The sequence below is a fragment of the Bufo bufo genome, chromosome 7 (genome assembly GCF_905171765.1).
Source record: "Bufo bufo chromosome 7, aBufBuf1.1, whole genome shotgun sequence".
Classification (NCBI taxonomy): domain Eukaryota; kingdom Metazoa; phylum Chordata; class Amphibia; order Anura; family Bufonidae; genus Bufo; species Bufo bufo.
The window spans coordinates 29,722,261-29,831,465 of NC_053395.1; the positions used below are offsets into that span (position 1 = coordinate 29,722,261).

Consider the following 109,205-nt stretch of genomic DNA (forward strand, 5'->3'; position numbering starts at 1 on the left):
CTATGAGTACTGTACGCGGCTTTTCTTCTGCGGTCCCATAGAGTTGAATGGAGCGGCAGCGTGCATGCATGGCCACTGCTCCGTCACCCTAGTTCTTGTGATCGGTGGGGGTCCCAAGTTCTTATGGTGGCACAACCCTATTAAAGGATTTTCCATGACTTCAGTACTGATGAGCTATCCTCGGGATAGATCCCCACCAATCGGCTGTTTTGAGAAGGCAGCGGGGCTTACAGTAGCGCCACGTCCTTCTCACAGCTTTCCCTAGGCCGTGTGACGTCACGTTCATCGGTCCCATGGCCTAGGCACAGCTCGCCCCCCCCCCCCCCCATTGAAGTGAATGAGGCTGAGCTGCGATACCGAGCAGAGCCGCTATACAATGTCCAGGGCTGTGCTTGGCGAGCAGGGAGAAGGCTGTGGGCACTGATGCAGCTGATCGACGAGGGTATCGGACCCCCCACGATCAGTATAAAAGCACAAAACTGGAGCCAATGGTGAACTGATAAAAGGAAGTTCTGCTGTTATCATTGGGTCGAGCCTAATAAAGTATGTGAATTAAAGGGGGTCTCTAAACCGGACAGACCATTTTTATTTTATTTTTTTAAATAAAAAAACCCAACAACTTTAGTTTATGCTAAATAATTATCGTGACTATTCAAAAGTAAGGCCTTTTATAAGAGGGAGTTAGATGAGATCTTGCTGGAGGCACAAGATCAAGGCATTATCAGTCTGAAAATGATGGAGGGATTGATAGCGGAATTTCCCATTAAGCCAACACTATACCTACTCCCGAAGGTCCGCAAAAATCAGATCAATCCCCCTGGACGCCCCATCGTGTCGGGGATAGGGGGCCTATGTGCTAATGTAGGCAAATTTATTGATTTCTTTCTCAAAAAAAGTCGAGATCCTTCCATCATTTGTAAAGGACACGACAGATATGCTGAGACGATTAAATGGCATTCATGTGGGGGAGGATGCATGAGACGCAGTCATTATACACGTCTATAGACCATGACCAGGGAGTGCGAGCATCTAGGTTCTTTTTTTATCTATGTCCGACTATGACAATGATCTGGTCGAATTTATTTTGGCCCTGTTAGAATTTGTTAACTCATAATTATGTTCTTTTTAAGGACGGCCTCTTCCTACAGCTCCAGGGAACAGCAATGGGGGCGCCATGTGCGCCCTCATATGCTAATTAGTTCCTGGGGCTGTGGGAGAGAGATTGTCCATAATTCTCCAGGATATGATGCCGCACTCCTATGGTCTAGGTATATAGACTGCCCTAGAGGACTTCCTGGCTAGTTTGAATGTCAATGATCGTAATATCAAGTTGACCTGGAAATATAGCCAGACCAAGGTGGAATTTTTGGATATTATGATGGAACCAGATCCACCAATCTTTTTAGGAAAACTACGGCTGTCAATTCCCTCCTCCACGCTTCATCTTCGCACCATCTGAAAACTATACAGACGATACCAACGGGGCAATTTTTGAGAACACGTAGGATCTGCTCCAATGATGAGCACTTTGAACAACAGGTGTCCCTCCTGACACGACGATTCTTCGAGAGAGGTTACCAACCAAACACGATTCGGCAGGGTTATGAAAGAGCAAAAAAAACCACGAGAGATTCCCTGTTGGTAAGCAAAGTTCGGCGAAAGGAGGGCAGAGACTCGGGGGGGGGGGGGGGATGAGATTAGTTACTCCTTTTAATGGCAGAGACTCAGGGGTGAGATTCATTACTCCTTTTAAAAACAAATGGCGATTTATTCAAAAGATCTTATGTAAACGCTGGCCGATTCTTCAAACTGATGGAGATCTGGCAGCTTGCTTGACCCCCTATCCCCAGATTACATGGAGAAGATCACGGAATTTACGTGACCTCCTTACCAGGAGCCACTATGTAGTACAAACAACAGGTAACATTTTTGGCAGTAGAGGTCCTAGATGGGGATCATTTTCGTGTGGATCATGTGTTGCGTGTAAATATATGGTTCGTTGCAGCGCTTTCTGTGATTCTGCAGGGAGAAAAAACTTCTAAATTGTCCATATTACATGCAACACAGAGGCAGTGATATACCCGATCACATGCCCGTGTAACCTTATTTATGTTGGGATGACCACCAGGACCCTTAAGGTCCGGGTGTTAGAACACATAAGTAAGATCCATGCAGCCTCTGAAGTACCTGAGAAAGATCTTGATACATTGCAAGCAATCCCACGGCATTTCCGAAAGGATCATGCATCGGACCCACGGGGTTTGAAAGTTAGAGGTATAGATAAAATTAATTTGGGGTCCAGGGACGGGAACATTAAACAAGCCCTGTTCCGGAGAGAAACCAGATGGATAGTCATCCTAAATACCGTAGCCCCGTATGGTCTTAATGAGTCCAACAGGTTCTCCTCCTCCTCCTCCCTATAAGAATAGCGCACATTTTAATTGCAGGGTATAGTATTTTTAAGTTGTATTATTTTTATTTTCTACTAGTAACTTTGTCTTTCATCCTTTCTCTTGAGATTATTAGCCTACTTCCTAGGTGGGATAAGGTGGAAATGGATCTAAGAAGTGGCCATGGGAAGACTATTTTTGAACAAATTAAGAAGATCTGGAATCGATAGGAACAAATACATATGTGGATATACTATATCAATGATGCTTAGATGGGATGGGGTTTTTCTCAACCTTTTTTTTCTTTGGGGGATTGTAGTTTTACTCTGATATAGAATTATGCAGGGGAAGATCTATCGGTATAGGTCACCGTCATATAGATATAATAAATGGTGATTTTTGGGTTAACTATGACCTTTATAGGGGACGGGTCATGAGTGCCACAGTTGGCTGCATGATATCTGGTTGAGTTTTGTCCTAGTCCCCTTATGGGACCGGCCATCACCTCAACTGTTCCAAGAGGGGTGGGACATGCAGCATCACCTCTGGCCCTCGTGTGCCATCCTTGACACTATATGCACTTTATATTACTATGTACTGAGCCTACTTCTGGCACTGATACTTTATTATTGACGCTATATGCACTTTATACTATTATGCACTGTGATCACTTGTCAGGGTTTAGGATTAGGAGACCCAATATATTATGAATTATATTCTGAAATGTGTGATGCCTTCTAACTGGGATTACGCTATTAATCACATATTGTATGTATAATTGTCATCACTATTTTTCTTACTATTAAAGGGCTTCTGTCACCCCACTAAAGTGATTTTTTTTTTTGGGCTAGTTAAATTAGTTATATTGCGATATATGAAAATATAATTGTGTTACTTACTTTGATCCAGCAGTTTCTTCCAAAAACGAAGTTTTATAATATGTAAATTCGGTCTCTACCAGCAAGTAGGGCGGCTACTTGCTGGTAGCTGCTGCAGAAATCCGCCCCCTCGTCGTGTTGATGGACAGGGCCAGCCGGGATTTTCTCCTCCGGCCAGCCCTGTCGGCATTTCAAAAATCGCGCGCCTGTGTTGATTCGGCGCAGGCGCTCTGAGATGAGGAGGCTTGTCTCCTCAGCACTCCCTCAGTGCGCCTGCGCCGATGACGTCTTCTATTTCGGTGATGTCATCGGCGCAGGCGCACTGAGGGAGTTCTGAGGAGACGAGCCTCCTCATCTCAGAGCGCCTGCGCCGAATCAACACAGGCGCGCGATTTTTGAAATGCCGACAGGGCTGGCCGGAGGAGGAGATCCCGGCTGGCCCTGTCAATTTTTTATCTATAGGGTTTTTTATGTGACACCAATACTATTTTAAGCATAACCTAATCATGTAATATAAATGTATTTAAATTGCTTATTAATCGATTCTTGAAATATTAGTGATGCCTTGATTGGATAGAGCAATCATGTTGATATATGTATTGTCATTTTTAGATAATGTTTTGGATGGACAGACTATATAATATATGTGGTCACGGTTTATTCCTTTATATATTGATAAATATGATGATTCTGATATGTTCTGGCTAGTTGGTCATACTTAATAATGTAAAACATGGGCCTAATATGGATTACTGTTATGGAGTTTGCGGCATTATCTATTATTGAGATCTATCCACAGCCATTACATTAGTAGGAGCCGATCGACCAATGGCCAAGTGTTTGTGGGTCCCATGCGTTCCACTGGGTCGCGGCTCCACGCATGCGCTGTCCGGCGTCATTACGTGCTGCGCATGCGCAGTGAGTTGGCGTGGGCGCGCTGAGAGATGGCGCCGTACATCATGGTGGTGTCGCGCCCGATCGGTTGGAGCACAGGTGTCCGCAATTCAGGTACCTTACCCACTAATGTTACTAGTATAGATACCCTGCTATTTCATTCTTTCATACCTCCTGATGAAGCCGCTGAGGTGAAACGCGCGTCGAGGTCCTGCGCTTAGGGCTATTATAGCCATCTGGGCTTGGTCATGTCTTCAGGTACGTCCCAGGACAAATGTGTCTATTGAGACATCATTATAGACACTGCCATATACAGCTTCTATATTGGGCCTATGTTATTGATCCGGTCATATATATAATATATTATCATGTGCTGTGGATATTTTGGTACCAGGCACCATATACATATGTTGCTTACGGCTACCAAGGACGTAGGCTGTGGATCGCACTAACATCCATGAAATATTCTTTGATATAATTGTATTATATTATGCAATTTTCCATTGGGGTGTGTATATTATATATCACCTCCTTGGCATACATTGGATGCCTGTGAGACACAGCATTGACCTGGTACCCGGTAAGTGCTGATTAGCCTTGTGGGGGATACATGACAGTCTAGTGGAATATATGCCCTTTGCTTTTCTGTATACTTTTTCCATCTTGCCTTTTCTCTCTATATACAGGGAGTGCAGAATTATTAGGCAAGTTGTATTTTTGAGGATTAATTTTATTATTGAACAACAACCATGTTCTCAATGAACCCAAAAAACTCATTAATATCAAAGCTGAATATTTTTGGAAGTAGTTTTTAGTTTGTTTTTAGTTTTAGCTATTTTAGGGGGATATCTGTGTGTGCAGGTGACTATTACTGTGCATAATTATTAGGCAACTTAACAAAAAACAAATATATACCCATTTCAATTATTTATTTTTACCAGTGAAACCAATATAACATCTCAACATTCACAAATATACATTTCTGACATTCAAAAACAAATCAGTGACCAATATAGCCACCTTTCTTTGCAAGGACACTCAAAAGCCTGCCATCCATGGATTCTGTCAGTGTTTTGATCTGTTCACCATCAACATTGCGTGCAGCAGCAACCACAGCCTCCCAGACACTGTTCAAAGAGGTGTACTGTTTTCCCTCCTTGTAAATCTCACATTTGATGATGGACCACAGGTTCTCAATGGGGTTCAGATCAGGTGAACAAGGAGGCCATGTCATTAGATTTTCTTCTTTTATACCCTTTCTTGTCAGTCACGCTGTAGAGTACTTGGACGCGTGTGATGGAGCATTGTCCTGCATGAAAATCATGTTTTTATTGAAGGATGCAGACTTCTTCCTGTACCACTGCTTGAAGAAGGTGTCTTCCAGAAACTGGCATTAGGACTGGGAGTTGAGCTTGACTCCATCCTCAACCCGAAAAGGCCCCACAAGCTTATCTTTGATGATACCAGCCCAAACCAGTACTCCACCTCCACCTTGCTGGCGTCTGAGTCGGACTGGAGCTCTCTGCCCTTTACCAATCCAGCCACGGGCCCATCCATCTGGCCCATCAAGACTCACTCTCATTTCATCAGTCCACAAAACCTTAGAAAAATCAGTCTTGAGATATTTCTTGGCCCAGTCTTGACGTTTCAGCTTGTGTGTCTTGTTCAGTGGTGGTCGTCTTTCAGCCTTTCTTACCTTGGCCGTGTCTCTGAGTATTGCACACCTTGTGCTTTTGGGCACTCCAGTGATGTTGCAGCTCTGAAATATGGCCAAACTGGTGGCAAGTGGCATCTTGGCAGCTGCACGCTTGACTTTTCTCAGTTCATGGGCAGTTATTTTGCGCCTTGGTTTTTCCACACGCTTCTTGCGACCCTGTTGACTATTTTGAATGAAACGCTTGATTGTTCGATGATCACGCTTCAGAAGCTTTGCAATTTTAAGAGTGCTGCATCCCTCTGCAAGATATCTCACTATTTTTGACTTTTCTGAGCCTGTCAAGTCCTTCTTTTGACCCATTTTGCCAAAGGAAAGGAAGTTGCCTAATAATTATGCACACCTAATATAGGGTGTTGATGTCATTAGACCACACCCCTTCTCATTACAGAGATGTGCATCACCTAATATGCTTAATTGGTAGTAGGCTTTCGAGCCTATACAGCTTGGAGTAAGACAACATGCATAAAGAGGATGATGTGGTCAAAATACTCATTTGCCTAATAATTCTGCACGCAGTGTATTTTATACATAATAAAGTGATATGAATTTGGATATATTATCTCCACTGGCTTTTTTGTTACTTTCACACCTGCGTTAGGTGCGGATCCGTCTGGTATCTGCACAGACTGATCCGCACCTATAATGCAAACGCTGGTATCCGTTCAGAATGGATCCGTTTCCATTATTCTGTCAAAAAAAAGTATAAGTCAAAACGGATCCGTCCTGACTTACATTGAAAGTCAATGGGGGACGGATCCGTTTTCAATTGCACCATATTGTGTCAGTGAAAACGGATCCGCCCCCATTGACTTACATTGTAAGTCAGGACGGATCAGTTTGGCTCCGCATCGCCAGGCTGCAAGCTGCGTTTTGGTGTCCGCATCCAGGGCGGAATTGAGGCTGAACGGAGCCAAACTGATGCATTCTGAACGGATCCTTATCCATTCAGAATGCATTAGGGCTGAACTGATCCATTTTGGACCGCATGTGAGATCCCTGAAACGGATCTCACAAACGGAATTCAAAACGCCAGTGTGAAAGTAGCCTAAATTGTCGCAAGGACTGTTCTGCATGAAAGGAAGGATAAGACCCTAATTAGTGAAGCTCAACAGATAAAAGGGGTCTCACTTCAGCAAATAGCACTGCTCGTTTCCAGGGGTTACGACCACCCTGTAATCCAGCCGCTGTGGACGTGGTTGCACACTTATAGGAAAAAGCACTGGCCTTTCTGGAGGCCGGGACCATGGGAGTGTGCAGTGGTGGTCGTAACCATGGAAACGAGTAATTTATGATGTGATGGAAAAATTTATCAAGGAAGCAATATGGACAATCACAATACATTAGTAAGGGCCTTGTATTAACTTTTGCTACATGATAAATGCCATTTGCTGAAGTGAGACAACCGCGGGCGCCCCAGCATTCCTACCTTGTGCTTATCACCTGGTATGTACTGTGATTCTCCATATTGCCTCCTTTACTGGCTTGAATCATTTTTCCATCGCATTACACACTGCTCGTTTTCAGATGTTATGACCACCCTACAATCCAGCAGTGGTCGTGCTTGCACACTGAAGGAAAAAGCTTTGGCCTAGGCATGCTAATGCCTTTTCCTATAGTGTGCATTGTGCAAGCACGACCACTGCTGGATTGTAGGGTGGTCGTAACCCCTGAAAACAAGGACTGTATAATGTGATGGAAAAATGAATCCAGCCAGCAAAGGAGGCAATATGGACAATCAGAATACATTAGTAAGTGTCTTGTATTAACTTTTTCTACATGATAAATGCTATTTGCTGAAGTGAGAGGACCCCTTTAATACACTGAGTTGATCGGTGCTATATGTTTCATCTTTCCCAATTCCACATCCATGCTCGGCTTATGTGCAATGAATGAGGAGAGGGGAGATAATCAGCACAGCTCTCTATCTCCCTGAGAACTAAAGGGTTGCGCAGTCGGATTTCTTCTGCAGTCAGGAGAGATTCTGGAGGTCCCACACCCATTAGATAGGTGCCAGGTCCTGCCGAAATCTGTGGTTTTGGCCAACATTTATCTAATAAATGGCCAGGTTTACTGAATGCTGCCTCTGTTATAACCACCTCTCCTGCGCCACTAGGTGGCGCTCATTCGTTATGTCTATGGAAGCTTCGTGTAATTCCATACTGTACTCGAAGATTGAATATTCCACCCATTTACAAGAAATGGAAAGCAACAGGCATCCAATAAGTGTCTTGTTCTAGAATCTAGGCATAGTAGGGATTAAAGGGACACTCTAGGCAAAATGGACACAGGGGTGGGGGGATTTACCAAGCAAAATGTGCCAGAATTGTGGCTCAAAAAGGATTCGCATCGTGCATGACATTTGGACGCTTTTCATGCCGTACTATACAATTCTGAATATGGTGTACGAAAGTAGGCACAGCCAAGTGGATCCCTAAAATATACCAGAGGGGGTTCTCTCACTTAAGCAAATGGCATTTATCATGTAGAAAAGGTTAATACAAGGCACTTACTAATGTATTGTGATTGTCCATATTGCCTCCTGAATTCATTTTTCCATCACATTATACCTGTCTCGTTTCCAGGGGGTTACGACCACGCCGCAATCCATCAGCGGTGGTCGTGCTTGCACACTATAGGAAGAAATGGTGGCCTCTCTGGTCAGCTTCGCCCCAGCCACCTAGTATCTGTGCTGTGGCCGTAACCCCAAGTAAGTGCCTTGTATTAACTTTCTCTACATGATAAATGCCATTTGCTGAAGTCAGACGACCCCAGAGCTCCAAAACCCCTGCTTCCCAACGGGCATAGAGAAAAGTTTAAAAAAAATAAAATAAAATGCTTACTGCTACCACCAGGGGGGGCTAATTGCATACAAGAGTTATAAAGCTCTCATTGAATTCAATTCCTCCTTCACTAAGCTCCCCCTAGTGGTGACTGTTCAATGCGATTTACTGTAGTAATTCAGTCCAATATAAGTCGCTCCCTCTCCAGATTCTAACATCTAAAAGCAAAGTTTTGTATTTCCCTGATGTGTCTGTAGCTTTTCCCTCTTTATGTTGCGTGCACGTTACTGTCAACATTTCAAATGACACCAAGTTCCCCCCCCCCCTCCCCCCCAACGAAAGTAGCGATGAGCGCGGCAGCCATGTTTGCTGTCGGTAGGAAACCAAACTTCCTTTTTCATGTTGTTTGACTGAATTTCTATATCCTGAACAAAGAGTCCTGGGGAAGGAGAGAGGAACTGGCAGATGAAGAGTCACACAGAGGACGCACTATATTAAGCCGGGCAGATCCCATGCGCAAAAGAAAAAAAAAAAAAGCTAAAAATACCCGGTGGGATCATCTTCTCACGACTGCACACAGGGCGGCTCCTCCTGGCATACACGCAATTGGGAGTCACCTTAACTGGAAGGTAAACTACTGGGGCTGACCGCACGCGGCGTGATGAAGTATTATCTTTAATCAGATTGATTTTCTCCGGTTGTCTCTGTAATCGCCATCAGCGATGATATCCAACTCGCCACTCTCCAGCCGCTGCAAATACCGTCAACTGCAGGCTAAAGAGTTGTTGTTTTGCAACAGGAGACGCCACGGGTTGGCGATCTCTGATGTAGAGACTTTTTCAAGTGGATACGTGATCAGTGTCTCGTTGGACGTGGTCCTGACTGAAGGGATGACAATGCTAGGGCTGAGGACTTGTAGACAGTTAAGGCTACTTTCACGTCTGTGCTTTTGCGGGATCCGTCAGGGAATCGGCAAAAAATGCATCCGGTCAATAATACAACAGTCTGCATCCGATCAGAACGGATCCGGTTGTATTTTCCCCCAAATGAACAAGGCGGATCCGTCACTAAATCCATTGTAAGTCAATGGGCACTGGGTCTGTTTTGTTAAGTGTCCGGATCTGGCACCATTGACTTACATTGCGTTTCATGCTGGATCCGTCTTGATCAGTATCCCGTGACATAGTGCTTGCAGCGTTTTTGTGCATTCTGGTGCACTCCGCTCCGCTCTGTCCCTATTGACAATGAATGGGGACAAAACTGAAGCGTTTTCCTCCGGTTTTGAGATCCTATGACAGATCTCAATATCGGAAAGGGAAACACAGATGTGAAAGTAGCCTAAGGCCTATTGCACACAAACGTACACCGTTCCCGTGTGCATTCCGCATCACGGGTGCGGACCCATTTACTTCAATGGGTCAGCAAATCCGGAGATGCAGAATGGTGCGGAACGGAAGCACGGAACCCTACGGAAGCACTACGGAGTGCTTGGTCGGGGTTTCATCCCGTACTTCCGTTCCGCAAAAAGATAGGACATGTCCTATCTTTTTGCGGAACGGCCGGATCGTGGACCCATTAAAGTGAATGGCTCCGCGATCCGCTGCGGCTGCCCCGCGGTGGGTGTTCGTGCATTGAGGACCGCAGCACGGCCACGGGGCGCACACGTTCGTGTGCAAGAGGCCTAACCCATTTTAGGGATAGTCTGGTATGAAGCTGAGGTGAACTTTCTGTGTAGTGCTGGGGTCAGCAAAATCCCTCCCCCCAGCTGCTGTGAAACTACAACTCCCAGCATGCACACTTGCTTGGCTGTTCCTGTAACTCCCATAGAAGTAAAGAGAGGATTCTGGGAATTGTAGTTGCAGAACAGCTGGCGTGCCAGAGGTTGCTGACCCCTGATCTAGCTGTTTTAGGCAGAGGCCAGTGCTGGAAACAACAATTGGTTGGGTGCTGGGTGTAGAACCCCCTCCATTCAGCTATTGATGTCCTTTACTGAGGGTAGATGATAAATATAAGAACAGCACCAATGTCCCTTACCACCTCAGGCATGCATCAGAACGTCTCGCCGATGGATCCGCATCCAACATATCCATAATCTTCAAAAATGCAAACACGTCAGCATCTCCATTTATTCAGTCCAACAAGTACAGAAAATGCAACGTTTCGGATACAATTGCCTAGTAATGCTTGGAAAAGGCTAAGATATTGCCGAAACGTTGCATTTTCTGTACTTGTTGGAATAAATAAATAAAGATACCACTGATGGAGATGCTGACATCTTAAATAAGGGGAGAGGTCATCATCATCTAGACCAGAGATCAGCAACCCCCGACACTCCAGCTATTCTGAAACTACATTTCCCAGCATGCTTCATTCGCTTCTATGGTAAGGTACAAGAACAGCTGAGCAAGCGTGCATGCTGGGAGTTGTCGTTTCACAGCAGCTGGAGTGCGGAAGGTTGCTGATCCCTGATCTAGACCAGTGTTTCCCAACCAGTGTGCCTCCAGCTGTTGCAAAACTACAACTCCCAGCATGCCTGGACAGTCTTTGGTTTTGCGGGCATGCTGGGAGTTGTAGTTTTGCAACAGCTGGAGGCACACTGGTTGGGAAACACTGATCTAGACAATCGGAAACCCTTTAAAGGGGCAGTCCATTTGAACATAAGTGTAGCAGAGAAAGCTGGCATCCATTGGATCCAACATGGCATTGGTCAGGTGACCGCTTCCTGCATTTTAGCACAGGTGCTGAATGTGGTCCAGTGCAGATACCGGAGATTCTGCTGCCTGTATCCGCGCATGCCCTGTATGTGCCCAGTTACCGTTTCAGAATTAGTCAAGGGGCGCCTGGACGCATAGTGGCTTTTGCCATGCAGCCAAGGCAGGTTTGGATAGAGGAAACACTTCACTGAACTGCGGCAATTCCCCGTAATAGCCGACACATGTACTGGAACCTTATTAACATTGTGATTCTACCCTCCACCCTGCGCCTTTGTCTACGCTAGTGCCCATGGGGTACATATACAGTTACGCTGCCTCAGTGAAAAGAATACAGAGCAACAGATAATAAAATCCTTTTATATACACTTATATAGAAACAGACAATAAAAAATAATTTACTCATGTAGAAAAAACACATTTCTTACTTTCTCCTTATGGTGAATATTATATAAAAAGTAAGACCTGGGCGTTGGGTTCAATCCTGGGGTGTGATTTTGGGGGGCACGGTAGCGTCTGTGACTATTGATATCGTAAAATTAAACTTACAGGAGAAGAAAGTTTTCAGATTTTGGCTACTGGGAAACCACTGATTATAGAGGTTTGTGTAAGGCCTCATGCACACGACCGTATGTATTTTGCAGTCCGCAAAAACTACGGACGACGTCCGTGTAAATTCCGCATTTTGCGGAACGGAACAGCCGGCCCCTAATAGAACAGTCCTATCCTTGTCCGTAATGCGGACAATAATAGGACATGCTCTATTTTTTTGCGGCACGGAAATACGGACATACGGAAACGGAATGCACATGGAGTACCTTCATTTTTTTTTGCGGACCCATTGAAATGAATGGTTCCGTATACGGTCCGTAAAAAAACTAAAAACGGAGAAAGAAAATACGTTCGTGTGCATGAGCCCTAAAGCTGTGGCATAACTAGTTATGGAAGGTGACGTTCCCTACCCTGCTCCCTATCACCGGGTACGGTATTCACAGTTTGGTAACCATATTTTTATTGCTTCAATGCAGGGCCGGCTCCAGGTTCATGTGGGCCCTTGGGCGATAAATCCCAGTGGGCCCCCATGAGGCATTTTTTTACATTGACATGTCCCCCTGTGGCTCCTACACGGTATAATGACCCCCAGTGGCCCCTATACAGTATAATGACTACTAGTGGCCCTTCACACAGTATAATGAACCCCCAATTCCCCCCCACTGTATAATGACCACCTGTGGCCCTGCATTCAGAATAATAACCCCCAGTCGCCCCCATTTAGAATAATGACCCCCAGTAGCCCCCACACTGGGGGAATACTGTATGGAGGGGGCTCTGGGGGTATTTATACTGAATGGAGGGTCATTGGTGATCATTACTAAATGGGGGACACTGGGGGTCATTATACTATGTAAAGGGCCCTCACAGTATAATGACCCCACAGTGGCCCTCCATTCAGAATAATGACCCCCAGTCGCCCCCACACTGGGGGTTATACTGTATGGAGGGGGCACGAGGGGTTATTATATTTAATGGGGGCTCTGGTGGTCATTATGCTAAATGGGGGGCACTGGGAGTCATTATACTGTGTAAGGGACCCTCACAGTGTGACGAATGACCCCCCAGTGGCCCCCTCACATACCTATCATTGCAGGGGAGCTGGTGGTCCTGTCATTCACTAACCGCAGCTCCCAGCTCCCCACATGAACCTGGAGCCGGCCCTGAATGACCCCCAGTAGCCCCCACACGGGGGGGAATACTGTATGGAGGGGGCTCTGGGGGTCATTATACTGAATGGAGGGTCATTGGTGATCATTATACTAAATGGGGGACACTGGGGGTCATTATACTATGTAAAGGGCCCTCACAGTATAATGACCCCACAGTGACCCTCCATTCAGAATAATGACCCCCAGTCGCCCCCACACTGGGGGTTATACTGTATGGAGGGGGCACGAGGGGTTATTATATTTAATGGGGGATCTGGTGGTCATTATGCTAAATGGAGGGTCAATGGGGATCATTATACTAAATGGGGGGCACTGGGAGTCATTATACTGTGTAAGGGACCCTCACAGTGTGATGAATGACCCCCCAGTGGCCCCCTCACATACCTATCATTGCAGGGGAGCTGGTGGTCCTGTCATTCACTAACCGCAGCTCCCTGCGCTCCTTCTCTCCTCCGGCCCGCTGCAGCAGTGAGCCAGGCCTGGAGGAGAGAAGGAGATGTGCAGTGATGGAGCTAGAACTGACTGGGCCCCACAGCGAAATTTAGTACGCCCCCCTCCCCCCCAATGTGTGTTCACATTACATTTTTTCCTATCGGTTTGATGTATACACATGTGCAGCACTCCACGTTTTTGTATCCTGCAGAGTCAAGTAAAAAATGCATACGTTAACGTATATGTTTTTTTACCATGGAACTGTATGGTGAACGGACGCCACTGTACGGCATCAGTCTGAGGCATCTGTCAATGCATACATTTTCAGTATGCATTAAATGGATGGCAAAAATGTGATGTGAACCCAGCCCTAGTGTCAGAATAAGCCCCAGTACACATTGGAGCAGCATGGAGGAGAGGGGAGGCCGCCATGTACTGACAGAGCGCTACCTGGTGGTCAGGGATGAGGACTGTGCTTCCCAAGGATCATTTTCTACTGGGAAATACAGGGCACAGTATAATACACTAGAATCTATATAATATAAAGATATTAGCCCCACCCCCCGAATAATCATACGATTAGGGGGTCATTTATTATATAGAAATACGTCTATATTAGGCGTATTTCTGACACAGATGTGGCGCAAAGGTCCTTAACACCGCAATCTGTATCTTTTCCCGCTCATGCCAGGTCTAAAAAAAGTGGTGTGGGCAGAAAGGGATACAGTTATGGCCATCCAGTTATTGGATACCACCGCCATATAGTGATAACACCGCCATATAGTGATAACACCGCCATACAAGGATAAAACCACCATACAGTGACCGGATAAAAGGGTATAAGAGGGCACAGTACAGGGAATGACTATGGGCACTGCACAGAGTGTGGTAAGAGGGCACAATGCAGGGTATAAAGGGGCACAGTACGGGGTGGGGGGCACAGTCACATGACCCTGTGATGTTAGAAGGTCCTTATGGTGAATGCGGTTCAGATGCCACCATAATGAGAGGCAGAGGAGTGAGACAGGGGCCCGGGGCCCTGGATGGACAGGAGGGGTGGACACAGCAAGTAGGTTGAAGGGGCTCTGAGGGGGATTCATACAAGTAGTGGCAGGAGGTCTGTGCAGGGCAGCAATGGGAGACAGGAGGGTGAAACAGGAGCTCTGGATACATGAGGGAGGAAATGAGACAGCAGGGGCTCCATAAGGGTGATATAGGACAGGATATGGGGGGGGGGGGGCAGGTGTCATGGAGGCAATCAGCTTAATAAAACAGTAACACAACTAAATAGAATGAAGCAGCAGTGTCCCCCCCCCCCCCCCCCCCCCCTTTCCTTCTGTCCCACAGAGAAGAGACAGTCACAGTGCAGACTCACTCACAGACTGTGTTCACACTTCTCTGCTCCAGCTCCAGCCGTGCGGTCTCTCTCCAGTCTCCTCAGGCAGCGTGTGTCCTGTGTAGAGGGGGCGTGTCCTGTGTAGAGGGGGCGTGTCCTGAGTCTCTGCAGCTCAGAGGGCCCACCAGAGGGGTACTGCGTATGTGAAATGACAGCAGTGAGAGCTCCCATCTGTATTGATGGAAGTGCTCATAGCAGCTCAGTGGGCCCCCCCAGGAGCATTGGGCCCCGGCACTTGCCCGGGGATGCCGGGTTATGACGCCGGCCCTGCTTCAATGTATGTATTATAAAAAATCTCCTACCATTCTGCGTATACAGCTCCGTTGCAGGGCTCTGTGTCTTCATGGTAACAGACTACAAACAAAGCCTGTGTGTTCTAACCCTGCAGACATCTGTTACTCTCTTCCATCTACCCCCTCTTCTACTGTCTGCAGGTTAGCAAGAAGATAAAGGACTAACATACAATTGCAGGACCAGACTACGTGCACAGTTTGCAGGTAGGATGTTATGGAGACACACGGGTCCGCATAGGATCGGTATTCGCAAAAGTTCTTCATTAAAAAAAAAATATTATGTATTGTAGAAATAAAAAAAATGGTTGCAGAAGTATACATACCCCTCACCGTATAACTGCATGCCACGACCCCAGTGCTTTATAGGACAATACACCATTAGTCATATTTCAGACTCTATGTTAGGCAGCAGTAATGGGAGATTTGCTGCAAAGGCCGCCAAAGTTTTTAAGGATACATGTCAAATGTGCAAAATAAAAAAAGTGTGACCTGAAAAGGGTTAACCATCATAATCTATGTCGGGCGCTTCCTCCACCTCCTCGCTGTCTTCTACGCTGTTGTGTCGCACGTGCTCAGTAGACTGGTGTGCGAGTGGGATGGAGAGGGCGCGATACACGGCCTCCACTGTGCTCTGCGACACGTAGTAGCTGAGATTGGCTGAGGGCGTCTTGGATCTCATTTCTTCTAGGCACCGATACGCCTGGGGAGAATATTAAGGATCAGTGTTATTCTATCAGAGGGCAGCATGACGATGGACATTACAAGAAATACAGAGAACCTCCTCTGCCAAGGGTAATGTGCAGCAACATACCAGGTGATCAGCACAAGGTAGGAATGCTGGGGCCGGGCCTTAAAGGGGTCCTCTCACTTCAGCAAATGGCGTTTATCATGTAGAGAAAGTTAATACAAGGCCCTTACTAATGTATTGTGATTGTCCATATTGCCTCTTTACTGGCTGGATTCATTTTTCCATCGCATTATACACATCTAGTCTCCGTGGTTACGACCAGCGCTGCAGAGCACCTATGCACGCTCCCATGGTCCCGGCCTCCAGGGAGGCCAGTGCTTAATGTGCAACCACCCTGCAATCCAGGAGCGGTGGTCGTAACCCCTGGAAAAGAGCAGTGTATGCCGTGATGGAAAAATTAATCCAGCCAGCAAAGGAGACAATATGGACAATCACAATACATTAGTAGGTGCCTTGTATTACCTTTATCTTACCTGATAGACGCCACTTGCTGAAGTGAGAGAACCCCTTTAAAGACCAGCAGAAGGGACAGCGAAGAAACTCTGAACGCTGCTGTACCTTCTGAAAGTCTCCTTGCTGTGTGTGATGTTCTACCAGAAACCCGTACACATCGCCAATGCGGACCGCACTCTCCAAATCCGGCTCTTCCAGCAGCAGCTCGCACTGTCTGATGGCTTCTTGCTTGTCTGCGGTGTATGCTCTGTGACGGCAACAAATAACACGGTGTCAGAATGAACCCGCCGCGGCACAGAACAAGGGTGCTGTGTGGCACTGCAACTGGACCACAATACCGATGATTCCATCCAATGGACAGGCCATCACTATCTGATCGTTGGTGGTCTTACTCCTGGCACCCCTGCTAATCAGCTGACTGCTCCAGTGCCGTGTTTTAAACTGCAAAGGGTGAAATCTGTGGCAGAAATCCACAGTAGAGACTGACATGTGGCAGATTTAGGGTGGCTGCACACGGTGTGGATTAGGCAAAGTTTTTCTGTGTGGATTTTGTGCAGAAAAACACAGTGTAAGGGTCCATTCACACGTCCAGCATTGCGGATCCGCAATACACCCGGCCGGCACCCCCATAGAAATGCCTATTCTTGTCCGCAATTGCGGGCAAGAATAGGACATGTTCTATTTTTTTACGGAGCCGCAGACCGGAGAGCACATAGTGTTCTCTCCGCATCCATTCCGTCCCCATAGAGAATGAATGGGTCCGCACCCGTTCAACAATTTGCGGAACGGATGCGGACCCATTATTATGGACGTGTGAATGGAGCCTAATACAGTACCAGAATAGTGTACGAGAATTGACAAATCTCATGTACACTTTGCTTTTTTTTTTCTCTTAGTTGCGGATGTTGACTTGCTGTGCGTATTTTGAAATCAGCAGCATGTCAACTAGCGTTGCATTTTTTTGTGCGTATTTTTTTCAATGGAAGGATGAGATCTATGTAAAATCAGCAAAAAAACCCCCACAATAAATAGTGCACACAAATCTGCACAGAGTGCAGGTAATCTTAAGGCTCCACTCACACGGCCGTAACGTCCACGGATCCGCAAAACACGGACACGGCAATGTGCGTTCCGCATTTTGCGGACCGCACATCGCCGGCACTAATAGAATATGCCTATTCTTGTCCGCAATTGCGGACAAGAATAGGACATGTTCTATTTTTTTTTTCGGAAACGGAAATGTGGACCCTGAAGTGCAGGAATAGTAGAAATTAATGGGTCCGCAATTCCGTTCCACAAAATGCGGGACGAAATTACGGATGTGTGAATGGGGCCTAAAATCCACGCTGCATGCAGAGTAATGTGGTGCTTCCATTGTGAAAAATTTCTGGAGCACATAGATGAGATTTTTATTCCTTTTTTGATCTCATCCCCTTTGCTGGTACTGTATTCAGAGAAGATTTCTGCATACAAGTCCACGGCAAAAAACCACATGTGGCTGTATCTTTTTTTTTTTTTCAAGTATATTTTTTATTGAGAAAAAAGAAAAAGTATTTCTTGCACATTGATCCATATATCGGAGTCAAAGCATAATGAAGTATTACCTTAATACAAATATTGGATTCAATGGTATAGAGGCTCACCTGTTTGCCATAAGGTGCTCTGTCTGTCTGACTCACCCCGTCCGTAATATGTATAGCAACTAGTGTAAAGACGGGCACTCTTCATCTGGCATCAAACGGAGAAAAAGTAGGTCTTATTCTGAACAAGTCTAATACATGCAGTAAAGTTACATATAATAAAATAATAAATTTCCCCTAAAAACAGAAAATCCCCCAGAATAGAATAAAACAGATAGGTGAACTTGCTAAAAACAAATGACGATTGCGTGGTTGGAAACTTTGTGCGCCAAATGTGTTGATATTGGAGTTCACACAAACACACAATTAGTTGCCATCACCGTTACAACAATGTGGAAGGACTCGGACTCCGAAACGCGTCTGGTAAATCAATACTGTACCCGCAAACCCCATCACCTGATGGACAGTATCTAACTATCCCTTGGGAAGCGCTTCCATATTTTATGCTCCTCTGCCTGTGAGTCCATTGAACAGCTCGGCATATATCACGTGGGACGCTAAGCTAGCAACGATACAAAACACGTGGGACGCCAACTGCGGAGCTCAGACCGAAAACCGGCTACACACAAGAGCGGAGCATACCGTGAAGACGACGAGAAAGGCAATAGCAGTCAGTGTACCGATGCCATGTGGGACGCCGTAGACTGACTGCCACTATACAGCTTAGGCTACTTTCACACTCGCGTTTTGGCTTTCAGTTTGTCAGATCCGTTCAGGGCTCTCACAAGCGGTCCAAAACGGATCAGTTTTGCCCTATTGCATTCTGAATGGAAAAGGATCCGCTCAGAATCCATCAGTTTGCCTCCGTTCCGTCTCCATTCCGCTCTGGAGGCCGCCTGCAGCGTTTTGGTGTCCGCCTGACGAAACTGAGCTACACAGATCCGTCCTGACACACAATGTAAGTCAATGGGGACGGATCCGTTTTCTCTGGCACAATAGAAAACGGATCCGTCTCCCATTGACTTTCAATGGAGTTTATGACGGATCCGTCTTGGCTATGTTACAGATAATACAAACGGATCCGTTCATGACAGATGCATGCGGTTGTATTATTGTAATGGATCCGTTTTTGCAGATCCATGACGGATCCGCCCAAAACGCGAGTGTGAATGTAGCCTCACAGTTCAATATACAACTTAATGAATATGATACAAAAAGATGAACTGGGCAGAAGAGAACTCATTCAATGTTCAACTGAGCCAATAGGCGACCATATTGACGCAAGCGACTATATCACCGCAATATAGTACTGCCAATATCATAGATTATTGCATTTTCCTAATATGTGGATACAATAAGACTAAATATACATCTTTCATCTCTCATCAAAGAGAGATTGGACACTAAAGAGGGACGACCATCATCTTTAGGCTACATGCACACGACATTATGTGTTTTGCGGTCTGCAAATTGCGGAACCGCAAAAAGAAAACTAAAACGGATAACATCCGTATGCCATCCGTTGTTTTTTGCGGATCCATTGTAACAATGCCTAAAACGGCCAAGAATAGGACATGTTCTATTTTTTTTTTTTGCGGGGCTACAGAAGGGACATGGTGTGCTGTCCGCATTTTTTGCGGACCCATTGAAATGAAAGGGTCCGCATCCTATCCGCAAAAAAAAATCGTAACGGATACGGAAACAAACAACGTTCGTGTGCATGTAGCCTTAGACAATTAGTTGCCATCACCGCTGCAACAATGTATCTGTTTGTGTGAACTCCAATATCAACACATTTGTCGCACAAAGTTTCCAACCACGCAATTGTCATTTGTTTTTAGCAAATTCACCTATCTGTTTATCTATTTTGGGGGATTTTCAGTTTTTGGGGGGAATTTAAGATATATTATTATATGTCGTTTTACTGCATGTATTAAAGTAGGTATTATTCTGAACAACTCTTTCTCCGTTTGGTGCCAGATGACGAGTGCCCGTCTTTACACTAGTTAATACAAATATTGCTCATTTTGTCATTTTTGCTATATCGACTTTTATAAAATACCAAAACACATAATACATACTTTAAAAATTCCCCCCCAAACGTCCCTGCGGAGAGACGGCTACATCTTATGAAGGTACTGCATCACGGTGCATGGCAGGTACGATGCGACACTATCTGCACAATTGACTGCATAGTCCAGAATGTCGGGTTTGCCCGCGGTCACAGGTCGGAGCCGTAACAGGAGTCCCCGAGGCTCATATCATTTGCCCTAGTACGGATAGTTGACCCCGTAAAACAGTCTCATGCTAAAGCCCACGACGCCAATCCAGGGGCTTCAAAACCATCCCCGCCAAATGGCCATACACTTAGCTGGGTATCTTCTTGTCAAATATATTCCTCTTTCACATCTCAGAATATTGTTAAGTCGGTTTACGTCTTCCCGTTTAGTGGGTGGGTTCTGTTCTATCTAGTGTCTGGCCATCAATATTCAAGCTTGGAAGAGCATTCTTTGAATACTGAGAGACACTCTGCTATCACCTCCCGGCAAGTCTACGAGACTCTGGGATCTCCCGGCAACTTTATCCGAGTCGTCTGGGCAACTATCCGCAAAACTTCCTTCCAGTAGACCCCTAACGCAGAACATTCCCAAAACATATGCATCAGGGAAGCCTCCTCCGCTCCACACCGGGGGCAGCACGAGTTCGTCCGAAGACCTATCTTGTGTAAGAATACAGGGGTTTTATACACTCTATGTACTAGGTATAGCTGGGATAATCGTTGAGCCTCACTAAGGCTGGGTTCAGACCTGAGCGTATTCGATATGCGGTTTTTTCAGGCGTTTTTATCGGACGTTTGTATCGGGTGTTTTTAATGGGCAGAAACAAGCAAACGCCCATTTAGGCGCATTCCCGCTGCAAGTCTATGGGCGGGAACGCGTGACAATACGCCCCAAAGAAGCTCCTGTACTTCTTGAGGCGTAGGGCGTTTTACAGCACGTTTTAGTACGCGCTGTAAAACGCTCAGATGAGAACCATGCCCATAGGGAAACATATATATTTTTTTCCTGTTGAGCGTTTTACAGCACGTAGGAACGCACTGTAAAACGCTCAGGTCTGAACCCAGCCTTAGTGTTAGGCTAGGAGTAAAAGCCAGGACAGCGTCCCATTGCTCCAGCGCTATACCAACGTCCCGTTCCCACTTCTCTTTGATCGGTAAACAGCCCGATGGGGTAGATTTATCAAACAGATGCCTAGTATAGAGCATAGAAATGAATCCCTTAGGGTCCATTCACACGTCCGCAATTTCGTTCCGCATTATGCGGAACGGAATTGCGGACCCATTCATTTCTATGGGGCCGCAGGATGTGCAGCCCGGCTCCGGAAATGCAGACCCGCACTTCTGGGTCCACATTTCCGTTCCTGAAAAAAATAGAACATGTCCTATTCTTGTCCGCAATTGCGGACAAGAATAGGCATATTCTATTAGTGACGGCAATGTGCAGTCCGCAAAATGCGGAACGCACATTGCCGCTGTCCGTGTTTTGCGGATCCGCAAAACACGTTACGGACGTGTGAATGGAGCCTTAGGGCTGCCGCCACACAACACCTGTTGGACTATCGGAGGGGAGGCTGACATTTGCATGCCTTCCTTAAACCGCGCCTGATATGCATGTCTCAGCTGCAGGAATTGGTAGAGTACAGTATGATGGAGACCAAACTCTAGTTGTAATTGTGCAAACTGTTTCATAACACCTCCCGTCTGAATCTGATGGAGAAAAAGAATACCCTCTTCTTCCCACGGGGAAAAACCTTCTAGTCTAAACCGATCAGGTAATCGTGGGTTGCGCCACAAAGGCGTATTGTCATATAATCCTTGGAGACCAATCAATTCCTTAAACCAGATTTTCGTTATTAGAGAAATTGTAGGATAATTCCCAGAGCGTGTCTGTGGCTTTACCAACTCTGCCATAGCAATAGGTGCCCTCTGCTTCATAATAAAGGACACTATTCTAGCCGAGGGCCCCAAGCCAACACGTTGTCCCCATCCCTTAAGGTGTTGTATTTGTGCGGCTACAAAGTAAAACCATGGATTTGGGAGAGAGAGAGACCTCCCTCCTCTTCGCCCCTCTGGAGAGTCTCCATACGAATTCTAGGTTGTTGCTTTTTCCACACCGGGGAGCGGAAGATGCCCTGGATCTTTTAGAATACCCTTTGGGGAATCCAGAGGAACAATTACAGATTTGTCCCAATTAATTGTTAATCCGGAGCGTTTTCTAAATTCAATAATGTACCTCATAAGTGGGCGAATAGATTGCACTATGTCCCCTGTATATAGAACCAGATCATCGGCGTACAGGGAGACTCTTTCCTCTTGAGAACCCAGCGGAAACCCTTTCCAGTCAGGGGTTCGATAGCAATAGGATAGTGGACAACCCGGCCTTGTTCGCCTGTGCAATGGAAATTGTGCAGATAACTCCCCGTTTGCCTTAGTTCTGGCTACTGGTGAACAGCAGAGAAGCTTCACCCATGACATGAAACCTTGTCCAAACCCCATGACCTCCCACAAGTATTCCCACTCGACGCTGTCAAAAGCCTTGGCAGCGTCTAGGGATATTATTGCGCGACAGCCCCCAGTATCCACTGATCTTTGGAGATTAAGGAAAAGTCACCGAAGGATTAATGGAAGTACTTTTGTCTGGCATGAACCCTGACTGATCTTCATGTATGAGGGAGGTAATAACTTTATCCAAACGATTAGCCAATACCTTCACCAGTATTTTCACTTCCATCGACAGAAGGGAGATGGGCCTATAGGAGTCAGGCAAAGTTGGGTCCTTTCCAGGTATTGGTAACACTACCACCACTGCCTCCCGCATAGATGCCGGCAATTTCCCCGATCGCAAAGCATCATTTAGATGAGGGAGAAGGGTTTCCTGATATCGTTTAAAAAACTCAGCCGGTAAGCCATCAAAACCCGGGGTTTTCTCATTGGGAAAAGAACCAAGGGCCGCCCTAAGTTCCTCCAACTCTAAGGGCTGATCTAGATATCTGGCTTGATTCCAGAGACATCACCGGAATAGGTAAATTGGCTGCATAAGATTTGATCTCACCAATCTCCATTTCCAGTTTGGAATAGTATCTATAAAACTCATTAAGGATAGCCGAATCATCTGTAGAATGAGCTCCCTCTCTAGTTCTGATAGCCACTATTCTGGATGGGCCCTCCTGCGAGCGGACCACTATGGCCAGCAAACTGTCTGCGCTTTCTGTCTCAGGAAGAAACGTTTGTTGGGTCAGATGATCATTAGGTTTATCCTGTGCCTCCCTCCACACCGACTCAGTCCACGTGGATGGGTCCCGTATATAAGCAGCCTCAGAGTCTTTCATCTCCCGTCAGAAAGTCCCCTAGTCTTAGTTTTGCGCCGTTTTTTGTATGTATAAACCCCAGACATAAGCTTTCATAGTATCCCAGACTGTCCCCATGGCCGCGGAGCCTAAATTAGAGCGAAAGAACTCATTAATCTGTCCTGTAAGAGGATCTCCCTCATCCAATAGCTGGATCCAGAATGGTTTAAAGGGAACCTGTCACCGGGATTTTGTGTATGGAGCTGAGGACATGGGTTGCTAGATGGCCGCTAGCACATCCGCACTACCCAGTCCCCATAGCCCTGTGTGCTTTTATTGTGTGAAAAAAACCGATTTGATACATATGCAAATTAACCTGAAATAAGTCCTGTCCCTGAGATGAGTCCAGCGTGAAGGAGCCCAGCACCGCCCGAATCCTCCGAATCTCCTCCTTGCTCCCCGACGTCAGAAAGCTAGAGCGCCGTAATCTCGCGATACGCGAGCTAGCGCATGCGCAGTTCGTTCCCTGAGGCTGATACCAGCACAGGGAAGGAACACTATGACGACACTGCGCATGCGCTAGCTCGCGCATCGCGAGATTACGACGCTCTAGCTTTTTGACGTCGGGGAGCAAGGAGGAGATTCTGAGGATGGACTCATCTCGGGGACAGGACTTATTTCAGGTTAATTTGCATATGTATCAAATCGCTTTTTTTACACAATAAAAGCACACCGAGCTATGGGGACTGGGTATTGCGGATGTGCTAGCGGCCATCTAGCAACCCATGTCCTCAGCTCTATACCCAAAATCCCGGTGACAGGTTCCCTTTAAGTTTCCAAAGAAATGGTCTCCTGTGCTCCCTACCCCTCACAAGTTGCATCTCTAAACGGATGGGGGAGTGGTCTGACAGACTACGTGGCAGGTATTCTATAGAGGAAATATATGACGAGACCTCCAGGGACCCAATAGGCAAGTCTATTCTGGAAAGAGAGTTATAAGATGTTGATATCAGGATATCGGAGTCTCCACAGATCATGAAGATCCAACTCGCGCAATAGCCTTGCCAATGAGGTTTCCGGGGTACCTGCCGGATTGGGGTCCTGATGGAATTTATCTACAGAAGGGTCTAAGTCCTTATTAAAAAGTCTCCCAACATGAGTATCGGCACCGGAGGGCCCCGAAATCCAGCGGTCATTGCCTGCCTTATCACATCGCAGGAATATGGTGGCGGAATATACATAGCAATTAGAAAACATTGCACTTTATATAAAGAACAGTGCACGCAAACATATCTGCCGTCAGGATCAATTTCCGAAGAATAACATTCAAAGGGTAGAGTCCTATGAGCTAGGACACTGACCCCTCACACGTGGCTGTATCTGGTAAACTATTTGCACTAGTTCATCTACATCTCCTGCGACATTACCTCCGAGCCTGGATGAACCTCTTGACCAGAGTAACCTTGTTCTGCATATCAGACAAGCGTCGTTCCTGCTCCTCTGGGCTTCGCATTTTGGCTTTGGACAAACACTTGTACGCCTCAGTCAGTGCCCCCATGGCCTTCTCATAATTCTGATATTCGTCAATCTCCACCTAAGACAGAAGATGAGGTCAAGAAAAGACCAGGAGCATCTGCCCCTCACGGAGAACTGCACTGATCACTCACCTGAGCGCAAGCATCGTAGAAACCAGCCAGAAGGTCAAGGGCTCTTCCCTTGGTGTAGAAGTTAATGATGTTATTGACAATATGGGGATCTTGCCGCCAATCCAGAGACTGCAGATAATTGGCGGCCATTATGTAGATTTCTTTCTGTCGGGAGACTCCGGCAAAGAACACAATCTTCTCAGTGTCACCCGACTTCAATAAGGACCTCATGGCCTGGTAAAACCGAGAACATAAGATGTCACAATGGTATAGTGAGACCTACTGCTCTGTGCACTGAGGAATCCCCACATACCTTCTATACCAGGGATGGCTAAACTGCGGCTCTCCAGCTGTTGTAAAACTACAATTCCCACCATGCCCTGCTGTAGGCTGATAGTTGTAGGCTGTCTGGGCATGCTGGGAGTTGTAGTTTTGCAACAGCTGGAGAGCCGCAGGTTGGCCAGCCCTGTTCTATACTATACTGGTATTGTGTCCCAGGTGCAGGAATTAAGATGGGGTGTGTATTTTCATCTAAATCTCTTACCTTCATCTTGTTCCCAGCCTGAGTGTATTTCTTGGTTGCAAGATGATAATTCCCTTGTCGCATGCAACAGTCAGCAATGCGTTCGAGAAGTTCCCGTCTTGCTTCCTCGCTAAGCTCCTTGGAGTTTTTGGATACGGTCATCTTTTCTGCCATATCCTCTGTGATGATGAGATTCTGCTCCAGGCACAGCTGCAGGGCATCGTAGTACTACAAGAGAAGAGATCCAACACACATGGAACCACAGTGGCCTCATTTTACCATGGCTTTTTAAAAAATTTCCTTCAGGTTTTCCAAATGTGTTTAAAACTTCCATGTCTCCAACGACTGCTTAAAGGGGTTGTCCGGGTTCAGAGCTCAACCCGGACATATCCATATTTTCACCCGGGCAGACCCCTGATGTTAGCATCGGAGCATCTCATGCTCCCCTGCGCTAGATCGCACAGGGCACAAGCTTTTTTTGTTTACAAAAACACACTGCCGGGCGGAGGCTTCCGCCCGGCAGTGTGTTCTATGACGTCACTAGCTCTGATAGGCGTGCTTTAGCACTGCCCTAGCTGTTTTACTAAAGCCTGCCCATCAGTGCCGGTGACGTCACTGGGCTTCCTGGCAGCCCCTTGGAGAACCCGGTTCGTCACCGGAACTCCTGAAAATGCCTTAACCCTGTGCGATTTAGTGCAGGGCAAAGGAGAGCATTGGCCCATGAACTGCTCCGATGCTCCTGTCAGGGGGGCTGCCGGGGTGAAAATGGAGGTATGTCCGGGTTCAGCTCTGAACCTGGACAACCCCTTTAATAGAAGTAATCCCAAGTGGATCCTGTTCTGGAGGACTTGGCCACCAATTTATAAATGGGAAACCGTATGGTCACCTGTATCACCCCTTGGTTGCTTTTTGAAAATTAGTTGTCTAGATGGGACAAGCCCTGTAAGGTCACAATAAAGAGGTTGTCCTACACAGTGTTGGACTGGCCTACCTGACCACCAGAGGATCCTCTGGGCCCAAGCTCTGACAAAAATGGACTCCCAGTAAAGGGGGCCTTAAAGGGTTTCTGTCACCTGAAAAATGGGTATTAAGCTGGCTGACATTAGCGATGTGCTATGTCAGCTGAACATAACTATATTAGCGCCATCTCACTGCCTAAAGCCTTTATTGAGAAAAACAAACTTTTATAATATGCTAAATAGCCTCTAGGAGCAAAGGGGGGCTGGGGGGTGGGGGGGTTGCACCTGCTCCTAGAGGCTCAGTTTGTCCACCTCTTTTCTCGCCCTTCTTCTCTTGATTGACAGGGCCAGGCAGCGCTGCTCTCCTCCCGCCGGCCGTGTCTACAGTGTAAATCTTGCGCGGTTCAGTATTCGGCGCAGGCGCAGTGAGAAAAGGCCGCTTGGCGGGTGCTGGCTTCCTTACTGCGCCGAATACTGAACGGCGCGAGATTTACACTGCAGACACTGCCGGCGGGAGGAGAGCAGCAATGCCCTGGCCCTGTCAATCAAGAGAAGAAGGGCGTGAAAAGAGGTGGGCAATTAGCATATTATAAACGTTTGTTTTTCTCAATAAAGGCTTTAGGCAGTGAGATGGCGCTAATATAGTTATGTTCAGCTGACATAGCACATCGCTAATGTCAGCCAGCTTAATACCCATTTTTCAGGTGACAGAAACCCTTTTAAGATTCCATATACTCAGAGGGTGTGCCCACAGAGTCATTTCCTCTGGTGGGCCCAAGGGACTTCAGTTCGATGCTGTTTCCACAAAAAAATATTCTACAGTTTTCAAACCAGCACTTGGATCTGAATACTTTTGTAATTGCATGTAATTAAACATTTTGTACAGCCACTGAGTTATTCAATAAAATGTATCCGTATAGCGCCACCTGCTGTTTGTTTTTTTCTTATTTCTTTGTCCGGCTCACTGAGAAGGCCGCACATGCCCAGTTTAATCCTTCAACTGCCTCCTGAGCTGTGATAGGACAGAGCATGGACACGCCCCCTTAGCTGCAGCAGAAAAGACACGCCCCTTGAGCTGTCAGCTTGATATAAATCTATCAGAGCAATGAATGGGGAGATCTCTGGATCCATGTGAGGTACAGGGCTGGTTCTAGCTTTGTTAGAAAGAGACTGTCATGTCCTATATGATGTCTAATTTTTATTTTTTACATTAGTCATGGAACAACCCCTTTAAAAGTGTTGTCCAGGCTTTTACTATTGATGGTCTATATTTAGGATAGGCCATCAATATCTGACTGGAGGGGGGTCAGACTCCTGCACCTCTACTAATCAGCTATTTGGAAGTAGCTCCAGAAGTACAAAGCTCTATCCATTGTCTAGTGGACAGAACCGTGTAGTTCAGGAGCCAAAGCTACCCTGAATCAGCTGATCATGGAGGTGCAGGGTGTCGGACCCCTACCCATCAGATATTGATGGTCTATCTTGAGGATAGTCCATAAACTGTAAAATCCTGAACAACCCCTTTAAGGGTTGAATCAGACAATTTTTTGTGGCAGTTTTTGAGCCAAAGCCAGAAATGGATCCAGCAGGAAGCAGAAGTATAAGTCCTTCCTTTATATTTTCCATTTCCTCCCAACGTAAAGAGGGTTTTCCCACAAAACGTTTAAGGGATATGAACGAGATACATCATTGAAGTGTCTTTGGCACTGATCCCACCACTGAGGGTGCCTGGTCCCCATTCCTGCTAGAAAGACTGTTTATATATGCAAGGTTTTAATTTTTTTATTTTATATTTTGGAGGGGGGACAACTCCATTAATAATAATTTCAAGGGCATGTGCCTTATATAGCAATTATTTGAGTATAATGTACATAACTTGCTACTCCTATGTCTATAACATAAAGGGGCTGTGTCATCTCAAGCATTGGTGGCATATCTCTAGGATATGCCATCAATGTCCGATAGCTGCGGGTCCCACCCCGGCAATCCCACAGAAATGAATCGAGGGTGGCTGGGCATGCGTTGTCTTCTCTCGTTCTCTTTGTGGGCTCCGTTCTAGAGATCGGTGTGGGACCTGCACTTACCAGACATTGGTGGTATATCCTAGTGACATAACATCAATGTCTGAGATGAGACAACCCCTTTAAGAAAGTATCTTAGTCTGGGTTTCCACGTAAAGGTTTTTCGATGTAATTTTTAAAGTCAAAGCAATCAACGGGTCATTAACGGAACGTATAAAAGGAAAGACCAGGTCGTCGCCTCTTTTTGAATCTACTCCTGGCTTTACGTGGAAAAGTTGAGGGTAGAGACATACCCAAATAGTAGACATGGGCATGATATGGATGATAAAAACATACTTTAACCATGTAAAAGTCATCAATTAGAAAATGGTGCTTAATCGGGGCTAAACCCACGTGTCCGAGAAGTTTCTAGCCAAACCAAGCTCGCACCTTGGCTGGATGAGCTATCTGCGTATCTGCTCTTCCATTGGAAGCACAGAGCCAGTGATCAATGGTTGAGCACACTGATCTGCAATCACGTCATCAGGCAATGTGTTCACCATATAGAAATCATTTACCTTTTTAGCTGCCAGTAGTAATTCCACAGCCTTCTCAAACTGGTTGTGCTGGATGAAGAAATCAGAGCAGCGTGCAAGGAGGGCCGGGTCAGACTTCTCATCTAGGTCCTCAGCTATTAGCTGAAGAGCTCCAAACTGTTCAGTAGCAAACGCCAACTCCAATGCCTTGGACAGATGACCTGACTGAAATCGAGGGAAAACAGAAAAAAAGTTGTTAGAACTTAAAGGGGTTCTGCAGCTTTTTGTTTTTACTGATGATCTATCCTCTCTCGACACGGGGACCCCCGCCGATCAGCTGTTTGAGAAGGCAGTAGTGCTAGCAGTAGCTCCGCGGCCTTCTCGCTGTTTCCGCAGTGACGTCATGACTAGTATCACTGGCCTGGGCGCGGATAAACCCCATTCAAGTGAACAAGGCTTAGCCATGTCCAGGCCAGTAATACTAGTTGTGACATCACTGGGCCTGCGGAAAACTGCGAGAAGGCAGTGGTGCTACTGCCAGCGCCACTGCCTTCTCAAACAGCTGATCGGCGGGGGTCCTGGGTGTCGAACTCCTGCCGATCAGAGGATAGATCATCAGTAAAAAACAAACAAACTGCAGAACCCCTTTAAAATTAGGCAAAACTGGGTTTATTTTTGCAACTACCGCTTCCCTTCACACCGCCTTCAAGGTAAGTGAATATTGTCACCAATAGAGGGAGCGTAGTCCTAGTAAACAAAAATCATAAATCTGTCATTTGTAAGCTCCTAAGCTCCCCCTGGTGGCTGTGTTTATCAGAAAAAAATGGAGCTCAGACCTGTATGGAAATGTAAACTAAAATTAACTGGCAGGGGATTGTGAACCAATTAAGATGAAAAAATAAATGAAAGGTACATTAATAATTACACAATTACATTGTTCTAGTAATTGTATAATTACAATTTTATAGTAAGTAATTTTCCCAGCAGTGTATTGACGTCATTGCAAAAAAGGAATAGAACGAAATGCTACTCCTAGTCCTAAGCAGTCTCACTTTTACCTTGTGGTACAGCATGACAGCTCTGTCCATTTGCTCTGCCTTCTCTTCATAATAGCGAGCAGCATCCATCATATCCTCTGGGGTGCTCAGCAATGCCAGGTTCATGAGTTGGTCATCCAGGTTATTTTCCTGTATGCGGTATTAAGTATTAAGGTCAGAAATGATACTGAGGTTCACTGGATGATCTGGTAATACGTGGAATGGATGTAACTACCTTGCACAGCCTGATGGCGTTATTATAAGCCTGGGCTCTGGTATAGAAATGCACTGCCTGTTTGAGATCCCCTTGGCTTTCGTACTGTCGTGCCAGGTGGTAGGAAGCCGCTAAGTTACCAGTCTCATTGGCGATTTCTGCAGCCTAGAAAAAAAGAAGCCTTTATTACTTTCCCATGAGAGTAGGCGAAGATATTCTGTATATAAAAAGCAATGTAATGTGAAAGGGTATATTATATAGACTTCTACTGTAGTCTCTCTCATACCTTCTGAATGTTACGCAGGTAGCAGTGCACTCGCACCAGAGACAGGTAGTCTTGTGCCAGCTCATAATATTTGAGAGCAGTATCTAGGTCCGACTGGCTCTCCAGGTACTGAGCCCACCATTTCCAGAGAATTCTGTATGCGGACAACCAGAAAAAGAAACTGTATAAGTAAAGTATCATCGTAATCTTGTCTCCTGTTTACTGCTACCAGGTGCCAATGCCTGGGAGAATCCAACCAGGAACAGCAGAAATAGATGGTCAGGTATACAACAGTACATGAAACCCCGGGACAAGCTAATGCAAATTCTGAAGGAGATTAAAGGCTAAGTACACCTTTGGGGGTAATTGTTTTTTTATATATAATATTGCTCTGTACTCATTTTGAGATAAAAATATTTTTTTCAAATTGTCTTTATTAAAAATTGTGAACCTCTTTCTCTGTACAGCCTTGAGTTTCTCTAGAAGCAGGATCTGAATTTTCTCACTGTTCCGTCAGCCAGCAAAGCTGATGGCTCCTTATCTCTGATCTTATAAACACTCCTTATAGCTTAATTCTTATCTTACTGATAAGAATGTGGCTTAAAGGGGTTGTTGAACCCGGATATAACCTCTTCTTTACTCATTTACTATGTATGAGTGGAGCCTTGGAGCATTTCCTTGCATCGCACAGGGCAAAGTCTGCTTGTCTACTACCGGTGACGTACCAGGCTTCACGTCAGTATGCTAGGCAAAGGCAAGGGGGAGCATGACCAAGAAAAGTTTTATTGCTAGGATTGCAAGTCCCCAGGCTCTGAACCAACCCCCCCCCCCGACTGGACATAGGAGCTGTCAATTAGGAGCAGTGGCGAGGGATTGGGGAGAAAGCCAAACCAGAAAAATGCATCACCTCCAAACTAACCAATGTACCGGACCAAAATCCAACACTGTATGTATAGTATTGTGAAATAATCCAGGGACCCTTTCCTGAATGAGATGTCCCTCTATAGAGTGTGCGTCTACACCCCCAAAACGTGTCCAGTTCATGCATTTTAGAACGTCCTCCACACAGTTGATTATCTTACTTGTCTTTCTTGTTATTGATGTAGGTCTCCAAGTTCTGTGGGTTTTCCAGTAGCATCCGTGGAACTTCAAAACGATGGGTGTCCGACTTCTCATAACTAAGGAATACAGAAAGAATAGCTCAGCGACCTGCTCTTCGGATCTACACTTCGACCTTATGAATGTTGTCAGCATCTAATAAAGTCTTCCCCTGAGTTTCAGTAAAGGGGTGCTCATCTAGAAAAACTCTAGAGGGGTCATTTACCAAGATCGGCGTTTTATGGCGGTCTTAGATTCCCCCTACATTGCCGTAAGATTTGGCTAATTTATGACAAGATGCGTGCTTCATTGTAAATTAAGCACATCTGCGGAAATCTATGCCCCTGGCGTAAAAACTACTCCAGCTCCAGGATAGAGTTGTTTTTCCGCCAACATTTACACCTGTTTCCAGGCGAAAATGTTAGCAAATCTGCTGGGACTGAAGTCCTGACCCACCACCACGCAACTGACAAACATGGCGTGTGTTTTTTCTTTTTACAAGTAAACTAGTTGCTAGATAAATGACCCCCTAGGTCTCTTGTATGGGTATATAAAGTATATCAGTGTGGTGGCCTTCTCCCGGAGATCTCCGTTTTTGCCTCTCATGAAGCTTAGTACTGCTCAGGCTTTGTCTATATATCTCTGAAACCTCAGTACATGGATGGCCAACCTGCGGCTCGCCAGCTGTTGTAAAACTACAATTCCCACCATGCCCTGCTGTAGGCAGTCTTTGCATGCCGGGAGTTGTAGTTTTACAACAGCAGGAAAGCCGCAGGTTGGCCATCCCTGCCCCAGTACATCATATGGCTACTTACTAGTTGAGTGATACACTGCGGTCTCCCATAGCTTCCAAGTGCTTTGCATAGTGATAATAGGTGGTTCTCAGGTGGACTCGGTCATGGTTTTCCGCAGTCTCGATAGCTTTCTGCCATTGACCCCAAGCCTGGTACAGTTTATTCAGCAGATCGTAACGGTTGCAGGTTTTGTATAGCTGCTCTGCGTCTTCCTGCAAAGGAAAAGAGATACTGTACATGGAGAGCACAACCAGCCGTTCATCCATGATCTAAGGGTAACCAATACAGACGACGTGGTCAACAGGGGCAGTGGGTGGAATAGGCTTCAGAAATCACCATAGAACCTTATATACTTCCCAGTAGGCCAAGATTCTTTCTGTACCAAAATGTAAAAAAAAAATAAAAAAAAAAACTCTGCGAAAAATCAGTCTCCCTCCCCCTCTGGCAGCCCTTTTTTTTACTTCTCCTGCATAAGCGTCTTCTCAGCTACACTGCCATGCTACTGCAGAGTAGTGTTGAGCGAACTTGTGTTTTAAGTTCGGCGTCTAAAGTTTGGGTTATCGAAGAATCGCGTTATGGATTCCGCTACCATGGACCATAACGGAATTTAGAATCCATAATGCGATTCTTCGATAACCCGAAGCCGAACTTTAGACGCCGAACTTAAAACACTACTGCAGAGTCTTCCTTCCTGACATTTTTATTGGCTCTGCAGTGAACAGCAGATCACCATGTAGAGACCTTGATGTGGGGACAGTGACTGAGCATGCGCGTCCACCAGCACTCAGCTCATCTGGTGGACGGGCACATCGCCATAACACCCAAGTGGCGCCACACTGTGTGTGTAAATGTCATAACTCTTCACGGAACATGATAACCCCTTCAACCCACCATCATTCCAAGCTGTATCGCCAACATGGCCACTCTGGCTTCTATCTCCGGCTCTTGCTCTGCCTCCCGTAGCGCTTTGGCACCCCTGGCGTGGCCCATTTTTCCCAGGCATACTTTGGCGACATCCAGTCTTCTTGTCTTGACGCACATGCGTGCCATGTTTTCCCAGACGGTTTCACTAGACAAAAATAAAGTATATGGTTCAGTGAACGTTAGCAGACGGAAAAATGGAGGAGCCTGACAACCAAAATGGCTGCCACTACAAGGTCCTCCGGGGGTTGTCAGGCTCCCGAGTGGTTAATCGGTGTAGATGAGCCACATCCTCCCCCACCGTACGCCATTTGTGCACCATATTGGTTGTCCTGTGGTTTTTCCCAGAAATGTCCAGTATCTCCATGGAAAGGGGGGAAATGATGGTGTCACCCCGATTCTTGGCATGGCGTTCTGAGTTTTTATGACATGGAGGAGAAAACACGAGAACACGTACACACAATCCCTTCCCATCAGTAAACTCCTTGCTATTCCCACTATGCTGTAGTAGGAGGATTTCCTGTCACTAAACCAAGAGGAGGGTGCCCCGGCCTGCGAGAGACCCTGGACATGAATGACAGGAGGAGGCATGCGGGATCGCAGCGAGGTCAGAGAACACAGCATCTGTGATAAACTCAGAAAAATGGGGGAAAAAAAAACTCTTTTTTTCTGGCATGATTAAAAATTAGAAAAAAATGGCTGCCGTCTTTCAGGAACAGCGGAACAGCGCCACTTCTGTCCATAGGCTGTCTATAGTACTGCAGCTCGGTTATTTTCACTGTAATGGGGCTGAACTGCCATACTATACACACACCCTGCGGAGAAGAATGGCAGCAGCCGTGTTTCTCTAGTCCCGTCCGACCACTAGCTAGCGGGTGTCTATAAAAATGGCACCACACGCAGCATTATTTTCCTGTCAAAATAATCAACGCCTTGGTGGACCCATATAAGCCCCATTTTTAGGCCCCATGTTATCATGAGCTACTGATGTGATGAGTGTCCAGAGGAAGAGCGGGGTACACACCAGAGTGTATCTGGTTTTTTGATCCGCAGATTGCGGATCCACAAAATATGGATGTAGTCCGAGTTGACTTTAATGGGCCAGCGGTTTGCATTTTGCAGACAACTATAGGACACGTTCCATCTTTTTGCAGAATGGACATACGGATGCGGAAGGCACATGCGCTTTCTGCATCCGTATGTCCCTTCCGCAAAATGCGACCACAGACTTATTGAAACAATGGGTCCACAAATAAAATATGGATGGCACACAGACCGCACCTGTATTTCGCAGATCCAGCATTTGCAGACCGCAAAATGGATACGGTTGTGCGCATGAGGCCCAATTGCATCTGGCACAGCATGGTGGCTTCAGTGATGAGCAGAGAAGGGGGGCACCTGTGGCAAAACCTTTCTCCAGGCTTGTGATTAAAAGGAGGCCGTTAAAGGGGTTGTACCGAGACTGACACTTTTGAGGGCCCAATTGCTGGGACCACCATCGATCCTGGGAACGGGAATCTTGTTTCCAAAGGAATGGTGGTCGAGCATGCAGACTACCGTTCCATTCAATCTGTATGGGACCACCACTGATCATGGGAGCAGGGATCCGGTTTCCAAAGGAACGGTGTTCGAGCATGCACACTACTGCTCCATTCAATCTGTATGGGACCACCATCGATCCTGGGAATAGGGATCTTGTTTCCAAAGTAATGGTGGTTGAGCATGCAGACTACTGCTCCATTCAATCTGTATGGGACCACCACTGATCATGGGAGCAGGGATCCGGTTTCTAAAGGAACGGTGTTCGAGCATGCACACTACTGCTCCATTCAATCTGTATAGGACCACCATCGATCCTGGGAATAGGGATCTTGTTTCCAAAGTAATGGTGGTTGAGCATGCAGACTACTGCTCCATTCAATCTGTATGGGACCACCACTGATCATGGGAGCAGGGATCCGGTTTCTGATCTATTCAATCTCGAAGAGACCGCCAGAGATTTGCTATTCTGGACATCCTACAGAGATGAACGTGTGCATGCTCGATCAGCAACTCACATGATCGTGGGGATAACTTGATAAAAATGGAGCAGCATTTATAACTAGAAATCTGGGGGCTGCATTCGAGCAGCACGTCTTCTTCTCGGGGACTTGCCGATCGCTGCTGCCTTATGCTTTCTAGACTAGAAGACGTGCAAATCTTTAACTCTGTGTGGCACAGAGAGAGGATAAGGTGTGTACCCCGCTCTTCCTCTGGACACTCATCACATCAGTAGCTCATGATAACATTTTCCTGCTCTCAGAGTGACGCAGCTTAAAAGGTGGGGCCCATCCCTGTTGGTGAGGGGTACGTGACTGCTGGAGGGGGGGGGGGGGGGGAGGTTTAAAAGTACACTCCTTAATTAGAGAGGATCCTTCTGCTTTCCTGACATGTCTATTTCAGTAAACACTTGCAGCGTTCATGAAGATCTGGAAAATCTTTTCCTAGAATTGTGCTGTTCCTCTTGTTATTCCTTCTGGAAATGTATGAATAAATAGAAAACTAGGTGTTACTAGTTGGGGGCGTGTTCCCACACACTATCCGACACTGTCCAATCAGTGCTGAGAGTGCCAGACTGTGTAGAGACCCCCCCCCCATTGACAAGGGGAATGGTAACACCCAGTTGTTAATTTACTCAAAAAATCCATGTGGCCATGCTGGAAATGATAGAACCTGTCCTATTGTCGTCCAAACAAGAATAGGCATTTCTACAATGGGGAGCCGAGAAAAAAAGTGCGGGATGCACACGGACCTTATCCGTATTTTGAGGATAAGCAAAATGGATACGGTTGCGTGAATGTAGCCTTAGTCCATGGGGAATTTTGAAACATGGCACGCGCTTTTTTTTTTTTTTGTTCCGTTTTTAAGTTGTGTTTTTTTTTTTTTTTTTTTTTAACCATGCTTTGGCTATGGCATTTTTTTTTTAGGTATTTTCCCGTACAGCTAAAAAATAGCGCCCAGCTCCAGGGCCCCGTCTAGTGCACAGATCCCGCTCCAACCACAAGGTAATCTAATAGAAAGAAAAAGGATCCGGCGTCTGATTCGGCTTTATTTCTTCACACTAAAAATGTCATCACATCGATCTTTACGCGTTTCCAAAGTATAACACGTTCTTAGCCGTAGCGTCAAGTGTGATTCACCCGTAAACTTCTCAACAAGAATAAAAACAGCTGAAAAAACAAACGTGTGAAAAAAAAAAAAAAAAAACACCAAATCAAATTTCTGTGTGAATAGAAAAAAAAAAAACACGTAACATGAAAAGAAAGCATGTGCTCTTACCAGTGTATTTTTAACGGCAAAAAAAACCCAAACCAAATTTGCATGTGAAGGAAGCCTACACCCAAATTTTGTACTGATGTTTTTTGGGGGCGGTAAAAACACCAGAGAAAGTGCACCTGCTTTAGGCTACATGCACACGACCGTATGTGTTTTGTGGTCCGCAAAAAAAACCAAACTGAGGACGTTCCGTATGGCATCCGTTTTTTTTTTTTTGCGGATCCATTGTAATAATGCCTATCCTTGTCCACAAACTAGAAAAAAAATAAGACATGCACTATTTTTTTAGCAGGGCAACGGAACGGACATACTGATGCGGACAGCACATGGTGTGCTGTCCGTGTTTTTTGCGGACCCATTGAAATGAATGGGTCCGCATCCTATCCGCAAAAAAAAAAAAACGGAACGGACACGGAAACAAACAACGTTCGTATGCATGAGGCCTTTCATGGCAATCTGCATTTTTATGACCCCCCAAACAGTAGCCCAGATTTACTAATGTGACTGCGCCAAAAATCGGGGGCAAATTGGTGCAATTTGGCTCATCTAGGGTTTCAAACTCCACCCCCCCCCCCCCACCCACATGCTCAACAAGGGGTGAGGCTTTCTGGAAACGGGCAGAGCTTTGCAGGAAAGGGGCAGGACATTTCTGGTGTAAAAATCTAAGAAGTAAGCTGACCAATATCAGGTACAGAGCCATAGGGGAAAACCAATCAGATTCCACCTTTCATTTTTCAGAGCTCCTTTAGAAAATGAAAGGTGGAATCTGATTGGTTGCTTTGGGCAACTGAGGCTACTTTCACACTGGCGTTTTGGCATTCTGTTTGTGAGATCCGTTCAGGGCTCTCACACGCGGTCCAAAACGGATCAGTTTTGCCCTAATGCATTCTGAATGGATGAGGATCCGCTCAGAATGCATCAGTTTACCTCAGTTCAGTCTCCCTTCCGCTCTGGAGGCGGACACCAAAACGCTGCCTGACGCGTTTTTTTCTGTCCGCCATGTGGGGCGGAGCAGGACGGATCCGTGCAAAATAAACACCACTAAAAACAAAAAAGGGCAGAAAAATGTCAGCAAAGTCCTACAAGTGAACCCACCCTCAGTCCCTATTCCAGCGTTTACGGAACACCTATCACCTCTAACTACATTTATCAATTCCATTACGGTAAATCACCGAAAGCCGGATTTAATTAATTATTCAAGTGTTGGAATAGGAAATTCAAAACGCAGACTTTCGCAACGGAGTCGCCCTGAATGCTGTGCACAGAAAAACTAAAGAAATTACAAAAAAAAAAAAACACTCTTTGACATGGAGGATGTTTTCTTCTTTTCCCGTATCACCGCTGTATCTGTCCTTGGATTAAACGCTTATGGAAATAATGACTTCTCATTAGCGCCCTCTTTTGGCTTAGTTCCTAACTGCTAAAAACAGTTCAAACCTCTCTCTATTCCATCTTCTTCTAGGTTTGACCTAGAAAGCGAGATTCTTCCAAAAAGATTTTTGCCAGGTTTTTCTTTAGCCAAAACCAGCAGCTACGGCGGGTGGACCCCCAGGCTGAGGACACGGATAGCCATAAAGGTCTGTCTTCAGATAACCCCTTTTATGATAAATGAGGACACCATCTAAACTTTTACCCTAAATGGCACAAACCGCCAACCAAAGCAACAAAGCCGATTCATCAATGAGCTTAGACCAATTTTATGAAGAGAATTGTAAGATCTGCACACCCTTAGAAAGGAGGCTGCTCGTGGAGGACTTCAGCCAGGTAAATAGATTAGATAATCCACGGCATATATCAGGTATATTAATGTCAATATAGGACTTATCGCGCCATTTCCAGAGTATACATATTTAATAATTAGCGACATATTATGGCCTAATTATTAAATATGTATACTCTGGAAATGGCGCGATAAGTCATATATTGACATTAATATACCTTTATAAAGAATAAAATTGAAAGCGAAAATTTGGTGTGCCGTGGATAACCTAATCTATAGACCAATTTTAATGGATAAATGAATTGAATTATATGGTGCAAACAAATCTGTGTTGGCATCAGAACTGCAATGAATGGAAATTGGGTCCGATCTACCAGTGTTTTAAAGGGCATCTGTCAGCAGTTTTGCACCTATGACACTGGCTGACCTGTTACATGTGCACTTGGCAGCTGAAGGCATCTGTGTTGGTCCCATGTTCATATGTGCCCGCATTGCTGAGAAAAAAGAGGTTTTATTATGCAAATGAGCCTCTAGGAGCAACGGGGGCGTTACCGTTACACCTAGAGGCTCAGCTCTCTCTGCAACTGCCGCTCCCCCTGTTTTTTGATTGACAGGCCAGGTGTGATGACGTTTACACTGCCTGGTCATGTCAATAAAGTGCAGAGGGTGCAGCAGTTGCAGAGAGAGCTGAGCCTCTAGGTGTAACGGCAACGCCCCCGTTGCTCCTATGGGCGCATTTGCATATACAGTCAGGTCCATGAATATTGGGACATGGACACAATTCTAACATTTTTGGCTCTATACACCACCACAATGGATTTGCAATGAAACGAAGATGATGTGCTTTACCTGCAGACTGTCAGCTTTAATATGAGGGTATTTACATCCAAATCAGGTGAACGGTGTAGGAATTACAACAGTTTACATATGTGCCTCCCACTTGTTAAGGAACCAAAAGTAATGGGACAATTGGCTTCTCAGCTGTTCCATGGCCAGGTGTGTGTTATTCCCTCATTATTCCAATTACAATGAGCAGATAAAAGGTCCAGAGTTCATTTCAAGTCTGCTATCTGCATTTGGAATCTGTTGCTGTCAACTCTCAAGATGAGATCCAAAGAGCTGTCACGATCAGTGAAGCCATCATTAGGCTGAAAAAACACAACAAACCCATCAGAGAGATAGCAAAAACATTAGGCGTGGCCAAAACAACTGTTTGGAACATTCTTCAAAAGAAGGAACGCACCGGTGAGCTCAGCAACACCAAAAGACCCGGAAGACCACGGAAAACAACTGTGGTGGATGACTGAAGAATTCTTTCCCTGGTGAAGAAAACACCCTTCACAACAGTTGGCCAGATCAAGAACACTCTCCAGGAGGTAGGTGTATGTGTGTCAAAGTCAACAATCAAGAGAAGACTTCACCAAACTGAATACAGAGGGTTCACCACAAGATGTAAACCATTGGTGAGCCTCAAAAACAGGAAGGCCAGATTAGAGTTTGCCAAACGACATCTAAAAAAGCCTTCACAGTTCTGGAACAACATCCTATGGACAGATGAGACCAAGATCAACTTGTACCAGAGTGATGGGAAGAGAAGAGTATGGAGAAGGAAAGGAACTGCTCATGATCCTAAGCATACCACCTCATCGGTGAAGCATGGTGGTGGTAGTGTCAAGGCGTGGGCATGTATGGCTGCCAATGGAACTGCTTCTCTTGTATTTATTGATGATGTGACTGGTGACAAAAGCAGCAGGATGAATTCTGAAGTGTTTCGGGCAATATTATCTGCTCATATTCAGCCAAATGCTTCAGAACTCATTGGACGGCGCTTCACAGTGCAGATGGACAATGACCCAAAGCATACTGCAAAAGCAACCAAAGAGTTTTTTAAGGGAAAGAAGTGGAATGTTATGCAATGGCCAAGTCAATCACCGGACCTGAATCCGATTGAGCTGCATTTCACTTGCTGAAGACAAAACTGAAGGGAAAATGCCCCAAGAACAAGCAGGAACTGAAGACAGTTGCAGTAGAGGCCTGGGAGAGCATCACCAGGGATGAAACCCAGCGTCTGGTGATGTCTATGCGTTCCAGACTTCAGGCTGTAATTTACTGCAAAGGATTTGCAACAAAGTATTAAAAAGTGAAAGTTTGATTTATGATTATTATGTCCCATTACGTTTGGTTCCGTAACAAGTGGGAGGCACATATGCAAACTGTTGTAAATCCTACACCGTTCACCTGATTTGGATGTAAATACCCTCAAATTACAGCTGACAGTCTGCAGGTAAAGCACATCTTGTTCGTTTCATTTCAAATCCATTGTGGTGGTGAATAGAGCCAAAAATGTTAGAATTGTGTCCATGTCCCAATATTTATGGACCTGACTGTATGAACATGGGACCAACACAGATGTCTTCAGCTACCAAGTGGATAAGTAACAGGTCAGCCAGTGTCATAAGTACAAATCTGCTGACATCAGACTCACCAGGGCATACACCGTGGGGGGAATGGAACATGATGCAGTCAGTGATTTGCTCTGAGAGTACACCGGCATAAGGTCCTCCAAATTATCAAGAGTGGCACATTGGGGGAGATTTATCAAAAGTGGTGTAAAGGAAAACTGGTTTAGTTGCCCATAGCACCCAATCAGATTCCACCTCTGAGCTCTGAGAAATGAAAGGTGGAATCTGATTGGTTGCTAAAGTTTTCCTTTACACCACTTTTGATAAATCTCCCCCATTGCTTTGTAAATTTGTTGCATTTTTAAACCAAGAAACGCTGCTCCGCTCTTCGTACGTCAACCCCCGCTTAGAGTTATTTAGCAATTTTTTGAAAAACGTTAAAGTGGTAAATCTGGTGCGAGACTAACATACCTATACCCACTTTTCTAAAAAGTGTTGGGGGTGGTGTAAATGGAAAAAAGTCACAAATGTTGGTGCAAAATGAGACCAATATTTGTGAGTTTTCTCCACCAGTTTGATACATTCCCCCCTCCCCATGTGTTCAGCCAGTAGTAATAAATCTGCCCTAATATGTGTACAGCACTAAATCAAGTAGGGTATATACCGGGTAAATTAGTTCAGTATATTTACATGACAGTTTTTTACTTTAATTTTTTTTTGCCATTTCTTGCATTTTCCGCTTGCTAGGCAACAAGTATTCCTCCCAAACCAACCGTACAGATATATATGTGCATACTCAGCTCGGCCAAGCATGCCTGTGTCCTCAATGTGGAGAGGGGAATAAGCTTGCGCTAGACACCCCTCGTGGCAGTTCATCTCCCAGGACTAAGGATCAGGCATGCTGAAATTCAACATCACTTATTGGTGGAGATTCAGGCGGTTGCACCAAAATTGGTAGCTTTGGTTGACTTTGCTCTTAAAGGGGTTGTCATATTACAAAAACCTACCCCTATCGACAGGACGAAGGATAAGTGTTCAATCTGCAGGGGTCCGGCTGCTGGGGCACCTGTCGGTCTAGTGAACGGAGGCCATGTTTCCCTGTGTGAATGGAGCGGCAGAACACGGAAAATGTTCACACAGAGGTTTTCGACTGCTGAATTTGGAAACCAAAACCCCCAGGCAGCTGCACAAAGGTTCCCTCCCATTGTTTTTAATGGGAGGCTGCGCTGCCGCTCATACTGACATGTCTTTTATTGGTGTGGTGTGGTGCAGCCTCCCATTGAAAACAATGGAAGGTGGTTTCTGCCCAGTTACCTGGTGGTTTGTGGTGCAGAATCAGCGCCAAATAAATCTGTGAAAAAAGTCACCTTAGATTTTCACCTTTCTTCTTCATCTTAAAAAAAAATCTTTTTAGCTATGACTAGCTCCCACATGGATAATCACTCAGCTTTCCAAAATTCCTGAATGGCAAATCTGCCTAGTTTTGCATTCTATCGCTCAACTTTCCTAGAAAGAGATGAACAGATGAGGAAGGTTCCAGAAACTAGACTTTTACTGGTGGATGTTTTTTACATTATTCAAAGGGGAAATTCCTTAAATCCCGAGTTCAGTTTCGATTACGAATGAATTACCCCGAGGGAGGCGGTCACCGTACCAATCTCTTTAGACGAAATTAATCGCACATTTGACAGTAATGCGTTCCTTATGACGAGGGGACGGACCGAGGCCCTTCTACCCTTCCAGCTGTGCTTCTTCTAGGAGGATGAAGAATTAATACACTGAGTTGGAAGGGGGACGGGGTGAAATTGCGCTTTGGACGGAGAAATCTGCCTTCCAGGAAATGCATCCTGCTTTGAGGTTCTTTGCAGAATATCTATCTACACCCAATGCTTGAACAAAACTCTGCAACGAGGAGGGGTGATGCCGAGAGGAAAGAGGGGGGTGGGAAACCCAGTGACAAAAAAAACAACCATTTCCTATGCTCCGAGAGAGACAGTTAGGAAACAAATTAACAAAATCCCATGCCAAAAATATATATATCGGTAAAACAAAAACTTCCTATCAGCTGCTGCCTCCCCATCCTCTGCCTCTGTGACTTGAAATCGATGATGGTTTTTCTATTCCCCTGGACTATGGAGACTGTTGCTCCTTTGCTTCTTAAGTGACTTCTACTTGACGCCCACTTTGGTTGTGAGGGGGCCACATCTGGAACACATCTGTCTTCTTTGGAGCGTGGGAAGAACAGAGCCTGATCTCCACCATTCGTTGGGGGCTTCTTTGCTTGGTGGGGTCCAGACGGGAATGCTGTTGCATCTCCGAGTGCAGGAGGTGGGGGTTGCCTTGCAGGAGTGCGGATAGAGAGGAGAGACAGAAATTTTCTTGGGATTTTTGGCTTCACGTCTCCCTTTCATGGGACTTCCAAGCCAGCCGGCCTGGCTGAGCCATTTCTGGGAGGCTTCCACCTCTCAAAATGAGCGGAGATGTCCTCTAGCTGCTCCTGACCCAGTGCGGCGCAGCAGGGATCGTCCCGTCTAAGTGGAGGTCCAGTGGCTAACGGGCGATGGGCATGCAAAAACTAGTGGTTGTAGCTGTGGCAGTAGCGTTGGTATCGCTCATTCTCAACAATGCAGCTGCCTTCACCCCAAACTGGGTCTACCAGACGATGGAGGAAGGACGCAAGCGCAGCGTTGGTCTCTGGAAGATGTGTCTGGCTGGTAGGGGATTAAGCACCAGGCCTGGACAAGGAGATGAAAGGGTTTGCCAATCCATTGGTTGGGGGTCGGAGCCATCTGGCTTACAAGAATCCCGGAACACGGTCAAGTGTAAGTATGAGTGTCAATACTTTATCTGCATCTCGCGTTCCACCACTGACCATGGGTCCTACTGGTCATTGTGCTTATGCTAAAGCCATGGACTTCAGACCAATACTAATTGGAAAGCACAAGAACAGAAGTACAGGCTCCATAGCAATGTACTAGTATAGAAAATGCAAACTCCGAAACGGAAAACTTTTCTGCACAGCCCCTGATATGGTGACATCTACTAAGAGAAGGTGAAGGGATTGGAGAAGCTGTAGAAAGTAGGACCCTTCAATGTCTAGCATCTGGTGGCAATTTTCTATGTTTGCAGTTAGTTTTCCCTTCAGCAACTGGGCCGATGTGAACAGTTTCTCATGGGCTATGTCTACAAGTAATGTTTGAGCATAGGTAAAAGAGTACATCCCTCAAGAAGCTGGAGGCTGTGGTTCTGTGGTCCACCATTCAGACGTAGATATTCTTAAGTACAGTAGTGTATTATTCAAGGGAAGATCCTTCAGGTCAAGGTAACATTTTATTCTACATGTTCCAAGATGGAACATTCCTGGACGGTTGTAGAATTGGAGCGTGTTGAGAACAATACTTGATGAGGTGCCTACAGGTTCATACGACATCTAGAGGAGTTTTGCTACCCCACTGTGTGAGGATTTGGTCAGCAGGCGTATATACATTTTCAGGTGGTGATAGGTCCATAGACATTAGTGAAATTATTACCACTGTACCTACCGAGTCACTTTTATTAACGACCACTATTTATCTGCAGCTTCAGTCCCCAGGAATATCTAAAGGGTCGATAAGTGGATCACACTTCTTCTTTCCCGGGACTCCAAGATATCAGCTGCAATTTTTGGGGGAACCTTGCTGCAAGTGTTTAAGTCTCCAGCGGCACCAGCATAAGGGAAGGGTTACACAGAAATCAAGGTGCTGTCCGTGTAATGCATATGTGAGACACTCATCGTAGATCTCCACTCTGGTTTAAAGAGGAGAGTTCTGAGAGGCGCACCCCCATCTATTAACCCACAATTCCCTAGTAGTTTATTAGGAAATGAGTTTTCTAAACCAGGAATCCCTTTTAAAGGGCATATGCCAGCAGTTTTGTCCCTATGACACTGGCTGACCTGTTACATGTGAACTTGGCAGCTGAAGGCATCTGTGTTGGTCCCATGTACATATGTGTCCGCATTGCTGAGAAAAATTAGGTTTTAATATATGCAAATGAGCCTCTAGGTGCAACGGGGGCGTTGCCGTTACACCTAGAGGCTCAGATCTCTCTGCAACCGTTCCGCTCTCTGGCGTTTGATTGACAGGACCAGGTGTGATGATGTTTTTACTGCCGGGTCCTATCAACGTGGAGAGGGCGCAGCAGTTGCAGAGAGAGCAGAGTCTCTAGGTGTAATGTTAACGCCCCCGTTGCTCCTAGAGGCTCATTTGCATATATTAAAACATCATTTTTGGGGGCACATATGAACATGCGCACATGTAACAGGTCAGCCGGTTTTACAGGCTGATAGATATGCAGCTCTAAACTATATCTGTCAGACATCCCTCTGTACACATCAACACTCAACATGGCTGAGCATGCATGTGTGGTGAATGGTAGAAGGGGAGAAAGATGCTGCCAGATACCTGGTGGCTTACTCCCCCAGAACAAAAGGGTGTTAAAACCCAACATGCCCGATCCTTCTCTCCCCTCAGGAGGCTGCCCATACCCATTAGATGTTTAGCTGAACCCGCAAACAGTGTCTCTCACTGTGGAGGACCACTGCAATTCATAGAGACCTACTGATATGAACGGATGCCATACAACGCTTCACTTTGTGTAGGAAAAGTGGGCACTGGCTTACTGGTTTCTCTAACCCTTAGAACAGGACATTAAAGGGGTTATGCAGATAAGAAAACCCCTTTAATATTATGGGATGTTCAGGATACTCATCTCTACGCCACAGTGGAAAACAGTTACTCTCGGTCAGGAAGACCTGTCCCGACCTGCATTACATCGACAACCCATTGATTTGACCAGGCACTGTGCAATGCTTAATTTCCCCCTGTGGTGGCGCTACAGAGAAATTGAACCTTTCTACAAGGTTTCCCCACCGATGACAGCGGATCCCTGATGGTCCCAGCAGAAGAACACTCTGTTATCAACTCCTGGTCAAAGGGACTTTCCTAACAACTACTGATTGTCCAAAGCGGAGAACCCCTGATCATCGGAGGACCAACTCAGTGACGTGAATTATTATTGGCCTAAGTGACTGAGCTACAGGAGGAATAATAGCCGAACAGCTTTTTATGTACCAGTTAGGCCTCATACACACGACCGTTGTTCTGGTCCGCATCCGAGCCGCAGTCTTTGCGGCTCGGGTGCAGACCCATTCACTTCAATGGGGCCGCAAAAGATGCAGACAGCACAACGTGTGCTGTCCGCATCCGTTGCTCCGTTACGTAGTCCCGCAAAAAAATATAACATGTCCTATTCTTGTCCGTTTTGCGGACAAGAATAGGCATTTCTACAATGGGCCACCTGTTCCGTTCCGCAAATTACGGAAGGAACACGGGCAGCTTCCGTATTTTGCAGACCGCAAAAAAAAAAACGGAACGGTCGTGTGCATGAGGCCTTACAGAGTCACCCAGGCTTCTCAGAAATGCATCTGTCTATCTTATATCTATCTATCTATCTATCTATCTATCTATCTATCTATCTATCTATCAGTCCTGTCCCCTATTCCTCTACGTAACATGCTTTAGAATATTAACCTCTTCCGTCAGGGCAGTAATGCGATGCTGTTCTCGCCGGCGAGGAAGAGGTTACACAGAAAATGCACAGCATGCATTAGGTCATTAGTAATAAAACATTCATCATTCACTTTCCTTCCCCCATCTGCTGCTCCCCCAAAGGTCAAATACCACATGTAGAAAGCCGTGTGCTAGACAGCGTGCAGCTTTGTAAAGTGCATGTCACAGGATAGTGTGCAGCAGCGGCCAGCGCACACCGCCAATTCTAACAATGGACTGTGGTTTATAACCAGTCTGCTCGCTGGGATTATTAATTCTGTACGTGCGGACTACGTTAACTCGCTATAATCCCGTGAATAACTAATTCCGGCGTCCAAAGGATATACAGGAGTGTTCTAAGACAGTGGTATATATAGAAGAGAAGGGGCCAATTTTGTCACCCAGGTCAGCCTCTACCCCTTTGCTTGCTAAGGGCTCATGCACACGACTGTATGCCCTCTGAGACATACGGTCCATAAGCATACATAATATCATATGAGTGCGGAACAATAGATCCGCGGGCGGCCCGATGTGCACAGCATCATAGTAACCTATGATAATGTGCGCTCCCATGCGCACGATGTATGCCGCTCACGGACCATATGTCTAGGAGGGCATACGGTCGTTTGCAAGGGCCCTAAAAATGCAGTTTCCCTGGACAGTCTTGCACAGATTTCCAATAACCTGGGCTGGGCCCTCTCTCTCTCCGGGGGCCTCTATGGTACAATACACTGTGGTGTTATCACCTGAATAACTTAGCAGCCCGAGGACCGAGCCTCTCTGCATAGTTCGGCTGCTGAGAGTCCACAATGGGATGCATACTGTAGTAAAGCCTGTAGTCTGCTGACAGTGCTAACCCGCAACAGCAGTATGTATTCTGCTTGTGGAGCAGGGGCGGACTGGGAACTCAAAGTGGCCCTGGAAAAAATTCTAAAAGTGGCCCCGTTTTGTAGTTGGATCCAAATTGATGGAAGGCAGAGCCAGCAATACCATATTGTGGCACATTATACCACCCCAACAGAGCCAAATACCACAGTCCATCACAAAATACAGCCCCAAAAACTTCCACTGGTCAGCCCAGCTGTGAGGAGGGCCCAGGCGGCCCCCTGAGCATCGGCCCACCGGGAAATTTCCCTGTAAGGTCTATGGCCAATCCGCCCCTGCTGTGGAGCAACAGACACGGATTCTCTTAAAGTCTAATTCACACGTCCGTGAGATACTGGACTGGCATCCTGCTTAGTGCAGGAGCGCACGGCGTCATTGGTTGAGGGCTGCACAGAAAGGTGTGGAGGAGCGACCATCCACTAACAAACCCCAGTCTGCACTCTGGTGAATTAGGCTACTTTCACACCTGCGTTAGGTGCGGATCCGTCTGGTATCTGCCCAGACGGATCCGCACCTATAATGCAAACGCTTAGATCCGTTCAGAACGGATCCGTTTGCATTACCATGAACAAAAAAAAAAAAAATATTTTTTTTTTTTTTTATGATAATGCAAACGGATCCGTTTTGACTTTACATTGAAAGTCAATGGGGGACGGATCCGTTTGAAAATTGAGCCATATAGTGTCAACTTCAAACGGATCCGTCCCCATTGACTTACATTGTAAGTCTGGACGGATCCGTTTGCCTCCGGCCGGCCAGGCGGACACCCGAACGCTGCAAGCTGCGTTCAGGGGTCCGCCTGCTGAGCGGAGCGGAGGACAAACGTACCAGACTGATGCATTCTGAGCAGATCCGCATCCACTCAGAATGCATTAGGGCTGGACGGATCCGTTCGGGGCCGCTTGTGAGAGCCTTCAAACGGAACTCACAAGCGGAGCCCCGAACGCTAGTGTGAAAGTAGCTTTACTCTGCAATACTACATAAGGGTCCATTCACAGGGCCATAGTGTATTGCAGATCCGCAATCGCGGACAAGAATAGAACATGTTCTATTTTTTTCGGGAGCCGCGGACTGTGTGCTGTCCGAAACTCTCTTCCGGCCCCATAGAGAATGAATGGGTCCGGATTGCGGAATGGATCCGGACCCATTCTACAGACGTGTGAATGGACCCTTAGACTGAGAAAACAGCCCACAGCACACTGGATCTGCACCTTCCATTCAAAAACTGATTTAGATAATTATTTTAATAGTCCGGGGACTCCTAGAACCAATGTGATAACAGTTGATTGGCGGGGGGATTTATTACCCACCTCAGAGGCAGGTCGGCACAGAGGAACCTACTTTATTAAAAGGGGTTAGTCAAAGTAAAGGTACAGCTTGTGTCTGTAGCAGAATAAGGAATGTAGCTCTGGAGTATAATACAGTCTAAAATCAGTACAGTTTAATGTAATGTATGTAGACATTGACTCCACCAGCAGAATAGTGAGTGCAGCTCTGGAGTATAATACATTATGTAACTCAAGATCAGTAAAGGATAAGTAATGTAATGTATGTACACAGCTAGTCCACCAGCAGAATAGTGAGTGCAGCTCTGGAGTATAATACAGGATGTAACTCCGGATCAGTGCAGGATAAGTAATGTAATGTATGTAATCAGCGAGTCCACCAGCAGAATAGTGAGTGCAGCTCTGGGGTATAATACAGGATGCAACTCAGGATGAGTACAGGATAAGTAATGTATGTACACAGTGACTCCACCAGCAGATCAGTGAGTTCAGCTCTGGAGTATAATACAGGATGTAACTCAGGATCAGTACAAGATAAATAATGTAATCTATGTACACAGTGACTCCACCAACAGAATAGTGAGTGCAGCTCTGGAGTATAATACATTATGTAACTCAGGATCAGTACAGGATAAGTAATGTATGTACACAGCTAGTCCATCAGCAGAATAGTGAGTGCAGCTCTGGAGTATATTACAGGATGTAACTCAGGATCAGTACAGGATAAGTAATGTATGTACACAGTGACTGCACCAGCAGAATAGTGAGTGCAGCTCTGGAGTATAATACAGGATGTAACTCAGGATCAGTACAGGATAAGTAATGTATGTACACAGTGACTGCACCAGCAGAATAGTGAGTGCAGCTCTGGAGTATAATACAGGATGTAACTCAGGATCAGTACAAGATAAATAATGTAATCTATGTACACAGTGACTCCACCAACAGAATAGTGAGTGCAGCTCTGGAGTATAATACATTATGTAACTCAGGATCAGTAAAGGATAAGTAATGTATGTACACAGCTAGTCCATCAGCAGAATAGTGAGTGCAGCTCTGGAGTATATTACAGGATGTAACTCAGGATCAGTACAGGATAAGTAATGTATGTACCCTACACAGTGACTGCACCAGCAGAATAGTGAGTGCAGCTCTGGAGTATAATACAGGATGTAACTCAGGATCAGTACAGGATAAGTAATGTATGTACACAGTGACTGCACCAGCAGAATAGTGAGTGCAGCTCTGGAGTATAATACAGGATGTAACTCAGGATCAGTAATGTAATGTATGTAATCAGTGAGTCCACCAGCAAAATAGTGAGTGCAGCTCTGGAGTATAATCCAGGCTCTAGCTCACAATCAGTACAAGATAAGTAATGTTGGACAGGATATCCAGAACCACATTTGCAGGATACAGAACAGCATGTGCGATTCACTCCAAGACTATGTAGTGTAAAGTTTGGAGATCCTTATCAAGAGGCTTTTAATAGTAGAAGTTACCACAGCAGAATGCGAAAACAGCAGCAGTGAGGAGACATTACAATCCCTATTGTGCCACTCATCAGTACCCACCATGCCATGGCTCCACCTGGGTGGACATTCCTAAACATTTATCAGGAACCATAAGGAAAATTCTCCTTTCAAACAAAAATTCAGATTATTCCTCAGAAAATATATTCTCTATAAACTGTTGAGCCACATTGCAAAACCTTTGCAGAAATGATTTTAGTACATACGGTTTTCTTCTCTAATCACGCTGGTTACCGATTACCGGAGGGCACTGCATTGTGGAAATTACACAGATGGAGCTTAGGTCTGTCAGGTCACGTCTGACGTTGTATATGTCATGGCAATCTAAGGAATATGAACATATGCACAAAAACAACAAAGCAAGGTATCTAGAGAGTATACAGCCAGGTAAATGAAGGAATTCTGGAAATCAGCAGCCTCCACTAGAGGGAGCCTACTGCCTACACATTTATTCCCTGTCACACCAGGCACAGTGTCTTGTAGGGCTCGCTCAGCAGCATGTAATTAAAGTTTTCACTTAGCGAACCGGAGCTTCATTCTAGAGAAAAAGTCCTTTCAATTTGTATGCAAATGAGCAGTTATGTGCACTGAGGGCGGAGACACAAGCCGATTTGTGCACTCTTGCTCCTCCTGCGCTCCCTTATCAACCCCTCCTGCTCCTTCTTAATGGATAGGACCAGGCGACTGACCTGGCCCTGTCAATCAAGGAGGAGAGGGAGGGGCTAGCAGAGGAAGCAGGAGGAGCACAGAGTGGATTGGGCATTTGCATATGAATTTAAAGTACTTTATATATAATTTAAAGGGGTTGTGTCATCTCAGACATTGGTGGCATATCGCTAGGATAGCCACCAATGTCAGACAGGAACAGAAACCAGAGGTGGGACTCGCACCTATCTCCAGAATGGGTCCCCCAAAGGGAAGGAGAGCGCACTGCACATGTGCAGCATCCTCTCCATTCACTTCTATGGGAGTTCCAAAAAAAAAAACAAGCGATGACTCTCGGCTCTTTTCAGAAGTCCCACAGACTACTTCTCCATTCACTGCACATGGGACTGCTGGAAATAGATGAGCCGGCACTTGGCTATTTTCAGAACTCCCATAGCGGTGAATGGGGAATGGCTGCGCTTGCGCAGTGCGCTCACCTTCATCATATCCTACACTAGGAATTACAATGTTATAATATATGTTTATACTTGTTGGAGCTCTGTTTTTCCAATACATAACTTCATATCCTGTATATAGCAAGTGTATAATGAAATATTTCTGGCTGTTTACAGCTACCACTAGAGGGAGCAGTCTGCATACTTACTCATCTGGTGGCATATCGCTAGGATATACCACCTCTGGGACCCGTTGCCCATCTCCAGAACGGACCCCCCCCCCCCATGGCTTAGAATATCCCTTTAAATATTAAAACGGTTACACCTTTCCATTTATAGTGGCTCCTACTGATACTATTTTAGTCTTTCTCTCCATGAAAAGCTTCTTTGTAGATTTTTTTTTTTTTTTCGGGGTCTAAATTAAGAAAATTGTGTAAACATAAAATGGGTGTAGTGACATGCCGTTTCCTGTTCTGTCTCCCTTTCCAGTGCAGTTTGACATGATGAGGGCATGCAATCTGATTGCTACGGTTGCCCTGACCGCCGGGCAGCTCATTTTCCTCATGGGTCTAGTGGAGCTGCCCATTAACACCCAGGAGTCTCAGTGGTGGGAAGAAGCCATAGCTGCCGTCTTTCAGCTTGCAAGTAAGTATGGCGTAAAAAAAAAAGTGTACGTTGATGGAAATGTGCAGAGGAAATCGGACATATGGTAGATTACTGGCTAGATTTTTAATCATTACGAAGCAATTCCAAGTAAGCGGGACTATTGCTAAAGAAGCCAGTGACTGCACTAAGAAAGGTTCCTAAGGCCGGAGCTGAACGCCAGCGGTTTGAGAAGTTGATCTCAGGGGATACCATTTCTCCTTGAGGAGATCTCAGCTGGTGTAGAGTCTCCCTGGGAAAAAGTATGCAAATTGGCTCTCCTCCGAGAGTAAGAAAATGGTCTTTCTAGTTCCCTATAAAGAGCATCTGTCAGCAGTTTTGTACCTATGAGACTGGCTGACCTGTTGCATGTGCGCTTGCAAGCTGATGACATCTGTGTTGGTCCCATGTGCATATGTGCCCGCATTGCTGAGAAAAATTATGTTAATATAATATAGGCAAATGAGCCTGAAGGAGCAACGGGGGCGTTGCCTTTACACCTAGAGGCTCTGCTCTCTCTGCACCTGCCGCGTCCTCTGCACTTTAATTGGCAGGGTCAGGCAGTGTCAATATGATCACACCCGGCCCTGTCATTCAGAGTAGAGAGGGCACAGCAGTTGCAGAGACAGCAGAGCCTGTAGGTGTAATGGTAACGCCCCCGTTGCTCCTAGAGACTAATTTGCATATATCAAAACGTCATTTTTCTCAGTAATGCGGGCGCATATGGACATGGGACCAACACGGATGCCTTCAGCTGCCAAGCGCACATGTAACAATGTCCAACCCATTTAAGATCCTCTGAACATGACTAGTGTTATCAGCCAAACCAGAGACATCCGCCAGGAAACGTTCATTCACACTGGAATAAGTGAATGGTAAATGTTATGCAAGTCAAATTCGGTGAAAGCTGCAGCACATGATTAGAGAATAGCACAGTACCCACCTGAATGTGGAATAAATGAAGATTTCAAAAACTTGGCTGCATCTGGGAGATTTGGAACCAATGCCTACCAGGACCAGATGGTTTAGGATTGGTGTGTTTGCCTCCTTCCCCTACATGGTGACTGACTTCAAGGAGTATTCTGGTTGTGAGACGTTATCCCCATCCCCAGCCGAGTAGTACTCGCCAATATCCGGACCTCCCACAGAGATGAATGGAGCAGTAGTGCGCATCTGCCCAACATGCTGCTCCGTTCATTTCAGGTGTGCAAGGTCCCACTTCTCATCATCGGTAGAGGTCCCATTGGTAGGACACCCATCGATCTAATAGTTCCAGGATTAAGGATAACTGTTCACAACTGGAACATCCCTTTAATTTTGTCTGTACCTGAAAAGAGGTCTTCATTATTGATAAGCAGGAACACTGTCATGGCAGGAGGCCTAGATAACTGATTTGGTAATTACAGCCTGGGTATAGCTGCCCAGGGGAACTCTGCTGCAACTGGAAACATAGATCCACATCACCAAATGATAACGGATTTCTACCCAGATATATACCATAATCTCAACTAAGGGTCTGGGGGGGGGGGGGGAACAAGAATGGTCTGAATGAGGGTCTTCTTGGTTCGCCCTGGGCCCTTGATGATATTCTAGCCCAAGGCATCTCAAGCTTTTTCTCCTGGAGGCCTCACTGCCTAGAGCCTGTTGACATCTGAGCTTTACCAGCGGTCAAAGTCCATGCCAACATTACAGTAAGGGTCCATTCACACGTCCGCAAAATGGGTCCGCATCCGTTCCGCAATTTTGCGGAACGGGTGCAGACCCATTCATTTTCAATGGGGCCGGAATGTGCTGTCCGCATCCGCATTTGCAGATCTGCACTTCCGCATCCATGCTTCCGTTTTCGCAAAAAAATAGAACGTGCCCTATTCTTGTCCGCAATTGCGGACAAGATTAGGCATTTTCTATTATAGTGCCGGCGATGTGCGGTCCGCAACTTGCGGAATGCACATTGCCGGTGTCCGTGTTTTGCGGGTGCGCAAAACACTTACGGACGTGTGAATGGATCCTAATAATCAGTGTCTCCATCATTTGTCTTCTACACTTAACACAAAAAAGTCAATTGTTTTGCTAAAGCAGCATTTGTGGCACCTGCAGAACATTTCTTTACCAGCACCATCTTACCAACGCAGCAAGTTTAAAGCCATACTTTCGAGAAGGCCTTTTTCTTGGTGCTAAAGATCTTGATATACCATTAATGTGGTTGCTCAAAATGTAATGGAAAGTCTTAGAAGGAGACTAGAACCAACTATTAAAAGGGTCTTCCAACTTTATAAAGTGATGGCATATGGAGGTTTTCCACCTCTGGCAATCTCGATATAGGAGGAGATGCAACGCTCGTTTAACTCTGCATCCCTTTCTGGGGTTTCCCTGCACAGCGGTTCTCCTGGTCACCCGTCTAGTGAATGGGGCCGCTGCCTCTCTTTGCACAGGAGGAGTGCTTCTGTGCAAGGAAAAGTTTTAAAGGGGATAACTATTAGATCTGTGGAGATCCTACCGCTGGGACCACCACAGTCACGAGAATAGGGGCCCCATAACCCTTGCAGCCCCCCCCCCCCACCCCTCTCCAAAATAAACGGAGCGGACGGTTGGGCATGCATGCGGCCACTCTATCTCCGGAATTTCCATAGAAATGAATGGAGTGGAAAAGCACATGTGTGACTGGCCGGTCCTTTCATTTCAGGGGAGCTGTAGGGGGTACAGGGCCCCCGTTCTTGTGATCAGTGGAGATCCCAGCAGCAGGAACCTGCATTTTTCTCGGTCCCATAGAAATGGCTATTCCTGTCCGCAACATGAACAAGAATAGAACATGTTCTATAACTTGTGGGACGGACGTGCGGATGCGGTCAGCACATGGATGACATCCGCATGCCGTCCGTTTTTTTTTTTTTTTTTTCTGTGATCCGCAAAATATGTGGTTCAGACACAGACCTAAAATATGGTTCTGTGCATGAGGCCTTCTACTGTATCCTCAAAATGACCTCATCCCGGTCATTTGTGATTCAAGTGGAAGGCGGAAGGGTAGGATTTATTTGGCCAAGGACATATGTTTGTTTTTCTTGCTGTTGACTTTAAAGGGGGTTTCAACTTTTTTTTTACATTAGCAGAAAAGAAAACAAGAACATGATGTTCCACTAAAATGCCATGACATAAAAGCCATGAACACCTGCAGCGCGATCACAGGCCTAGCAGTTTATACAATGAAGTATTTTCCATTATCTCACTATGGCATGCTCCGGGACTACCCCTTTATGCTGCTTCCTCGACAATTTTTCTCTTCCAAAGTCCCGTCCCCCCCTTTCAGTTTTTCATGTCCCAAGCTTTCAAGGCCCGGTTTGCATAACAGGTAGTAACAGGCATTTCCTCCTCCTGTGAGGGGACATCCTGGCGCCCTTCAGTCTCTGTCCCTTCGCCCAGTGTTCAGAGCAGACTGCAGCACAAAAAAAGGAAGCGAGGGGCAGCCTAAATATAGCGGCGGGGAGCGTGCATGCCGCTGTGTGCCATGAGAGACAAAATAACAACACGCTCAGCTTCCTTCCCATTCAAAACAGGCAGAAGGACAGAAATCTGCTGACCCGTATTACTACCGGCGGGCATTCATACAGTACCGCTGCCACTGTTCACACTACCAGGGGATGGTCCGCAGGGACCTCCACCAATCACGAGAACGGGGGTTTCCTGCTTGAATGGAAGATGAGCTGATAGAGAGGTCATGGTAGACTTTTTGTATGATCCCTAAACAAGGGACCTGCAAATTCTCCAAATCTTACAATTTAGTCTAGGGACAAATGAATGAGAAGACATGACTCGTGGTGGTATTTGAAAAGTCTTCCGACCCCAAATGGCAGAAGACTCCTTTTATTAGCAAAACCCTGGGTGTTCCCCTTACAACCCTAAAAATACAAATGGGCCAACAGGATTGTGCCACACAGCTCTATAAGTCTTCACGACATCATACCGCCTGGACGCAATAAAGATACTATAGTGCGGTAAAACCAAAGCAGAGGAATTCCCTTGTCTAGATACATGACGTCCCCTCTGTAGCCATCTAGCTTTTATACCAAATATTGCAACCCAGGTCTATCCAAGATTTCATTATGTTTAATTACTCCGACTATATCAGAGTATAGTGCTTGGCTATCTTTGTCAGTCCCATATAGTGGTCATAGAGCATGCCCGACTGCTGCTCCTTTAAAATGGGGGGACATGGGACCCTTGTTCTCGTGATTAGTGGGGTCACAAATTCAGGATCTCGGAGATAGAGAAGCTTTGAGTCTAAGAAAAAGGGAGGTTTATATTTAAAAAAAAAAAAAAAGCCTCCCCATGGACTAAAATAATAAAATCAATATTCGCCTTACCAGTCCCCTTCCGATGCTTCATGGTCTTCTGCGGGTCTCAGTCACTGGGTAAGGTAGGTTACCCCTGAGGCATCTACATTTCCTATATCATGAGGGTATGGGAAGCAGAGACCGGTGGAGGATCATGAAGCTTCAAGAGGTCGGTATTGACAGACTACACATTTAATGAAGACATTTGGACAGTCCTCTTTTTGTTGGAAGGATGTCCTGACAATAAACTGACCACAAGCTATCCCACTGATGGGACCCCCAACTGTAATCTGTGGGAGAATTCGGCAACAAGTGTTTCATGTCCACGGAGATCAATGGGCCCATCTGTGTAATTTTTCCCATGACGAGAGATGCTTCTTGTAGCCAGACTGACAAATGAAGGTCCTGAATGGGTACCCTCCAAAATTAAATCTAAATTTTTCAACGAGTTACCTGAAAACTGAGCTGACTTTTAAGTTAAAACATTTACAAGGGGGAAAAACCACCTAAAAGACATCTTCTGTTGTATCAGCGACATCAATGGTTTCCATGAAGCTCAAGAATGTGTATCACAGGGTTGGGCAACCTGCGGCACTCCAGGTGTTGTGAAAACTACAACTCCCAGCATGCACACTTGCTCGGCTGTTCTTGGAACTTACACAGTGAAGTTAATGGAGCATGCTGGAAGTTGTAGTTTCACAACATATGAAGAGCCAGAGGTTGCTGATCCCTGGTGTATCAGAAAGTCAAGCTTTAATAAATGCTGCAGATCAGGGGCGCACTGGAAAGTTAAAGTGGCCCTGGAAAAAAACTAAAAGAGGCTCCACGCTGTAGGCGGGTCTAAATTGACAGAAGGCGGGGCAACGCAGGAAGGCGTGGCCTGCAATACAGTAGCGCAGCACAAATTACCGCCCAGCAGAACCAGATACCACAGTGCAGCACAAAATACCGCCGCCCCGGCTGCCATAGTCAACTGTATCGCAGTCCTTAGGACGGAAATATATCTGATTTCAGGCAGTTACCTGCGCTTTTCAGCCAAGTGCAGAGAGCATGAGATACTTATGTATCATTATGTAGCTGGCGGCCATGGGGAGGGCTTGGGTGCCCACCAGAAAATTTCCCTGTAGGGTCTATGGCCAGTCCGCCCCTGCTGCAGACCGTTGGCGGGTAGGCTGGCCTCAGATTTAGAAGAGTTGGTTTTACCTTTGAGCTAAGTTCTCCTTATGATGGACACACTAACAAAGCTTTACCCATTCTCTTTCAGGTTTTGTCTTAGTCATAGGTTTGGTGACTTTCTACCGAATTGGACCCCACACAACTCTATCCTGGTCCTGCTACCTAGATATTGGTGCGTGCCTACTGGCAACTTTGGCAGCTGCTATTCTGATTTGGAACATCCTCCACCGGCGGGAGGATTGCATGGCTCCCCGAGTCATTGTCATCAGCCGTACACTAACTGACCGCTTCCGCAGGGGCCTGGACAACGATTACGTTGAATCTCCCTGCTGATGAAAGCCCAAAGTAAAGAACACCCCGTGGATACTCCTGTGATGCATACGGATCAACCAGCAAGAAATACCATCCATAAAGTATTAAACGCATACCTACGTATCACCCCATTTATCTACATACAGAAGGGCCTATTCTACTACTTCAGACTTCCTAAGGACGGACCTCTCACAATGTGTACGGATACACGATGGAGAACCTACGGCTGTGCGTCACCATGCACATGGTCACTGTTGCTGCCAGTAAGTGGCCACAGCTTTGATCTACCTAGTGGCGGACCTTTTCACGAGGCTATAAAGCTTCAGGATCCGTCCGAGTCTTTGTAGTGCGAAAAGCCACAAAGATAAGAATATTAAACAAGACAAAATTATCTGGGGATCCTCCATTTATGAGCCCTGCGGGGAATGAACAAGCTGCACCAAAGGTCATTTTCCTAATTCTGCATTCGAGGATCTGCATAGGAGAAGATATTAGAATAGAAAGTCACCCACTGTATATCCTATTAATGTATGAGAGTAACCAATAGCAGTATATTTTAATGTTATTTATCTGCATTTCCATTATAAGTAAAAAAATAAAATAAAATAAAAAATAAAAATCTGCTTTGACTGTTTCTTTTGTGCAATTGTATATAATCCGTACAACCACCAACATAGTCTGTCTTAAAAATGCACAACAGATATTTCTGGTAGATTAAAAAAACACATAAGAAAAAAAATAATAAATCAAGCAAATTCCATTCATTGGAATCACTGTGCCATTAAAGGGGTTCTCTGATCGCGGTGATGATCAGCCGACTTCAAGACCTCCAGCCAAACAGCTTATTTAGACGAGGGAAGCTGCGGCCATCCTGACATCCCCCCCTGCAGCAGCTGCTGCGTAGAAATGTAGTATTACATGGCGGCCATTAAGATAAAAGGCTGTCCATGTAATACATGGATGATCCGAATCCAGTTAGCGGCTCTCCGCTTTGGCTCATAGAGAACAGTCCTAATAGTTTGTCCTAGATTAAAGGGGTATTCTGTGATGACACAGCTGCTCTAAAAGGGGTATTCCCATCTTATAAAGTGATGGTAAATTGCTAATGCTACGATCCCGAGAGACCCCATCGATATTGCGGTTGTCTCATTTAAGCAAATGGCATTTATCATGTAAAGAAAGTTAACACAAGACACTAATGTATTGTTATTGTCCATATTGCCTCCTGGATTCATTTTTCCATCACATTATACACCGCTCGTTTACAGTCGTTATGACCACCCTACAATCCAGCAGCGGTGGTCGTGCTTGCACACTTTAGGAAAAAGCGCCGGCCTCTCTGGTGGCCTGGGATCGAAGAGGGGTGCATAGGACAGTGCTTTTTCCTATAGTGTGCAAGCACGACCACCGTTGCTGGATTTCAGGGTGGTCGTAACCCCTGGAAACGAACCGTGTATAATGTGATGGAAAAATGAATCAAGCCAGCAAAGGAAGCAATATGGACAATTACAATACATTAGTAAGTGCCTTGTATTAATTTTCTCTACATGATAAATGCCATTTGCAGAAGTGTGACAACCCCTTGAAGTATGAAGAGGTCACTGCTTTAGTTTAGCGCTGCATCCCTTCTAACTCTTCTCTGCATAGTGATGCTGTTGGCCCTTCAGTTCCACATGGAAATGCAGGCTGGACCCATTCACTTGAATTGGGGGCAGCGCTGAGGTTCCCCGAGCAGTGGGAGGCCGGGAGCGTGGCTGTTTAGGGAAAGTAGTGTAGAGGATGCAGTGTTGATTCAGCGCTGCAGCCACTTTATTCTCAAGTTTGTGGGGGTGCCAAAGGTCGGATCCAGCGGTGTAGCTATAGGGCAGTGTTTCCCAACCAGCGTGCCTCCAGCTGTTGCAAAACTACACCTCCCAGCATGCCCGCACAGCCAAATGCAGTCCGGGCATGCTGGGAGTTGTAGTTTTGCAACAGCTGGAGACACGCTGGTTGGGAAACACTGCTATAGGGTGTGCAGAGGAAGCAGTCGCTACCGGGCCCTGGAGCCTGAGGGGGCCCAAAGACCCTTGTGCCACAGAAGTGGACACCAGTATTACAGAAAGTGCACCTCTGGCTGGAGGGAAGGGGTTAGGTCAAGAATTTGGCATGTGGGGGTGCAGTTTTAATTTTTGCCTCAGGCAACAAAAAGGCAATGTGGTTCCCGGCCCCTGGCCACAAAGCACTGAGGGAAAGGGGGCCCAAGGTGAACTCTTGCACCTTGAAGTCGGGAAGGAATTTTTTTCCCCTTAAGTGGGGAAAATTGGCTTCTACCTCACAGGGTTTTTTTTTTGCCTTCCTCTGGATCAACTTGCAGGATAACAGGCCGAACTGGATGGACAGATGTCTTTTTTCGGTTACTATGACCCATGAGTCTTTAGCTACGCCCCTGGTCAGATCCTTACCAATCATAAAGTGACGGCATATCCTTGTGATATGTCAATATATAAGATGGGAATATCCCTTTAAACAAATATATTGAAGTCAATGAAATGGGAAATTTTGGATATGGCACAAACCGAGGTCACACCAAACTGGCCACAATGAAAATCAGCAGGAAAGACATTAGGAAAGAAGGAAAAAGGGCACCGACCATATGCACTTATATGCTGCTTAGGCCTCATGCACACGGCCGTTGTTTTGGTCCGCATCTGAGACGAAGTCTTTGCGGCTCGGGTACGGACCCATTCATTTCAATGGGGCCGCAAAAGATGCGGACAGCACTCCGTGTGCTGTCAGCATCCATTGCTCCGTTCCGTGGCCCCGCCAAAAAAAATATATAACATGTCCTATTCTTGTCCGTTTTGCGGACAAGAATAGGCATTTCTACAATGGGCCGCCTGTTCCATTCCACAAATTGCGGAAGGCACACGGGCGGCTTCCGTGTTTTGCAGATCCACAATTTGCGGACCGCAAAAAAAAACTGAACGGTCGTGTACATGAGGCCTTACTCCAACATTTCTGTACAGCCTCGTTATCACCTTTCCTTCTCCTGCCTCCTTACTACAACCTTCTCCAGATCCTCAATACAAGCCAAAGCTGCTTCCTTTTCATCTCATCATTTACTGAGCACTTCCTAAGTGGTGTGAAAATGTCTCCATTAAAGAAACAACTCGCACCCTAGTGTGGACTTCCTTGTGGATTCACAGCCCGAATGAACTTCCTCTGTCAAGTGAGAGAAGCGTCAGTCTCCTAAGCAATCACTGTCCTCCGTGAAGAGGGTTCAAGGCAATTTCCCTTTGAAGGGAATCTGTCACTTCGATTTACCGCTATAAACCAGCACTACATGAGTATTGCTTACACGGACATCCACTTTTTATTCTCATACTATCTCCCCCCCCCCCAGTTCCCCTCACTGGATGACACTGCAGGACTCATGATCTTGCACGTCCATTATGGCGAGGACCTCCTGGGCGAGAGCTCAATGTAATCCAGCGACATTGCAGGTAACAGGGGAGTATGAGAATAAGGCCCCTTTCACACGGGCGAGATTTCCACACGGGTGCAATGCGCGAGGTGAACGCATTGCACCCGCACTGAATCCGGACCTATTCATTTCTATGGGGCTGTGCACATGAGCGGTGATTTTCACGCATCACTTGTGCGTTGCGTGAAAATCGCAGCATGCTCCTCTTTGTGCGTTTTTCACGTAACGCAGGCCCCTTAGAAATGAATGGGGTTGCGTGAAAATCGCAAGGATCCGCAAGCAAGTGCGGATGCAGTGAGATTTTCACGCACGGTTGCTAGGTGACGATCGGGATGGGGACCCATTATTATTTCCCCTTATAACATGGCTATAAAGGGAAAATAATAGCATTCTGAATACAGAATGCATAGTACAATAGGGCTGGAGGGGTTAAAAAAAAAATATATAAATTTAAGTCACCTTAATCCACTTGTTCGCGCAGCCGGCATCTCTTCTGACTTCTTTTGTGAAGAATAGGACCTTTGATGACGTCACTACGTTCATCACATGGTCCATCACATGATCCATCACCATAGTGATGGATCATGTGACAGACCATGTGATGAGCGTAGTGACGTCATCAAAGGTCCTATTCTTCACAGATAAAGACAGAAGAGATGCCGGCTGCGCGAACAAGTGGATTAAGGTGACTTAAATTATTTATTTATTTTTTATCCCCTCCAGCCCTATTGTACTATGCATTCTGTATTCAGAATGCTATTATTTTCCCTTATAACCATGTTATAGGGGGAAATAATACAATCTACACTACAACTAACCCAAACCTGAACTTCTGTGAAGAAGTTCGGGTCTGGGTACCACAGTCAGTTTTTTATCACGCGCGTGCAAAACACATTGCACCCGCACGATAAAAACTGAACATCGGAACGCAATCGCAGTCAAAACTGACTGCAATTGAGTTCCTACTTGCGCAGGTTTGCCGCAACACAGCGGGACGCATCCGGACCTAATCCGGACACGCTCGTCTGCAAGGGGCCTAAGAAGTACCCATCGGAGGTCAGTGTAAGCAGTACCACTCATGAAGTACTGCGGGTCATAGTGGTAAATCAAGGCGACAGATTCTTTTTAAATGTAATGGTGAAATGCTTACCCAAGAGACAACCATTTGAATATATCCTTTGTCTGGATGTAAAATTTAAACTGCTCAGCCACCTAAAAAGAAATATTAAAGAGGTCCCCGAGTTCCTAAATCCTATTTCCAAATACCCTACGATGCATTCGGAAAGTCTTCAGACCCTTTCATTTTTTGTTATATTGCGGCCACGTGTTAAAAGAAAAAAAAGTTTTCCCCCCATGTTTCTGCACCCAATCCCCCATTATTAAAGAAGTGAGAACAGGATGTTAGAAATCTTTGCTAATTTATTAAAAAGGACAAATTTTAATCTTGCATTGACATAAGTATCCAGACCCTTTACTCAGGACTTAGTTAAAGCCCCTTTGGCAACGATTACAGCCTCCAGTCTTCTTGAGATGATGCCACAAGGTTTGCATCCTGGATTTAGGGATATTCTGCCATTCTTCTCTGCAGATCCTCTCAGGCTTTGTCAGGTTGGATGGGGACCATCAGTGGACAGCCATTTTCAGGTCTCTCCGGAGATGTTCAATTGGGTCAAAGTCAGGGCTCTGGCTGGGCCACTCAAGGACATTCACAGAGTTGTCCCTCAGCCTCTCCTGGGTTGTCTTGGCTGTGTGCTTAGTGTCGTTGTCTTGTTGGCTCAGTCTGAGGTCAAGACCTCAGGATCAGGTTTCAGAATATATGTCTGTACTTTGCTCCATTCAGCTTTCCCTCAATCCTGACCAGTCCCCCTGTCCTCCCAAGCATTATGCTGCCACCACCATGCTTCATTATAGGGTAGATATTGCGGAGGTGATGAGAATTGCTTGGTTTCCCCCAGGCATGACGCTTAGAATTGAGGCCAAAAATGTAAATTTTGGTTTCATCAGACCAGATAATAATGCTTCTCACAGTAGGAGGGGAGGAAACGTGTTTTTTTTATTTTAGTGCAAGGCCGCAACATAACAAAAAGGTGAAAGGGTCTGAAGACTTTCCAAATGCACTGTAATTGTGGTATTCTGAGTTGATCAAGGGGGTTTCTGATTGAGACATCAGTTAGACACAGAAGGCAGCATCTACGAAGAGTGTCTCCCTCTCTGGAGGACCCATCGTGCCCATGTATAACACGGCCTGCCTATCACTTTCAATGGGCCAATCTAACTCTTACTTTCTCCCGTGAAGACATTGCAGGGAAGTTGAACACTTGCTGACACATTCCCCTGCAGATCACAGCTGATTGCTGGGGATCCCAGTAGAGGGACAAACTGGGATCATCTTATTTGTGGACGACGCTTCTAAGAAATAGGAGATTTTAAACGGCGGACAACCTTTAGTAAAAGATACTGATGACATACCACTAGGATATTCCATTGATTTCCAAATCAATGGAGGTTTGACCACCGGTATTTTTGGGAAAGCAACATTTTATGCAGTCTCCTGTCTGCTCTGCTCCCCATTTTCTGGAAGCTGCATGGTTGGTCAATGACTGTAATGGGCCAAGCATGTGGCCCAAGGCAAAAAAAGCTTGGTGGAGCTATCAGACATGGCCGCTAGTCCCACTGCAACTTAATTTTACTGATGGGTGTGGGTCACAGTGGTAAAACCTCCTTGAACAGAAATTGATAGCCTTTTCTGGCAATATCAGGAGTGTATCGTAAAAGGAGAGGAATTAGACAGGAAATATTCTACGTCTCTTTTTTTAATCTACTCTTTTGGCTTGAAAAATGGCACGTTTGAAAACCATTTCCTATTGATCAGTGGGCATCATGAGTGTGAGAAACACCCATGTATATGGTACATGTAGGCATAGATTCACTGCTCGTCTTACCTCTTTATGAGCTTGATGGACTTGAAGGCTTCATCCATGTCTCCTACAGTGAGGTAGAAGCTGAAGTTCAGCAAGGCATCTCGTGTTGCCTTCTCACAGTCCTCCAGTCCAATGAAATCTCGCAGGGGCTTCTTGGCCACCATATTGGGGATCTGTGGTGTGCCCACTTCTGGACTTTCAGCTTGGTCTTCATCTTCCCCAGGCTGCTAATGCACAAAGCCGTTAAGAACGACAAAGCTTGATATTGCGCATCTGGTCAGAAATGGCATTTTACAGTTTTCCTAAAGGGGTATTCCCAGCTTAGATATTTATGTAATAATCCACCGCGATTTTGCAATCCTTGTGTATCTCTAGAATGGGGGTCTTGAGCATTTTTACTCATCCGTTTTCCTGACTAGCACAGAATTAAAATGGAGAAGATAACCACCTCTCCGTTTATTCTCAGCCTGGACATGGTGGCTGGAGTCCGTCTCACCAGACGGGACAGGGTCTTGGGACCCCCCCCGTTTTGGAGGCAGGTGAAGGTCCCAAAAACATCACACACTTATGGATATGCCATAAATATGTAAGATGACACTAAATGTCTCTTTTTGAGGGCAACTAAACCTAAAGGTGTCAGTTTACAATTGTGTAAACCCACTCATGTGATTCACACGTAGGCAATCACATTTTTTATAAAGGTTTGTGAGATAAAGAAGTGAACACGGGGGCAGCATGAGACCTTCATGTTAAGAAGCCAATGAAATGAAGTTGGCCTCTTGCTAGCCTAACAGCTGTTAACAGTGAACAACAGACTTTATCCAAAGACAGCTCTATAAGAAGTATATACCACGTAGGCCATTTACTCATGCTGAGCTGCCAGACAGCAGCATTTTTCCCTGAACAGTTCTTTCTATCTGTTGCCTTTGTTCTTGCTTGTTCCGTCCTTGCAGGCCATTGTAATCAGCAACAAAGGGCATCCTGTAACAGCTGTGCTGCACTGGCATGGGCAATGTAGGTCTCCATACAGTATCCTGTAGAGCGCCATGTCTCCATCTAGCTATACGTTAGTAAAATGCAAATAAGACGGAAGCCAATTCCTGCTCGCTTGTGTTTAAACACCTTCCATAGTGTACGCTTGATCCAAACATACACACTGTACTTGGCCAAAAGTGCATGTGTTTTCAGTGGGTGGAGGGGATTGATCCGATATCAGACACCCCTGGTGGCAGTTTCCTGCTTTCCCATGACATCTGCTGTCAGGGTACAGTTGGGACCCCCCCACCATACATATTAAGATGTCCCGCCGAAATCTGCAGGTTCAGACAACACGTGTCTAATGCATACGGGCAAACTGGGGCACAGCTTTAGACCAAATCAAGAGGCAGTGGTAATTATTTAGAGATGAGCGAATTGGTTCCTAAGAATCAAATTTGTCTCTTCAAGCAGATTTCTGCACCCGTGACGTGGTGTCCCTGAAGCAGAAGACGCTGCCCCAGCCACAAACGCAGGGTCTCAGCTTCCGCTACCGGAGCGGCTGTGCAGGAATGAGATTGTCAGGGTCGGCCAAGATGTCAAGCCCTGTCAATCAAGTGGCAGGAGAGGCATCCTCAGCGTCACCCTGTTGCAGGAGCAGAACTCTGCTCAATGAGACAAAATCGATTCCTTCCTCCTCTCTAAAATGACATGCTTACATGGTTTACCTGTAGGGAGGTAGAAGATTAGGGAATGGAGTATTGACTTATTCCTAATCTCTAGTATAATTTAGCTATCGGAAATTCCCACCACAAACACACAAGCACAAAAACATAAAAAGTAAAAGCATTGTATGCTTAGTAGGAGCCAAATAAAAAAATAAAAAACATAAAAAAAGCTATTTCATGGGGACACTTGCATACTTACAACCGGCTGATACACACAGCCTCTCCGGAATAACAACTGAAGGCAAATGGCAAAATAAAAAAAATTAAGAATAAAGGAATTAAATAGAACACTTGAAGAAAAGTAAATGCAGAGGAACGTATATATGAGACAGCAAAGAAGCAAACATACACACACTGTAGACATGACAAAAATGAAGGAAGTAAAAGGATGCAGGTCCTTCTGGTTTTTCCTAGAATTACGTGAATTGCTGTCACCCAGTCTCACTTGAACGGCATATAAATAGTAGTTTCTCGCTCCTATCATTGAGGGACACAGAAGACCATGGGTGTAGCTGCTGCCACTAAGAAATAAAGTGTTAGCTCCTCCTCTCAGCTATACCCCCTCCTGCAGACACTGAGCTAATCAGTTTTAGCTTAGTGTCCGTAGGAGGCAGACATCTTCCTGGCACAGTATTTTTCCTATCTCTGGTTCCCGTCTGCAGCTTCCGATTAGGTCTGCCAGTTCAGACAACCTTCCATGGAGTATCAGATGGCTTCTCTCCTCTCTTGTTCTGGAATTTAAGGTCCTCCTCTACATGCCTCTGCTTACCACATTGGCATTTTCCTGGGGGAACATTCTTATGAAGAAACCCCCTTGGCCGTAGGTCTGAAGGGGACATTTTTGATCCCGGAGGACACTCTTTCCCTGTCAAGTTACTGCCCAATTTTTTGGCAGTTTTGGGTCTGTTCCACTGCCTTGTTCCCTTTGGGTTTCTTCACTCCCTCAAGAATTTTTTCTTGTCGGCCATTCTCATGATTGACTTTCAGGTTCTCTAGCCCTGACTTGTTCGTCATGGTCCCGCTGGAGTGTTCTTCTCTTCTGGCAGTCCGATGTGATGTGTGGGGCCTCTGCCTTCAGGCATCCTTACTTCTTCCCCCATGGGGGGCAAGTTTTGTCACCTCTGCAGTTCTTTGGCCCTTGATATCCAGATGCCATTTTCAGTTCGTCTTCTTCCAATCAGCATTCCACTGATCAGTGTTTTTTTTTTTTCCCTGGGGTTTTGATCCATGGGCATCACTCCTTAGCAGTCTTCTGGATCCAGGTTTTGTATTTCTCTCCTGTATCTTCCGCAATTGCTCCGTTGCTTCTGGTGACTGACATTCTTGTCCATCTTGTGGATATTCTGTGTACTCTCCGCTTCTTCTGAAGTCTCCTAAGCCGTGACTTACATTCCCTGCACTGTTCTTTCTTCTGCCCAGCCGGGGCCTCTGCATATTCAGCGGTCTCTGGCTGGCCTTCGGGGAATGGGTCTTCCTGTCCCGTTTTTAGGGTTCCTGGCGTGTCTTTCCCCCACATTTCTGTGCGGGGCCTTAAGACCGGCCTTGGATTCGTTCTGTTCTTGTTCCCTCCCCATGGTACTGCTCTTTAACATCCCATGGTCTTCTGTGTCCCCCACTGATACGAGCGAGAAAATAGGATTTTTTTGTGCTTACCTGTAAAATCCTTTTCTCGCTGAGTTCATTGGGGGACACAGCTCCCACCCTGTATGTACATTGCTGGTTCTCCTAGATGGGTCTTTCTGGTTCTTGATGGTTTTCTTCCTTTTTATTGTTTTCTGTTGGCTTCTCCTACTGCTTTTGTACAAACGGATTAGCTCAGTGTCTGCAGGAGGGGTATAGCTGAGAGGAGGAGCTAACATTTTTTTTGCTTAGTGTCGCCTCCTAGTGGCAGCAGCTATACCCATGGTCTTCTGTGTCCCCCAATGAACTCCGCGAGAAAAAGGATTTTATAGGTAAGCACAAAAAAATCATATTTTTTCTGTGCCCCCTCTGCCCAGAAGACATAGATTCTGGGTATAGGTGTTGCTGGCAGTGGCACCAATGCAGCAACAGTGGGACAATCCACCATTGTTCTTGCAGTAAAGGGCACGATGCCAGAGCCACCTTGATAGCTGTGTGCAAACAAATATCCATTGAGAATTCAATGGTGACTTGCATCCACTATTTGGGGCCCATGTTGCGGCCATAATACATTCAAGGTGGAAGTGCATAAAGGCTGTATTACACGGCCCGATGTGGCAGACGATTGTCAGGAGGGAAGCGTTCCCTCCTGGCAATCGCCTGCTCGCTGGTGGAGGAGACCACTATTACATGCAGTGATCTCCTTCGCAGCATGGGGAGGAGCGATCACTATGCCAATGCTCGTCCCCATGCTGTATTGTGGGTTGCCGGCGGCAGATCGTTATTAGACACCACTATCTGCCTCCTGTAAATGATAATTTTTTAACATGTCAAAAGATTTGGATTGCCCGATGATCAAGGGTTTCCTCGTTCATCGGGCAATCAGCGGCAGTATTACACTGCCAGATGATCACTAACAAGCTAGTTAGCGATTATCTGTGGAAAAATTGGGCAGTGTGCTACAGGCTTAAGGGAACCATTACATTATCAGCAAGGCAGGATGAGTTGTATCTGTGAAGTGTACACTATCAGGCAAGATATCAGAGCCCACCTATAGCCAGACATTCAATTTGTGAATAGCATATACAGTCGTGGCCAAAAGTTTTGAGAATGACACAAATATTAGTTTTCACAAAGTTTGCTGCTAAACTGCTTTTAGATCTTTGTTTCAGTTGTTTCTGTGATGTAGTGAAATATAATTACACGCACTTCATACGTTTCAAAGGCTTTTATCGACAATTACATGACATTTATGCAAAGAGTCAGTATTTGCAGTGTCTGGCCCTTCTTTTTCAGGACCTCTGCAATCCGACTGGGCATGCTCTCAATCAACTTTGGGCCAATTCCTGACTGATAGCAACCCATTCTTTCATAATCACTTCTTGGAGTTTGTCAGAATTAGTGGGTTTTTGTTTGTCCACCCGCCTCTTGAGGATTGACCACAAGTTCTCAATGGGATTAAGATCTGGGAGTTTCCAGGCTATGGACCCAAAATGTCAACGTTTTGGTCCTCGAGCCATTAGTTATCACTTTTGCCTTATGGCACGGTGCTCCATCGTGCTGGAAAATGCATTGTTCTTCACCAAATGTTGTTGGATTGTGGAAGAAGTTGCTGTTGGAGGGTGTTTTGGTACCATTCTTTATTCATGGCTGTGTTTTTGGGCAAAGTTGTGAGTGAAGCCCACTCCCTTGGATGAGAAGCAACCACACATGAATGGTCTCAGGATGCTTTACTGTTGGCATGACACAGGACTGATGGTAGCGCTCACCTTTTCTTCTCCGGACAAGCCTTTTTCCAGATGCCCCAAACAATCGGAAAGAGGCTTCATCGGAGAATATGACTTTGTCCCAGTCCTCAGCGTCTATTCACCATACTTTCTGCAGAAGATCAATCTGTCCCTGATGTTTTTTTTGGAGAGAAGTGGCTTCTTTGCTGCCCTTCTTGACACCAAGCCCATCTTCCAAAAGTCTTGGCCTCACTGTGCGTGCAGATGCGCTCACACCTGCCTGCTGCCATTCCTGAGCAAGCTCTGCACTGGTGGCCACTCCGATCCCGCAGCTGAATCCTTCTTTAGGAGACGATCCTGGCGCTTGCTGGACTTCTTGGACGCCCTGACGCCTTCTTAACAAGAATTGAACCTCTTTCCTTGAAGTTCTTGATGATCCTATAAATTGTTGATTGAGGTGTATTCTTAGTAGCCACAATATCCTTGCCTGTGAAGCCATTTTTATGCAACGCAATGATGGCTGCACGCGTTTCTTTGCAGGTCACCATGGTTAACAATGGAAGAACAATGATTTCCAGCATCACCTCCTTTTAACATGTCAAGTCTGCCAATTTTAACCCAATCAGCCTGACATAATGATCTCCAGCCTTGTGCTCGTCAACATTCTCACCTGAGTTAACAAGCCGATTACTGAAATGATCTCAGCAGGTCCTTTAATGACAGCAATGAAATGCAGTGGAAAGTTTTTTTTTGGGATTAAGTTAATTTTCATGGCAAAGAAGGACTATGCAATTCATCTGATCACTCTTCATAACATTCTGGAGTATATGCAAATTGCTATTATAAAAACTTAAGCAGCAACTTTTCCAATTTCCAATATTTTTGTCATTCTCAAAACTTTTGGCCACGACTGTATATTCTATTAATTGACCAAAGATCATTTCATAGGGGTAGCCAGACATATCACTAGAACCTCAGGGAGGCCCACCTTACCTAAGAATCAAGTGGATATAGCACTGATTCAGCTCTGCATGTCCTTTACTAGAGGTGGCCCTTGGCCACCCACTGTACTGGGAATTACAGCACGGCCCCATTCAAGTGAAGGGGGCTTGCTTTAGTTCCTAGCACAGCATAGCCCAGAATCCAGATAAAACTTAGGGCTCATGCACACAGCCGTGTTAGTGGTCCGCAAATCGCGGACCCGCAAAACATGGATACCGGACGAGTGCATGCAGTCATTTTTTTACTCCTGCAGAAATGTCCTACCCATGTCCGCAAAACAGACCAGAACCGGACATGTTCTATTTTTTCTTTTTTTGCTGGGCCTCGGAATGGACTTGCGCATGCAGACAGTACACGGTGTGCTATCCGCATCTTTTGCGGCCCCGTTGAGATGAATGGGTCCGCATCCGAGCTGGAAAATAAGCGGATCGGACGTGGACTGAAACTACGCCGCGTACATGAGCCCTTAGAAGGAGACACTCAGCCACATCATTGCTGTGACCTCTTCATTCTTGAGATTAGAGTCTAGATCGTCAGCGATTATAAAGTGATGGCGCTCTATGTTATGGATGCCCTTTAGTAGCAGAATGCATGTGAAAAAGTAAAAACAAAAAAGTTTTAGCCGCAACTCATTGGAAGTGTTCTAGGATCAGTGTTCGGGGTTTTGTGTGAAGAACTGCTGTATGGCAGCACGTCGCCATCTAGCTACACATGAAAATGAGATTGAAGCCAGCAAAGCCATGTCCCATAATGAGAAATTATATGCCACTCTTTGCACATGTATGTGTTTTTCTCTCTCCAGGAAGGAAGTACAAGAAAAATCCACTTACATGTCCTTACATGCTCGAAATGCATACATTGGAGGTAAGCACTGGTATCTATCTCTGGATAGAAGTGATCACCATTTTTCTGCATAATAACAGTTCACTCACCCTTCTTGTGAAATAATAATGTGGGACCTCAATACCGAGAAGGGACTGGAAAGAGATCGGTCGTGGAAAGCTTTCCTGAAGTAGTAGTCCATGCTCCTGGGTGCTGAAAAATGACATAACTAGCACGTCCTCCTGTAAGTAAAGGAATCAGAGCGGTCAATCCATGATCCAGTTCACTGGAATGTGTAAAAGGGGTTGTCCAAGTGTTTAACACTAAGGCCCGATCCTCAGAACAGGTCATCAGTATTTGATTGGTGGGGGTCCGATTCTGTTTGAAGAGGCCGCGGTGCTCCAGTAAATGCAGCGGTCTCCTTGCAGTTTACCGAGCACAGAGCCATCCATAGGATAGCAGCTGTACTTGGTATTGCAGCTCGACCCCATTCACTTGAGTGGGATTGAGCTGCGCCTAGGTCATGTGACCCTCGCCGATCAGATATTTATGACCTATAAGAACTATTGAACACTCAGACAAACCCCTTAAATTTGATGAGACAAATTGTTAACTAATGAGATAAAATGTTAACCAATATTAAATATGTAAAAAGGATCATAAGAAGCGATGAATAAATGAATGGATACATTTAGATTATATTGTAGAAGTCAGAAATAATCAGAGAATAATGCACGCCAATACGCACAGGAAGGGAGACGGCATGTGCACACTGCGCGATCGGTGGGGGTGTCGGGTGTTAGACCCCCGCCGATCTGATATTAATGACCCATCCTGAGGATAGGTCATTAATATAGGAGAGCCCGGAGAACCCCAGTTAAGCTTTCTACCTTTCTAGTTTGTTTTTTTCCAGAACTCAGATCATTACCTTTCCATGAGGAACCTCCACAAGCTGGTTGCGATTTGGTGATGGGTGCACTGAATTTGGGACAGCCAGCATTGCCTCGCATACTAGTAACCGTGGCTCACTTTGATCCCAGAAATGACTGATCGGGATGCGGTCAAGGAGTTTTATATTCTCCGGAAGGTTCCTGTTGGTAGGAAATAGATGAGAAAATTGCCTCAGATAAGAATACCCCAGGATCTTGTAATGCGTGCAATGTCATACGCCAATATTATTACACTCTAAACTTAGAGATTACGTTGACCTGTACCCCAGTACTACATGGACACGCATGTTGCCGACCAATCTACTCTCTACCAAGAGAGAGAAACCTCAAGCAGCTCGGATTATCTCTGTACATGAAGCCTCTTCACAGCACGGCCACAGAGTTTTTCCGATCCTGTTAAATGTCACCACACTCGGGGATCTTGACATTTCTGTAGCGCCAGTAATGAATTTTTACCCCTCCAGCAATCTTCGCGCAGGGAAAATCTGAAGTTGACAAGGCGACAACACATATCCCACCCAGAATTTCTTACGTGTCCATATTGGATGGAGAATCCTGTTGATCAGCCTGGCCAGTCCAGAAGTCAAAGAACGACATGGTGTCCAGGTCAACATCGTAGAAGTACATTTTGGAGTCTAGGTGACCGTCAGCCTGGAGAAAAAAAAAAATAAAAGGGTGAAATGAGATGGGTTTAAAGGGGTTGCTTCTATTAGCGCACATGGACATCATGAAGGAGTCCTTTGCTTGGACCACTCTCTATGAGCCAGAACAAAGTGCTTCTTTGTAGGAGCAGCTACCTTTCCGAAGAACTGGAGTCATCCTTTGATTACACAGATCTCCATCCATGGATGTTCATCTGAATAGTCACCATGTAATACTACATTTCTCCTGCAGTGGCCACTGTTTGCCAGTTCAGAAAGCGGGACCCTAGGGCGATCTGATCAGCTAACAATCATTAAATAAAGTACAGACGCTAGGGCTAGGTCGTTAGTGGGAATATATGGGGCACCATATAAGCACCATGTGCTCTCCAAATTAGAGACATTTTTAATAACTTATTAAAATTATGAGATTATTTACTGAAGGCGAGCAGTTAGAAAGACTTGTATAACGCATTTTAACATCTCACTGATGCTGCAAAGACGTCCTATAGGATAGTTCTGGACTGGTCGTATTACGTATATTTAGTGCCACCTAGTGGCCACTAAAAATGTTACTAACGAAAAAAAAATATCTACTAAAAATGCCTTCTAACTAACTATATATATATATATATATATATATATAATATATATATAATATATACTATATTATTACATACACACCACACACACACACACACACACACACACACACACATATACACCTCAGTTTCAGCCTGCTTTAGCAGATTATTCTGAACTTATCCTCAGAATTGTTACAATGGATCCGCAAAAAAAAAAAAAAAAAGAAGGCATACGGATGTCATCCATTTTTTTTGGGGTGGATCCACAATTTGCAGGCCGCAAAACACATACGGTCGTGTGCATGTAGCCTTAGCCAAAAATGTCCCATGACATACTGCAGGAATGCAAAGGAGCATTGTTCTCTCCATACACTGTTAAAGGGAACCTGTCACCTGGATTTAGTGCACAGAGCTGGGGACATGGGCTGCTAGATGGCCACTAGATCATCTGCCAATACCCAGTCCCCCACAGCTCTCTGCGCTTTTATTGCGTTAAAAAAACAGTTTTGATCAATATGCAAATGACCCGATATGAGTCCTGTATCCGGAGATGAGTCAAGCGGAAGGAGCCAGCCACCGCCCCACGTCCTCCGAATCTCCTCCTTGCTGGCTGACGTCACAGAGCTGGAGCGCCGAAAACTCGCGCATCGCGAGCTAGCGCATGCGTAGTTCGTTCCCTGTGCTGATGCCAGTACAGGGAATGAACATGATGCCGACACTGCGCAGCGCTAGCTCGCGCATCGCGAGATCTCGGCGCTCCAGCTCTGTGTCATCAGCCAGCAAGGAGGAGATTCGGGGGGACGAGGGGCGGTGCTGGGCTCCTTTCCGCTAGACTCATCTCCGGATACAGGACTCATATCAGGTCATTTGCATATGGATCAAAACATTTTTTAACGCAATAAAAGAGCAGAGAGCTGTGGGACCCGGGTACTGCAGATGATCTAGTGGCCATCTAGCAGCCCTGTCCCCAGCTCTGTGCACTAATCCAGGTGACAGGTTTCCTTTTAGGGACATTCATTTTTTTTTTATACGATCCTGTAAGTGAATACTTTATGTTGTTTATTTTAATTTTTTTTCTTTCATTAAAAAAGAGGGGGGGGGGGAGACTCTCTGGATATCATTTTTTGAAGTGACTATGTATTCCAGGTTCCTGTGCTGTGTTCTAAGGGCCCATTCACATGACCGCATGAATGAGTCTGCATCCCTTCTGCAATTTTTCAGAACGGATGCGGACCCATTCCGCACTCGTACTTTTGTTCCGTGTCCCCGCAAAAAGATAGAACGTTCTACTGTATATCATAGACATAAATGTCTGTTTTCTGAAAATATTTTGTAACAAATATGCAATGCTTCTGAATTGTCCTTTGTATATGTCCTTACTTTTGAAAATAAAAAATTTTCTTGGAAAAAAAAAAAAAAGATAGAACGTGTCCTATTCTTATCGGCAATTGTGACTAGAGCACCCCACCTCTCCTTTGCTATCCCAGTAGTGTGGATGGTCATGGCTTCTCCTATACTAATCAATGCACTGCTCTTATTTTATCCAGGCCTAGGAGGAGAAGAATAGAGCAGTCCTCCTGGGAGTCACCTATTATTCTAGTGATGATTAACCTGCAGATAATCCATACTACTGACGACGGTTATCATCTCTCTGTGTTGACTGCTACAGAAGGGCAATAGTTTGTACTTTATTTTCAATGAAATAGGGCTGTAGAATTATTTAAAAAAAAAGATAAAAAATTATAAAGCATAAAACAACCTACTTTTTATAAATATTGGCTCAGATTTACTAATGTGTCTGTGCCAAAAATCTGTCTAAAAAGTAGTGCAAATTGGCGCATCTAGGGTTTTTACACTCCCCCCAACATGTTTGACAAGGGGGTGGGAATTAGCAGAAAGGGCGGGGCTTCACATGAAAGGGATGGGCCTAAGATGCTGAATTTTGTGCCAAAATTCTGGCATAAAAATCTGCCTCAAAGTATGCCAACCAATAGTTCGTATAGAACTATTTACCATCCAGCCTAAGCCCAGGATAAATCTGGTGCAGGCCTGTCTAAGAGCACGCCCATCTACAGAACTGGTAAATCTGGGCCACTGAGCGGTTTTTAGGTTTAGTGTTTTTTTTTTTTTATATCCCTTTCTGATGGAAGTGTCCCTGGTAAGGGGGATGCTGGAAGTCTCTGATTACCGGCTTCGTCCCCTTTTCAGGACACATCTACACTAGGGTGGGCCGAGTATGTATGGTTATATGGGGGGGGAAGGGGGTCAGAGGATGGCTGCCCGACCACACGAGCCCTCTATTGCTGACAGTTATCTTACTCTTAGATTATTTCAATGGTAAGCTCTACTATGGAAATATGATAGACTGCTTCAAGACGATTATCCCGTGATGGCTCATTTCTTAGATAAAAAACATAAAATACTAGGCGAAAAACAATCTAGGCACGTGAGGACAAATCGTCAGGGAATCCTTCCACGTACACAAAGCATTTAACATGAATGTTCCTGTCAATTCAGTAGACCACCGTGCCGTAAGCCCTGGAGATTTATGTAAGAGGTTTAAAACTGGGAGAGCTTAAATACCTGGCCGTCTGCTGAACACAAAGCAAAGGCTAAAATTATTATATTAGGAAAAAAAATAAAGCGTGTGGGGAAAATTTCAGAAATTGCTCTCGAGAGGTTTGCTTGGCTAAGGATATTTTTATAAAATATATAAAAATGTATATATATTTTCTTGTGACTAACAAATGGCGAATCAACTGTTATTCTTTATTTTATTTTTTTCCTGTTATGAAGTTCACCGCACAGGAATTTATTTTTTATATTTTAATAGTTCAGACATTTTTGGACACGGCGATACCTGATGTTTATTTTTTTTATTGTTAATATATTTTTATAGGTAAAATTGAAAAAGGAGGGGGGGGTGATTTAAACTTTTAGGTCCCTTTCACACGGGCGAGTGCAATGCATGAGGTGAACGTATTGCACCCGCAATGAATCCTGACCCATTCGTTTCTATGGGGCTGTTCACATGAGCAGTGATTTTCACGCATCACTTGTGCGTTGCGTGAAAATCGCAGCAAGCTCTATATTCAGCGTTTTTCACGCAACGCAGGCCCCATAGAAGTGAATGGGGCCGCGTGAAAAACGCAAGCATCCGCAAGCAAGTGCGGATGCGGTGCGATTTTCACGCATGGTTGCTAGGTGACGATCGCGCTGGGGACCCGATCTGTAATTTTTTCCCTTATAACATGGTTATAAGGGAAAATAATAGCATTCTGAATACAGAATGCAAAGTAAAATAGTGATGGAGAGGTTAAAAAAAAAAATTTACCGAGTCCACTTGATCGCGTAGTTGCAGATCTCTGTCTTCTTCAGTAATGTTGAGCTACCGGCTAAGGACCTGTGGTGACGTCACATCACATGATCCAATCACATGGTCCCTCACCATGGTGATGAACCATGTGATTGGACCATGTGCTGAGCACAGTGACGTCATCAAAGGTCCTATTCCTGTGCACAGCAAAGAAGAAGACAGAAGAGATGCCGGGCTGCGCGATCAAGTTGATTAAGGCGAGTTAAATTATTTATTTTTTAACCCCTCCAGCCCTATTGTACTATGCATTCTGCATTAAGAATGCTATTATTTCCCCTTTTAACCATGTTATAAGGGAAAATAATACAATCTACAGAACACCGATCCCAAACCCAGACTTCTGTGAAGAAGTTCGGGTTTGGGTACCAAACATGCCGATTTTTCTCACGCGCAAAACACATTACAATGTTTTGCACTCGCGCGGAAAAATTTGCATTTTCCCGCAAATGGCCTTAATATTTGAATGTTTTTTTTTTGCTCTACTTTTTATTTCATAACTATTAGCCCCCTTAGGGGGCTAGAACCTGGGATCTTAGATCTCTATTAGGGTAAATAGGACAAGGGATCAATTAGGGTGAATAGGATTTTTACACTGTCCCTGCTACCCTGTGCTTTGTGCACACAGCGGCAGGGAGCTTACCATGGCAGGCCTGAAAGGCTTCAGCAATTTCACAACGGGTACTCCGATCAGAAGGCAGAGGTAGCTGACCCCTCTGTCTTACCTGACAGGTGCCGCGATCTGCATTGATTGCGGCACCTGAGGAGTTAAACGACAGGGTTCCCCATCATGTATGATATAGCCCGCCTCTGCTGCATACAGAACGGGCTCACTGCAGCAGCCCTCTCCATACATTCCCTCAACCACAGTGACGTAAGGGTATGTCACGGTGGTTGAAGAAGTTAATATGCAATCATGTGATCAAATATCCAATAGACTGCAATGATTTAACATTGCAACCTATTGGAGATTCAGTCTGTTCCTATGAAGCCCTGGCACCGGCAGGGCCTGTTAGGAATCTTGCTGTGTTAGAAGGCCCGAGGCTGCCATAGCAAGCAAACGACTCCTTTGATCTTGGCGCAGGGAACCATTCTGTCCCCCTGAGTGTAGCGCTCTTGGAAGAAGACAGCTCAGATGCCGTGTTTGCAACTGACCATGGCATCTGAGGGGTTAACTGTCTGTGATTGCCGTTATTACCAATCACATTCTCTGCCTCCAGGTTTTTGCTGTGTAAAACAACAGGCGTCGGGTGCCATCTTTAAAGTTTTGACTTCTGTCGCACATGTATGATAGAAGTCCTTTAGGAGTTATTATTCCTGCTAGAAGTTTATGAATAAGTTGGGGGGGTGTCCCTGAACAGTTTGACAGTGGCAGCACTGATTGGATAGTGTCAGATTGTGTAGGCGCCTCAAGTGGTAACACCCAGTTGACAATTAATTCATAAACTTCTTGTGGGGATAACATAGGAATGGCACAACGTAGAGTCATAAGAAAAAGGCTCCACAAATGTTTTTTAATGTGGAATACAATTAACGTATTTTTTGCAGCTATAAGACGCACCTTTCCTCCCAATGTGGGGGAAAAATGGCAGTACATTTTATAGGAAGAATACTAATGAGCATTTCCATTATGGAAGCACTCATTAGTACAGTAGGTCTGATCTGAGGTCTAATTAACATTGGAGGTCTGATCTGAGGTCTAATTAACATTGGAGGTCTGATCTGAGGTCTAATTAACATTGGGGGTCTGATCTGAGGTCTGATTGGGGGTCTAAACTGAGGCCTAATTAAGATTGGAGGTCTGATTAACACTAAATGTCTGATTGGGGTTCTGACCTGAGGTCTGAGCTGAGGTGTAATTAACACTGGGGGTTTGATCTGATGTCTGATTAACACTGATAGTCTGATTGGGGGTCTAAACTGAGGCCTTCTTAAGATTGGAGGTCTGATTAACACTAAAGGTCTGATTGGGGGTCTGATCTGAGGTGTAATTAACACTGGGGGTCTGATATGAGATCTGATGAAAAATATTGTTTGTCTTATTTTAAAACCTAGGTGCGTCTAATAGGGTGAAAAATATGGTATGTATGAAGGAAAAAACTGCTTAATTTTGGACAATGCTTCTAAAGGGTAGATTTCAAGATTGATAATACAGGCGATGACCAAATCAACCTTACCCTGTTGGCGAGGATGCTGACTTTACTGCCATTGGCATTGCACCTGATAGACACAATGCTGCCCAGTCCTGGCACTAGTTCAGAGAGGTTCTTACAATTGCTGTGGGCTTTGGCCTCCCTTTAGATAAACATAAAAAAATGTCAGTACAATCATAGAGCAGCAATATGAGAAGGAGGATGTGATGAAGAGAACATTTTCCTAGAGTATTCTGATGTCTATGGCAGAGTTATTTATATGCACATTCACGTGCGCCAGCTCTGCCCTCTGCTTCCCATTCTACTAGATAAGTGTATTTGGATCTGTTGTGTTGGCAGCAATGACAGATCATTGATATCTGGACGGTTAGGAGAAGATTAAGTAGTTTATTCATCCAAAGCAATTACTGTACCTCCTAGAAAGGTCGAAAAGCTTGAAGTGGGCGGCATCAGTGGCCACCACTAAGAAAGTACCGCATATGTCCAGCATGCATGGGTTTCCTTCTGCCACAGAGAATGGAAGCAACTGCTTGACCGTCCCCTGGAAAATAAGAAAGACAGCAAAACATCAGTGGGGATGACAAGGACTGGAGATTACTGGGCGAGCAATTGCAACGGTGCATAAAGGAGAGCGAAGCTACATGCAAGCACAGGCAACCACAACAATAGCAGAACAGTTTTAAAGGGGTTATGGCAGGATTGATGTAAAACATTTAATTCAGATATCATAATACACAACGATCTCTTTGTAGGAACCAGCCCTATACCTCACATGGATCCAGAGATCTCCCCATTCATTGCTGCAACTGTTCTGTTCGATCCTCTCTAGGCTGGAAGCTCAGGGGGGGTGTCCTTTCTGCTGCAGCTTGTTCTCAATATCACAACTCAGAGAGTGTGTCTTTTCCACTGCAGCTCTTTCCCTGTAACTGCCACAGCTTCTAACAGAAGATATGGCTGGTTACAGTTGAAGATTTAAACTAAACGCGTGCGACCACTTCAGTGAGGTGGACGCAGAGATAGGAAAAAGAACAAACAGCAGGAGGCACTGTACAGATACAGTTTGTTGAACAGCTCAGTTGCTATACTTAAAGAGTAACTATATGAAGTTTTAATATATTGTCCCTAACGCCCTAATAAAACTTTTTCTAATATACTTCATTAATCAAATTTGTTTTTTTCTAAGGTCTCATGCACACGACCATTGTGTGTTTTGCGGTCCGCAAAACACGGATGGAGTCCGTGTGCGTTCCGCCAATTGCGGAACGGCACGGACAGCCATTGATATAACTGCCTATTCTTGTCCGCAACAGACAAGAATAGGACAGGTTATATTGTATTTGCGGACCACGGAACGGAGCAACGGATGCGGACAGCACATAGAGTGCTGTCCGCATCTTTTGCGACCCTATTGAAGTAAATGGGTCCGCACCCGAGCCGCAAAAACTGCGGCTCGGATGCGGACCAAAACAACGGTCGTGTGCATGAGGCCTTAATTTTTTATGTCCCTAAAGCGCACCATTCCCTGTGCGCTTAAAACTCAGTTCTCTGACTGCTCACCGGTGTACGGAGTACAGAGTGTGAGAATTATGAATGGGGCCGCAGAGAACGGAGAATGGGCAGAAGCACACATTGCTGTTCCTGCCCGTGCCCCTCGGAGGATTACTAACTCCTGGCATAGCACATGGGTACTCTGTAGCTGATCTTGGCATAGTACATGGGTACCCATGTGCTATGACAGGAGTTCGTAATCCTCCGGGGGGCGCAGGCAGGAGCAGCAATATGTGCTCCTGCCCATACTCACAGCACTGCTGCTGCCCATTCATACATTTCGCACTCCGGTCTGCCCATCTGACTATTTGCCAAACAGCACATGCCGGATTACGCAACTGGACTGTCTCAGCTATGGCTTCTGAATTAGAATTAATTACTATATTCTGTTATATCTATTATTCACTATAGTGCACTTTGCTGCTGTCTCGTGGCCATTGTTAGATTTGGTTTATGAAGTTATCTATGGTTGTAATTCATTATGTCATTCATCCTGTAACTCCTAATCTATAAACTCACACCCTGTGTCCTGTAGTCATCTCCTGTTTGTCAAACATGCATCACAGAGCTGGAGAGAGGATTTTCCTTTGACCTCTATCACCATTTCTCAATTCATAAATTACCTAAAGGCATATCTATTATAGCTCCTTCATTGGAATTCTACATGCAACTGATGTCGCTAGGGAAATGATTATAGTAAGTTCCCTATCTTCCACTACTTGTAATTGTGATTGCCACTCAGACTCATCAGAAACATCTCTGACGTACATTGGTCACAGAATAGCGGTGTGTGAAATTACAGTGTTCTGACATTGGAACAGAATATTGTAATTACCCTATCCAGCATATGCTGACACCAGGGCCGCCCCACGGATTCCTTTAATTACAATGGGGTCTGCCAGGCTTCCAACAGGAATACCAGCATGCTGATGGAAAAATACTGCTGCATGTAGCAACATTTTGTTCAGCAGAAGGCCACTACTGATGCCGGAAACCTAGATAAACCCAATTATAGAGAATTGAATATGTCGGCTGCTAGTGGTGTCTGATATATGCAAGATACAGTGATTGTGGTATTCTGTTTCTATGCCGGAACAGAATACCAGAATTTTAAATGCCAATGTGAACATAGCCTTAAAAGGCTAAAACTGGTTAATCGCACTGTCTGCAGGAGAGGGGTACAGCTGGTAGGAGGAGCTAGCACTTTTTGGCTTAGTGTGACACCACTATACCCCAGCTATACCCCAGTGTTTCCCACTGATACGAGCAAGAACGTCAGCCTTATCAGAAAGTTTAGATAGAAGCATGCATGTAATAATCTTAAACACAATAAAAAAAATTGGTGGTTGCTCTGGTTAAAAGATAATGATCTAAAAGGGGGACCCCTCTGTTAACTCACAATTTCCTATTAGGGTATTGGAAAATGGGTTTTCTAAACAGAGGAAATTCAGACTAAATAATTCTATATGGATCAAAAAAAGAGGACATTAATGATGCCTGGAATCTCGGACAAACACTTATTTCAAAAGTGGAAAAAACTTTTAGGGTGGAAACCCCTTTGGCACTATGGGACACAGATCTGAAGACCATAATGACAGGATTCACCTTTAAGAATTCTGCAGATGAAAGGACGTTTGAGTTACATAACCATGCAAACATATCCGAGTTGCTTCAGACTGAGCACCTGTACGTACCTGCAATGTACGAATTTGGACTCTGCCAGGCTCCACAGTGTAGATGTTCTCGTCATGAATTGCCAACACAGGAGAATCGCTGGCGAAGGAACCTGAACATGAAATTACATTTGATGAAAAGCTAAAAGGTGGGGTGTTTGGAGAGCTGGACTACAGAACGATGGTGTACCTAACATAGGAACAGACCAAGTCGCTATGAGGCACTTGGAATCAGGGTCCCAGTCCTGGTTGGTTCCATCCATGCTCTTTGTGTTTGGGCGGCGAGGAGCAACGCAGGACTCCACAGAGACCGTTCACAGTGATATCCATCAGTTTATCTGCCTATCGGTCACCAGCTCTTCTCCCTCCTCTCCTGAACAATCATCAAAGAACTTTCATTTGGTCATAAATCAAAGTTAGAAGATCCATTCAGGAAAGGAGAGAGGGGCTGGAGACAGAGGCCTCAGATCTCACTGTAATCTGCAGCTTGCTATATACTGTGGAACATACAAGCTGCAGAAGTCAAATGGTGCAATTCTTTTTTTTTTATAAAACCGTATTTCTAAAGAATGTTTTTTCGGCCAAAAGTACATGCATATAAATTAAACAAAAACCTGAAAAGAGTCCATAGCTTTTAAAATGTCCAACTAGCCGCAAACCTAAGATGTCAGCCAAGCATCGGTGAATGATAACTGATACAATGTGAACTTTAATAAAGTATCTGGGAATAAAGGGAAAACTGTAGTGGGTTTCTAGCTTTTGACATTACTTCTCCTAATACAACACTCTTTCGATTCAATTATTTTCATTGTCCAGTTGTGGATGAGATGTATCAGGTTCCACTTCATGTTTTCAGTCCATCCTAGCAAAACGACATCATTCATCATTTTCCCTGCTTCCTACGGGAAGTTAGCCCTGTTACAGATCATTGCTTGGTGGAATTACAATATATGCCAAGACTGCCGTAATGATTTATAAGTTGCATTAACCATCTGACAGGCATATACAGTCGACTCCACAACACCGCAGAAAATTTGCTTAGCAAAACTATTAACCAAAGTAAAGCAACAGAAGCGAGCGAAATATTTTGATCATCAACAAGAGTGCCCTATAGCTTGTCCATGGGGACATCAGAATCTGTGACATCTCTGAAGGTCTTGTACCTTGGTTTACTTCACCTTCATTCTGCTGTCATAGCTGTATATAAACGGCATGGTGCCATCCTAACTGAGGAAACAGGGATACATGCCGTGCCAGCCACCCTCTATCTACACTCCTGGCAGGAGCGGATTGGGAACTTAAAGTGGCTCTGGAAAATGACCTAAAAGTGGGCCCAAGTTGTAGACGGGTCCAAATTGACAGAAGGTGGGACAACACGAGTAGATAGAGACAACAGAAGTAGGTTTGGCCAGCAATACCATAGTCCAGCACAAAATACCGCCCCAGCAGAACCAAATACCACAGGGCAGCGTTTATGAGGGTACCTGATGCTCCTACATTAATTAATGCTGAGAGCAGTAGATCATTATGTACCTGGCCAGCGGCCGTGAGAAAACTTTGGGCGGCCTCCTGGGCATCGGCCGACCGGGAAATATCCCTGTAGGGTCTATGGCCATTCCACTCCTGGGTAAGACTGGGTTCACATATGCGCTATGAACTCTGGCAGTCTTTTCCGGTGAAGGAACAGGCTTGCGGGAGTTCACTGTATCCAGCATAGCCGGATACCACCATGCACCGCCAGATCGCCATTCACTGTAATAGGATCTGGCGGCTTTCCAACATATATGCCGTCTATTGGCTGGACAAAAATGCTACGTGTAGTATTTTTTTTGTCCGTCCGAAAGCCAGTATATATGCCAGATGCAGTCAATTCCAACAGTCTGTTCCTCCACCAGAACAGACTGCCAGAGTTCACAGCGCTTAAAGAGGACCTTTCATCGGTCCAAACATTGTGAACTAAGTATCATGATCTGTACAGCGGCGCCCAGGGATCTCACTGCACTTACTATTATCCCTGGGCGCCGCTCCGTTCTCCTGCTATGCCCTCCGGTATGTTCGGTCACTTGGTTATAGTAGGAGGAGACTGCCCTTGTTCTCCTGGGCGTCTCCTTCTCTCCTAGGCTGTAGCGCTGGCCAATCGCAGCGCAGAGCTCACAGCCTGGGAGAAAAGAAAACAAAACTCCCAGGCTGTGAGCTCTGCGCTGCGATTGGGCAGCGCTACAGCCTAGGAGAGAAGGAGACGCCCAGCAGAACAAGGGCAGTCTCCTCCTACTATAACCAAGTTCCCTAAGTCTCCGCCTACTATAACCAAGTGACCGAAGATACCGGAGGGCATAACGGGAGAACGGAGCGGCGCCCAGGGATAATAGTAAGTGCAGTGAGATCCCTGGGCGCCGCTGTACAGATCATGACACTTAGTTCACACTGTTTCGACCGATGAAAGATCCTGTTTAATCAGTGTGCAGTAGCCTGGTGCTCACAACATCCACATACCTGAATTTTTAAGAGTGGGTCCACTAAGTTCATAGACGGTCACCAATTTGCCATTCCATACTGCAACAGAATCCTGAAATTATAACCAAAAAATTGAACCATTTGTTAAAAATATTCTGCAGTTCCATTTGTCCATGTTCCATGCAGTGTCAAATGCAGGGAGCTCTATCTAACCTATGGCTCTCCAGCTGTTGTGAAACTACAACTACCAGCATCCTCTGACTGTGGCTTGTAGAGCATGTTGGGAATTGTCATTTTGTAAAAGCTTTAGAATCAAGGGTTGGAAACCATAAGTCTAATGCCAGTAAGCAACTGCATATTTAGCTCTGTCCATAACAAGCGCTGATCCACAAAATGCAAGTCAATCAGCGCTTGTTATTGCTTTCAATTTCACTGTTCAATGATAGTAAAACAGGGGGTGAAGCAGGTGTGCTGCCTGAGATTTTAGAGACTACATAAAAAACATACGATCAGCCAGCCAACAAGCATTTGTTGATTGTGAACGAACATGTGAAAGGCCCTTAAAGTTCATCTGTCAGCAGATTTGTACCTATGACACTGGCTGACCTGTTACATGTGCGCTTGGCAGCTGAAGGCATCTGTGTTGGTCCCATGTTCATATGTGCCCTCATTGCGGAGAAAGATTAAGTTTTAATATATGCAAGGAGAGGAGGCAGTAGAGGCAGAGAAAGCAGAGCCTCTAGGTGTAACGGCAACGCCCCCGTTGCTCCTACAGGTTCATTTGCATATATTAAAACCCTCTTTTTCTCAGCAATGCGGGCACATATGTACATGGGACCAACACAGATGCCTCCAGCTGCCAAGCGCACATGTAACAGGTCAGCCAGGTACAAATCTCCTGACAGATGCCCTTTAATAGCTTAATGTAAATGCACAATATGAAGAATGGATTGGTTATTTATATACAAAAAAATACTGTAATAATTTGCTAAAGGGGATGTGCCAAGATGTGTAACTATAGGGGATAAGTGTCTGATTGATAGTGATCCGACCTCAGGAACGCCCTTCGATCACAAGATCGGGGTTCCTGTGTCACCCCATATAAACGGAGTGATGCTGCTTCATTTATCGCCAGGGGACTGGTGAAGAGAAGCCAAGTGCAGCACTTGGCTGTCTCTGGCAGATGAAGGCAGCGCGCATGCTTGATTGCATGGTGGTGATACAGGGTCCCCATTCTTGGGCTGCTGCAGTCGGACTCCTACTGATCAGACATGTATCCATAGGGGAGAAGTTGAAATCTTGGCATAAATGCTATAACCGTGAATGATTTGCTTATGACTTTTGCTATTCAACTGCTTGGCTAGTATGATCAAATCTGCTTGAAACGTCACTTTGAACCTACAACAGCTGCATTGATGTAAGCCTTTGTGCCATGTAAGCTTCAGCAAGCGTACAGTACAGCCAGAGTATAAGTCATATCCTGCACACAGTCTGCTCACCTTAGTGACAAAGACCCCTTTTATGTACATGTCCGTCTTCAAGCTGTGGCGGGCTCCGGTACTGAAGTAGGTCAGGCTGAGCTGAGATGGCGCCACCTGAATTGCAGCAACTTGTTGATGGAAATGAGAGGACATGACATGCTCGCTGAGGACCAGCACCGAGCTGAGGTTGTTCACTGCTAATAGATTCTTGGATGACCCCCACTAAATCAAGAGAAAGCAAATTGTCTTACATGCAGATCACCACGTGAGGGGACAGAGAAGCTAGAGAGACAAGTGAAAAACAGATAAAACTGGCATCAGGCTCAATAAGCCGAAAAAAGATTACAATTACTTTAAAGGGGTATTCCGGAATCATACAATTTCTTAGATTAGGCAGTTGACCTCTACATACAGTAGAATGGTATAGAGCTTAGACCATGTATCAGTCCTATGTAATGTATCCATGGCATCACACAATCCCCGACATTCGGTAAGCTGCAGTATTACATGACATACATGTGCTGGGTCAGCACACAGAACACATCCATGTGATAACAGGACTAGTGGTGAAATAATGATTTTTGTTATTACAGTAACTACAGTACTGTGTGCGTTCACATGCTGCCTGTCTCTAGGTGATTTGTAAATTGGCTGCCTGTCTCGAGGTGATGTTGTCATCATGTTGTTGATAAAGTCTAGTGTAAAGAAAAAAAAAAAAGCAAACATACAGAGATCTCCTACATAGATGACGACAGACATGATTTTGAGGTGCTGCTGTAGACAGTAATACTGTATACACATGTTCTGCTTCTCAATAAACCATTATTCACCTGTCAGATGGCTGGGCGGTTAACTGAAAAAGCCGGGTCACATGACTGATGCCGCGTTTAGGCGTATAAATGCACTGAACAGAACAAAATGGTCCATACCCCTTTTTTTTCTTTAGGGAGAAGCTACTGCATGGATATAGTACAGGTCTGAGAGCAAAAATTTTAATAGATGGATACTGTAAAATTGTTCAACTTTCTATTCTCTAATGAAATGTAAATATAAGCATTAAAACCGGAATACCTCTTTTACCACGACCTATTTTGGGCCCTATGAACAAACTTCTTTTTTAGTTCTCGTCATTATTGTATTCCAAGGGCCATAACTTTTTTATTTTTCTGTCGATGTAGCACGTTTTTTTTTTTTCTTGTAATTTTTTTTTACTTTGTATTATTTCTCTTTACAATATTCTAACTGATCATTGGTCATTGATTCAGTGGCAGGCAACTTATTAGACCCGTGGCACCCATGACAGCTCACTGGCTGATGAGATCACAGAGGGAGCCCCTCCCCCCCTATTGACCATGGCCTGGACAGGTGTTGGCGTCGATCCCAGCTGTTGCAGCAGACAGGCAGCTGTGTGTGGCACTCAGTATAATTTTGACCTACAATTACCTAATTGTGTGCGTAAGGGCCTACACTAGGATACATAAAACAATAGTCCAGAGCTACCTTTAAAATCTCTTCTGGTTGCGAATGCTGAAAACCTGACAAAAACTATACTGACCGGTGGTCTCCTATGTTTTTCTTACATGAGATTACGGTACAGGGCCTGTTGTAAGGACTACACTTTGAAGAATGAAAGTCACCACAGCAAGCTTTGGGCAGATATTGAGTTATCAAAGCATGCCATGAGATTCCAGTTTGAAGAATTATGAACGCAGCTCTGGAGTATGATCCAGACTGTAACCCAGTACAAGATCATCAACATAATGTATTTACAAAAATTAGTCAACTTTTCAAGTAGTTTTTTTTTTATATATAAAAAAACTGTACAAGATTGCTGAAAGGTGAACATATTCTTTGCAATTGATAGCAATTTCTTTCATGATTGCATTTTACTAATTTTGGGCTAAAATCTTTTTTTTATTCATTCTTTCACAAAGGGTTAACTGTCTATCTAATAACCCTTATCTCTAAATGACTAAAAGGTCATAAACGATTATTCAAGCCACATTCTTATCAGTAAGATAAAACGGTCAGAGATCAGCGATAAGAAGCTGCTGAGCTGTCTGATGGAAAACAGTAAAAAATACAGAGCCTGCTACTAGAGAATCTCAAGGCTGCACAGAGAAAGGGGCTCAACATTTTTTTAATAAAGGCCAATTGAAAAAGTTTTTTTTAGCTCAAAATGAGTACAATGCAATAATACAAAAAAAAAATTGCCCCCATAAGTCATATGTGACAGACATGTCTGCACCAAATCCACTCACTTTGATCTGTGCGATGTCACCCTCCAATTCTGTTGGGGGTGTTAAGCTTCCAGCCATCTTTCCTTCTGTTACTTAAAGACTTTCGCCCATCAGTGACTTTGCTCCACATAGCCACCTTGCCCTTACTAGTTCCAGCTGCCAGAATTCCTGCAATGCATTAAGAAATACAAGTTTTTATTTGATTCCGTAGTAAAAAGGGGCTGCTGTGCTCATACAGAGATAAGAGAATTTCTGGGACCTTCAGTTAGAATAAGGCTAGGATCACACATGCAATATTTTTGAGCCACACACTGCGCATTATGAGTGGATCTTCCATGTGCTAAATCTGTAGCGTTTACAGTAGCAGCAAAGTAGATAGATGTGTCGAAAATTCGCGGATTTTGAAGTCTGCAGCATATCAATTGTTTGTGTGGATTTTCAGTGCAGATTCACCCTTTGCAAAGTACAGAGTGCACACTCCTGGGCGAATCCGCATCAAATCAGAGACAAAATACGGCAAGCAACACATGCAGATTTCGGTGTGGATTTGTGTGTAAATGCAATGAAAAAAGCATGAAAATCTGCATAAACTATACTGCTGTGCACAAATACTCTTAGGGTTTATTCAGAGGGGGGGTACTTAGGAAAAAAACACATGTAGTTTTTGCAGTGGTATATGGTACAGTTGCAGTTTTTACAGGTGAAAACATCCTAAATAACTGTGCTTTGCCCCTGTAAAAGATGCAAGCACATTGAAAACTGCGGCATAAAAATGCATACGGGAAATACAACCCTTACAGGGGTATTTACTTCATCAGGACCTTTATGGCAGTAATGCACAGGAAACTCACTTCTAGGGTGTTCCAAAAGTAGCAGAGAGCACTTTTCTCAATACGGTAAGTGTGCCGCGCGCCTCTGATTATGTGCGCGCAGCAGTGCATAGCCACCAGCCCTATGACGGCCATCAAATGTTATGATTTATTGATTATAATGTCCATTGAATAGTGGCTGTGCTTAATGTCGCACTGGCTGAGCTGCTCCTCGGCCACGTGACACATGAACAGCGGTTAAAGGGTTGTCCGGTTCAGGCTGAACCCGGACATGACCCCTTCTTTCCCTCATTCAACATGAATGAGTGGAGCATTTCATTCTGTTTTGTTCACAGTTTTGCTCTACTAGGCGGAAGCTTCCACCTACCAGTGATCCCAGTGACGTCACCGGCACTAATAGGAGGTCTATAGCACTGCCCTAGGCTGTTTTACAGCCATTGGTGACATCACCGGGCTCACTGCTAGTCGGAAGCCTCCGCCTTACATACTGGTGAAAAGCCTACGTCACCGGAGGTACATAAAAAGCCCTTGCCCTGCGCTATACAGTGCAGGGAAAGGGCGAGTATGAAATGTTCCGATGGTCCACTCATTCATGCTAAATGAGTGAAGACGAGGTTATGTCAGAGCTCAGCCCGGACAATCCCTTTAAAAACGCATCGGTAAACAAGTGCTCCATATTACTGCATCAGCATATCACGCCAAAATGACGTGTTTTTTTTTTCTTTCAGATGCATCAAGGTCTTACAAGACAGACAGGCTGCGCTACCTTTTGCCGGACAGTAAGAAATACAGTTTATGGTTTCTTCTGCTTCGAATCCCAATTGTTCATCCAGGAACAGCACATAATTGTCATCTCGCTCAAGATCCCAGAATCTGAAGAAAAAAGAAAAAGAAAATTCACGTGACTTATTGTTCCTGCCAAATTATTGTCCACAGGATTGATTAAGCCAGAGGAGTGGCATTATTGGCACGGTTTTTGATGCAGTTGGGGTTTTTACACGCCACCTACTTATCATGTTCACTTGTAAATTGGTAACTACATAAAAAAATGTGATAAACTACACCTCAACCGTTACGTGGTAATACAACCCAACGATGATTTTAAACAGCGTGACCAAAAGAAGATATTTGTCGAGATCTGCACAAATTCACTGCAAAAGCAAGCAGGAAATTTTTTTTTTTAAAGAGTAACTAAACTTTTATAATAATTTTTTATATGTTGTCCCTAATCCCCTAAATACCTTTTTTCTAATATACTTTATTAATTATTTTACAGTATTTTATATCCCTAAAGTGCACCATTCAGTGTGGCGCTTAAAACTCTGTTCTCCTACACCGCTGACAGCTCAGCGGTGTACGGAGTACTAATTTTATGAAAGGGGCCGTAGCAACCGCAGGGAGTACGGGCAGGAGCGCTCATTGCTGCTCCTGCCCATGGTCCCTGGACAATTACTAACTCTTGGCATAGTACCTGGGAACCCTATGCCAGGATTAGCTGAGCGGAGCGGACTCCTGCCTGGGCCTCTCCGCTAAGCTAAGAGAACTGTCCATGCACCCCCTTTTTACTTCTCCTCCTCACAACCTTGCACTGGTTTCCATTGTAGATTGAACACTTTTTGTGGACCGCAAGCCGCTCCTCACCTATTTGTCTACCACCTTCTGCACTGAGGACGACTACAATTCTCCACCATCAGTATTCTCTTCCCTTTCCTTTCCTATCCAAACCCGACCCCTTTCCTCTGGTTCCTACGGGGACCCTTCCTTCCCCCCGAACCTAAACTCCTTTCTGCATTTCTGTATTTTTTTATTATCTCAATAAAAGCATTGACAGTGGTATATTTAACGAGGATTCGTCTCCTCTCCTCTTCCCCATGTAATAACAATTCTGGGGCATCTTTCATATAACTTGCTAGAAATTGATGAATGAATTGCCAGCAGTTTGCAGTAAAGGTTCAGCTGGATGTTACCAGCTGGGGGAGGAGGGGTGTCAATGGACAGTCTTACACTATCTAATCAGTGCGGCCAGTGTAAATCTGTGCAGGGTCAAATCCCCCCCCTCCCACTGGTAACACCCCAGTCAGACTCTATTGAAGACTACTGGCAATTAGTTCATAAACCTCTAGTCGGAATAGTAGGGTTGTTTCGATACCAAAATTTTGATTCTGTTTCGATACCATAAAAAAGTATTGCGATACTCGATACCATTTGACACCACGCAAAAAATAAAATACCAAAAAAAGCTGCGTGCATTCCGCATTTATGGAACGTCCGGCCCGTAATAGAACAGTCCGATCCTATTTATTTATTTTTTCTGTTACGGCGTTCACCGCATAGGACATTTTTTTAATATTTGAATAGTTTGGACTTTTCAGACGTCGCGATATGTTTATTTATTTATTGTTTATATATTTTATATGTAAAATTGACAAAGGGTGTGATTTATACTTAATATTTTGATGGTTTTTAAACTTTATTTTTTTTTTACTTTTACTTTATTTAATAACTATTTTCCCGCCTTAGGGGCCAGAACCTGGATCTTTTAATCCCTTGTCCTATTCACCCTGATAGAGCTCTATCAGGGTGAATAGGATCTCACACTCTCCTGCTGCCCTCTGCATAATACGTCCTGGCTGCCATGGTAACCGATCGGAGCCCCAGGATTACACTGCTGGGGCTCCGATCGAACTGCCACTGCCACCAATGAGGAGGAGGGGAGGGAGACCCTGTGGCCACTTCCACCAATGATTTTAATACTGGGGAGGGGTCGCACTGTGCCACCAATGATTTTAATACTGGGGAGGGGGCGCACTGTGTCACCAATGATTTTAATACTGGGGGGGTTGAGGGGAGGGGGCACAGTGCGCCACCAATGATAATATAATTAACATTTAATTCATGAGGCGGGTGCGGCACCTGAGGGGTTAACTGTCGCTAATCGCAGCTCCCCGCCAGCACCCGCCTCCGGGATTTGTATTAAACATTTACTTTCATTGGTGGCGCAGTGCGCCCGCCGCTCTGTCCGCATTGGTGGCAGCGGCACGGGGGGGGGGGGGGGGGGGGAGTGAAAGGGGGAGACTGCTTCCTTCTCCCCTGTGGTGCTGAGAACACGGAGAGCGCTGAGAGCAGCGCACTCCTTGTTCTCTGATACTAGACTGCGCCATAGCGAAGCCTAGTATCGAAAAAAGGCAAATTCTGGTATCGAGGTCGATACGAGGCAAAAGTACCGATTGTGTATCGAAAATGTGATACCCGAAACAACCCTAAATAGTACAACATTGACTATAAAGAAAAGATGTTCCAGACTTGTTATTTCATGGGGAATGCATGTAAAACAGACATGTCAGGAGAGGGGACGGTTATCTGCGGTCTACAGCTCCTACCTAGCGCTGTCAGACTTCCTTCAGACATGAATATTAATAGGAACAAGCATAAAGTACCTGATGACACTTTCTCCTGTCGCGGTAATCAGTAAGCAGTTACTGATGCAGATAATGTCAGCTGTTTTACCAGTCCTCCCAGTCAGCTTCACCTGTTCGACAAAATCAATGTAGTCATTGAGTTAACCCAACAAGCAGACGGCATCTGTCATCTCCACTTACTCCTTGCATTGTTCACCCCCCTTTCACTCCCAAGGGTATGGGCCGCTTTACAAATACACTGTACAATTCGGAACGGTCCTTCAGCCACCACTTCCCCAATAAACACACAGGGGGAAATTTATCAAGTCCGCTACGCCGGTTTTGTGACGTAAATATGGCGCAAGTGATGCCCGCGTGCCACATACGGAGGATATTTTTGGGACATCTGGTCAAATATTGCGACATTTGGTGAGCCTCGTCACTTTTAGAAGTGGAGTGAAAAGTAGGTCAGGATTTCAGATTAGAACACCTTTAAAGGGGTATTCCCATTTTAGACATTGGGGGCATATTGCTAGGATATGTCCCCAGTGTCTGATAGGTGAGGGCCCCACCTCTGGGACCCGCACCTATAATTCGAACGGAGCCAGCACCGCGCATGCGTTGGCGGCTTTCCATTCTTTCCTATGGGAGTGCTGGAAACAGCCAAGTGCTGGCTCGGCTATTTCCGTAAGTCACATGGAAGTGAATGGAGCGGTGGCAGCGCATGCGCAGAGGTGGTACCCGCACCATTGGAGGTATATCTTAACTACACGCCCCCAATGTCCAAGATGGGAATAACCCTTTAAGTATCATTTATGATGTGCAACCTTTTAAAAAGTTGCAAAAAAAAGAGACACCTCCACGCCAGGTGTACTTTACCAGACACGCGGGCCCAATATATTCTTACTGTACACTATTTCATAAATTGGACAAAGACAGATTTAAAACTGACACCAAAAATGATAAATTCCCTCCACCGTGTTGAAGTAGCAGAGCAAGCACATTTACCGCCATCATAAGAGGGAAATAGGAGGCTGCCGGCCACCTGTAGCACCGGGAGCGGGCATGTTAAAATCCAACAGTCAGACTGCACAGCATCACAAAACTAGTTACCGCAGTCTGCGGAGAGGATTGGAAATGCTACGCAATGTAAAATGACTATAGTAAAAGCAGGTGAAATAGAGATGTTCATGTCAGACGTCAAAGAACAGGATTCTATCAGGAAGAATATCACCGATGAATACTGGGAAACTGAAAACGGAGAGATAAGAGAGAGATGATACATCTTCACGTACTCCCCACCTTAGATAACTCTTCAGCGTCTCCTTCTGGACCCAGAAAGAATTGCGAGAGCAGGAAATTCTCAGTCACCACCACTAGGACGGATTTCTTCTCCAAGAAGAGCAGCCTCCGTGCAGGACTGTCCATTCCTATTATCTGGCTGGTCTTTGCCTGTTCGTTCACCCAGTGTATAGAACCTAACACCAATATATAAAAATAAAATATTTTTTTTTTATTAATAATAATAATAATAATATTATATAAAGTTCTATACATACACAGTACTGTGCAAAAGTCTTAGGCTATTTCAACACTAGCGGCAGGACGGATCCGACAGGCTGTTCAACCTGTCAGATCCGTCCTGCCACTATTTTGCCGGACCGCCGCTCCGTCCCCATTGACTATAATGGGGACGGGGACGGAGCTCCGGCGCAGCACGGCAGTGCATGGCGAAAGGCCGCCGGACTAAAAAGTACTGCATGTCCAACTTTTTAGTCCGGCGGCCTCTCACCGCGAACTGCCGTGCTGCGCCGGAGCTCCGCCCCCGTCCCCATTATAGTCAATGGGGACGGAGCGGCGGTCCGGCGAATAGCGGCAGGACGGATCAGACAGGGTGAACAGCCTGTCGGATCCGTCCTGCCGCTAGTGTGAAAGTACCCTTAGGCAGGTGTGGAAAAAATGCTGCCAAATAAGGGCTCTTTTACATCAGTGTTCTTTATTTCCATTGTTCGGCTCCATTATAGAAGGAGACATAACGGAAGTGGCGGATTCGTAAATTTGTAGTGGCCACGCCCCCTTTTGCAAAACGTGGCGAAGGTGGCATAAAACCACTACTTGTGACAATATTTTGTCAGAAGTGGCGTCTAAAAGTCACAAACACAACGTTTGCAACTTTTGTACGGCAGAAATCAGGCGCAGGGAGTACTTCGGTATACCATAGAAACATCTGACAAAAAGACCCCAAAACACTAAAGCAGCAAACTTTTCTGAAAAACAAAATTTGTGTCAGTCTCGTTGGCCACAACTGTACAGTCAATGTCACTGAGAACTATCTTTGGCATAAAGAAGAACAAGGGTTCCTGGAAGTGAGGATGTGGCCCCCCAACCAAACCCTGATCTCATCAAGAAGTCTGTATGGGATTACATGAAGAGACAGATGGATCTGAGCAAGCCTGTGATTAGTTCTCCAAGATGTCTGGAACAACCTCACTGCCAAGAGCCTGTCACAGCAATGGACTTTTGTTCATTCACTTTGAATTTTGCTAATTGATAGAAAACAAACTATTATCCCCTGGTTGGGTGCGACTGCTGGGGCACGCACGGATTAGGAGAACTGGGTTCTTTGTCCTCCTGGTATGAATGGAGTGGCAGTCGAGCATGAGTGCTGCCGCCCTATTGATCTCTAGGGGTCTGCCCGTTTGAATGGCGCCGCGGTGCCCATGCCAGACTGGGACATAGGATACCAGTTCTCTTAACTAGTCTGGGTCCCAGCAGTCAGAACCCAACCGATATAACAGCAATCCCTTAAACAGTAGACATGGGATAACTAGTTGTAATTGGAGAATCCCTTTAACTGTAGCACGTGTCTGTCTATACACATTAGATGAAACGTTGGCAAATGGCGCTAATCGGCACGATCCTCTCACAATCAAATGTGTATAGAGACATCCAGACAAGGACATGTTGTCATTTAACATGTCCAATCATTTCTTCTGGAGATAAGGCTCATTGCGCCTGTTGGCAGTATACGTCGGGCCCCTGATGACAAGCTCTGTATACTGTAAAAAAAAAAAAAAAGGAATCAAAAGAAGAGGGTTATGGGACGGTCATGGGCGTGTTTTGCGTAAGAAGTTGCATGCATATTACATTCTGTGTAGTACAGGATAAACATCAAGATATGCAACTTATTACACAAAACATGCCCATGACTGCCTCCCCCCCTACTCTTTGACCAGCACGCCAAAAAGTGCTTTTAAAATTGATATCTGTGTAGGTTATGTGTTATTGTCCTGATGAAGGGGGCATTTCGCTCTTGAAACGCGTTGAACGGGGATTCTACAAATAAAAAAGGGACTATTGAATACATCTACCATTCTCCTGAATTGCTAGCAGCGCCGAGATATTGGTTCCGTAACCCTCTTCTTTTGCTTCAAATATCTACAAACGATCCTGATACTCGGTGATTGAGGCCGGAAGGAACCAGGGCAGCAGCACAGCATAAAAAAAACTGTGAAGCCTTCATAGCTGTTGGGATTGTTCACAACATTATCCGGTAAGTGCATATAGATTTGGTTATAATTGCACACTGACTCGGGCGATACCGCACATGAGGCGCTGTAGGTTTTTTTTTTTCTACATCTAAGGAACAAAGTATACCGCAAAGGTACAAAGTATACCGCAAAGGTACAAAGTATACCGCAAAGGTACAAAGTATACCGCAAAGGTACAAAGTATACCGCAAAGGTACAAAGTATACCGCAAAGGTACAAAGTATACCGCAAGGTACAAAGTATACCGCAAAGGTACAAAGTATACCGCAAAGGTACAAAGTATACCGCAAAGGTACAAAGTATACCGCAAAGGTACAAAGTATACCGCAAAGGTACAAAGTATACCGCAGGGTACAAAGTATACCGCAAGGTATAGAAAAGTGCAGTCTGCTGTGCTTTGTTAAAAGGTATGTCGATGAAATACCACCCCGACAGAAGGCGGCCTCAGGTAAATGGAGCTCCATTGATAGGTTTGACATACACACTGGGTGCTCTTCCTGGTGTACATGACAAATGTGAGGCTCGAATGCAATGTGCACAGAGCCTAACCCATATATGTTCCTGTTCTATTTGAAGTTCTTATTGTTACATAGGAATCTCTTCTTCCTATATTACACATGAAGTAGAACATGTTAGAATGAGAAAACGCACTTGGTAGTGTTCAAAGCTGGCCTTACAGTCAAGAACTCAGCACCCAGAGGTGTATACTCCACCATACCGCCACGTACCATCTGCTGTGCTGACGAAGAAGGAGAACTCCTGTTGGGTGGCTGCCTTCATTTTCCAATTAAACATATCCAACGCCTTTTCATCCCCGCTCACTGCAGCTTTAGCCAGCTGGGCCATATCCCTGTCAAAAAGTGCAATAACAATCATGTAATAGTGTCAATGCATAAAACCGACTTTAAAAAGGGGTTTTCCGAGATTTTTATACTGATGATCTAATCGCAGGATAGGTCATCGGTATCTGATCTGTGGGGTCCGGCACCCGGAAGCTGTTTGAGAAGACACCCGCGGCCTTCTCTCGGCTTACCCAGCACAGCGTCGTACATTGTATAGCGGTTGTGCTTGGTATTGCAGCTCAGCGCCATTCACTTCTATGGGGCTGAGCTGCTCCTAGGCCATGTGACCGATGAACGTGTCGTCACTGGCCTAGGAGAAGCTGAGAGAAGGCGGCGGCGCTCACTGGAGTGCCGGTGCCTTCTCAAATAGCTGATCGGCAGGGGTCTCGAGCCCCCACTGATCAGATACTGATGACCTATCCTGGAGGATAGATCATCAGTATAAAAATCATGGAAAAACCCCTTTAAGACTGACAGTTTTGATCACCGCAACCAATCAGATCAGACCTGTTCTGAAACAAAAGAAAGCTAGAATCTAATGGGGGATATTCAGGTCAATGTGATCACATACAGCATCCAAATAGGACAAATCAGGAATTACAGGCCTTGAATCAGTTAGTCCATGACCACTCCCTCACCATCAAATCAGCTGAGAAGGGTGGCGCGGTAGTGGTCACGGATACTTCCATGTATTTGACGGAGGCTTTACGCCAATTATCGGACACAGCTGTTTATGTTCAACTCCAAAGAGATCCCAAATTTGACATACAACGCAAACTCAAGTCCCTTGTGAATCATTATTCGCAGGTAGGCCTGATCGATGATCAACTTAGGCCTCTTTCACACTTGCGTTGTCCGGATCCGGCGTGTACTCCACTTGCCGGAATTACACTCCGGATCCGGAAAAACGCAAGTGTACTGAAAGCATTTGAAGACGGAACCGTCTTCCAAATCCGTTCAGTGTTACTATGGCACCCAGGACGCTATTAAAGTCCTGGTTGCCATAGTAGGAGCGGGGAGCGGGGGAGCGGTATACTTACAGTCCGTGCGGCTCCTGGGGCGCTCCAGAATGACGTCAGAGCGCCCCATGCGCATGGATGACGTGATCCATGTGATCACATGATCCATGAGCTTGGGGCGCCCTGACGTCACTCTGGAGCGCCCGGGGAGCCGCACGGACAGTAAGTATACCGCTCCCCCGCTCCCCACTACACTTTACCATGGCTGCCAGGACTTTAGCGTCCCGGCAGCCATGGTAACCACTCTGAAAAAGCTAAATGTCGGATGCGGCAATGCGCCGAAACGACGTTTAGCTTAAGGGCCGGATCCGGATCAATGCCTTTCAATGGGCATTAATTCCGGATCCGGCCTTGCGGCAAGTGTTCCGGATTTTTGGCCGGAGCAAAAAGCGCAGCATGCTGCGGTATTTTCTCCGGCAAAAAACGTTCCGTTCCGGAACTGAAGACATCCTGATGCATCCTGAACGGATTTCTCTCCATTCAGAATGCATTAGGATAATCCTGATCAGATTCTTCCGGGGATAGAGCCCCGACGACGGAACTCTATGCCGGAACACAACAACGCAAGTGTGAAAGAGCCCTACGCGACTTTTTGTTAATGGATTTTCCAGTGACCCCTTTATTTTATTTATTACCTAAAATCCACAAAAATTTACAGTGTCCTCCAGGTAGACCGATTGTGTCTGGCCGGGGTTCCCTGCTGAGCAACGCGTCTATCCTGTTGGACAAAACACTGCATACATATGTTGTTAGATCTGAATCTTACATACAAGACACAACCGATTTTTTAGGGAAACTGACAGATCTGTCAATACCGGAGGGAGCCATCTTGGCCTCCTTCGACATCGTTAGGCCTCATGCACACGACCGTTGTGTGCATCCGTGTCCGTTGTTCCGTTTTCCGTGATTTTCTGCGGACCCATTGACTTTCAATGGGTCCGTGGAAAACTCGGAAAATGCACCGTTTGTGATCCGCGTCCGTGATCAGTGTTTCCAGTCCGTCAAAAAAATATGACCTGTCCTATTTTTTTGACGGACAACGGTTCGCGGACCCATTCAAGTCAATGGGTCCGTGAAAAAACACGGAGGCACACAAGATTGGCATCCGCGTCCGTGATCCGTGTCCTTTTTTTTCCCTAGCATTTTCAAGGCAAACTTGACTTAGATTTTTTTTTCACTTTTCTTGTCTGGTATTCCTCCAAAAATCAAGGAAGACACACGGAAAAAAAAAACGGACACGGATAACGGAACCCCGTTTTGCGGACCGTGAAAAAATACTGTCGTGTGCATGAGGCCTTAGTCTGTATACCTCAATACAGCATGATATTGGCATCTCTGTTGTAGAATCGGCTCTGGAGGACTCGGACTATACCATGGAGGCCAAAACTTTTTTGCTGGCCTTGCTACGTTTGATTTTATATAATAATTATTTCCTTTTTGGCGATGATTATTATATGAAAATTAGGGGGACGGCCATGGGGGACGAACGTGGCCCCCACTTATGCCAACATGGTCGTCTCTCACTTGGAGGAACAATATGTCTACGTGTCCCACCACTTCAGCCACGTGCTGGGGTGGTGGAGATACATAGACGATATTTTTGTTATATGGACCGGTTCGGTCCTTGAATTGAAACTGTTCCATACTTTTTTTAAATGGCCTGATCCCTGACATACAATTTACTTTGGAGTTTTCCACTGACTCACTCCGTTTTTTTGGATGTGAATGTTAATCGCATTGGAAATACTTTGAATACCGAAGTGTACACAAAACCCACCGATCGAAACACAATTCTCAGATATGATAGTGCTCATCCTCGGATGATGGTTCAATCACTTCCCTATAGTCAATTCATTAGAGCGAAGAGGATTGTTAGCGACACATCTACACTGGATAGGACACAATCCTTTAGACAGAGACGCTATCCAACATCTATACTACATCAGCAACGTACACGGATTGACAAAAGGGATAGATGCCAATTGTTTCAAGGTACTAGGAGAAACAATTCTAACCGAATACCCTATGTGTCCACTTTTTGGGAAGCCAGCCCATATATTCATAAAATCATTAACAAACAATAGCGGGCACAAGAATATTATAGAATTTTCAAACAGACCTATAATGTCATACAGAAGGGCACGTAACTTAAAGGATAAGCTGGTGAAGAATGATATTGGCTCACATAAAAGTGTACAACAATCATATTTGGAACCCCAAAAAATGTGGCAGTTACCCGTGCCTTCACTGTGTAAATTGCAAATACATGGTGAAGGGGCGGGAATTTACATATCCTAGTAGTGGGATTTCCCATACACTGAAGTTTTATCTGACTTGTGATTCATGTTATGTGATTTATGTTCTGTGGTGCCCATGCAATTTACTCTATGTGGGCGAGAACACATGTGACTTGAAAACTCGCATAAATCAACATCGCTATTCGATAAGAAAAAAAACGGAAAGATCTACCGGTTTCCCATCATTTTGTAGATAAGGGACATGGGGAGAGTGATCTTAGGTTTAGGATTCTCGACCATGTCCCATTACCACGCACGGGAGGCAATCGTATTGAAGCGTGAATCTGAGTGGATCTTCAAACTGCAAACAGTTAAACCAGGGGGGTTAAATGTTGAATACAAACCCTGGCTATTTAGATGATCCCATGCCAACCTAGTCTCTGTCAGCTGAGGTATTGAAAAAATTGTTCTTTTTTTAATAATATATTTTTATTAATAATATATTTTTTAATTCTCACTTTTTTAGGACCATCGGATGAAGAGGCTTAGCTCACCAGTTGGATGGATGATCTCTTGGATACTAGCGACGTACTCTGTGACATTAAAGGGATTCTGTCATGAGATTTGAGCCCTATAAGCTAAACATATGGCCAGGTCCGTACTAATAACATGAATCCTAAACTTCCCTTATTAAACCTGCTTGTGGCTCTATTAGCCCAAAAAACTGGTTTTTATAAGCTGTCACTCACCTACCTAAGGTGCCCAAGGGGTTTTACGTTAACCCAGGGTGCCCACCCGCACCCCTCGCCGTCTGGTGCCCAGCGCCGCCTTCCTCACCTCAGCCCCGCCTCCGCAATCCTCCCGCCCCTCTGCTAGATCCGGCGCCTGCGCACTAGGCTCAGCCTGATGCGCCGTGGACTCCTGGCAGCGGCTTCGTTGAGAGAAGTGCGCATGCGCTGGCCTGATGCGCATGCGCACTTCGCTCAACGAAGCCGCTGCCAGGAGTCCGCGGCGCATCAGGCTGAGCCTAGTGCGCAGGCGCCGGATCTAGCAGAGGGACGGGAGGATTGCGGAGGCGGGGCTGAGGTGAGGAAGGCGGGGCTGGGCACCAGACGGCGAGGGGTGCGGGTGGGCACCCTGGGTTAACGTAAAAACCCCTTGGGCACCTTAGGTAGGTGAGTGACAGCTTATAAAAACCAGTTTTTTGGGCTAATAGAGCCACAAGCAGGTTTAATAAGGGCAGTTTAGGATTCATGTTATTAGTACGGACCTGGCCATATGTTTAGCTTATAGGGCTCAAATCTCATGACAGAATCCCTTTAAGGCATTTGTTTGATGGTTTTTCCATATACTGCGTTTTATGGATGGTCTCGTTTTCATAATGTTTATTACGGCCACCTAGGACATTATCGGCTGTTACAGGTTAGTCAATTGTGGGTGAGGCATGCGGGGAGCAGCTGACGCTTGTCCCTGCATTTTTCCCCTACATGTACTGGAGGATAGTGCGTCGAAGGACAGCACATCCTCTACTACAGCACCTTAGGGTGAACTGTCCTGATTTAGGTTGGCTTACTTACTATTATTACTTGTTTATCTTCTTTTGACTTTCCGCTCATGTGATCGGCCGCGTGACTCTGTGCTCATGATCACGCGATTGTTCTGAGTAACATCACGGTCATGCGCAGTTTGATTTCCGGAACGCTGTATCCTCGAGTCTTAATTCCACCATGCAAAATTTACCGACAGCTGAGCGCGCCCAGCTCCATCCCTGGCCCTCCTTCTTTGGCGTTTTTTCAATACTAAAGTATATGGACAATTTTTCCGGTATTTGTCTATGCGCAGAAGGATATTGATTATACAGCACTATGTTTTTTCTAGTATATTTTTCTATGTATATTTGATTGACACCTATTTATGCAAATATGTTGTGACCTCATATATACGCACTTTGTACTGAGGTGTATTGCTTGAAAATGTTCCCAGCAAGTGGACCGAAACGTTGCACGGGTGAATAAAAGGATCCCACTATTTTCACCTACTGGAAGTGCTGCGGTGTATTTATTTTTTATTGATTATCACCTTGCTAAGGTGCAATACCGCTGGCACCCCTTGCTACTGTTCGTTTCACCAGGTGTGCTGCCCTGAACTTTTATATCTTCTAGAATATAATTGGTTGTTATAGACAATATTGACGCACTATGGAGCTCCAAAAAGTAGGAGATAGCATTTTAAAAAGGTACACACAGCAGATATCCATGGATCGCAAGAGTCAAATCCGTGGTGAAAGTAAACAGCATAAATTGCCATAAATCAACGAGTTAAGTTCAGCTGTCCTTGGAACTATCATTAAAGAGAGCCTCGCATGTGTGGCCACCTCCCCATACACTGCAGCCTGCCAATGAGACAGCCTTCTCGAGATAGGTGCGTCTCAGAGTTGGGACTCGCAGCTATCCGACTTTTATGGCATATCCTATGGATGCATAAAAGTCTGAGATGGGAAAATACCTTTAAAAAGGACTTGTCACATCCTCACAGAAGTGCAGCTGCATCATCATTGACTCCTGCATGGTTTTACGTTTTCTCCTAGGGTGCCTGGTTTGTGTCATTATGGTTACTGTCATTTCAGCGCCTGATCGCAGTGAGCCGTCACGTGGCTAACCCCCAGCGCTCAGTGTCAATGGCTGAAGTGACGTTCCATTGACACTGAGCCCGTCTGACTATGCACTGCTATTGGGCCATAAAGCCAGCAGCACAAATAACAGCAGAACGACAGAGCCGAGAAGTAAAGACAGAAGGGGCGTCAGCTAGGATGCTTTTTAAAATCCACTCCGTGGATCACCGTCCTTGCAGTTTGCACTTAAATTTTTTTTTTTTTTTACTCAAGCGATTCCTTTAACAAGTTCTGCTGCGTGTTCATTTTTTCGGTGTGGAATTCCAAAGCACGTCCTAATAAATGGTGTAGGGGACGGGTGCTCACATAGCCAAATTTTTTTTGCTGCGTTCCACACTGAAGTCAAAGCTTGGTTTTGGTGATGTTTCCACTGACAAAACGGTGCTATTCTCAGAGGCGGACCCGCCTAGTGATCTCCCACTGGTTTTCCTGTGAGAACATGATTAGTACCGGCACTTACTCTTCAGGAGCCGCTGGTTTGAAAAGGCAGTGAGTTAAAGGCTTGCGGTACTCCAGCTTCAGTAATGGCGCTCCCTGAACGCGACCTCGCTGGTCCAGTCTCCACATAACAAGTGAGCCATTCTATAAAAAAAAAATATATATATATATTAATTCTAGCATTATTTTTAATCATTTACGGAAATACAACCATGAAGAAGTATTACAGTTTTAGGGCTCAGGCACACGGCCATAGTTTCGGTACGCATCAGATCCGTTTTTTGCGGATCGGATGCAGACCCATTCATCCCAATGGGGCTGCAAAAAGATGCGGACAACACACCCATGTACTATCCACATCCGCGTCCTATTCTTATCCATTTTGCAGACAAGGATAGGCATTTGTTATAGAAGTAAAAAAAAAATAAAAAAAAAAAAAAAAAAAAAATGGTGGCTTGCAGTCGACCGGGATCCACGTTTTATGGACTGCAAAACATGGCCATAGGCATGAGCCCTCAGGATACATTCACACGACTGTATGTATCTTACTGTACTCAAAACACGGGTCTGCAAAACATACGGATGACGTTCGTGTTGCATCCGTTTTTTTGCAGACCCATTGTAACAATGCCTATTCTAGTCTGCAAAACGGACAAGAATAGGACATGTTCTATTTTTTGCGGGACTATGGAACGGACATATGGACGTGGACAGCACGCGGTGTGCTGTCCACATTTTCTGCTTTTCATATGCAAAAAATGCGCACCAAAAATATGGTCATGTGAATGGGGCCTTAGCAAAGTGAAAACATGCATCATTTTCCAGTATACTTTTGATATCAATCCCTTATGGTTTCAAGATCACTGCTTGCAGCCATTTAATAGGAATCTTGTTTACTTCTACTGGATAAAAACCAATGGCGATGACGTGATAAATCACTCGTTACAGCTCTGATAACTGTACTATAAGGGAATGTCCACCGCCCCCCTATGTACAGTAAATTTAGCCGGCACCTGCGGCACAGGTATTGCAGTGCGGGACAGGACGGGCGCGGCCAGCGTTAGGGCAGGGGAATCAGCAAAACTATATTCTCGGATTGCCCAAAATACAGTCGTGTGCATGAGGCCTTACTGCAAGCAAATCTTCTGCGCATCTGTCCTGGGTGGACGTACCCTAATTAGCCTTGCTTTTCTGTGTTCATTACATGACCAGGACAGATATTTATCCACTAGAAGTAAATAATAAAGGTTCCTATTCAATGACTGCGAGCAGAGATCCTAAAAACCACAAGGAATTGAAGCAGAGGCAAAAACATGTATAAGGCTACTTTCACACTAGCGTTCGGGGCTCCGCTTGTGAGTTCCGTTTGAAGGCTCTCACAAGCGGCCCCGAACGGATCCGTCCAGTCCTAATGCATTCTGAGTGGAGGCGGATCCGCTCAGAATGCATCAGTCTGGCAGCGTTTGTCCTCCGCTCCGCTCAGCAGACGGACACCTGAACGCTGCTTGCAGCGTTCGGGTGTCCGCCTGGCCGTGCGGAGGCGAACGGATCCGTCCAGACTTACAATGTAAGTCAATGGGGACGGATCCGTTTGAAGTTGACACAGTATGGCTCAATTTTCAAACGGATCCGTCCCCCATTGACTTTCAATGTAAAGTCTGAACGGATCCGTTTGCATTATCATGAACAAAAAAAAAAAAATTATAATTTTTTTTTTTTTTGTTCATGATAATGCAAACGGATCCGTTCTGAACGGATCCAAGCGTTTGCATTATAGGTGCGGATCCGTCTGTGCAGATACCAGACGGATCCGCACCAAACGCAGGTGTGAAAGTAGCCTAAGTTGTTTATATTTTTTTTTATCATGCAGTGGATAGGGGATTACAGGTAGTAGTTAAAGGGGTTTTCCGAGCTTTTTTTTTTTTTTTTACTGATAATCTATCCTCCGGATAGGTCATCAGTATCTGATCTGTGGGGTCCAACACCCAGGACCGCCGATCAGCTGTTAGAGAAGGCCTTGGCGCTCCAGTGGATGCCACAGCCTTCTCTCAGCCGAGTAACGACATCGATCACGTGGCCTAGGAGCAGCAATACCAAGCACAGCGGCTATACAATGTACAGTGCTGTGCTCGGTAAGCTGTAAGAAGGCAGCGGTGCTCACGGTAGTCCTGCTGTCTTCTCAAACAGCTGATCGACGGGGGTCTCAGGTGTCAGACCCCCACTGATAAGAAAAATAAAAAAAATATTCTGGAAAACCATTTTAAACTTCAAACCCTAACAAGCAAGTTGATGATTATTCGCCATATGGTTAACCGCCCTGGTCCACTGTTAAAGGGAACCTGTCATCAACTTTATGCTGCCCATACTAACGGCCTCATAAAGTAGAGACAGGCGAGTTGATTTCAGCGGTCCGTCATTTATAAAAGTTAAAAGTAAGTGGTTGCCGAGAACCAACATCACAATCATTGCAGACTGGGCCTGGAGAAGAGTCCCGGCCACCTGAGAAGAGTCATGGTTAGGCTCCATTCACACGTCCGCAAATTGATCCGCATCCGTTCCGCAATTTTGCGGAACGGGTGCGGACCCATTCATTTTCTATGGGGACGGAATGGATGCGGACAGCACACAGTGTGCTGCCCGCATCCGGCTTTGCGGAGCGCGGCCCCGATCTTCGGGTCCGCAGCTCCTCAAAAGATAGAACATGTCCTATTCTTGTCCGCAGCTGCGGACAAGAATAGGCATTTCTATAGGGGTGCCGGGCGGGTGTGTTGCGGGTCCGCAACACAACACGGACGTGTGAATGGACTCTTAGGCCCCTTTCACACGGGCGAGAATTCCACGCGGATGCGATGCGTGACGGGTTAAAAAATATATATATTTAAACTCACCTTAATCCACTTGCTCGCGCAGCCGGCATCGCTTCTGTCTTCTTTTTTGCTGTGTGCAGGAAAAGGACCTGTGGTAACGTCACTCCGGTCATCACATGGTCCGTCACATGATCCGTCACCATGGTAAAAGATCATGTGACGGACCATGTGATGACCGGAGTGACGTCACCACAGGTCCTTTTCCTGCACACAGCAAAAAAGACAGACAGAAGAGATGCCGGCTGCGCGAGCAAGTTGATTAAGGGGAGTTAAATTATTATTATTATTTTTTAACCCCTCCAGTGCTGTTTTACTATGCATTCTGTATTCAGAATGCTATTATTTTCCCTTATAACCATGTTATGAGGGAAAATAATACAATCTACAGAACACCGATCCCAAGCCCGAACTTCTGTGAAGAAGTTCGGGTTTGGGTATCAAACATGCGCAATCTTTCTCACGCGAGTGCAAAACGCATTATAATGTTTTGCACTCGCGCGGAAAAATCGCGCATGTTCCCGCAACGCACCCGCACCTTTTCCCGCAACGCCCGTGTGAAAGAGGCCTTATTCATTAATTCCTGCTCTCCTGCTGATGACTGACAGTCTTCTACCTAGTTTTCTCCCTTTCTCTCTAGGAGAGAACTGCCAATCATCAGCAGATGGACGAGGAGAGCAGGAGATGATGAATAACCAGGACTCTTCTCAGGTAGATGTGACTCTTTTCAAGGCCCGGGCTGCAATGATTGTGATGCTGGTTCTCGGCAACCACTTACTTTTAGGTCATGAGCGACACACCACTGAGATCAGCATTCCTGTCACTATTTTAGGCTTCCCTCAGTGAGATCTGCATAAAGTTGATGACAGGTTCCCTTTAAGAGGTCGTAACCTATTAATAAAAAGATTCATTTGTGGAACACAATCTGCAGTTCCATTTAAATCACCAGAATTTGCAAGGGAGCCCCGTACACGTTGCTGCTCACCTGAGATACCAACACACAGGTCGGCTGCGAGTAGCCTGCGCCAACTACAGCAAGTCCAGTGCAACTAGCGATAACCCGCTTGCGGTTACCACGGCTCAGGCGCAGTGCGTACATTAACCCTTATACTCACGAGGTCTCCTGAAATGAGACAGCTGTTGTTACTGCTCCACTCCAGCAACGTGATCTCCGTGCTGTGCGGCGACGCTACGGCGTGATGCTCTTTGTCTGGCTCATTTACAATTAAGACTTCTCCAAGTGCCCACCCCACGGCAAGTAACTTTTTAGTCGGATGCCAGCTCAGGAGGGTCGGCTGGTAGGACCTTTCAACGTGTGAACCACTCACATGGTCGCCCTGTAACAGAAGAAGCAACAAAAAAAAAAAAATTGATGGAAACCCTAGAGCCACTATAACCTAAAACCATAAGGTTTATACAATGATCAGAGCCATTAGCGCCTGTTCACATCACGCTCTGACGGACGTCTGCAGTGAATCCCACTGTATGGGCGTACATTGGCATACGTCGCTCAGAGGGTCACATTATGAAAAAATTTAACCAGATATATGGAGTATATGCTTTTTTTTTTTTTACTGTATACCTCTCTATGTAATACTGGAGCCCTATAGAAACCAAATAGGGTTCAAACCAGAAGTGAGATGCGCCACAATTATAAAGAGGCACGCCACACCAGAACTGAAATCTACTCCAGCCAGGAGTGCCCATGGGTCCTACCTGTGGCACTTCCCCTCCGGCTTGGCACACTTTTTTTATTTATTTTTTTTAAGAGGTAAAAAGTTGCAAATTTTCGAGTGAAAAACAAAACTTGCTTCAAAATGTGCGACTTTTCTACATCAGAAAACTGGAGTAGAAGCTTAAAGGGGTTGGCCCACCATAGACAATGGGGGCATATCGCTAGGATATGCCCCCATTGTCCAAGAATGGAGTGGGGGAGGTTGCACTGCGCATGTGCAGCTGCCCTCCATTCATTTCTAGGGGGCCCCCCGAAAAGGTCGGACCCATAGAAATGAACGGAAGCGATAGCTGCGCCAGCGTGGTGTGCTCCCATTCACTTGTATGGGGAGAGCGATTGGCGGTGGCCGAAACCCGGGGTCCTCCAGCCACCACTCTCGGCGTAGGTGCGGGTGCCAGAGGTGGGACCCGCACCTATCAGACAATGGGGGCATATCCTAGCGATATGCTCCCGTTGCCTAGGATGGGCCAACCCCTTTAAAGGGGTATTCTGGTTATTTAAAGTTAACCGCTATCTGTTTTAAGAGAACCTGGGCCCTGTACCCAGTGGAGCCCCCAAAATGAATGGAGCGGCTGGTTAGGCATGCATGTGGCCGCTCCGTTTATTTCCAGGGGAGTTCTGGAGATATCCGCGTATATCCGAAACTCCCATAGAAAAATGGAGCGGCCGTGAGCATGCCTAACATGACGCTCCATTCATTTCAGGGGGCTCCATGGGATACAAGGCCCCCGTTCTCGTGGTCAGTGGCAGTCCTAGAAGTAGGACCCCCCCCCATCTAATTGTTATCCCCTATCCTGTGGCTGGGGGATAACTTTATATAAGTCCAATACCCGGGGGCGGACTGGGAACTTAAAGTGGCGCCGGAAAAAATACAAAAAGTGGGACTAAACTGATGAAAGGCAGCGCCAGCAATACCATATTGTGGCACATTATACCACCCAACAGAGCCAAATACCACAGTCCATCACAAAATACATCCCCAAAAACTTCCACTGGTCAGCCCAGCTGTGAGGAGGGCCCAGGTGGCCCCCTGGGCATCGGCCCACCGGGAAATTTCCCTGTAAGGTCTATGGCCAATCCACCCCTTTAATACATATCCCTCTATGACTCCCTGTGTCTAGTGTCTCTTGACTTACTGTGGGACCTGGAAGCACCTACCAGTTCACCAAAGATGTCCACACAACCCCCAGAAGATGGGCTGACCGAACCCACAGCCAGCAGAGTGTGAAGACTATGCCAGGAGATGATGGACGGCGACGCTGCAGGATCTGGAGCTTCAATGCGATGGTCAAAATACACAGCCATGGTTATCCGCGCCTCCGGGACCTGTGCGATATACGTAAAAGCAGAAAACTGGTGAGAACATATCTGCAGAACTATGACCTGTTCTGGCCTTCAGCTTAGCAGGCGAGCGCTAGGTCTCCGCGCTGCAGGTTTCCACCAAAGATTTCGCCCCTTGCTGCCATTTTGCGGATCCGCAACAGACTTTTCCGCCATGTTTTCTGTCCTGTGTGGAGATCCCCTGAAGGTTCACAATCACACTTTTGGTCACCCAATGCCAATGGGCGTGCCCCTGGCGCTTCAGTCATGCTGAATGGGCAGCTAAACGGGTGTTTACCCTGGTTTTCCCCACATCGCGAGCGC

At 45.5% G+C, this 109,205-nt stretch overlaps 2 protein-coding genes and 1 long non-coding RNA gene across 3 annotated transcripts; 2 read left to right on the forward strand and 1 right to left on the reverse strand.

Moving 5' to 3' along the window:
• Window positions 1–9,159: 9,159 nt before the first annotated feature.
• LOC121007404 lies at window positions 9,160–32,125 on the forward strand. The gene is made up of 3 exons (XR_005780407.1): window positions 9,160–9,288; window positions 15,904–16,043; window positions 31,629–32,125. It is a non-coding gene; the product is annotated as an uncharacterized LOC121007404 (long non-coding RNA).
• IFT140 (intraflagellar transport 140) lies at window positions 15,193–108,866 on the reverse strand. The gene is given in 31 exon segments (XM_040439296.1): window positions 15,193–15,276; window positions 15,313–15,915; window positions 16,522–16,663; window positions 24,770–24,936; window positions 25,010–25,222; window positions 25,533–25,739; window positions 29,049–29,231; window positions 30,065–30,193; window positions 30,279–30,422; window positions 30,544–30,676; window positions 31,605–31,700; window positions 32,436–32,626; window positions 33,306–33,483; window positions 64,027–64,229; window positions 70,990–71,121; window positions 71,808–71,970; window positions 72,362–72,480; window positions 78,605–78,722; window positions 78,994–79,121; window positions 81,823–81,914; window positions 84,295–84,367; window positions 85,755–85,958; window positions 87,998–88,033; window positions 88,035–88,144; window positions 89,573–89,679; window positions 92,244–92,335; window positions 93,507–93,682; window positions 96,484–96,605; window positions 102,985–103,106; window positions 106,942–107,163; window positions 108,720–108,866. Coding segments are annotated over 30 exon segments (4,350 nt in total). The 3' UTR covers window positions 15,193–15,276; window positions 15,313–15,714.
• Window positions 42,865–58,227, forward strand: TMEM204 (transmembrane protein 204). The gene is made up of 3 exons (XM_040439303.1): window positions 42,865–43,594; window positions 51,653–51,808; window positions 57,398–58,227. The coding sequence occupies exons 1-3, from the start codon at window positions 43,333–43,335 to the stop codon at window positions 57,640–57,642; spliced, it is 663 nt and encodes a 220-aa protein (XP_040295237.1). The 5' UTR covers window positions 42,865–43,332; the 3' UTR covers window positions 57,643–58,227.
• Window positions 108,867–109,205: the final 339 nt, after the last annotated feature.

What these genes read in the sequence shown, in the direction of transcription:
- TMEM204 (XM_040439303.1), top strand. Translation starts at nt 43,333, where the DNA reads ATGGGCATGCAAAAACTAGTGGTTGTAGCTGTGGCAGTAGCGTTGGTA. An exon ending in ATCCCGGAACACGGTCAAGT is followed by an intron (nt 43,595 to 51,652) that starts GTAAGTATGAGT and finishes CTCCCTTTCCAG; the next exon opens with TGCAGTTTGACATGATGAGG. An exon ending in TGCCGTCTTTCAGCTTGCAA is followed by an intron (nt 51,809 to 57,397) that starts GTAAGTATGGCG and finishes ATTCTCTTTCAG; the next exon opens with GTTTTGTCTTAGTCATAGGT.